This window comes from Lepisma saccharinum, chromosome 1 (assembly GCF_977018435.1).
Source record: "Lepisma saccharinum chromosome 1, izLepSacc3.1, whole genome shotgun sequence".
NCBI classification, from domain to species: domain Eukaryota; kingdom Metazoa; phylum Arthropoda; class Insecta; order Zygentoma; family Lepismatidae; genus Lepisma; species Lepisma saccharinum.
The window spans coordinates 40,803,704-40,937,670 of NC_139229.1; the positions used below are offsets into that span (position 1 = coordinate 40,803,704).

Here is a 133,967-nt window from a genome sequence, read left to right on the forward strand (position 1 = left end):
ATATTTGCGTATGTGTTCTACCTGTCTTATGTCTCACAGTATTATATTATGTGTCTCTCTTGTTTATGTATTTCTATTTTTATTTGTATTTTTATTGGCTACCTTCTGTAAAAGGAGAAAATTTCTCTGTTGAAGGAAATAAATAAATAACGAATTTAATCGTGGCCGCCATTCGTTCACCGACGAGATTCGCGAAGGTCGTCCAAAATCAGTTATTGTTCAAGAAAACATTGATGCTGTGCAAAACCTAATACTGCAAGATCGTCATGTGACATACTGTGAGATTGAGGCAACCATCAGCATTAGTTCCACCAGCATATATAAAATATTACATGATCATTTAGCTGTGAGAAAGGTATGTTCTAGTTGGATCCCACACAATTTAACAAAAACTCAAAAACACGCTCGCGTCAATTGGTGCAAACAAATGCTCAATAAATACAATCGTGGTGCTTCAAAAGACGTATATAAGATTGTAACAGGTGACGAATCATGGATATATGCAAATGAGCCGGAACGTAAACAGCAGTCGACTGTATGGGTGTTTCAAGATGAACCCAATCCAACAAAAGTTGTTCGCGCTCGAACCACATCGAAACAAATGGTCGCCTGTTTTTTCGGGAAAACTGGTCATGTGGCAACTGTGCCTTTAGAGGAACGTAGAACAGTCAACTCTGAATGGTACACAACAATTTGTTTGCCAGAGGTCTTCGGTCAAATACGGAAAACAAACAAACGCCGTCGGATCATTCTTCATCAAGACAATGCCAGCTGTCACACATCTCGTCTAACAACCGACTTTATGAACAGTCAAAAAATCGAATTGATGGGTCATCCGCCGTACAGTCCTGATTTGGCACCCAATGACTTCTTCTTGTTCCCGAATGTCAAGAATAAATTGCGTGGACAACGATTTTCGTCGGCGGAAGACGCCGTTGATGCGTTCAAAAACCATATTATGGAGGTGTCTCAAGAAGATTGGAAAAACTGCTTTGACAAATGGTTCGAACGAATGCAAAAGTGAATTGACCATAAAGGAGAATACTTCGAAAAACAATAAAGCAGTTTTCAATGCCAAATTCCTGTTTTTTCATTGTTAGGCTCAAAATATAAATAGTGACCCTCGTAGAAGGTGTAAGACTTGAAGAGAACATCTTTCAAGAATGATCTCGAGTTCACGCAGCCTGGACTGGAAGCGAAAATCTTTCGAATTACACTTGAACTTAAGCTCTTAATGCGAGATAAAACTAAGAACAAATGACATGCGATGATGCCAAATAAACGACATATAAAATTGCACAAGTTTAAGACACCACCTATTGTTTCCGTGAGCAACACCCATGACTCCCCGTGTACCTTATTCAACACAACACTTTATTAATAATATAAATGTTAAAGAGCATCTGCTCTTTACATTTACTTTTAGATTCTAAACATGACATACGATTGTGCCAGTGGCTTATGCTGTGTCCAAGACCTGGGCTATCTCACTATGACACCTGGTCCTAGGCTATGATGGAAGGGAGAAGACTTAGACTGATTCTTGACGTCTTCAAGGAAGCCACGTTGCCATCTCAACGGTAGTCGGGTTGCAAACTTATAAAAATTCAGGTTGCCAACCCCTAAGAATTAAGGTTGCCAACTCCTAAGAATTCAGGTTGCCAACCCATAAGAATTCAGGTTGCCAACGCCTAAGAATTCAGGTTGCCAACGCCTAAGAATTCAGGTTGCCAACTTCAGAATCGCCATTATCTTCTTTTTCAAATCAGCTTAATACACACAGTTTCTAAGAGATTTATCTTCAGTATTTTACTTCCTAGGCTTCAGGCTTCGCAGATAGCCTAGCTAGCCTGGAATATACGCTCCTGGATTGTGCTAAAAGAATGAAATTGTTTATCCTGCGTTATAGTATTTTAAAACGTTACTATACTTACATTTCCACACAGTTGAAGAACTACAATCAACAGCTGGATGGCTTACATAATTTCAAATAAGCGAACAAGAGAACAGGTGTAGTAATGTTCTGACTTCCGCCATCTCGATTGCTCGTTTAATTGGCGCTTGTGAACTGCACTAGGTGACGTCACTTCCGACAGGACCGTACTTCAGACCTGCTTTTTAGACCTTTCGGACAGAATCTATGCTGAATTTCAAATCACTACAGTTTCACGGTTTACAACAGGTTGCTCTGCTAGATGTTTGCTGTCAGTCTTGGTAACAAGTGGTGTCTTACGCTCCTCGACCCGGTTCTAAGTTCTCTCCTTTAATATAGGCATCCAGTGACTAACCAAAATGTTGTAAATAAAAACATGGCTCTCATGTTGGCAAAATAACTCGAAGATAACGTGTCTGACTGAAATATGTTGTAGTAATAATGTCGTTAGAGATACCACTCCAGCATTTGCCGCGAATTTCTAAATAAAACCATGGGACACTCTTAGTTGGGAAACACCTTTAAAAAATTCCATATACAGGGTTGTCGTCGTACAACACCAACAAACTTTCACAGTGTGGAGACATCAGCACATCCAACTTTTCTTAAGTCAGTCTCACACGGTACTTACGTACGTCCTCACTTCGGGATACACCTCCAGCTTCCTTACTTCAGGAAAAGGTGAGAGCTCCATATGTAGCATTTTTCAACTGTGCCAATGTTATTATTTGTTGTAGAAATTATTACTTCCCATTTGCTTTAAAAATGTTTAGATTCTAAACTTGGGAAGTGATATATCATCTTTGCGCATTTTTAAGACTGCACTTTAAAGGACCGTGCGAAACCCCTCTTTCTGCCTTCCCGAAATGAGGCTGAAAAGAATCTCATGGAAGTTTCAAGCTGGAGATTGATCCGGAAGTGAGGACATACACAACGTGCCCGTTAAGAAATGAGACTGATTTTTCACAGGACTTTTTTTGTAAGCAAGCGTCAAACGTGGTTACAGGCTTGATCGCTAGACTGTGCTCTAATCACCAGTGCAGCTGTCGAGTGGGTTGACGAAGCAGTTTCCAAGTGCCAGCCGGAAAGTGACGAATGTGTGAGTGAAGCGGGTCAAACCGATAGCATCGAGTTGAATATTGGTAAAAGAAAAAAGTCAGGATTACAGAAATCATGCATGAAAAAATGGCTACTGTTTTTTTTTCGATGCTGCTGGAGTGATCCACCGCGAATTTGTTCATGAGAGCACCACATTGAAAGGACAATACTACCTATGTGTAATGCAACGTCTTTCCGTCCCCATTCGTCGTGTCAGGATGTTCCAAAAGAACAGCTGGCTCCTGTTGCATGACAACGCTCCCGCGCACTGTGCGCTGCCTGTGAAGCAGTTTTTAGCTTCAAAGTGGATCTGTGTACTCGAACATCCACCATATTCGCCAGATTTCGCTTTCGCACACTTTTTCCTTTTACCAAAGATAAAGTGTGCCTTGAAAGAGGAACTTTTCAGTGACATTGAGGATATTCAAAGCGCTGTGACCGAGCAACTGAAGGAGGTACCCGTTCAAAACTTCCACCGTGCCTCTATGACAGATGTAAACTTTGTGCGGAGTTGCAGGGAGATTATTGTGAACATGTTTTGTAAGAGCAAAATCTAAATACAGTTCTTTGCTTTGGAATAAGGAGTGCTGTCTTATTACTTAACGGACGCACTGGGTACATGAGTACCATTTGAGACTAGCAATAGCAACGTTTCATTTCGGTAATACCTCGTCATGATTCTACAAGCCCTCGAATATCATCATTTGTTATCCTGCATATGCGGCAATAGATTAACACTTGCCACTAAATAACTCTCTAGCTTTCTAAACCCGAAGGTTTATGCCTGCAGCAACACAAGCCTTCCATCTGTCCATTTCCTGGGCAAGATCAATCCAATCTTTTCAATACTTACCATTTCCTTTAGGTCCATCTCAACGTTTCCCTCCATCTTCTTCTTCACCTTGCCACTGACAATTATAATTATATATCGTGCTTATATTTGTCATTGAATGTATGCTTGAAAAGATGTAAGGAATTTAGTGCATAGAAGTAACCTAATTCCTTATAAAATATGCACTATCAGTTTTTTTCCGGACCACCCTTTCGTTATCTAGTGTTCCTTTTTTTACAGGCTCTGTTCTTTTCCGTTTTAAGTTTCCCCTCCTCCTCCGCCACCCCCTCCTTTCTGTCCCATTCGTTCAGCGACTGACTTTTCGCAGGTTCCGAATTTCCATTCGTGGATCCCCGGCTGAAACGAGAAGAGGCGCATCGTGTGTTGGAGATGAGAATTGCAGAACATTCAAACACAATAAATTTGGAGTCGGAGCGATAATTACAGGTGGGGTATTGTCCGTGGAAAATTTAGTATGACAGTAACGAGGAGACGGCCCCCCCGTACCACCACAATCAATGGGGGCCAAATTGATTACGCATGAAGCAGCTCCTTCGCTGCACGCTAAGGGAGAGTCAGATATTCCGTTGCTCGGCGTCACACCGAGTAAATAAGGAACGGGGAAACGGAACAGTATTTTCTTGCACGTCCACCGTTTGTGTCTCTTCCGCTGGCCGTCCCTGCTTCAACGTCTCCCCGTGTTTTGTTTTCCAAAGCAGGCCATCCCATTCTCTCTCGCGTTTCTTTTCCTTCCCTTTTTACCGAAAGTGGATTTAGTTTCCTTGCCAATAGGGTGAGTGAAATTTTGTATTCGGAAGTCGGTGTGATGGTCGTTCATTTGCTTGAACCTAAAATTTATTAGGCTCATAACGAGCAGTGATAGACAGTACAAAGAGTATTGCGCAACAAGGAGGATGGGGGGAGGTAAGGAAGTTTCTAATAATGCTCTAAAGATAAAATATACTCCAAAATGAGCGTAAATTAGCCATCTGTGAACAATTTTATGGGGGGTTAGCCATTTAGGCTAATTGCGAATACACGGTGTACACGATTAACCTTCAGGGTTTTGAAGTGATGGCAAATTAAAAGGAACACACCTGCACATTTTTGGTAATTTTTATTGCAAAGAGCAACTCAAAAGGTTTCTTACAAAAAATTACCACGCATCCATGTGAGCACCTTTAATGACACCAAGAATATCCAGCCAATATTCCACTTCGCGCCAAGTCGTCAAGGATGGTATCAATGGCAGCAACGATTCGGTCACGTAAAGCATTCACGTTTGGCACCTTCGTTGAGTAAACTGCGTCCGTAACATACCCCCAGAGGAAGAAGTCCAGAGGAGTGATATCTGGGCTACGTGGTGGCCAAGGGATAGGGCCCCCTCGCCTGATCCAACGATCTGGAAAGGTGACGTTCCTCCCCTTGGCTTCTTCAACACACTCCCCGTTTCCAGAAAACCTCTGTACCATGCCCTGATGCTCTTATTCTTTGGCGGCGTTTTGTTAAAGACACGCTGGAACTTACGCTCCACCGTAACAATTGATTTTGACTCCGGAAACCATACCACAGCGTGTGCTTTCTCTTGAGAAGACGCCGTTTTCACAAAAGCGACGACAGCGCTGCCAAGCATGACGCGCGCGCGAACTAAAAAAAAAAAAGAAAACTTAAGCGTATAGGTGTGTTTCACCTACGTCACAAACTATTGCATTGTGGGATCGAGCAGCCATGATTGAGGCCGGTTCTTGTAAGCATACGGAATTCAAGCGGGCGGGAGGGAGATTTCAACCTTGTTTACGATGGTACTGTGTAATATTCCGTTGTTTAACAGAAACTCACGATTATCCTCGAATTTTCCGAGAAAGAACAGAAGGTGCGCTTCAGGGCACGGGACTCCATAATTGTTGACCAGGCCAGGAGATACAGCGTCGTCTGGTTGGCGAAAGTAAATCGTGCCAACATTAATGAACAAAGCGAACATTACAGAGTATGCAGTGAATATTTCCTCTCAGGTAAGTTCATATGCCACCTTTGTCTGTGACTTTTAGTGCAAATGGATCGAACTGGTGTGCTTAATCATACTTGCAATAGTATTTCCTCGTTTTTTGGTAGAAAGGTGCTGATACTTCCGATAAGTTTGAAGATAAAAATGATAATATTCAAAGTTTAATTCATCTTGATAATTGTACGTTTGTACTTGGTTATGTATTATATTTCGTTCGTTAACACGAACTGTTCTTGTTATTCGATCCATGAGAAAAGGTACCGCTAGTAGGCTTTGCGTACTTTCAGGGGGGGAAAAAACACTGCTATCAATATATCCCAAATCGATTGGTTTGGTTTATTTATTTTACTTCGCTTTTATGCTATTTTTGGCTAATTTTGAAGATGAGACTGAGTGATGATATGTTGAAACTGATAAAGCGAAACTCACAAAGAACACCCATGATCCGGCTGGAATTCGAACCCGGTACCCCTGGCATCGTGTAGCGCGCTGTGTTAACCACTCTGCTACGGAGGCCGTTATATCCGAAAATTGTTAAAGGAAGTAGTGAAATTACTGTTTTCGAGCACCTCAACATTTTACATTACAGCGCTTCAACAAACCTTAAAAGGAAACAGAGACGATAATGGCGGAGCCTGGGAATTTACAGCTAATCAAGCAGAATCCTAACCAGTAATAAATACGAAAACAAATTGATTCCAGGTAGCTGGGTCAAGTAAATAAACACACGTGAACTACAGTTTGGCAATGGTTTATAGGACCCTTTTCATTTCTTTATTGTCCAGTTCATATGGATCTACACCGTAAAACTTAGCTTTTTCTCTATATCTTTTTCTGTCGATGCGCAAGGAGTTTGAACTTATGAAAACTTACCGCTATTCCCAGATGACACGACATTGTCATTCATTTTATGCAATGTTACCGACATTTTACACAGTACTAACAAACGTTCAGTTGGCGCAGGTGGGTATTTCCTTGCAGACGACAACCAACTTCGCCGCAAACATGGCGGCGCTGCGAATCCTGACGTCACATGAAACCCACCTATATGGCACCAAATATAAAAGACTGGATTGTCGTAATTTTATTTTCTGATTTTGAACATTGCGTCGAAACCCAGGAGGTTCATCGTGTACACCCTGTATATTCAGAAAGCCAGGGTAGTTCTGCATTCTTTGTAAGCTATTTCACCAGGGCCCAAAACAATGGGTAGCCTAGGAGCCCAAACTTTATAAATTCCCCCCTGAGTTTCACAAACATGTATTCTTCCGTCTTTTACAACAGATTTTCCTGCTCTTCCCTTTCACCTTCCCACTTTTCTCTGCATCTGTTCAACTTTCTCCTCCATGTCTTCCTATTTGCCTTTCTCTGTTTATCTCTTTCAGTCCCCCCCCCCCCCGACCGCCGTCCCTCTCTCTGTGTCTGCATCACTCTTCTTAATCCTCATCTCTATCATTTCTTCTCTCATTCCTTCATGTCTAACTAATACCATCTCGCTGCTTCTTTTACTTCCGTGTTTCCTTCTCTTCAATCAGTTTTCAATATCTCCATCTCCCAACCACTCACTTACGTACCGCAGTCTTCTGGATGGCGTAGTCGAACGCTGTCGGATTCTAATCAAGGAGTCCTGGGTTCGAGCACCAATGGAGGCACATAGTAATGCAAATTCAAATTGTACCACTTGTCACCGTGCAACTAATTTGGGCAGAAACGCTAAGTAAAATAAATCAAATCAATCAATCAGGATCTGGATTTTCAGGCGTAGGTCCATTGCCACCTGCAAATTACATGCTGCACATGTAATGGTGTTTGATAATTCTATCTACGGAGGCGTCTTAAGGAACGAGTGACCCGGACGATTGAGTAGCTCCAGTGGCGGCGCCAGAAACTTTCGACCGGGTGGGCAGAAGCTGTAATGCTGCTTCAAGAGCTTTGGAAATTCCTTTCGCTTTCCAATGATAGATTTCCCTATTTCCCGTGTCCCTTACAATTGTTGATATTCCATGACACAGGAAACACTCCGTGGTGATGTGCTTAGCACAGCTCGCTACGGCGCCAGGTATCTCGGGTTTAATTCCTGGCCTAGACATTGGTGTCATCATATCATCTTCGCGATTAGCCAAAAGTGGTAGAAAAGCGAATTAAAATATAACAAATCAATCAATCAATTATGGAGATATTTTAGAATGAGTAATCTTGAATTTCAGTCTACCCATTATTTGTCTTGGTCAGTTTATAAATACTGTCAATGCTTCTTACAACATCGCAAGTATGATTAATGTTTTGGATTTTGCTTAGGCAAGACCCCCAAGTTGTTGTTTTCAAGTCGTCTCTCTTAACGAGGAACGCTAGTGGCAACCCTGCCACGCGCCCCTGGTAGTTATGTCAGAGCAAGCGTTTGCTGTGTTGGGTTGCATATGTGCAGGATATATTTTAAGCGCTTATAGCGCAGAAACTAAGCGCTTTCGAGGTAAACTGTATAGGGAAAAGTTACTTGTTTTTATGATATCTACCAGCACCCAAGCGTTGTTGAAAGAGTTTTGCGACAACTTGTATATATAGGTACTCCATGTGATCAGAAGTATCCGGACACCCACCTGAAAATAAAGTACAAGTTTGGGCACCATCCATCGGGAACACTGGCAGTCAATACGGTGTTAGCCCACCCTTAGGCTTGACGACAGCGTTCAGTCTCACAGTCATATTTTCAATCAGGTGCCGGAAGGTTTCCTGAGGAATGGCAGCCCATTCCTCGCAGAGCTCCAAAATGAGAAGAGGTATTGATGTGGATCGGTGTGGTCTAACACGAAGTCTGCATTCCGAAACATCCCAGAGATGTTCTATGGCAGTCAAATCAGAACTCTGCACAGGCCAATCCATCAGTGGGACGTTGTTGTCGTCAAACCACTCCCCCACAAGCCCTGCAGTATGGACGGGTGCTCTGTCGTGTTGAAAGACACAATGGTCATCCCCAAACTGGTCTTCGACGGTAGGCAGCATGAAAGCTGTTAAAATGTCAACGTAAGCTTGTGCCGTGACATTGCCATGTAAAGCAAGAAGGGGGCCAAGCCCCCTCTAGAAGAAACATGACCACACTGTAACCCCGCCACCTCCGAATTTCACTGTCTGTACTATACAGACTGGTAGATGCCATTCTCCAGGCATTCGCCACACCCACACCCTACCATCAGATCGCCACATTGTGTACTGTAATTCATCACTACACACAACGGTTTTCCACTGTTCTATGGCCCAGTTTCAACGCTCCTTGCACCACACGAGGCGGCGTTTGGCATTTGTCTCTGTGATGTTTGACTTATGGGCAGCTGCTCGGCCATGGAAACCAAGTTGCCGCACCTTGCGCCAAACAGTAATGGTGCTTGGAGTAGATCCTGATGCAGTTCGGAATACCTGTGTGATGGTGGCGATGGATGATTGACGATAATGCTGTACGACCCTCTTCAACACTCGATGGTCTCTGAAGGTCAACGAGGTAGGTTGGGCAGCACGGTTTTGGGTTGTACACATCCCTCCACTATACCATCGGAAACAGTGGACAGAGGGATGTTTAGGAGGGTGGAAATCTAACACACAGACTTCCTACACAAGTGGCACCCAACCAACTGACTACGTTGAAAGTCTGTAAGTTCCTCAGACCATCCCATACTGCTGTCTCACACTGTCTGCAGACTACTGAGTTCGCTGACTATGTGTTCCACGCGGTAGATGGCTGTACTGTGTCGCCTTCTATGATAAACACACGTTTCGCGGTGTGTCCGGATACTTTTGATCACATAGAGTATATATCGAGCAAAATAATTAATTACTAACTGATCAAAAATGTCCATTAATTACAAAATACTTGAAATGGTTTTTATTATGTATCAGTTTTTGTTTTCTGTTAATATAAATCAATGATATTTCATACTTTTATCTGTCTTGCATTCTCTTTTCACTTTTATCATTAGCCAAAAGTAGCAGAAAAGCGAAGTAAAATAAAGCAAATAAATTAATGGTTTTATTTTCATTAGTGTTGATGAATGAGATGAGGGATGGACATTAACACGATTCTATGAATGTTACGCAGGGTCTAGTATGTTATGTTTGAGATAGAGAGTATTATTGCCTTTGAGATGTAAGTATTAATACTAGGAAGGGATATGAAAGAACGAGTGGTGCCTGTTGCAGGGAGACTTGCGGGAGACCAGCAAGAGTTGGTCGGACTGGGATGAACATCGGTACGACGGTTGGTACCCGGGACATCATCAGGAAGAAAAGAGGTAGGGAGGGATTTCCTGGGAAGTATCGGGTACTTTAGTATGTTCGGTAGTGGAAATATGGAGAATTGTCAAGAATCAGTGAGAGGAGTTTGCAGAGTGTTTAGTAACGAGAATAAAGGAAGGGGGTGTAAGATTACTGTTTAAGAAAGAAACGAAAAAGAAAAATCTGGGTTAAATTCGGTTGGTTCCTGGGTCGAGTCTTTGCAGTGTTATCCTTTGCCTTTCTCCGGGGAGGCGTAACCTTTTTTTCTTTCTGCTGTATCACTGTCTTGTGTATTAGTGTCTACTTCTTGATGTTCCTGTGGGAGGTTCTGCTTGATTAACCTCTTGGTGATCTTAGTCTGCAGGAGGGATGTCCTGTTGTTGTTGTTGAGTTTGTCGAAGGTGGATTCTTTGTAATCTTCTGGGGATATATTACATTCCGGAGGTAGGGGTTGCATGGGGGAGGTGAGTGATGCCGGATTTGAAGAGGGAAAGTTCCTCTTTCGGCACCAGATTTATTAAATCGTTTAGTAATGTAAACTGCTCGGGATTTCTTATTACCTGGTTCGTGTTGAAGTTTGGTAGCTTTTGTCTTAAATCTTCGATTTGTTTGTTCGATGTGTGGCAAAAGAAGGCTTTATGTTCCGGTGTGTCCGTTTCGGTTTTACATTTCAGGCATTTATCAGTCTGTCTTAGGTTGTGCTTATTTAGGTGTCCCGTGTCCCGTTAGGAAATGTATGAGACCTCTCGTGGGGTGGAAATGGTCCATCGATAGTCGCTCTTTTATGTTTGGAAGGAAGCTTGAAGTCTCCTTCCTTGCGTAGCTTGTGTCCATTCCTGTTGCCAGACGCTAAACAAGTGGTGATAAAATTCTGACAGTGTGGCAGGCCGCATTCCAATTAGGTTATAGATTTCGTCCTTTTGTCCATTTCTAAAGTAATATTTTGATGTTCTAGTTTTAGTGAGAATTTCAATAGGCAGTAGGCCCGCAATTATCAGAAGAGCCAGGATTGAGGTTGTTCTGAATGCACCCGTGAGGCGAAGTATCACTTTGCGTTTTGAAGATCTCTATCTGTTTTTAATGTACTGTTTACTGGTTTCCATGGCCCACAGGGGCGAGCCGTAGGAAATAATAGCATTCTATATGGTAATGAGATATGTTTTTATGTGTGATAGTGGAAGGTTGTAGCCCGACCCTGTGGCCGAGTGGTTAGCACAACGCGCTGCGACGCCAAGGGTCCCGGGTTCGAATCCCGGTCGGGCTTGGTTGTTTGTGAATGTCCATTCATCATCTTCATCATTTCATCACTCATCCCCATCTTCGCAAATTAGCCAAGAGGCACAAAACGCGAAGTAAAATAAACTAAATCAATCAATCAATGGAAGATTGTAGTTTGCGGAACTCAATGTGGCTAGACTGTTTATAGTTGTTTCGGTCTGGGTTGTTGCCAGGGCTATGTGTCTGTTAAAAAACATCTTCTCTTGAAGAGTAATACCAAGGTATTTAGCTTCTTTTACTCTTTTGAAGTTTTCCTCTGAGTTTGATTTGAGGGTTTCTTTGTAACTTCCCCTTAAGGATAATATAATGCGTCTTTTCCGCAGCTATTTTGAGTTTAGCATGATCACAACAATCGGATAGCATATTGATTGCAGTAGATGCTTTATCTTCGATTTTTCTTCTTGAGTTACCGGAAGTGAGCATGATAATGTCATCCGCATAAGCTATGATCTGGTCTATGTCTGGATACTATTGTAGTTTGATAAGCGCAGGCTCCAGTTAATATTCCAAAGTTTGGGTCCCAGAATGGAACCCTGAGGACAACCTTTTGACGTAATCTTACTCATTTGTAGATCCGGATATTTGATGCTAACTTTTCTGTTAGATTGATTGATTGATTGATTTAGTTTATTTTACTTCGCGTTTTGTGCCTCTTCGCTAATTTTCGAAGATGGGGATGAATGATGAAATGATGAAATTGATGAATGGACATTCACAAACAACCAAGCCCGACCGGGATTCGAACCCGGGACCCTTGGCGTCGCAACGCGATGTGCTAACCACTCGGCCACAGGGTCGGGCTTTTCTGTTAGAGAAATAACTTTTCAGAAGTAGAAAGAGTGTACCTGGGCAGTTCATGTTTTTGAGTGTTTGAGGCATCACAAGTTGTCAAATGCCCCGGCGATGTCCCACCATGTACATGTTTGGAGTGTTTTGTGTTGTAGACGATAGCAGGCGTAATGCATCGTCAGTGCATTTACCTTTCGTGAACCAAAATTGTATCCCTGATATGGGCTTGAGCAGGCTAAATTCTTTGAGTCTTTTTAGGATAAGTTTCTCGAAGACTTCCCAAAACGTTGAGAAGGCATATTGGTCTGTATGAATTGACACTGGTTTCATCTTTATTTGGATGTTTCTTGATGATTATTAAGTTTGCTTCCTTCCAGGTTTCTGGGAATGTCTTCTGGATAAGGCACTCATTAAATAGTTGAGTAATTTAAGGCGTAAGTACTGGGGTGATTTCTTGTATTATTTCCACAGGAATTCCGTCTGGTCACGGGGACGTCTTCCTTTTCATCCTGTTTATTTCGTTTTCTACTTCCTGGGTAGTGAAAGGTAATATCGGTGATTCTGGATATGGCTGGTGATAGATTTTTCTTGTATCCTTATTTTCATCGCTGTCGTTTTCAGGTTTGTCGTCTGGTATGAGATTCTTCATTAGGAAGTTGATGGTTTCTTCCAAGTCCTTTGTCATATTCGTGTTGTTCACATCATTAATTAAGGTGAAAATGGTTTGCGTTTTTTTTATTTTGCCGGTAGCGATTTTATACGGGATGCCCCATTTATTTATTTCCAGACGTTTTTCGATGAAGATATTCCATTGTTGTGTCTTAAAGTTTTTAGTATCTCGGTTTCGTATCGCCTTTTTTGGCACGGTAAATCTGGAGGTTGGCAGTTCTTTATTTTGCGATGATGGATTTTTTATATAGTTTCCTGGCTTTTTCCATTTGTTTCTTAAGGTTGGTTAGTTTCTTTGGCCACGGTTTCCCCCTTCATTTTCCTTTGGTTATTTCTGGGTGCTGAATTTTAAATTGCTTGTCTTATGTTTGCAGAGAGTTCCTCTGCGAGCGTGTTGAGTGATTTTTGTTGCTCCAGTTGCAACATTTTATCTTGAGCCGACCCTGTCTGTCTATATGTAAATCTTTCCTTCCACACTCATTTACACTTTACACACTTTTTAAGGTCAATGATATGAGCACGAAAATTATACCTTGACTTGAATCACTTCGGCAAAGACGCACCCGGCATGTTTTCAGTGCAGGATGTGATCTGTTTGCCAGAATCTGGCGGCAGGTGTAATTTAGCGGAATGAGCTGTTGGGGAAAGTTGTTCACTGAATATCATCCATTCGCAGGAAGGGTGATATGACAGCGGACGAACGTTTTCTTTTTATCAATCAGCCAATGTTTTGTTCTGCCTTCAATGTTATTTTTAAAGGAAAGTTGTGTGAATGGGGGTCAATGCAGAGGCGCAACCACGAATATTTGTACCAGAATAAACGTACCAATAAAAATATTAATAATAATAATACCTAGTGGAGGCGCATAACACCGTGGTTCGGATCCCACTTTAAACTATAGGTCCAGTCCAGATTAGCCTTTCTGTGCGTAATGTGGACTTAGAACCAAAAATAAATAAATCAATTTTACAACTTATTTTCATTTAGATCGTTCGGCGCCCAGGGCCGAATTCCGCCGCCCCTAGCCATGGACGTCCGCAGGATTTTTTCCAGGGAGGGGCAAGGAAGGTATTTTTTTTCCAGGGGGGGCAAACGAAGGCAAAACTTCCCCAAAAATAGTGTTGTTCCCTAAAAAAACATTGCTTAAATTTGAATTTATGGTGTTCATGCAATCATTAACACATATTATTGTGGCTAAAATGAAATTATATGCGTAAAATACATATTTTTTGGTTGACTTCCATTTTCCAGGGGGGCCACGGCCCCCTCTTGCCCCCCTTCCGGACGCCTATGCCCCTAGCTACGGTTCTGAACTTGATCAGTAAGAATAACAGGTATTGCGAGTTAAGCAAAAAAAAAGTATTTTTATTTGCATACTGTGGACGGTATTTGCCCCCTACAGGTTCACTTGGCCGTCTTTGTTTACCCCCATTGCCCCCGCTATACTCACTTCCGTCCAAGGTTGGGGGGTAGTGCCCCTGCCCCCCTGTGTTTGCGCCACTGGGTTAATATCTCCCACTAATCCCTCCCAGCAATGATTTAGGACATGGTTCCTAAATACACAAAATAAACTATTATAGCTATTAGAAAACAAGCGTTGTTTTCTATTTTTTTCCTTCCAATGTCATTTATTCGGCTATGCTGTTTTGCAAGAATGTCATTAGCCAATACAATACATTGTGTTTACAGCTTTCAGATTAGGTGACACAAAGCAGACCATGACCAGTTAATGTCGGCGCATGGAATCATGGGGAGAAACCGCTTTAGAATCTTTTACTTGGCCGCCATCTTTATGCGTGTATGTATTCAATATAAAGAAAAACTTGCTAATTTTCACAGTTTTGAGCTTTAAAAGCTTTTTGTGGATTGATTCAAAACAAGCAAAAAGAATTGGGCGTTTGTTTTATGGTAAGTAATTTATTAGAAAATTAATAAGTATAAGCGATGTGATAGTTATTTTATGGCGGATTGATACGTGCAAAGTAGCTCTAAAAGAGTATGAGTTTGTGTATTCCGTCAAAGACTGGCGGTGCGCCTTGAATGCTGGTGATGCCTATACATAATAAAGTTGTTATTCTTCAAGTTGCATTTACTTGATGTTAGCAGTAAAGTAGTGGAGATGAGAGGAAGCGACGAGTTAGTGGTTGTAGATAACAATAATAAGAAAAACGTTTTTAGGTATTCCAATCATCATTTACATTAGCTGTCGCTCGATTTCTTGTATGTTAAAATGTACATATAATTGATACATGTAATTTACATACGATATTGCATTACTAGAATGACAGTAATGGTTATTATGTACAGTCCCTAAATGATCACAATGTAGATCACTGGTTCTTTTGGCTAAATTGATACTACAGGTAGACGTACGTATGTTGACTTAATTGAAAATGACGGGAGTGTCCCCCGATTTGTTTGAAATTTTGTATACTTTCTACATGAGTCCTCCTGAACACGAATCTGACATTACAATTTCCCGGTCACGTCTGTAACTTGAAAATTTCACGTAAAGTTAGGTTAGGTTAGGTTTGGCAAACATACTTCAAATAACAATAAGCTTACCTTCAAAGTCTGTAGTGTTTACAATCCAACAGTGGATACAGTGTTGCCACACTTAAAATCCACACTCAACACGTTCCTCTCCTTCCTGGTTGTCGCTATCACTATCACTGCCACTGTCGTTCTGCTCATCGCGTTCTTTTAACGGATCGTACAGCTGTCCTGCAAGCCGGAAAAATTCTATTGTGCGGTCTGATCCCAATTGCAGGCATCTTTTAAGGAAGATATATTTTTCAAGATAACCTGAAAAGAAAATTTTCCTTGTTCCGTACGAGTTCAAAGTTACCTTTGCGTGTCTCCATGCAGACTCAATACTATTTGTGTGGACCCCGGTTTCCTCATCCACGAATGTGATACTATGGTTTACTTTCATGTGTTCGAAATCCAATTCCTTCAGGTTGTCATATGACTTCCAACAATCCGATATAACCAGTCCTTCCTCTTCAAGTAACAAACTCACTCTGTGGCAACACTGTGGCTACATTGCACAAAACATGGCTTCCTCACGTCTTTCCGGAGAAATATCGCCATTATGAAAAGCAATATATTACACCTTACATAATATCCAAATTTCAAACAGTGATCGGGACATCAGAACCACTGATACTTTATCCGGAAAACTTATTTGGTTAGTACATTCTCTAGTAAATAAATCGGGAGAATACTCCCATATGTTCAATGCTAGAAGGCGGACACACTTGCAAGTCAAAATTCAATGATATGTATGTAGAAGGTACTTAGTGTTGCATGTACTTCATTAAATACCTTTTACGAGCTAAAAGTTGGCTATCGGCCGAACAGATTTCGGTAACACTTTACTATACCGGAGACGGATTTCTTCAAATTTACAGGAGAAAGTACTTACGCAAATCATTTTCTGTAGCGTTGTTGATGTTCGGGAATGTAGTTTTGATCCATTTTAATGCGAATGCATGTTGTTTTCTACGAAAATCTATTTCCGACGTGCTATTGCTGCTGCCGCCATTTGCTTTCTGCACGAGAGCACAATACGCAGTATTGCTGCTGCTACAACATGACGTGTGGAGGATACGTCGTGAAGTTGTTGCCGGGTGTGGAAGATGCCGTGGAATTTGTAATTCCGATGTTGTCAGTATATGCTAAATTGAACGAAAGGAGTGCTAATGGAACCTAACCTAACAGGCCTAACCTAACCTAGTAGGCATACCTCGTCCCCGTGATGATTCGTGGGGCTATCGTATGTAAGAAATATACATTATTTTCGTTAGAAATCCATTATTTCTCCTAAAGAAAAGTTCTGCAACGCAGAATAGTACGTTAGCAATGTAAAAAATTGCGAAATAAATCATTGATAGGTGTCTCCGGTATAGTAAAGTAGTACCAGATTTCTTCATTTTTGGTATAACTTAAGATGACCAGACCCCCTCTCCGATTTTCTTCATATTTGACATACTTACTAATTGAGGCATGCTAACGATGAATCAGAAGTTAAAATATGTCGGAAATGTCTAGAAATTGCACAATAATTGCGAACCATTGACGCTAGCCCCATGAACCATTGGCACTAGCCCCACGAACCATTGACGTGTGGTTAGGTTAGGTACTCACAGTTAAAATTTGGTGTTGTGGTAGTATCAGGAATCAAAAAATTTCGTGAAAATCGGTGGTTTCCATTCCAAAAACTAACGCCTTATTTTAACTTATTTTGCAATTTCTAGAGGTTTCCGACAACTTTTAACTTCAGATTTGTGGTTAGTAGACCTCAATTCGTGAGTATGCCAAATATGAAGAAAATCGGAGAGGGGGCCGGTCATCTTAAGTCGTTCCGCTGGAGTGGTAAATCATGTGTTTTTCACGATATTACTATGTTTGCCTAACCTAACCTTGCTGTGAATGGTTTTTGGGGCTATTTATGAATGGTTCGTGGGGCTATTTATAAATGGTTTTTGGGGCTATCGTAAATGGTTCGTTATTGACATTATTTTCGTCAGAAAAGCAATATTTCACCTTAAAGAATGTTTCGCAATGCACAATAGGTAAGTATGAATGTAAAAAGTGACTAAATAAACGAGTGAGAGGTGCGGATTGACAACAATTAATCAGTAGGATTCTCCTATTACATGGATGCATGTGCATTCTTTAGTTGGCGTGTATCAAGCTTACATCGGTGTGCATTTATTTTTATGCAATAGACAATTTTTTTTCTGCACAACATGAAAAGAACAACAAGTTGAAAAGAATAGTGCAAAGTGATAATGTGTCATGTGATGTAGGTATGAAGGGGTATTACATTCCTAAATGCTTTCGTTGTTAAGTTAGACATGTAAGTTTTAGGGCTGTTAGCATTAAAATTACTTATGTAAATACCTTCAATAACCGATCAGGTACCAGTGTGATATATAAGGAAAACACATTTCACTCGTCCATTTCGTCATTTTTTTACATTCGTACTTACCTATTACACATTGCGAAACATTATTTAAGGTGGATTTTGATTTTTTGACTGAAATAATTGTAATTTTTCACGTTACGAGTATTTATTGTTCGTTGCTTTTTCTCTTTTGTTACACGCAATATGGCGGGCAAATCTTGACTAGCGTTGTCTATCATCTGTGGGTCTGCAGTTTTTGAAATTCATAAATAGCCCCACGAACCATTCACGGCAAGGTTAGGTTAGGTTCTGCTAGATTATGCAAACATAGCTACAATTGTCATGTTCTGGGAAAACAATGGCAGGTAATTATGCAATATCGCCCGAACACCTCTCACTAGTTTATTTCGTTAATTTTAGCATTGATACTTACCTATTCTGCATTGTGGAAGTTTCTGTAAGGTGAATTTATGCCTTTTTCCATAAAATAGTGTCAACTTTTCATATTACGAGTCATTATTTGTCTTCCTTGTTCCGCTTTGGTAACAGACAATAGGCGTGCACTCGTCATGGATCGTCGCGTGTCGTGCTTGTGTTTTGTCGATTTGGAGTGGGTATGCAGTGTTTCAACCTTCTTAACTGAAAAATACCTACTTTTGTGTTCATTATGTCATCACAAACCATTGATGGACAGCCCCAAAAAATATTCACGATAGCCCCACAAACCACTGATGGATAGCCCAAAAAATTATTCACGATAGCCCCACGAGCCATTGACGGATAGCCCCAAAAACTATTCACGATAGCCCCACGGACCATTTCCAGCAAGGTTAGGTTAGGTAAGCATAGTTAAAAAAAAATCATAAAAAAAAGGCACGTTTGGAAACACTGGCGAGACCACGTGACTTTTGACGCTCACGCCATCTGCAGGTACATAATGGAAACAACGGCATAATGTTGTCGCTTTACAGAAAATGCAAGTTCCTTACATAAAAAGTGATAATTTCTTGTTCTGCAGCATTCTATGGTGAAGTTTTCAGTCTCTGCGAAAGAAAATACCTCGAAGAACTTTTGACAATGCTACAGAAACTGATTTCAGTAAGTAGTTTTTCCTGTAAATTTGAAGAAATCTGTTCGGGCGATATCGCATATTTACCCAATGGCGTTGGAAACACTGACCAGGGGTTACGTCATCGAACGCACGGAACATTTGGTTTACGTAGTCGAAGGTAATAGAGGCAAGAGCTTTTGTGCATCGCAGAGACATTAATGTCTAAAAATAGATGTTTTACTGGCCGAATAAATTGAACGACCTTTCAAAAGTCTACAGAAACTCAGTTCCGTAAGTACTTTCTCTTGTGAAATTGAAGAAATGTGTTGTGCCTATATCAAACTGTTACCTCTGATCATATGATTTCTGGTTTTCAGCAGATTTATTCTATTCTCACCACCTGATGAACCAGTTGTCCATAGCTATTCTCACCACCTGGTGAAAGTAGTCATGGCTTGTATGAATTTTTTCATGTAATTACATGAAAAATGCAGGATATGAATATATCATGAAAAGTTGTGGGGAAATTGTGGCTGTTTTGGAAGAAGACTGAATCTGTTTGAACACTGCTACGTGTACAGCAATGTAGCATATATGTGCACACACATACAATGCAAATCATCAAATGTATGCAATTGTTGCATCCCTTGCATTGTTTTGCATAAACAAACCTTCAATGGAAGGAAGTGGTACTTGTAGGAAAATATCAAATGAAAAAGTTTTCATATGTGCTGTGAATGCCAATGTGTTTGTGATACCCTCCTTTTATTTGACAACTTGGGGCATTCCACGTGAAATCAACAAGTAAAGAGGCACTTTCCAGTTACCAATTAGAGTCGTACCAGTGTACATCCTGAACGATGTTGAAAATTCAGGCACCTTAGATTGAAACTCACCTACTTCCACCAACTTTCCCCTCTTTTCATTTTTTGCTATGTACACTAATAACTGAGTCGCCTATGGAACCAGACTTTTGAGTAACCCTGCCCTGTATTTCTAATAATCTGCAATTTAAACATCATATTCATGTACGTTAATTCATATTGCATTTGATTTCTTTTGAATATTAGGAATTTGTCTATCAAAATCTGTTTTCATCCATTACCTAACCTACCCTATCCTACCTCACTTAACCAAAATCTAGCATAACTCCGGATTCTATTGGCGTCCCATTTTAAAATTTTGTATACTTATTGAGTAATAGTGTATGTATGACAAGTAATTTTTTGAAAAATAATTATAATACCCATTTTTGAGAAAATGGCTACTAAAGTTTTCTTTACACCACCTTCAATTGTTTTTTGTTTATTACCCTGGCATAGACATGCTATATCTTGTGTGAAAGAACCCTTCAAGACCTTTTCAACTCCCTTTGAATTACTTCTGTAGGTTCCATGGCTACCGGAATATTGCAATTTAAAGTTCACAAGATGTTGGAAAAAATGGTCAAAATCGCATAGTTTGCAACACTGTAATTTCGGAAATACAAAAGATATGGATCTGCAAAGTTGCATATTTTTCTACCTCAAGTGGTCCTTCCAGTATGCCATATTTCAAATGAATCAAAAAATGTAAGGTTGAGGACCTTGTTGATTTGATATGGAATGATGACCCAACTAGAGCTTTGAAATATTTGCTGATACGGATAATCTACTGGTGCAAATTTTATCGATCCAAATATAAAGTTGTAAATCTTACGACATGAATGGCTCATTAACGTCCTTAATTAACACGTTCCCTGCCAGGGTGGTTTCACCAATTCTTTTTCCTGTGCTAAGGTGGTTATTGGACTGTATTTTGCAATTTTTCGCTTGTTTTTCTGTAAAAAATAGAACAGCCAGAACACCATTATGTGCACTGGACTTCCCACACCTTGTTGGCCATGTCTTATGTGCATCATTGTTATACTCGTGGCCGACGGCCTGCTAGGAAAACATATTTCGGTCATAATAACCAACATTGCATGATTGGTGTGTTCCAGTTTCGGTCATTATGACCAACATGGCAGAAAACGTTTTAATCTATGTAACCAGCTGACTGAAATTAAATTTGAGAATATCATTACAAAAATGACAGAATTTTGCACTAAATTCCAAGTTATTTATAGATATTGGAACAGTTTTATGATAACTCATACATCAATATGCTTATATTGACGGTCTGGGGGTAGCCAAATGCAGGGTGTCCCGTTGCGATGGCACCTGAATTTTCAAATCCAGTTTTTTTTAAAAAAAAATAATAATAATTCAAATTCACTTACTCATATATGTTTTTTCATGTTCATGTGTTTTCTGTATCATAAATCAGAATAGTTAACAAGCCATTATACATTTAGTACTGTTGGTAGCCGAATTTTAAAACCTTCAGTGATATTTTAAATTCAGCCATATATTAGAATGTATTGCATAGTTATTCATGGTTTTCCCGGTAGAGCCCTCTTTAGTTTGGCCACTCCGTTGCAAAAAATTAATTACTGTTAATCCAATCTTTTATTAATTAATAAAATAAGAAAATATATTTAAATCATAGTTGGATTCATGGCTTTCTTGGCCTGCATATGAAAAACAAAATTTGGCTCCTGAGAAAAAGGGGCTGGTGCCTGAATTATTTTTTAGTTTTGTGTACACAGGTCCCGGGTTCGAATCCTAGCATGGGTGTTTGTGAGTGTCCATTCATCAATTTCATCCTCATCCCCACCTTTGCGATTAGCCAAAAGTGTCAGAAGATCGAAGGAAAATAAAGCAAATTAATTAGTTTTGTGTACCCCTGCTACCAATAGACTACCAATGTATTCATCTGAAAGGGATGGATGAATGGTTCAGCTTCTTGTTTATACAGTTTTTCCCCCCGCCCAATTATAAAAGCAGTTTTTTGTGCAAATATTTTTCTAAGAAGTAGGCTATTATTTACACATAATTGCAAGAGCTGAATATGTCATTATTATTTTGCAAGAATTTTTTCTGTAACTAATTGAGAAGTTATGAAAAATTATAGCTCAAGCAGAGTTTGAATTCGTTATTCTGTGCCTATGCTGTGGGCAGTGGCGTGCCCAGGATTTTTGAAAGGGAGGGATTATATGTACATTTTTTATGTAGTCCATCCTCATTTTGCCATAATTTCCTGCCTTTGACATTCTTTTTTTTAGAAATACTGAACCAAGGGGGGGGGGGGGGTTATAATCTCCACCAACCTCCCCGTGGGCATGCCGCTGGCTGTGGGTGCCATAAGCTGTTTCAAGTGGACAATTCAGTTGAAGTATTTTCCACTTTACATTGGATTGGTTTGATATATTAGAATGTACATTTTTTCATAGTAAATTAGTACTGTAAAAAAGTTTATATTCTGTGCATTATATGTAACATCTACAAATAGCACAGTATCGTTATTATATGGCATTAATACAAACTTTTGATTTCCGTTGCAGTGGTGACAAGAATGAAGGTGAGAACCGTGCAATGTGGTTTTTTATGCATTCAGTACATCCAGTTCTTGAGGTAGGGTTACCACTCGACAATGGATGAGACAGTAGCAGCCAATCAAGGAATCTCTTTGCCTTTGGATACACTTTTCTCCAGTAATGGACTTGTTTTTTCAACAGGTGGAAACACAGTTCTTACAACAGGTACATGCAGTTTCTTTATATGTGCCTTAATGCATGTATAATGATATACTTCTTAGTATTCTTCTCTCTTGTGTTTGTGTAAACAGTGTTTCTTGCAGTTTTTGTTGAAGCTGTCTGGTTCTACTAAGGTATATTTATAAAAAAGGAAAGTTAAAAATTCTACTTACGTATGTGAGTATAGTGAGTACGTTTCAGAGATTGACTATCTCTTTCCTCAGGTTCGTATAAAAAACTAAGTACTTGGCATAGTACTGCATCAAAAATGTAATATGAGGATTGTGGTTAAGGGTTGGTTAGGATACATTTAAAATATTAAGTTTTTGCTATTAGAAGTACGTAAAAACCAAGTCGTTCCCTAAAAAAACTTGTACAGTAGTCCTATTCACATGTAAAAAAGTTAAAAATCTAAAAAAAACCTGCATGAATCACAATGCAACCTGCAGGTTTGGCCTTTCCTACCCAACTGTGCTTCTCTATTGCCAAGTACTTAGTTTTTTATACGAACCTGAGGAAAGAGATAGTCAATCTCTGAAACGTCGTTCTACAATAAGAGTACTATACTCACATACGTAAGTACAATTTTTAACTTTCCTTTTTTTATATTCTGGATTTGTGAGTAACACGCTACTAACCTACAAAGTGCTAAGGTATATTTTCTAGTAAGAAACATGATGGTGCATTGTTTTTCTTTTCTTTCTTACAACCAGTGTTTGCATGTGGATAAAAACAACTTGGGTACTTTAGTATTATACGGACCAACTACAAATCGTATTCTGCCAAATATGATTCCCACGTATGGAACCTAACCTAACTGAATGACTCATGTTTGCGAGGGGAATATAATTTAACGTACACAAATGAAGTAGTCCGTATAATACTAAGTACCACAACTTGTTTAAAGTCTCATCCCAGTGAGTGTGCAATGTATCTAATAAGCAGATCTTTGAAGGTCTGAAATTAATGGTTAAAATGTACAAAATAGGAGTGATTGTTGTGGCACTTGCATCATTGCAGTTCTAATGCTCATCAACACAATGTGACAGTGAACAATGAACAATGGCCCTTCTGTTAGTACAGCCATATGATGTAATTATCATTATTTCATGATAAATCCTTATTTATAAGTATGAAAAATTGCATAGTCCTGTAGCACTTGGAATGTTTTGGGCTAACGGGATGTTTGATTTTTTAATGATTTATTTGGTTTATTTTACTTCACTTTTCTGCTATTTTTGGCTAATTGAAAAAAAATGATGAGTGATGATACATGGAATTGATGAAAGGACACTCGCAAGGAACACCCATATGCAGGCTGGGATTCAAACCCAGAACCCCTGGCATTGTAGCTGTCGATGGATAACCTGATGTTGTCAAGCATGCAGTCCATATGTTACTGTAATTTCAGATACCTACATTCCTACATGTTGAATGGACCATGGATTATGTTATTTTCAATATTCTTTAAATAATTCCAACCTCCCTGAATGGCTTAGTAATAACATTGTTTTCTTGTAATTGAGGGACCCGGGTGCAGGCACATGGCACTGTGGTTCAGATCACATTTTAAATTGTAGGTTCACTCAGCCTTTCTGAGAAATATTTAACAATTCCCCCAACTACAATAAAAATATATGCTGCAACACACATTATGACTTAGTGCTGGTGGTTATTTTTTTTACAAAGTGAAAAATAAAATGATATGGTTGGTTGATTGATTTGGTGTTTTAAGTCCACTTTATGCACAGTAAGGATAACCATTACTGGAACTGCAGTTTAAAGTGGAATTCGAACCACTATGTGCCCCCACCGTGTATCGAGCCCAGGTGCCACGCTACCACTGTGACATCAGGGAGGCCCATATATAAAATGATATGATTCTACATGTTTAAAAATATGACTTTTTACTAACACGATATTAGAATTATGGATTTTCAACAATCACATGACAGTAGAACTTGATTCTTACTGCAATAGATCTTTTTCAAACAGTTTTCACTCAAATTTTTGTTTTATTTACAAACTCCATATTCAGGGTGGCTACAGACCTGGAAAACTGGGAAAAGTCAGGGAATTTGAGAGGTCAATAAAAGTCAGGGAATTTTGTCTTGATTGACTTTTTTTAAAATAAAGATGTCATTATGAAATGCTGCAATGGAACAGGAAATCTTGTCAAGTCTCAGCATCAACGTTTAGGCCTCTTTTATGCACAACACAACCATGGTGCAAGAAACCAGTGATTGGTGGTGGAGAAGGGGGGGGGGAGATAAATTTTCGGAGGGGCAGATAAAATTGATATGCCACTAAATATTACATGGAAAATACATTGAATTATCATTTTTTTCTTGTCTGTATGGTAGTAGTAAGGGGACATAGCAATCAACAGATGGAGGGGGAGGAGCGCACCACCACAGTGGTCCGATCGTTGTCGGACAAAATACAGTCTTGTTGGACATTCTGAGAGAGCATGGAAACAAATAAGGATGCTATGCAACCCTAAAATTTTTTGAATGTCGTGGTACAGCATTTTTCAGAGAAAACATTTAGGTTGCATTGATGCATGCAATTTTTGTTGCAGATATTGCTGTCCAAGTAATGTCGAACTTTGTCAAAATGTGTCACTACAGCATATGACAAAAATCACAAGGATTTTTTTTTTAATGTCTTCAGACTGCGACATCTGACAAAACTCGCTTGCATAAACGGAGCCTTGCACAGTCATGGACAATTCTGGGTTGTAACAATTTCATTGACTTTTACTGGGATAGTTACTACCCAGAAATGTCCGTGACTGCACATTCGAGTTTGTCTGGTGTGGTTCCACATTTCATTGAACAAAGTTTTTATGCATTTCGGACATAGCAGTTCGACATTTGTTCCCTGTTCCACAGATTTCCCAGCCAATTCAATAATTTAACAAACAAAATATACATCTTTTGAAAATCACGCACGTTTTAGAAGGCTGTTGAGTAAAAATATGAAACTTACATTATCACGTAATATTAGTTTGTTATTATTTTTCATGTTATTTTCTGTTGTTAGTACATTCCAATGTAAAATGGCTAATGCTGTACTTGGAATCTTCTGTTAAATAAATAAATTTGTCATGTGCAACATCCGGAAATAATCGCATGCATTGCGCACTTATTAATCCGATGTTCCTTGGATGTCCCAGAATAACAATTTTTGTAGTTTACGATGTTCGTCCGATGCAACAACCAACAAAAATGAAATTCATAAACCTTACACTGCTGCATCACTGCAAATATGCTGCTAGAATTGTATTACTCTTCTGGCTTACTTTACCTTACTTAATGTAGCAGTGCGTACAAAGGTTTTTTTTTCATCCCCCTAACATAATACAGGTTAACAAATGTTTACATTGACATTGAACTGTTATTCCATGACAAGAATCCAACGAACCGGGATATAGCCTATTGAATAATATCACGACAAAGTGGAACAGATATCTGCATTCCTAAACGTTAACAAAATTTGACATGTGCATGCTCCCAACCTCAGTTTACTGCTACAGTCGCATTGCAATTCACCCTCCCCCTCCCCTCTCGGCCCTGTCCATTTAAACTCGTGATAGATGATTATTAATCTGCCATTGAGTCAAGTTAATGTTCAATGTTTGAAATATAGTAGTAATAATAATAATAAATGGGGAAATATTTTTGCATAATAATTACTTGAATCAATCAATCCTAAAACGTACTTTCTCAGTAACTGACGTTTTTCGGCCAGCCCTGCTAAATTTTCACTTTTCCTCTACTGATTTATACTAGGGGCATCCAGGTAAGTTCCGATTAGTAGGGACCTTGACGCGATAACACTGAAATAAGTTAATTGCTGCAAACTCCTGTTTGTGAATGTGCAGTAATATCTGAGCACATTTTTGACCCATTCGAAATAGCGAAATAATGCAAATTTGGCATAAAACACAATTTCTTGCATTTTTCACGTTTTTGTTTTTTTAAAAGTATTAACTAAAAATAATGCGAAATCCAACATTATTGTGTTTCTTAGGCTTAAACTTTTGAGTCCCAAGGCCATTTTCACAAGTAAACTTCACGGTCCCGAGCCGATTTTGAGCAAAATGCAGAGTTTCAATTAAATGAGTGTAGATCGGAGACTAATTGCCCTAGAGAGATGAGTGATATACCGTTGTACGCGGCATGAACCAGAGATTCAGACTATATGAAATTTATGCAAATTCGGCGTATATATGGAGGGGGAAAGGGGGGAAATCCCCTGAAAATACTTTTTTTTAAAAAATGGGGTTTCACCCTCTCCCGCCCCCCGAAAAAAAGTACATGACAGTGTCGACATGCACATGGAAATGATCGCTGACATGTAAGGAACACAAAAATATTTGCATTATTATCATATGACCAATGTAACTTGAGTTGTACCCCCCAAAAGGAATGGTGGGCACGCCACTGATTCAAGCTTCAAAATGCAGCGGTACCTTGAAATTACTTTAGCTCAGAGACTATTTGCCCTGGAGATATGAGCTATATACCTTTGTACGCAGAATGAATCACAGATTCAGACGATATATAATTTATGCACATTCAGCGTATATATGGAGGGGGAAAGGTGGGAAATCCCCTGAAAATACTTTTTTTTAAAAAAATGGGATTTTGCCCCCTGCCGCCCCCTGAAAAAAAGGATATGAAAAGTTCAAAATGCACATAGAAATTATCGCTGGCATGTAAGAAACAGAAAAATATTTGCATCATTGTCGTATGACAAATGTAACGTGAGTTGTAACCCCAAAATTAATGGTGGGCCCGCCACTGATTCAAGCTTCAAAATGCATCGATGCCTTGAAATGACTATAGCTCAGAAACTAAATGCCCTAGAGATATGAAAGATATACCGTTGTACGCAGAATGAATCACAGATTCAGACGATATATAATTTATGCACATTCGGCGTACATATGGAGGGGGAAAGGGGGGAAATTCCCTCAAAAATAAAGCAAATTAATTAGTTTTGTGTACCCCTGCTACCAATAGACTACCAATGTATTCATCTGAAAGGGATGGATGATTGGTTCAGCTTCTTGTTTATACAGTCCCCCCGCCCCCCGAAAAAAATGTCAAAATGCAAAATTTATGCAAATTTGGCGTATATATATGGAGGGGGAAGGGAGAAAACCCCCAAAAATTATTTTAAAAAATTGTTGAAATGTTTGAAATTTATCTTTTCCCTTGAAAAGAGACGCAAAAGAGAAGTGCCTTTTCCCGCCCTTTCACCTCCATTTTCATGAAGAAAAAAAGGTGCAAGAAACATTTCTGTTAAATACATGTGTTAGGAACAATATAAAAAAATCGAAATTCTATCCAAAAATAGAAAAGTTATAACGTGAAAACTACGACCTTGACACAGCGTCTCGATCGAGATGCTTGGGACCGTGAGGGTTACATTTGTGTATCTCGATTGAGATGCTTGGGATCCAAAAGGTTAAAGAAACAAAATATGCCATATTTGTGCATGTAGAAGGTGCCTCTTCAGCTGAATAAAGAGAGAAGTCTGCATGGTCAAGGTTGGGAGTGTATAGGAATGGTCCAATATCGATCACTTGAAGTGATTCAAAAGAACCCACATGCACTCAGCTGTATGGGGTAGTGCACATTAGATTGGCCTTCAGTGAATTGTCTGCACCATCGTAAGACCATACTGTCGCTCATGACGTCCGGTTTGTACACCTCACGCAATTGCTGGTGGCTATATGCTGATGTCCCGCTTCTAAGCATGCTAAAATCTGATTACCGTACGTACCATCTCTATAAATTTCTTGCCTTACATTTTTAATACAGTACGTATATACCTTTTTCGCCAGCAATATTGGTATAACTGTGTGTTGTCAGTTTCACAGTACATGGATATACTTTGAATGTTTGTACTGAAGGAGAAGTTCCATTGATAATGTAAGGAAATATAACACTTTGTTTTGTATGATTCCATTGTTTCACTTTCAGAACATTTACTCCCGAGAATCAGGTTTAAGGGATTTTAGGAGTTTTGGTGCCAAGCAGATACTATGTGTTGCCATGTGTGCATCAAATAAGTCACGAATGTGCCCTGTCTAAATCTCGCTCATATGTGGAAAGGTTAAGTTGTTTCATTTACAGAGAAAAGAGGAGTATGATACAAGTGTTAATGCATCGAAAAATGAGTCTGCACTCATGGGTCTTTCAAGCAGAGGGATCCAAACCTCAGTGGAAATATCAACATATAATAATGAGAAAGTCTAAGGAGATTGATAAATTACAAAATTTCTTTTTTTGATAAATTACAAAATTTCTTTTTTCATCAATGGCACTTCACTCAAATCTCATTTAGTCACAACTTTTAAAATAATCATTTTTTTTTATTCAAAACTGGCTGCATATGAAAAAATTCCTGCAATAAATTCTCCCTAGCTTGTGAATTGTAATAATTTTCCAACTTCACTATTTTGCAGTTTCAAATCCTAGAGAAATGAAGTCAATTTCTCTCAAGATAATATTGGTACTTAACACAATCCCTGAATCTATATGCGACTTTCTTATTTACATTCGTAAAAATATGTACTTAGTTTACAATTGTCCGGGAAAAATATAAAATTTGTCCTGGAAAACCTGGAAAAGTCAGGGAATTTCATTTCTGCTTGTCTGTAGCCACCCTGATATTTCATTGTTTTTTTTATTATTATTATTATAGGTTAGGTGTGTTGGGTACAGGTGTTCCCCAGCAATATTCATTGCGAGATTGCAACACTCTGAACTATTCTGCACTTGGATGCTTTGTGTAGCTGAATATTCTTACTTCATCTTTGTTCGAAGTTCAGCTGTGTTGTTCTGTTGCACTTCTAAGCCGCATAATATTATAAAGTTAATATCCATTGCATGTTTGGGGGTCTAAATACCTAACAAGGAAAATATCAAAGCAATAAAGACAGAGTGCACAGCAGATTCAGATTTTACATGCAAGTGGGTTAGTGAGGAAAGGTAGATAGATATGTGTTAGTGACGAAAGTGAACATTACACTGCTTCGGTTGTTATTTATTTAGGTGACTGATGTTAACTTTATAATATTACATCATTTAGAAAGTGTAGCAAAAAATTGCAGCTGATTTTAGAAGAAAGATGAAGAAACAATGTTCAGTATGCATACGCATTATAATTCACGATGTATTTCATAACTTCAAAATAGTAAAAGTGTTTTGGGGGACCGGTGCAAGCCAAATGTCTATACATGTTGCAGGAAATAATGTGTGTAATCAGGGTTAAACTGGCTTAGACTACTAATCAACATAGTACTGTACTCTTCCATCAATAGTAATGTTACTCTAATAAAACATAGTTTATAGTGTTTGGAATAATTGATAACACCTGATATTTATAATGCTAGAAGGTGGAATCTTTGTGGTGTGAAGATGATGTGCAATAATGATATATATGTATGGAAATTGACGTATTATTATCATTCCAGGTGGAAGTGTTCAAGAAAACAGCACTTTTCTTACATTCCCCCTGCACGTGTTTCAAGATGGAGCCTTATTTGGAGGCACAGGTGGACAAAATATTATTCTTAAGAATTTACCCCATGGAGGTGGAACTCTTCTTGTTGATACCCAGCAGGTAATAGTTATCAATGATTTGGGTCAGGTTCCAGATGTGCATGTTTTTGTTTCAGTATAGATACTGAGTTTTTACATTTTATGAATTCCATTTAGTTGCATATTATGCATGTTTACTGAATCAGGCCTTTTAATCATGCCTTATTTGTAAAAGAGCAATGAAGGAGGGAGCAGTGTTGCCAGATACTTGCATACATAATACACAGAAACTGCTATGAAGTTACACACAGTGACACACAGAAATTGAAAAAAGCACCCACATTCCGCACGTTCAACTCCATTATGATAAATGATAGCTGTTGATACAGTAGCAAGGTAAGGAATTATCCACACTAAAATTAGGACAGAAGTAAGGCAATTTAATAATTCTCATTTGCAAGATAATTTTTGCATTGCTTACCTTGCAAATTATTCCTTGTGTTTTTAAGGAGTCTTTAATGTGGAGGGGGATAAAGACAGGCATGATATCCTAGTATTTCATAGTAAACCTGTACTTTGTAAATATATTTCTGCCATGCTCTCTGGTGGAGTGGTTAGCTCAATGCACTCGGGAACGAGGTTCATATTCTACATAAAATATTTATTATTACCTTTGTTTATTTCTTATTTTATGTGACTATTCTGCCACCTGTGGCTAATTGCAACCATTATAATGAGTGCTGAGTAGATGAAGTTGATAGGGCACTGATGCACAGGTCAGTACTTGAACCTAGAATCTTTGATGCCAAGAATCACTCAATGCACTTAGCCACCGAGGTGGCTCCATCTGTGTATATACTCTTGATCATTTTTTTTTTACCAGTCATCATTGGTGCAAATAATGCAAGAAGTTGAAATGCAAGGTAAAGTAACGAAAGTAGGAATAGTAATAAGAAACATATCTTCTGGGGTGCATTAGATTTTTTGGTAAGATGGTTAATTTTGAAGAGTAGAGTGCTAAAATATGCTGAAATGCTAAGAGTTGTGCTGGAGAAATGTGGAAAATTTACAAAATCAGAGATTTCATCTCATGCTGTTTTTGTCCCTCTGTCCTGTTCAAGTTGACTGTATTCTTTTTATCAACATCTCTTCCATTGCTCTTGTTAAGGCAATAATTTAGAAGTGACAGGAAGAGATTCACTCTGGGAGAGGAAGAAGTAAGAAAAGTTGATTATACAGATTTCAAATTATGTGAGAAACATTTAGGTTGGCAAAAAGATAGTATCGCTCATAACATTTTGGATTAAAGTATTTTTAAACAGTGCACACAAAACCCACACCTCATTCCATTTCATACACACAATTACACACAGGCACTGATAATAAACACAATCTGGTGGCAGTTGCTGATTCAGGGTGGCTACTCACTGGGAAATTGTGGGAATTATGTGTGAATTATTGGCTCTGGGAATTATATGTGAATTCTGCAGGAATTTTGCTTCTTAGACATGAAAAATTGTAACTTTTATTAATCCACATCTCATTTAATCTATTCATATTCATGTTCAGAGGCATGTCTTTCACATTTTAGATTTTGTGTCTGTCGAGGAAGTAAAAGAAAGATGCATTGGAAAATATTATGAAACAGAATTCTTATCTGAACTCGTGGTAGGACAAATGTATAACGTTCGTAGGGTAGGATATTTGCTAGATGCGAGAAATGATCCCAGAGGAAAGTACAGTACAGTAATGGAATTAGTATAGATTCCTATTTTAGCTTCTCGTGCAGTCTTTCCTTATTTTTGCTTATTTTTATGAACAATGTATCATTTCTAAAACTGGGACGTTTATGTACGAGTACAATATCGGAGATAGACCATTATTTTGCATCCTTTATATTTCTTTAGGATAAAAGCAGCAAGTCTAGTATTACTTTTCAGAACTGTAAATATTATTTTTTCTCATTTGCTACAATCTGTGACAGTTCAGGAAAGTAATATACAAGACTTGCTTGATGTGCTTTATGAAAAATGTTGTACTCTTCTTATCCAAGCATCCTCCTACAAAAAAATATTGTTTTATGCAACACAATCTTCAGAGAAAAAATTCTATCAGGTCTCGAAATAGAAAATTTTGAAATAATGTGCTAGTGATCTATCTGGCCAGGTCCTACTATGATGATTCTGATGGCTGTGTGCACGAACGAAGATCAAAATTTAAACTCTGATCGGGAAAGGATCACTGGAAAATTTCACTGCACGAAGACGGTTCAACACGATTGCAATCTAGTTCAACACGATTGCAATCTAGGAACATCAAAACGAGTTTATCTTCTAATCGGCCATTCACCACTGTTTTGGTGTCTGATCCTGGTTCACGATACTGATGCTTTGACTGCAGGCAGTTGTTCTTGAATATAAACCGAGCGGAAAGTGATATCGAGGGCGTGCAAATGCTAGAGATGGTGCGTAATGCTGATAATTCGAGAACTGGGTAAAAACTGCCAAAATAATAACAACAATTTGTGGTGCAAAGTCGTAATGTTTCTAAATACTTTCTACCCCAGAACACAAAACATATATAAATGTCATATATTCCGTGCAAGTGCAAGGTAAATTAGAACAGAGCAATGTAATGATATTGCTACATGGTGTTGGAAATATGATTGTATAAATTTATGAAAATACATGTTACTGTCTATCTACACTACATGACAATATAAATATATAAGAATTAAGAAAGAAAACAATAAGTTGCTGACCAAGGCAGTTTATTAAGATAAAAAACACTTGACAGGTAACGTTTCAATCCTGTATCAGGGTCTTCCTCAGAAGAACTAAACTAAAATGATGAAATATACTACACACAGAAAGATTACATACACATAGCAGGGTTACTAGCCACACAACAACAAATCAAGTTGACAGTCCTTATCTAGGAAGATTTCTCCAAAGGAATTAAACATATCACCTTTAAGTGTGTTTGCATTTCCTTTCATATGAGCTTCACCCCATTAGTACATGTATTTTGTTTGCTTTATTTTCCTTTCTTTGAGCCTAATAAACACCATTAAATGATTACGAGTTTAATGTACTTTCAACAAAAGTGATTCTAATATCTACCAAATCCTTTTGTACATTGTTTGATAAGTTATTTATTTAAAGTGATTTGAATCAGGTGATTTTTATGAAGAAAAAAAAAATAAATTCATCCACTGTGTACATAATGCATGGTTTCCGAGGTAAGATCAGGGAGGTAAATGTAGCAATAGCAAGATAATAGATAACACCTTTGTGAAAAATTACATTGAAGTAGGTTGAACAATTTCTGACCTAGTGTCCTTCTTTGCAGCTTACACAGGCATTGTTCTGTGGTGGAAACAACCAAATTGTCCTCACTGGAGGCTTGTTGGAAGATGCTGATGCCGCCACCGTCCTTCAAGATGCGCAGATCATCGCGCCTGATGATGAAGTGGCAGAGATAGTGAGCGATCCACTTGATATCGGGATAGAAGCTCAGGATGTCGACGCAGATGTGAAGACCACAACCATCTCTCTCGCTCTTCCAACAAACATCACTCTGTCACAGATCCCAGCTCCTGCTCCACGTCCTCAGGGAAGACCTCGGAAAGAAGACTCGGAAATAGAACCACCTGTAGGAAAGGTAATCAAATGTGCATTATTCATATGCAAACAGTTTCATTCATTTTGCATCTGGAATTTCACTCCATTTATGTACAAATTTTCAACATGTGTTACTGAGCTACTGTACCTCAGGATTTTTTGTCCTTTTCTCTGACACAATTTGTGTGTATGTTTATCTTATAGATAGAACAGTTTAATTGATACCCAGTTGGTATTACTGTACACATGAAATGTACTCATGTATCCACATAACTTTCTTCTTGTTTGTACGTATTGGTTGCATTGTAGAATTCTTTTATTTTGCAGTTTACAATTCTTACAAGCAAGATAATTAATCTACGTAACTGTAGGTAAACTTCAAGTTAGCAAACTGTTAACTACAAATTATGATGTGGATGGTGGCAGGCATCACAGAAATTAATCGAAAGAAAATAAACCATTCCACGGATACATAAGTATATTTTATGTGTATATTAATATCTTAGCATGCCTAAAGACCTGTAACATGAATTGATTGATTGATTTGCTTTATTTTACTTTGCTTTTTTTGCCACTTGTGGCTAATTTTTAAAGATGGGGATGAGTGATGATATGATGAAATTGATGAATGGACACTCGCAAACATCCATGCCCAGGCCAGGATTTGAACCTGGCATCATAGCACAAATGTGCCACGAGGGCTGTCTTGTAACATGCAACCTGTTGGTATTCTCTAATAGTGGCATAATGGTTTATCAGTAATATTAATGGTCCAATAAATTGTAATTTAGTGCAAAATTCTGCTTGAATAAAAAAAAAAGTGTATTTCATGTACCTTGATTTTGTAAAGTAAATATTGCAACGTTCCTCGGGGGCCTACTACACCTACACGAGTACGTCAGCGGAAGTGCAAGCCAACTAGCTTGGCAATGATCAATCAGTAGCACCAAACACACTGCAAAGTTTTACCCATCATGCTAACTTTTCCTCCAGCGGTGTCATGAGACTATTTCACTCAGGGTTCAGGAAAAAGTACACTGTCTAAAGTTAGAGAAAGTTTAATGACTATAGCTGGATACACTTATGCAACTGTAAACGTTGTAAGTTCAGCACACGCCCGCGTAGGATATTACACTCCTTGGCCAGTATACTGCCACACAATGGGAGGAGAATGGCTTCTGTAAACTGAGAACAGGAACTCTGCTGCAGCTGCCCTCTGGATTCGTAACCTTAGCTCCAACAAACGTCAGGAAAGTGCAGTCCTTTACTTGCACCGATTTCTGCAGTTGCACGCTTTTACAGGGAACTGTTGGCTTTTGGAGAACAAGGGCATCTATTAAGGTCACACTCACGATAACTGACGTACTGTATCTGACCTGTAATTTTACAGTCAAAGCTACCCTTGTTGTATATGCCCTAATAAGGCCCAGCATCTTTTGGTGGGGTTTAAGCTTTAAACGGTAATGCCTGTACTTACAATTACCTTCCCGTTTACGCCCTGCGTCAACGATAATAGGGTACACAACGGTAAACCTTATGAGCGGTAGCCTAGTAACCCAATGCCTCAATCCCTAGGCAGGGTACTGCTGGTCAATAGTGACGGAACCTCTCGCAACCTGCAGAGTGGGTCCTCTCACCTGAAAGTGGAGTTAGATTCTCAGGCAAGGCCATCTCTGCGGCAATAGATTGAACTACATGCTCAAGGCACAAACGATAAATACATATTATAATATTAAATGTGTGCTGAATGTTAATATACAATTATAAGATAAATATTACATATTCCTTGCGACCAAGCAGGGCCTTATTAACATTACAACTCAGCATAATATGCTAACACAGAGCACCTGACCTCATTATCAATAGATCATAACACCATTTACAATGAATGGTTAACACAAATAACGTTGATAGAATTAGCAATTAACATGGAATAAGAACACTCGGAAACTAAATAATTGTGATTACCTCACAGGATCATTACAATATTGAAATATATAATTCTTTTTTCAAACGTAGAACCAATTGTGCTCCCCATGTTACGTAGTTGGTTAATGATGTAAAAATGGTAAAGTTTTCCCCTGTGCTTAGCACCATGCCATGAAGGTGTATAGGGGATGTGGGGGTACGCCCCACCCTTTCTTGATCCGGTCATGAGTGGGGGTGATGTGATCAGCATCATGCCCCTGACTGCCTCTACCCCCCAGGGTTTCCCCCAGGTACCCATGTCATTCGCCGCTGGGTGGGCACATGGGCCACTTCCAACGTTAGAAAAGTTCTCGGATTTGGACCAGCCGGGGATCGAACCTGGGACCTTCAGCATGGTAGTCAGATGCGTTACCGACTGAGCCGTCGTGGCCGCGGTTAATAATGTGAATTGTATATTTGTTGGGTGGTTCATTCAGAGGGCATCTGAATGCCATTCAGGGAACCCAGGTTTAATTTATGGGATGAATGATTGTCAGGTAGTAATTCTCCAACAAGTCTCCAAGGTGACTTGGGGGGGGGGGGTGTAATAGATGTTGGAGCAACGTCACCTCCACTATTGTTGGGATTGACAGTGACACACGCTACTTACGTGCCTTCAAAATGAGAGATGATGCACATGGGATAACTTTTCTTACAACTATATCAGCCCTGGCAAAATTTTATATCAGTCTATCCCTAATATATATTGTTTGTTAGAATAACCAAAAAATGTAAATCGAGTGTGTGTGTGTATGCGTCCACCGAAGACTGCGTCATTCATGGTTTTTATAGCGATTGGTGCAACTCTTGCATTCCTCTAAACTGCATGCGTGACTCAAAATTGCAAATTTTGAGATATGCCTTTTGGTTATTCCAATGATGATATACACAGTAAAATCTTGATTTTATGTTCCTGAATTTTAAATTTTCCCCATGTCAACCTCCATGGCAGACTCGTTAGCACAGCATGCAATGCCAGGGGACTCAGGTTTAAATCCTGTGTCCCTTCATCCATTTCATTATAGCATCACTAATTCTCATCTTTCCAATTCGAAGAAAGGGAAAGGAAAACAAAAAACAAATCAATCAATCAATATTTTGCTGCATTATACATTCAACCCAATGGAACAAACATGCTATAATTTTCCCCCAGATTTTCTTGCATTTTAAGTTTCGTAATCTTGCTCCCCAGAAAAAACATAAAATTGAGGTTTCTCACCCCCAATTCTTCTCCCTCTCTCTGTGTGTGTGTGTGTGTGTGTACACATGAGAAAGTGAAGGATAGGAGCTAGAAGAGTTGATAGATAAAAATGGAAGGAAATAGTAAACACCAACAAAGATTTCTATGTGTCACAGCCTGACCACATGTTCACACAAGAAGGAAATATTGTGTCGTACTGCAGTGTAGTCAGATGTAAGACAAAAAAATCACTTTCACCTGTGTTTGATTGTTTGCTGGATGGTTCGTGGATGGGGTTGAAAATGTTGGAAATACATACCTGTGATCGGAGAGGTGGATAATATAGTTGTGGCTAGGCTGGGGACTGTGGTAGTTTGCATAACTAATGTCTTTCCCAGTGTTTTCTAAAGAAGACATTCGTTGACAGGGGTAGTTGGTGGATAATGACTACTTGGAATCAGTCATTGAAGTTAGTGTTGCTTTTTGTGTAGGTGGCAACAGTAAAAATGGTAGTTTGTGGTTGAGCGGTTATAGTTGATTGTAAGGTTCATGTGGGTTAAGGTTTCACACAGGTGAATGCCACTACAGATCTGGCAGATCAAAATGTACATCAGGTTCGAGGAGTGGCAAGTTCTCACAGCACTTTGAATATGAAGGATGAAGATAATGATGATAAAATGAGCAGGTCTACATCTTGGTTTGCTTCTTCCCGTTGATCTCTTTTCCTATCATCTGGCTACACTGCAGCATGACATACCATATTTACTCATGTATAATGTGCACTTTTTCCAAAATTTTTGCACCCAAAATCTGTGGTGCGTATTATGCATGGAATAATTTTTTCATGTTTATTGAACCCTATTATGTTATATATTGTTGTGAAGCTTGAATTCTGTAGTTTCTGAATATGACAAGAGTATTCCATTCAAGATGGCAACACTAATGTGCAATGCAGTTGAAATAAACTCAAAACAAAATGAAGGAACATTCTGATTTTTGTGGTAGTTTGGATGAAAGAAAAGATAAGGAGAAAGAAAATAATAATTAAAATGTATTACTGGCCAATTAATGTGACATATATGGAGTGTGTAAATGTCTTAATGAAAGAAATCTTGTTCTGCCAACTGCTAGTTTGAGGATCTTGAATGGGTCTCGTATAAATGTTACGTCAGTCATGGAAACAAATATATTTTGAAGTTGTTTTTTTTTTAGAAAAAGTAAAGAGAAAATGATCAAAACCACGCATAAAAGTTTAAAAGCCATTTTTCCACAATTTTTTACTTCGTAATGTAATGTTCTGCGACACAAGAAAAGCAGTGCCGTTCTGGCAGATTTCGAGCATGCACCTCCCATCACATAGGATGTGTATCATTTGTATTTGTTGGGCAAGAAATAACAGAAAATAACTTCCTGAGCACTGCAAATCCATAACGTAATTTTGATTTCTCTTTCTACTATTACAGAATAAATAAGGTGGTTAAAGAGTGAAAGCTTTGGGATGCTAAACACAGTGGAGGGAGGGGGGAGAGGGGGTGGTGTGGGTTGGTGACTTATTGTTTACATGATGATATTCTCCTCTTGGTCCACATAGCAACAGGTCACTCATTGAATAACTATGTTGGCATAGCAACAGCTGTACGACCTACAACTAAGAAAGCCATTTCTTGAACCTGAATTATACTGCACATTATACACGAGATAAAATTTTTGTCACTTTTCCCCATCAAAAACCAGAGTGCACATTATACATAATACATAAATCAAAGTAATTGTTGTAATTTAATAACATTTGATAAGGACATACTTTGGTGTGTGAGAAGCGTGGTTAAATCATGAGAATGAGCATCACAGTCCTTCTAGGTGTGCGCATGCGCGAGTCGGCCATTTGATGCGGTGTTACGGACGCATGCTTGTTGCTGTGTTCAGTGAGTTGGTAAACCAGTTGGATGACGAGGAACTTCGTACTGGCTATTTTCAGCAGGATGGTGCCAATTGTCACACTTCCAACATCAGCATGAAAAAAATTGAGTATTATCTTTGAAAATTGAGTAATTTCGAAGGGACTTTGTCCACCAAGATCGGCCCACCAGATTTCTTCTTATGGGTCATGCTGAAAGGGAAAGTGTACGTATCGCAACAAACCACGGACTCTTATGCAACTGAAAGAACATTCGGCAGGAACTTGATGCTGTGCCTCCCGATATGTTGGCAGCAGTCTTACGTAACATGGAGAGATGTGTGTAGGCATGCCTTGATGCTCATTGCGATCACTTCCAACATTTTCTTTGATGTCACCATGCGTCACACACACCAAGGTATGTCCGTAGCAAATTTTATTAATTACAACCATTACTTTGATTTCTATATGCGCAAATCTGGGGCCGAGAGCAAGTGAGACACCCTGTACATGCATATGCATTATACACACGTAAACAAGGTATTTTTTCTTCTCGTGTAAAGAGCCAGCCAGGCCACGAAATAAAAAAAATGTCCTTTGTAAATTTATATAGTGTATTGCAATATTTATAGTGTTTTACACAATTCAGGTGGAGAAAATCCAGGAGTGTAAATTCTACAGAAATTGATGAATTATGATAATGGGCAACAACTGTCCAGAATTGTGAATTGATTATTTTGTTGTGTATTTATGTGAAAAAGTTATTTATGAGTGTTTTTTTTTTTCCATTCAGGGACCTTTCAACTGTGACATTTGTGGAAAGGAGTTTCCACGTTGGACACAACTGAAAAGACATAAGAAGAGTCATTCAGATGATAAGCCTCATAGATGCAACCAGTGCTCAGCATCATACAATGTTGAGGTGTGTAACATGTTATTTTCTTAATTTATACATGGCTCTTTTACAAATAAATGAGTTTACAACATTAAGAAGAGTTGAATTTTCAAATAGCAGTATGAAGTGAAACATTAAATCTTTTAAATGTCAGTTTTTACTTTCAACCAACATAATATCCATTCTGTGATTCTAATCCAATGTGGATAGAATCTGTTTTGCATTGTACATCTTTAGAGGCCTGCATATTTAGTTTTTTGATGCAATCATGAAATGCGATATTACTTGCTGTAATGTTTATTTTTTCATGTTTTTGAAAGGTGTGTAGTTCATTTTCCTACTATCTTTTGCAACAAAATGATGCAAAATGCAAAATAATTTCTTGAACATGAAATTTAGAGTTTATTTAGCAATGCAACATGTTCTGAAGTCTCAATAATCCTGTGATTTATGAATTCATATAAATTGATTAATTCTGCTGTAAATATTTGAGAAGCAAGAATGGATTCCTTTATACAGAAATAAATTTAACATTCTGGTAATATAAATGCACTATTAGAAGGGAAATGTTTATTTTGTGCAATTAGTGTAGTTTTTAAATCAAATTTCGGGTTTTATTCTCCATTTTAACACCTAAATGTCATTTTATATACTGCTTTTGATTCCGAAATATGCCTAGTTTTCATGCCGAAATTTTGTTTTTTATTTGCCATAAATATGTGGCTCTATACATTGTAAATTTATTTTATCGAGCTTATATTTTGCACAAGAGTTCATATTGTTTCAATATATTTTCTACTAAGTTTCTTCTTTCCCCAAAGCAAAACCTGGTTCTTCACAAAGCAACCCATAATCTGGAAAATCCACGATGTCCCGAGTGTGATAGGAAATTTTCACGAATAGCAAGCCTCAAAGCTCATATCATGCTGCATGAGAGAGAGGAAAATGTTTTCTGCTCGGAATGTGGAGATGAATTTAGTACTCAGGTAAGCAAGGCATTTCTGTTATTTCTGATCTTCCAACTTGAAGCATGGAATTCAATTGAATATGCTTCTATTTCAAAAAATATAAAAGCAGCCTTCAGTTCATATGGTGCCCCAAAACTGTATAATCAACTCAATACTTAGCCTTCCCCTGCAATTGTAAGAGAAAGTATAAAACCTGTTGCAGTGTAGAATCAAAAAAGAGAGAAAATATAATTCTGACTACATCTTACGTAATTTCTTAAGTTGACACAAACCTCTCGGAGAATATGCAGAACTGATAAGAGATATAGCAAGAATCTGAAGAAAGGTGTCATATTTTGTATTTATTACACACATTGAGAGTGTAAGTCAGCACCTTAACAAATATTGTACAAACAACTATTGCAGAGGTTTCAAGAAAATTTTTTCAAAATTATGTATGTTCTTTAAAGTACATTCGAACCTAGATTTTACATTTTTCTGGGGGACCTAGCTGAAAAAATTTAAAATGCAGGAAAATGTAAAATTGGGGAAACTTTTATGACATTTTGCTATGTTGAGACCATCAAGACTGAATGTATACTGCGGGGATAAAGTAAAATCGGGGTTCCACTGTAATATTGTTATTTTAATGTGTCGTCTTACACTTGCTCAAATACTGAAGAATATTCCGGTAATATTCATGATGGATGCGATAAACGCAGTTTAAAATTACTTACGTGAAACTTAGAAATTTGGCACTTCCGCATTGCACAATTTAATGGTAAAATCCTATTAATTTTGAAGATTCTCTGTCTCCATTCACCAAGGGTACGGCCGTAATTTCACATAAGTAATTCCTGTGATTCACCTATAAGATACATAACTTTGTGAAGATTCCCAATTGACAAGTCAAATTAGATAAAAATCATTGACACATGCTTGCCCACTTGAGCTTCATTACCTCAACAGATGAACAAAAAGTTGACAATCACTTTGGAAATTTGTTGTACATGAGTTCATTTGAAATATTATATCTATTACAGTACTGCATAGGACCACTTTCACTCGTTCGAGTCTCCCACCCTCGAGCATGTTACGCTCGAGTGTATACAATTTAATATCATTTTAATGTGACATAATCATAGACACATTTATGGAAAATATCGGACTTGCTAGTTTCAGCCCACAGTCATCTATTTCATTTTCATATATCACTGTGTTTTGATATGAGAGACTAATTTACATTTGAACATGGAAATGATGACTATGTTCACTTAAGTTTCAATTTCGCTGCATCTTTCACTTCATGGTCTATATTTGAGGGTCTGCTACCACAGACAAATTACGGTTATACAATATGTTCTACTGGGCTTCCAAAATATATTGCTAGTTTACTTGAGTGAAGAAGCTCTGAGTTCTGTACGATATCTAGCGTTGTCCATACAAACTATTTGACTAGAGCGAAATGCTCTCCATGCAGTACACTAATGTCTATTAAAGCTTTATTACAGCATTTCCAGTACAGTGTACAGCCTGAGGGCCTCAAGTGAAGGGAGCATAGTGGCAATGCCATGATGTAATCAAAGGGTCCTAGATTCAGTACCTGGTGTAGGTGCATAGTGGTTCAGATCCCACTTTAAACTATAGGTCCAGTCCCGATGGACCTATCTGTCCATAAAGTGGACTTCAGTGAAGGCTTACAGTACTCATATACAGATAAGGGTAGATTTATCTGTGGTGAGGAACACCTCAGGTGAAATACCAATGCATATGCAATACCAAATAACACTATCCCTATTGTCTGGATTGGGATATACAGAGTAGGCCATAAGTCAGTACAAAAATGCATTATTAATTAACTGTAAATTTTTACTGACTTGTGCACCATCCTGTACATAGGAAACATGAAAAAAATTGTCAAATTGACAACCAATAAATCATGAATTTTGCCAATGTCCTTTTTGGTACCCACATCACAGTTACACACTGAGTCCACATGTGAACTTTATGCATATTTTGTTAAGAGGAGTCAGCCACGTAGCATATTTCACTGTTAGGCAGAGATTCAGAAGTGTCATTCACAATAGCAAATTAACCAAATATAGAAAGAATATGATGATTGCATATTTATGTTAAATGTGATATTTTTTTCTTCAGGTTCAGCTGGAAGAACACCAAAAATGTCATTTGAAAGAATGGGGTAAGAGTGTCTATGTTCACCGTTGTCGGCAGTGTAATAGGCAATTTACAAAGGCATCCTTGTTGAGAGAACACATGAAGGAACATAACAAGGTACTGCAGTAGTTTTAATTGTAATTTTTGGACAATAAGGTGCACTCTTATAATACATTATTTTGTAGTTCTGAGTATTCAAACAAGTGTTTTCCGGTTACCAGCCACGTTGTTGGTATTTACTTACAACGTTTTGAGTACACACGTAGGGAATGGTTAATCTTTTGGGTTGTATTGAGAACCAGTGTTCTTTGTTACCGTAGTTATGCGTGTATAGTGTGCATGCATGTATAATGCGCACCCTGGTTTTTGATGGGTAAAAGTGACAAAAAATTATATCTCGTATATAATGCGCAGTACAAGCCAGTTTCAAGAAATGGCTTTCTTAGTAGTAGGTCGTAAAGCTATTGCTATGCTAATCAAGAGTGAATGACATCATACCTATTTAATGAGTCACCTGTTTCTATGTGGACCAAGAGGAAAATATCCTCTTGTGTAAACAATAAGTCTCCAACCCATGCCACCTCCCTCCTCTCCCTCCATTCTGTTTAGCATCCCAAAGCTTTCACTCTTTAACCACCTTATTTATTCTGTAATAGTAGAAAGCAAGATCAAAATTACCTTATGGATTTGCATTGCTCAGGAAGTTATTTTCTATTATTCTCACCCAACAAATACTGCTGATATGAATTCCATGTTACAGAAGGTCCATGCTTGAATTCCGCCCGAGTTGCACTGTTTTTCTTGATGTCGCAGAACATTACATTACAAAGTGAAAAATCATGTGAAATGACCTTCAAACTTTTATACAGTCAACTCTCGATTCTACGACCCCGGGTATAACGACCCTCTTGAAGTAACGACCCTTTTCCCGGGAACCGTGAAAAATTTAGAAAAAGAGAAAAATTTGAAAAAAAAAAAGTTGAAAAATTGAAGGAAATCGGCCGAAAAATGCGTTGTTTTTTCCCCACTCATTTCCTTCACGAGCGCTCTACCGCTCACAATTGGGTCTGAACTAAAAATAGACACCACCACACCATGCTTGAGTGATATCCAATAGCACTTGACCTCTGCCCTCCCCTCCCTCAAGCGCACCAATGTTACCCCGCACCCGACGGCCGCTACCCAACGTGCCAGGCTTGTTTTGCCACGCTTTCTCTTGGATACGCGAGAAGAGAAGATCGAATGTGCTTGGATGTTATTTTAAATCGACCTTTTGTTTCCTTGTCCTAAGAGCTGCTGAAAACTCGCGGGGGAGGGTGGGAGCAGCCTGAAATGACTGCTGGACTTGCAGTCTTTGCCAATGTGTATGGCAGGTCAAGCTCTTTCATCGATAAATACACCACCTTGAGAGATAAGATCGCAGGAATGTTCGAAAATACAGATGTGTGGCGCCTGGAAGTCTGGCCCACCTGTCCAGTTCAGCAGGTTCCCGTGAGTGAGCAACTCTCGGCCTTGTAGCCGACAACTTCCGGTAACCGCTTTCATTCAAAATGTGTTATTTGTTCCCTGCAACACGTCATAAAAAAGCGAAACTGTTAGAGATAATCAAAACCACATAGGTCAACTAAAGATCGTCAACCCGCTTAATGCGTTGACATCCAGGTTTCCACAAAAGTTTACTTCGATCTTACGTGCATCATAACTCCCGTTTCCCACTTCAACAGCGATGACTCATCCAGCGGGAAGAAAAAAGTTATTGTTTTGAATCTCGCAAAGCTGTTTTGATTTGACAATAACGAAATTCGATCTCCAGAAAGCAAAACAAGAGTTAAAATAACTTCATGTTCTGCACCTTCTGATAAGCACAACTGTAAATTTAATTTACCTTTCTTCAGAACCATTCATATGGAGGAAAAAAAAGTGTGTTCAATGTAGGAATGGTCGCTGAGACTGATTAAAAAGACATTATTCAAGGGGAAAACGTTTGGAGGGGTGGGTGTTTGACATCGAGAATACTCCTAAATCCAACATTAAATCGTCGATTAAGGTGAGAGTAAATAACGATCTACCATTTTGATATGTGAAAATGCGCAGTTTCATAAAGCTTGTTTTCAGTTCATTTTATGCTGATGGGCTAATCGGGACTAAATATACAGTTTAAAGTGAAATTCAATTCCAAACCCGAATGATTATCAACTGCCACGTTGTTTAATGACCTGTCCTACAATACGCTTTGGGTGAAAATAGATCGCAAGTTGCGCATTTCCTTTTTCACGCTGGATTACAATGCAAGTCAAGGAAGGAGTTTGGACTGCTCCCTTGAATGGGGAAGGAGGGTGAATGAAGTTGGTTGAAGAAAAAAGAAAAGTGACTTTTTTTTTACGATGTATTTTACACAGCCGAACCAGAATGAAAATTACAGCCCTGCCTTTATTTTTTTTGTCTGGTACCTAGAGAGGTTGTGTTGTTTCTCCCGAGAGATCTAATCTTACCAGTTAATCTTGTAACAGACAATGCTCCAGTAAACCCGTATAAAATCCAACATTCATTCTGCCCGATTATCTCCCGACTTTTGCTGGCACCAGTCTGACTGGTGTCAAGATTCTTCGAGTTTCGCTTGCAATAAGCGAGAGATTGTTTTCCTTTCCATAGGTCTCAGTGGAAACGGGTTTCTCATTAACTAGAATTGTAAGAATTTCCTGGAAAAGCAACGACTGTGTAGAATTGAAACAAAGTAACATTATTTTAAATTCTCTTTTGTGAAAACTTTTTCATGTTCTATTTTCCTTCTCACAACACGCATCCTGTGCATAACAGGTTGTATAACTACCAGGATAAATGGTGTTACCATCTCCTAGGCATCTTTGTGTCCGTTTGAGCTCCCTTTAACCTGAAAATTGGTGCAAATTCGAATAACGACCCCTTCGAAATAACGACCCTTTTCCCGGGAACTGTGAAAGGTCGTTGAATCGAGAGTTGACTGTACATGGTTTTGCTCATTCCTTCTTTTTTTCCTAAAAGAACTTCAAAATATGTACTTTTTCTTTCCGTGACTAATGTAACATTTATACGAGACACATTCAGGACCTTCAAACTAGCAGTTAGCAGCACAAGATTTCTTCCATTAAGGAATTTACACACTCCAGATATATATATATTATTATTATTTGGCTAGTAATACATTTTAATTGTTTTCTTTTTCCTTATGTTTTCTTTCATCCAAAACACCATAGAAATCAGAACTTTCCTTCATTTTGTGATGAACTTATTTCAACCGCATTTCACATTAGTGTCGTTATCTTGAATGGAATACTGTTGCCATATTCAGAAACTGCAGAATTTAAGCTTTACAATGATATATAACATGATAGGGTTCCGTAAACATGAAAAATCAATGCAAGTGTCACAAAATCATGAAATCATCCTGTATGGTTTCATGTTGGCTGTCTGAATTATTCCATGCATAATACCACCACAGTTTTTGGGGGCAAATATTGTGGAAAAAAGTGTGCATTATACATGAGTACTCTTTACATCCTTGTAAATGTTATGGATGAACAAATCTGGATGTTGCATGTAACATCCATTTTTCTTTATGTAATCTGAATACATTTGGATGGGAATATTTAATGTGGGTATGTGTCAACAATTTTGTTTTCAAAATGTTATAGTACACGTGTAATCAAGGGGTCCTGGGTTCAATACCAGGTGGAGGCAAATTGCACAGTGGTTTGGATCCTAGTTTAAACTGTAGGTCTAGTCTCAATTAGCTTATCTGTGCATAAAATGGACTTAAAACATACTCAAACTTGTTTTCAAATACTTTCCTTTTTATCTGGGAGTGCAAAATTGTGCCAATTTATTATTTTTATGAATAAAAAGTTATAATTCATATACTCTGGTTTTGTAACACAAATGTCATTTGGGGGCCTTATGGAACTTTAGCAATGAATAATATTCAATGTGATGTCAGCGGCACAGAGCATGATGGGAAATCTGGCCAAAACCGCATGGTCCGACACACAGTCCAGCAAGCCACAGCAAGCGTGAAAGGAAGCAAATGCTACGTGCATAAAAATGACCAGATGTTTAACATTTTTAATTGTATATTTTCAAATGAAGTTTCCTTTTGGTAAATTAATGCGTTTTGTATGGGTGTGTGTGTGTGTGTGCCGTTGTTTATGTTTAATTGTGAGAAAACATCATACCTTCATACAGTTTCTTCACTGGTTAAGATGGCTTGATTTTTCCAATGCGGAGTGATATGTGAATCGTATTTGAAAGGCAAGTACTGTGTTTATGGGTAGCGTTATATGACTTGTTGTTACTCTTTACATCTGCATGCTTTGCAATGCGTGTGGTTGCTGTACGATCTCTAATAATCTTCACAGAAAATTTGAAATACTGCTTAATAAGCGGATACATTCGCAGTATACGTATATTTGTATACACTTTTCAGCATATCTTCTTTGCCTGTCTCAATACACGTAGAAAAAGTGACAATGATACATTACGGCCTTAGAAAATATAGTACACAATTTTGTACTTCGTAACATCTCTATAAATTATAATTTTCACGAGACAAAGTTTGTAATTCACTTAAAAAATAAATTTTTAATTATTTTTTTAAATTCCCTCCACCAGGAATCGAATTTTGGATCCTTCGATTACTAGGCGATAGCATTAGCCACTGCACTATCGGATAGGCTTGATTAATTCCATGAGGAACAGGCTTCATAGTTCTGTATTTTTTTCATATGTTACATAGGTTTATACAACGTTGTTTTGTGGCAAGTAGCATCTTTTTAAATACATTGGTCATTGTTACGTGTCTTAGAAAAATGTGAAATACTACATTTGCCATGTATCGTTATATTTGTACCTTGAATCACTGCCACAAAAGCTGTGAGCGCAGTGCTTATCCAGCATGTTTTCAACTTGCTCCAAAACACTTTCCGGAATCATGGTGGCAGTGGTGTCTCGTGGCTTTTTCGGAGTGTAGGAAGAAGTTATGGTAAACCGAGGAAGGTTTGAAAAATGGGTTCAATTACATTCACACGTCTTGCTTGTACTACCCATTGCATTTAGAATGTTAGCTACAGACCCATGCTCAAGGTGGGGCAAGGGGCCCTTGCTCCTTACTTTGAACTACAAAACATTTAAATGTGAATCTATAAAAATCAACGAACATAACATTGACGATATTTCAGATTTTGCAAGAATTTATATCTTCTTCCCCCTGCCCTCCCTTTTGTGTAGATTGACGATAATAAAAAGTGTTGCTTAAACTTCAAAACTGCTAAATACTTCTAAATTGTGGTAGGATTTATTATTAATTTTTTATTTTTTTATTTTCGGATAATTGTAATTCTGCATCTTCTTTTGTAGAGTTTTGAACTTGCGTTACCTATTTTTAACAGTTATGTAATAGTGTAAATTCCCTCTCTCAAAAAAAAAAAAAAAAAAATGTTTAAAATGGTGGCAACAAATGAATGGGTTCAACATTGAACATAAAAGGTTGGAGAAAATTATGTACCCAATTTTTTTTTTTCGATTTCCTCTTATAAAATCTCCTGACGATCTAAATCAGGCAGGATGAAGAAAAGATAGAGGATGGATTGTGACATGGTTGTATAAAAGCTTTCTACTGGATCGGCATACTTCCTTTCATTTGAAACATTTTTGCTGGTGAAGTAGAAATAAGATTTGGACATAATTTTATTTTTACTTCCTGAAAACATATTCCTTTGAATTCAATTTCCCTTTCCCAGGGATTAGCGTTTGCAGATCATGCTAGAGACTGTGTTAAGTGTCAACAAAGGTCAAATTGTGCTTGGTTTAGTAACATTTTGTTGGGGTTGGCATCGCTGATTGAGGAAAGTCTTGCTGGTTCCTCGATCCTCGCCGATCTTCGTAACCTTTCCCCAATCCCTTGCACTGCCCCTTCCAACCCCCACACATCTGTCTGTAGGATGACCGCCGAGATTCCTTAGCGAGCAGCAGAAAAGCCTGTTTCCATCGTCTTTGGACTGGAGCGACCGACAGCAGTCAACTCTTGACAGTAGCTAACCTAGGCATTTGTACGTACATTGCGCTCATAATTTTATAACATACATTAAACTCCTATAAAGTAGAGAACTGGAAATAGGTAAAAATGAACTGTAGGAAGCTCCTCAGTTCATACATGAAGGAATTGCCCCTGCATGGCGGCATGCATGTTTTCGCGCAGTGAATTGTGGGGAAAGTTGTTCACTGAATATTATCCTTTGCATATCAGATTGGTAAATTTTATACCAATATTTGCAAAATTTCAGATCAGTCCATCCCTACCATACCAGAATTGTGCAATAGCTGTTAACTAAACATACGTACTATGCACGAGGTTGTTTTGTGTTGTTTTCTGTACTTTTACCATAATAGCTAGAGTAGTTTTATGTTTACAAGGTATTCTTGATCATATATGGTGGAAAGTTTAAGGGATAGTGTTAAATGCTAAAGACTTCTGCTTTACCTAATAATAACTTCTTGTTCCGCAGGTAAAGGCATCATTGTCGCATCGTAGTCACAAAAGGAACATTGACAGAAGCTCCTTCATGCATTGTTGTAACATATGTGCAAAATGTTTTCAAAAGCCCAGCCAGCTTGAGAGACACGTACGAATACACACAGGCGAGCGCCCTTTCAAGGTAAACAGCCTGTGCACGCTCATATTATTATTGTTTTTTATTATATTAATAGAGTTACAATTAAGCCATACACATTTTAATTTAAAACAATATTAATACATATGATGGCTTGATCCTCTGTATCAGTGGTTCTCAACCTTCATGAGCCTGATAAATTCCTTTTTATTTAAAAAAATGGCATGCTAATCTAGAATGTTATGTAGTAGCAAGATAATATGAATCAGTCCTGGGAGTAAGAGTGGAATATTGTGGCTTTTTCAACTGACATCCTCAGCAGTGTTACGGATGTCTTTTCTTTTCAGAATATAACCCATACATAGTAGTCATCTTCTGCTCGATAGCTAATTCAAATAATACATGTTATTTTTTTTTTTCAACGATGCCCAAGAATATTGCAAAATTGTTGTTCATTGCCTAGTTCTTCATCTCTACAGGAATTGGATGAGCTGGTCCACCAAGTAGTGTCGAGATGAGAAGGCGCAAGCAAAGTCTGGTGAAGTCTTGTATGAGTGTGTGCTGTGTTGAAAGTTTTGTTTTGGTAAGAGGAGCAGAATTCAATACCAGATATATTTGTTTAGATTTAGAGGAGCTATATTGTGAAATATACAAGGAGGGAAGAAACAAAGGGCATTATAGAAATGGCTGGAAGAGGTAATTATACGACAGCACTTTGCACCATGCCATGAGGCTTATATAGGGAGATGTGGAGGCCCCACACATTATTCAATCTTGGACATTTTGTAGGTGATGTTTTCAGCACCACACTTTACGCTCCAGTGTTGCTGCCAGGTACCCATTTATTTAAGACTAGGTGAACCCCAGAGTCACTGTATGTAGGGACAAGGCTGGAAAAATTTCGACCTTAGATCACCAACTCCGCAAATCGAACCTGGCGTCGTGCGTGGCAGTCAGATGCCCTACTGACTAGACCACCATATATAACAAATAAGGACTAATGAAATGCTACATGAAATTGGAAATTGTTCTTTTCATTATACTCGGAAAACAGATATTCATGTACGAGGCACATGTAAAAAAAATGGGCCGATAATTTTTTACTTGGGACTGGCAACACTGACGAAGCTGTGTGTGCATGGAAGCATGCCTCAATATTCTGTGCCTGCAACAGAGATATATTTGTCAGTGTGGAGGTGCGTACGTGCGAGTAGCAGGAAGTTAAAGTGGCTGCTGTAATATAAGATCCCGCCAAATGCAAGGTGAGGTCGGTGATTAGATTTCTCAACGCAAAAGGACTGAGTGCAGCTGACATGCATCGGGAATTGAGTGCCATTTACGGACCAACAGTAATGAGTGAAGGAAAGGTAAGACAAAGGTGCCGTGTTTTTCGGGATGGACGTTCAAATGTTCATGACGACGAGCGGAGTGGCAGGTCTAGTATTCAAACGGATGACCTTGTGCATCGTGTTGATGAGAAAGTTTGATCCAATCGCCGTTTCACCATTACTAATCTAGGCAAGGAGTTGCCTGAAGTGTCTGATATAACATTGCACTGAATAGTAATGGACAATCTGGGCTATCGCAAACTGTGTGCGAGGTGGGTGCCAAAAATGTTCACAAACACTCACAAAGATGAAAGAATGAAAGCACGTGATTTTTTGGCTCGCTGGGAGAAGGATGGGGATGGCTTGTTTTCTCACATAGTGACTGGAGACGAAACCTGGATATCGTACGTCGCTGGTGAGTCGAAGCAGCAATCCATGCAATGGTGTCACTCCGGTTCACCGAAACCGAAGAAATTCAAGCAAACACCATCACATCGCAAAATCATGGCAACCGTGTTTTGGGACCAAAAAGGCGTAATCCTCGTGAAATTACTGCAACTGGGACGAACCATCACAGCAGATGTGTATTGCCAAAAACACTAATCTGCGACGTGCCATCCAAAACCAGCGAAGAGGAATGTTACGGTCTGGAATTCTGCTTACTCATGACAACGCCCGCCCACACACAGCTGACCGTACTGTTGCGACAATTCAAAAATTTCGATGGCAACGTTTTTAATACCACCATACAGTCCCGATCTTGCCCCAAAGTGATTACTTTCTTTTCCTTCATCTCAAAAAGTGGCTTGCTTCACAACATTTCGATGATAGTGAAGTTCTGAAGACATCAGTTCTCAACTGGCTGAGATCCCAGGCAGCAGATTTCTATGCAGAGAGCCTACGTAAACTTGTTCCACGGTACCAAAAATGTTTGGAGCATCATGGTGACTATGTAAAAAATAGCCAGGGTATGCACTTGTATAGCATCAAAATAAAAATGTTCTCTTGATTTTATTCTCTGTAATAACCAATCGGCCCTTTTTTTTTTACATGCCCCTCGAATATGTTTAATAAAATATTCTAAATTAGGACACCTTTGCTTTTTGAATTTGTTACAACTTGTTAAGCATTTGAAATCCATAGCAGAAATTGAAAGTCATGTTCTTGCTTCCTTTTCAGTGCACTGTGTGTGACCGAGCTTTCAATCAGAAAGGTTCTCTACAAATCCACATGTCGAAGCATACTGGAAATAAACCATTTCCTTGTGAGTTTTGTCCTGCTGCCTTCAGTCAAAAAGGTTTGTTCAAGTACCTACGTTGAAAGAAATATCTTTCTTTTTATTCTTTTACTTTGAGTTTCAGAAGTAAGCAACTGAATTGAAGGTAAATTACTTTCATTAGCAAATTTCTTTTACTTTGAAATTATCACTAGTCAGTTGTAGTTATTTCCGTTACCACTGGCCTTTCTTCAACTTCTATCATCAATGTTATTACATCAAAAAGTAAGAAATAAACACGTACCTTAAAAGTGGAAATCCATTTCATATGCCTGCCTTCATGTAATCATCTAGTGACCATTCTTTGGATTAATTGCTTGTTATTTTTTCCAGGAAACCTGCGTGCCCACATCGTCCGTGTTCACACTATTCCAGTCTCAGGCCAACAAGTGTACAAATGTATAGAGTGTCCATGTGTGTTCAAGAAGCTTGGAAGTCTAAATGGTCACATGAGTAGAATGCATAGTGGTGAAGATCTTAGGGTATGTTCCATTTTATAAGTATAATTTTTCCAAACAATTTCCTAAAGAATATAATTTGTTATAAAAAATTATAGAATTTCACCAAATTGGAATTTATATTTTTGTACTCTTGTTACAGTAAGTATATTATTTACGAATGAAATAAAAATTAGCTTTTCGGATGACAGGCCAAGCCCTGGAACTGTGCCAGTTAATACTTATTTGTGCATCTCATAAGATAGTTGGACACAGAAAAATATCAGCCAATATCAATTATGCCTCGGCCCATGAGCTACTTGAAACAAGACCAGGATAGGGAGGGGGGAAGGGAGAGGTTTGGGCTCAAACTTAAATCATACAAGGTGTGGCAGAATTCATTAAGTCCACTTTATGCACAGTAAGGGTAATCAGTACTGGGCCTACAGTTTAAAGTGGGATCCGAACCACCTTGTGCCTCCACCGGGAATCGAACCCCTTTATTTGCAGTTGACTACGCTACCACTGCACCATCGGGGAGGCCCTGAAGAAAATCTTGGAAATGAGATCTAAAGTATACCATGCATATTTGAGTCATCCAACAAGAAGAAAAAGCAAGAATTATATAGGTGGAATGAAAAAAAAATATGCACAATATGCCAGAGAAAGAAAGGAAAGAATATAACAAAGAAAATAATTATTGGAGAGCAATTTAAGTTCAACAATAGTATATGGCATATAAAGAGGCAAAATCAATCGAAGAAGGATTTAAAACTAGAACAAACTTCTGTAAAGATAAAGATTGTCTACTTGTGGGAGATAAGGAAAGAATAAAACAAGATGGAAACAGTATTTCACTGGACTTCTTAATTCAACACAGCCAGTGAATGTCCACAAAGAAATTAGAAGGAAAAGAATTGCCAGAAAAATTAAGAACAAGTAAACTCTCCTACAAGGCAAAAATTTGAAAAAGTATTCAAGCTCAAAGAAACAAATAAAGCACCAGGAATAGATGACATATCAGCAGAGTTATGGAAATCAAACTTGAAAGAGAGACTGCTTCAATTGGTAACAGATGTATGGAATCGGGAAGAAAAGCCTAATAATTGGCAGACAAGCATAATTTTTCCAATATACCAAAAGGGAGACAATTTGGATTGTGAAAACTAAGGGTATTTCACTTTTATTCACATCCATAATAAGAAATAGATTGGAATCATGTGCAAAAACTATCATAGGCTGATTTTAGGAAAGGTCGCTCTATCATTGACCAGGTATTTACAGTGAAAGAAATATTGGAGAAGTGTTAGGAAGCAAACATAGATGTCTTCCAAATTTTCATTCACTTCCAGGAAGCTTATGACTCCATAGATATGGTAGGCCATATCATGAGAGAATTCAGAATACCACATAGATATGGTAGGCCATATCATGAGAGAATTCAGAATACCAGAGAAGTTATTCATATTAAAAGAACTGACAATGAAGAGCACCTCTGCCTCTGTATGCATCCAAGCAGAATTGGGAGACTTCTTTGAAGTAAAGCAAGGGCTGAAGCAAGGAGATGGGCTGGCCCTGCTCATCTTCAACTTGCTGTTGGAATACATTATCAGGCAGCTATGAATCAATATCTGAGTCACACTACAATACAAATCCACACAAGTAGTTGGATATGCAGATGATATTAGCTTATTAGTAGCTTAGTACACAAGAATCTTAGAAAGATGTAGAGGAGGAGTTAGAGAAGTAGAACAAGCAGGCTTCAGAAGAGGAAGACAAACACAAGATCACATTTTCACACGACAAGTTATAGACAAGGAACTGTTTGTAGCCTTTTTAGATTTAAAGGCAGCTTTCAATACCAAGCCAACAACTATGGTCGCATTACATAAAATAGGAGCTTCAGAAAAAAAATAGTAAGAAGAATACAAAGTGTCTATAAGACAGTTAGAGAAATAGTGAGAATAGGAGGCGAGAAATCAAAAGAATTTAACATGAACAAAGGAGTTAAACAAGGAGATAGCCTCAGCCACTTATTATAATACTAATGGATCAAATACATAAACAATGTAGAAGAAGAACTCACTGTTGGGAACAGGAAACTAAAAGCAAATAAATACAATCACTTCTGTGTGCAGATGATATAGATTTAACAAGTGTTCTTGGGTTACCAGGCAGGTAAAATTGGTGTTAGCTTTCGAGCGCATGCATTGCTCTCATCATCAGGGAATGTAAAAAATTTAGACCAGTGTAGGGTTAAATACATGGCTATGATGGGGTGTAACTTGGATGCTTTCTTCCTATTGGCTCGCTCTGGATCCTGGTGTTCTTATGTAGATACGGAGGAATGGGTTCCGAGCGTGACTGAGCTGGAGTACCACGTCCTTTTTGAGATTGGTGCTTTCCCATGAAATGGCTATGGCTTCCTTTACTTGTCGGTCCCACTAACCGGCACATTTGGCTATTATTTTGGTATCTTCAAATAAAATCCTGTGTTCCGCAAGCCCATTTGTTTAGTGGCTTTGTTCCGAATTATTTGCAGATACCAAAATAACAGCCAAATGTGCCGATTGGGACCGACGAGTAAAGGAAGCCATAGTCATTTCATGGGAAAGCACCAATCTCAACAGGGACATGGGACTCCAGCTCAGTCATGCCTGGAACCCACTCTTCCGTAAAAACGTGGCAGCAGCCAATAAGAACACCAGGATCGAGAGCGATCCAAGCTCCACCCCTTCATAGTCTTGTATTTAATCATACACTGGTCTCAATTGTTTACATTCCCTGCTGATGAGAGCAATGTATGCACTCAAAACGTCTGAACTACAACATACAATAATAGAATGGGCCAGGTCAATACAAGATAGAGAAATGATAGTGAACCCAAATATTACAGAAAAAAAAATTAAGAGAGATTGGAAATAAAAGGGCAAGGAGGTAAGGAGAACAGCTACAACAAGTGAATAGATATGAATATTTGAGAACAATAATAACAGCCGATGGAAAAGTAGAAGAAGAAATAAATAACGGAGTTCTAATAACAAGCCAAATATATAACTAAGTAGGTAATAGAATAGTAGAAAAAATAAAGTACAAGAAAATACCAAATTAAGGATTTATATATCTATAAGTACACCAACAAAGCTTAACGTTCCAAATTAAGCATAAAATTAGATTATTAGCAACAGAGATGAAATACCTCAGAAGAGTGGTAGGAAATACTAGATGAGATAGAACCAGGAACACTAAAATTACGGAACAGCTTCAAGGAGAATCATTTGAAGAGGTAATAGAGAGAACAACACTAGGCTGGTATGATCATGTCATCAGAATGGGAGAAGAAAGAAAACCAAAACAAGTGATGGAAGTGAGACCAGAAGGAAAGAAAGGAAGAGGAATACCTTGAATAGAATGGTTTTGTTTGGTTTGCTGTTTCAAGTCTAATCGGAACTGGACCTACAGTTTAAAGTGGAATCCGAACCACTTGTGCCTCCACTGGGTATCGAACCCGGGACACCTTGATTACAAGGTAATGACGCTACCACTGCGCCATGGGGGAGGCCCTTGAATAGAATGGGAACAATACCTGTCAGCAATGTGGAATTATTTAAATCAAGATTTAAATAATTTATAGAATTATATACATAAGGATTTTCTAGATATCAGAATCACTTTTGGTGAAAGTACAGTAATCTCTTAATAATTTAATAATGTTTATTAGGCTCTAAGAAAGGACACAAAATACATATATGTACTGATGGGTGAAGCTCATACTAAAGGAAATGTAGGGGAGACCGGGGTAATTAGAACAGGAAACAGCCTGTAGAAGTTCCACTGTAAATTACTCAGAAAGTTACTGATGGATTTTTTAAAAATTTCTACCATTTCAAAGGACATCTTTTGTATATTTTTGAAAAAAATAATGACCATACCTGCATTGCAAATACTCGTCCAAAAAAAAAATTGTCATGACACCATAAAATTGTTCCAATTACCCCATTTGGGGTTAATGGAACATAAGTTAGAAATTTCAACTGAATAGCTTTAGATTGCTGTTGGGGTAATACAAACATCATATATAAATGTCCCATTTACCCTGCAAATTTGAACACAATAGCTCTACTTCTTCTGGAGTTATCAATGCTTGTTTAAATAAAATCCCAAGTTAACGTCTTTTTTCATAAAGTTCAATTTCCCAGCTGTGAAGCAAACATGTGTGAATGAAAATCAGTGTTCTATGATTTATTTGAAAGGTTACAGGCCATTCTACAATGTAGTAAAGAAAAAACTTCTAATAGTTACATGTACAATCTAGTATATCAATTAGAAAAAGTACAAAAAAGCATATTTTTTGGAGGAAAACTTACTCCAATTTGTAACAAGTAGTGCTAATACTTATGAAAACACTTAAGATAACTTACATTAACAGGTTTAACTGTCGTGAAAAACTAATATATACAGAAATTAAGCTTATCAGTCTCAAAAAACAATTATATATGAAACCATAAAATATAGGCTACATGACAAAAGCTACACCAAAGAACACTTGACCCATATTAACATTTGTCAGTTTCGCACCAGTAGATCTACTGATTTGAATGTTTGATTTATTTTTTGAAAGCTTCATACTTGCTCTTAATGATGTCATACAATGGAAGGGTAAATGGACCGATTCCATTTAACTCCAAAGGTCCGTAAAATATAAACTTCCTATCAATTTCCTCAACATCAGGTCTTCGTGGCCAATCGAACTTGCCAGTTTCTTTTTCCTCCAGAAACTTGATTGTTGCTTTAGACTGGCCATTAGAGATTTTAATAATTCTACCAACGTACCACTTTCGCTCGTAATATACAGCGTAGTACTTTTCCAGTTTGAATAGGCCTACATCGTCATCCTCTGATTCTTCATCGGCCTCATTAGGCCTACCACTTTCCTCATTGTTTTCCTGTGTTTTGTTCCGTTTTGGAACAGTTGGTATACCAGAACAACCTGGCTGATTTTCAGCTGCTGGGCCTGGTTCACTTTCGGCCTGTGGCTCCACGTCATCTTCAATGTCGGTGCTGTTTTCATCATTGAGAGATAGGTCTATTTCACTTTCTGAAGAAGTAGAGCTGGATTGAAGGGACATTCTTTTCTTGTCTTTTTTGGTCTTTCCTGTGGGTATATTTTCTGAGTAGGGCGATTTCTTTTTTTGGCACTGTTAGGCCTAGTAGACATTTCTTTCAGTCGCTGCATAGCATCTTCAGTTGTTAGAATTTCGCCATACTGATCAGAAAGGCGTACTCTTGATAGATTACCACTAGACATTGTTCTTGGATTTTGTCCGCTTGGTCTGTGTTGTTTACTAAGAGATTCTCTGATGAATTGTTCAAAAGACAGATACTGGGATGGTGGTGTAGTACTTCTATTCAGAACATTTTCAACATCTGAAGGCTTTGGCATTGCTGTTGAAGTAATGGAAGAGGAAGGAGTGGTTGGTTGGCTGGCAGTGTGAATGTTTACTGGATCTTGAACTGCTCCTGGTGGGATGTCAGTGGAGGCAGTTGTATTTCGTGAATTCTGAGTCATCTGAACATCAGCAACAACTGTTGATCCAGGTTGTATGTCTTCTTGACTTTGATTACGAAATCGTGCTAGGGCAAGGGGGTCACATTCTTCACTTGGAAACATGGATTCATCCAGTGGAAACAGACCAGTAGTTTTAAATCCCGACACTAGGTATGTTTTCTTGAAACTCCTAGACCACACTCTCCCTATGTACTGAGCAAAGACAGACTTCGGCAAACGAGCACCAGGATTGGTTCTGTTCCAGTCTAAAAGCAGGTTGTTCCAAAAGTAGTTACGTTTCATGGTATTTCAAGATGATGTTCTTATTACCCCATGACTGTTCTAATTACCCCAAGCAAAATCAAGCAAATTACGCAATGTTCTAATAACCCCTTTGCAGAAATTTTTGGGGTAATAAGAACTTTGCTTATAAAAACCAGGCAAATTGCCCATAGACAACCAAACTCACATGAAAAGATGTGTGCCCTTATGTTTTATTATAGGGGTGAAGAAAATTTTGCAAGGGTTCTTTCATTCACATCCAGTATATTCAGAAGCAGAGAAACACCAAACATGCGTCACATCATTTTTTGCAGGTGTATAATAAAAGTCAAATAAAACTTACTTTTGTGTAGTTATTCCAATAACAAATTTTCTGCATGTAGGTTTAGTGTAGGTACATAGGTATGAAATGTTATTACACCAGTCTTTTTGTTTTAAATTATTCTACATTAACATGTTCCAATAACCCCATGTTCTAATTACCCCGGTCTCCCCTAATATGCAAACTGTAAACACATTTAAATTCTCTTGATTTAAAATTAAATAATAATATTATAGGCAAAAAAGCAAACATTTTGTGTAGAAAAATAAAAAAAATACTAATCATGTTAAACCATAAATAGTGTGATTATCATTAAACTGTAAATAAGCATGGCAGCTGATATTTTGCAAAGTGTCATTTAAAAATTTGCCAAAATTCAGATACAAAGACTTTCAAAAATATTTTAAGTTACAATAATAGGGTACATCCAGAATGTTTTATTTTCACTGGAAGAAAAGTTACTGAAATTATGTATTATAGTTTCATTAACACACTTAACACTAGAAGCGCCAGGATTTTTTACTACCTAGAAATGCCACCTCCGGTCAAAATGACCGGTATTTAAAATTTGACCATTTCTCAAAATGGATATTGCCAATAATCATCTTATTACTAATAAAACAAAATATTTTGTAAAAAAAATACAAAAATATCATGAAACCAAGCGATTTTTATTTTCCATGCACTAATTACAACAATAAATATTCATTTTCTTCAAGGACATAAGTTTCCGTCGTGAAATTTCAGATATTACATTTTTTCCATTTCAGTACCTTTTCTACACCAGAAACACATTTTCCACAAACATATTTTTTGGACGTTGAACAAATGTCACTTGTTTTGTTTTGATTGCACAATGCCACCTGGCATTGGCACCTCTTTCTGGAAACAGAGCCACTTATATTCCGTGCATGTGATATTGATGTTGACAATATTTTATTGGGCTTTGCATTCAAATGTCCTCCTCTCAGTTCCTCAGCTAATTCTATCAAAAAGTTATGTCTCGTAACTGCCTTGTAAACTACCCATGCATTTATTGCTGCCAGATCTAAGATATTGTAAAACATATGTACCGGCCATCTACGTGATGAAGCATGGACTGAATATTTGCATGCCATTTGATCAACAACATCAACACCGCATTTAGATTTGTTGTAATACTTGATTGTTTCTAGGAGTTTCTTCTGGCTTTGCAAATCTACTTCTACATCTGAATACATGTAGCTTAGGAGTAGAACATTTTTGTTTGGTTTAGCTTGGTATGCACACAATGTAATGTCCCCCTTTTTTAGCAAACATGTTTCATAGACTTGTGTTCTAATGTTCACAATTTCATTAGGAATCTCTTTTCTGCTTTTCTTCTTAGTGCCAATTAGACTCGTCTTCTTCTCCTTTAGCTTCTCAGCGAGTTTTAGCGATGTGAAATAATTGTCAGAAGTTACATTTCTACCCACATTTAGATAAGGTGAAGTGATTCTCAATACAACATTTTCAGGTACCGTAACATTATCATTCCTTGATTCATCTTTTGTAACGCTTGATTAGGGTGGTGCCAAATAACCCAGATTAGTTTTATAATACGTAATGGAAGCGCGTGCTAAGGGTACCCATATTGACACCTACTCCTGAACAAGCGATACAAAACAGAAATAACACGACGTTCCTGCTATGTGTCAGTTCCAAACACTTCTCAGTTAACAGGAAGGTCGCGTTAGGTTCAAATCGTTAGTGGAAGCCCGAAGAACGGGACTAATCCTAAGGATTCCGTTCTTTTCTTTATCCGATCAAGGGGATAGGATTAGATATTTTATATGAACGTCAGTCACGTTACAACTTGAACACTTATCTTACCACACCAAAATACAATAATTGCAGATACGTAATATATATATATATATATATATATATATATATATATATATATATATATAATGTATGGAGTACACCAACCGTTACACACCAATCTCCTTATGAAGTCGCAAAAGATGCATTAGGGCTAATCGCGACGATTCAGTAATTACCATTTAATTAATTGGCACAATTCAAACAAAGGCGATTAATAACAATAAGAACGGTTTTCACTTAATGGTTTAATTCTAAACATCAAAAGGGTTATTCAAAAGGTTTAATTCAAAATAGTAACAAGCCGATTTCCATAACGTTAACAATTCTCTGTTTGTTTTATTTCATTACGGCATTTAACACACATCCATTTGGACTCAACATTAACAATTATGACCTTCAAAGGCATGACTTCAAAACAAGGATAGCACTATATGCCACAGTAATTACATTGGATCAACATTTCATATGTAATTTTTAAATTTTTACAACAACGTATTGAACAATCTAAAAATGTTCTATTAAATTTACTTTGTGACGCTTTGACCTCTTGTGCACGGGTATGATGCTACAGTTTAGGTACTGGCTTATTAAGGACGCCTTTTTGTATTTTTATCATGTTGGGTAATGCAAAGGTTCCGACGTTCGAATTGTAAAGGGCAATGCTATAGACAAAACGGATGAACTCCTCAATTGCTCATATGCAAGCAATCCAAAAATAAGGGGAATAGTGGGAGTACAATCGGGAACGAGTTAAATGTTACTGCGCTTGAGTATCACATTTAACTGTCATTTTCTCACGTGTGTATCAATTTTAAGTCCGGCACTTATATGCTGTATTGGCTCAAGTCAATTTCACTAAGTGCAATAAGGTTTGAGTAATGATTAGCCAATTAAAACACACGATGCTCGCCCATCCCAAAGAACAAACGTTAAGGGCGAGTTTGTATATAATAAGTTCTGTCACAACGCAAACAACAGGATTTAATATTGTAGTCTCTGGTTTACCTTTTGTGTTCCTTGGTGCCTCCTTCTTAACGATTTCCTCTCAACCGTACGGGTACCCACTTTTACAGTTGATAGGATCCACATGGACATGGAACACTCCCTAGTAGGTAAAGTCTCCCGTCTCCGTTGACTGGTAAGGCACACAAAGGGACTGGTGCGCTGTAGATGGCTTCCTGTGTTGCTGCGTGGGAGTCTCGTGCCGAACTGCAGATTGCTCCGATCGAAGTCATCGGGAACAAAAAAGGGGGGAGGGGGAGAAGTAAGTTTCAATTACCACTGCATGACGGCGACAAGATCCAGGCACAGTAGTGCTGCCGTCTATGCGGATTTGAGAGCTTATTTGAAACAAAGAAGGTCTGTTTCCGTACAGTGACGTACGTGTAATATTCACAAGGGATAAAAAGGGATTGTGAATATTACACTTTCCCAAGGTATGGAAAGGCATTGCACATGTATTTGGAATGTATGTCCACTGGCATCCAAAATTTTATACAAAATTTGTCTGGTTTCTTTGGCATGTACTGTGTAAATCTACACCTCGCTTTCGAAGGAAACAATTGTTCGCCAACTGTCAGATTTACCCCTGGGGTGTAGCAACTCCTACAATTAGCTATAAATTTGTCCCAAATTTCAGAGCACAGTGCAAATTTATTAGTTTGTAATCGTTCAGATCTGGATGATTTTGAATCGAATCTAAGATATTTCATTATTTCCCTGAATCTGTTTCTTGACATTGTTTGTTGAAAGAAAGGTGGCCCCCAAAGTAGTTCTCCATAAAAAAAATCGTAGTCTATAGAACTGCACCCATACAATCCTCTAGCATATAAAATAGCCAGGAAAGCGTCAAGTTCTTGTAATGACAAACGCCAGTTGGGTTGCTGGTTTCGAGCTGCTTCTTCTTCCGTACACTTCTGTATGTGTCAAAGCATGGAATCGTCTACAGTAAGATCTGGGTCCTCGACATCGGATTCATTTTCACTAATCTCCTGTAATACTTTCAAATATTCCTCTGGACTGAGGACACATTGTCTAGAAAACATGCTTACAAACTGCAGTGTTCAAACGAAACTGAGTGTTCACTTTCTCCTTCTTATCAGCTTCGACAATACGCCAACATATATGGGAGAGTCCAAAAGAGGAAGGAAGAATAGGGGTGGAATCTGTAAGTGCAACGTTCCAACCGAGAAGTGGTTTTCCATTGAAATACATTAGCGGTCAAAATGACCGGCAACGGCGCTTCTAGGTAGAAACAAATATTTCCATTAGTATTATTTTTTTGTAAATAACGCATAGCAGTAATAATGTACTGCAAATTTTAGGAAAAGTCTCAAAATTTCAATGCCCGAAGAAATTTTTTTCTGTACAAAGCAGAAATTGAAATTTGAAAAACGGTCAAAATGACCGGCTTGGCACTTCTAGTGTTAACAAACATTTCCGTAGTAGGAAATTCAAATATGTACTTTCACAAACAGAAAAATGTATATTTACATATATTTTTTTATTTCCTTTAATCAAACTGTTCAAATATTTTACCGAGCCATTGACTAGAAAAAGCTTCTCTATAAAAAAGACATATCTATATGTGTAGTGCCAAAAACAATTCCAGGAAATTTAAGCTTGTTTTTAAAGAAATACAGGGTGAACAGAAACTATAGGGACAAACTTCAGGAGGTGATTCCTGACAACAAAAAAGTTCATATCAACTTATGTCCGGAAACACATATTTGCCAAAGTAGATGGCACTGAAGAACGACATCATCCTCTCATAACAACACTTACAGTGTGTGTGCTTTTTTTGTGTTGCGGATTGAGTAATTGGAGCTATGTCAAAGGACCATAGTCCGATATTCATACCAGGAACAAGCCGAGATGGTATTCGTGTATGGTCAAGCAAATTAAAACTGTCGAGAGGCCACACGGATTTATCGAGCCACGTACCCAGACAGACAGCACCACCCAAACCACAAAACCTTTGCAGGCATTTATGGGCGTTTGTGTGAGCATGGGTGTTTGTTTTCATACAGGCGAACATGGAGGGTGGCCGCGGCATGTGCATACACCAGATCTGAAAGAACAAGCTCCAGGCAAGTGGCCAGCCAGCATGGTTTAAGCCAAGTGATGGTATTCTGTATCCTATATGAAAACCGCTACTATCCCTATCACCTGCAACGTGTGCAGGGATTATCACCAGCAGATTTTCCTCCAATAGAACGGTTTTGTTCCTGGTTTTTGCAACAGGCCACCTTGATATTGGGATTTCTATCCTCAGTCCTCTTCACCGATGAAGCGACCTTTGGTAGAGATGGCATCGTCAACCTACACAATCATCATCTGTGGGCTACAGCTTCATCGGGAAATGGTTGAATCATCTCATCAGTAACTGTTCAGCATCAATATATGGGCAGGGATTATTGGCGACCACCTACTTGTACCATTTGTTCTTCCACAATGCCTTAACGGACAGATGTATCTGGATTTCCTTCAGAACACTCTGCCTTATTTGCTTCAGAATGTGCCTCTGGCAATACAAGTAATGTGGCTGAGCTCCAGCCCAGTTTCGAATTATTGTTCATGAACACCTCAACAACATCTTTCCCAGAAGATGGATCGGATGAGGAGGCCCTGATTTTTACTTGTGGGAGCATCTGAAAAAGTGTTGTGTATGCTTAGCCACTTCCTCATGTGCAGACCCTTGAACAGCGTGTCGGTGTAGCCTGTGACACTATTTGGGTACAGGCTGGAACATTCGAACGAGTGAGACAATCCATGATGCAACGTGTGGACGCTTGCATTGCATCCCATGGAGGCCACTTTGATGAGCACCTGTTGTAACATTGATGAAAGTCATGCCATGTAATGTGTACCGGTACTAATTGCTTTATTTCAGACTCACTGTCCATTTCCTGACATATGTTGATATTAACTTTTTTGTCCCTTTACCTGTCATGAATCACCTCCTGAAGTTTGTCCCTACAGTTTCTGTTCACCCTGTATAAAAAATCGATTTAAATAAAAAATGTGATTAAAATAATAAAAAAATATTTTTAAAATAAAAATCATGATTTTTATGTACCCTGCCTGTCAAAGATGGTTACTAAAAGAGAGAAGACACTACTGGAAGGTAGTTGAATGGCTCAAGATAAGAAGAGTTTTAGCAGATGGCTGAAAAACTCCGGACGCTTAACAGCATGAAGGGAAGAAGAAGAACTTCCAGAACCAGTTTGGAATGCTTAACATAGATAAGGGAGGAGGAGGTGGAGGATGGTCTTGTGTGAATTGATGACTCATTGCATTACATTCAGGTGACGATATGCCAGCATAATAACAGGTGACTCATTGCATTGTCATGTGTTTTGTTCTTGATAGATATTGCAACAGCTTTATGTCGTACAACTAGGAAAGACTTGCTTGAGCCTGTATTGTGCTGTAGATTTTATTCGATATATAATTTTTTGTACCTTTTTTCCACATGGAAGTATGGTATATAGTAAGTACCGGTTTTCTTTCTGTGTGTAACTAATTTTACCATTTTAATTATCTTTCAATAATATGTTTTTTTCAGTTATACGTTATTTCCCTTCTGTCCCTCATAAAAGTTATAAATGAGATTTCACTGTATTGTAAAGTATGTGAAATGCTGATTGTAATCTCATCTTTTGTTTTAATCTTGAAGATGGATGCATCAGGTGAATTCAAAGGAGATTTGAAAACCGTAGTAATAAGAAATAACCATATATCAGAGCAGGATGACAAAGCTTTAAGCACAGCAGATGGAAAGACCAACACGGATATTCTTCAGCAGGCTCTTAAAAACAGTGGACTTTCTGGAAAGGAACCACCAGAGAGAATAGGTGCGTAATTTTTGTATGATAAAATTAATTATTGTCATATCATTTATTGATAAAATTTTCATGGTTGCTCATCATAAAAGGTGATTGATTTTGTTCAGTTTACTTTGCTTTTCTGCCACTTTTGGATAGTCACGAATATAATGTGATCTAATTGATGAGGGGACACTCACAAAGAACACGCATGCCCAGGCTGCGATTCAAACCTGGGACCCATATTAGAAGGTGAAATATTGTGCTGTTGCCGTCGATGATTAATTATTCGTGTACTATTATTAAATGAAAAATACATATCTTTCACAATTTGCGAAGGTGAAGCCAAATCTGTGGGCTGATTACATATCTAAGTTACCTGAATATTAGAATAAATGGAAATGCAGCAAATCACTTTGTGATAGAAACTTTTATCACAAAACTTCACAAGTGTTATCTCTGTTACCATAGCAACAACAGTGTTGCCAAACACATAAACGTTGTACAATTTAACATAAATAGAAAACAAACATTATTAAACAGCAACTTGAACATTAACGTTTGAAGTTAAAAATATATAATAATTATAATTGTACATTTACAAATGAACATAAGCCGGACCCTGTGGCCGAGTAGTTAGCACATCGCGCTGCGACACCAAGGGTCCCGGGTTCGAATCCCACTCGGGCTTGGTTGTTTGTGAATGTCCATTCATCAATTTCATCATTTCATCACTCATCCCCATCTTCGCAAATTAGCCAAGAGGCACAAAACTCGAAGTAAAATAAACTAAATCAATCAATCAATCAATCAATCAACAAATGAACATAAGAAGTGAAATATATTTGTACTGTAGGCAACAGTCACAACATTCCCCTTCCTCGGGGAAGAAAACGACAAGTTCTCAGAAACTTTAAAATCACCCTATAGCAATTACATATTGACACGAGGAGTTTTCTTCATAATATTTGTAGGTAAATTAAGTACATATCAAGAAGCTAACCTAGGATAAATTCCCTTTTGAAACCTAGGTACTCTCTATCATAGAGTCATACTTCCTAGAGCATTCATAGATCTGGGTACCGTACATTAACATTAAAATAATACATCTCTTTTAAACTCTTCCTGTCTTAGGACTAGATCTCAAATTCTAAGTATCCATCCCATAAATTAATTATGTCAGTTTAACCTCTTGACTCTTATACATTTGAATGTAAAAGTTTGTATGTAGTTATTCTCCTCGACGATTATTAAAATTTGTGAGTTTCGTTTTCCATACTCTTGAATATTAATGGTGTTTAGCTATGGGCGATAATCGTTATCACAGACTCAATGTTCTCAATACTTTAACATTCTTATAAGATAGCATTATTACAATATTATGCACTTATTCATCATTATAAACTTCAAATGCTTTTGTTGTATGAAGAAAATATTTAAGTCAACCATATACAATATAGTAAACAAGATCAAATAGCAAAGACTTTGTTGAAACTAAACTTTTGCACGAACATAAATGTCGAAACATTTTCCTTTTTGTAACATTCAATCTGAAAACAGTTATTGCTTGCTTAACAGTATAATAGTTTTTCATTGAAATAATAAGAATGATAACTTATAAGTTAGTAAGAAAGTTCCTTAACTTTTGAAGTTCATGTTAAAAATGTTTGAAAGTCTAAGTTCACCTGCAGCATTCATTTAATCTTACATCCGATGTAGACTGATCAGACTGTTTGCATGCAGTTTCTCTAGTCAAAAGTAGGAGCGTTTGCGTTCAAATAATTACTCATCGTCTTTGTTTGATAATTTTCGTTTCTAGCATGACTGTCTTCATTAGGTCTTGCACACGTTGGACATACACTAGATGAAGATAGATTTGTAGAAAACCTTAAACTACTATGCTGTTCGTTACTATCATTAACTGGACGTTTATAGTTACCAGAATGCCAATTAAACCTATTGTTTGAAAATGTTCTATTTCCTTGGTAATTTTGGAAATTATTATCAGATCTTCTAATATTTCCAAACTGATTGTTCGAGTTATTGAAATCCCTTCTGAAATTTCCGCTAGAATAAAGTGATCATTGATTAATGTAATTACCATCAAAATTCAATCTGGGTCTCTTATTTTTTGAATATTTAACATTTTCCCCAACTGAGATACGACTACTGGATGAATCTGAATGGTCAGGTATAGGTTGTACATTAGTATTATTCTGCAACACTGAGTAACGATTGCATTGCTTATTATCACCTACAAACATATCACTTTGCTTGTTAAGAAACTGTACACTCAAATTACTATTAGAATCACCATTCTTCGGGTTATTTCCAGATTTTAAATTCATAGCGTTGAACCCATCAGGCAATTCAAACTTTTTATTGGATCTTACATTTACTAGATCTAATCTTTTCAACAAATCGATTACATCATCTACCTTGTTCAATCTAGCAGCTATTACCGACTGAGCAATAGATGCGGGCAACTGGTTAATGAAGATATCAATAGCTTCAGATTCGTTGGGATGTTCCACTAAGTTTTAATAAGTGGAATAAGTGCGCTGCAAAAAACTTCCATACTAACACCACTCTTACTGTCATATCTTCTACTTCTAAGTTCAGAAAGTTGAGCTTGCATCAAGGAATATGATGTATAGTGTTGCAAGAATTCACTTACGAAATCTTTCTATGTCACAAAAGTGTCAATGTGTGTATTGTACCAGCCCTCTGCCGGTCCCTGGAAGCAATTAGAAATGCACTCTAATCGTTGTGTATCTGGCACTTGCAATAAGTCCAAATGCGAAGTTAAACTTTTAATAAATTTACATGGACAACATTTTTCTGGATTGCCAGAGAATTTTGGAAGCATGTTAAGTTCATTTAGTCTTGCATACTTTCTAGTTTTGTGCGTGCCCTTGCATTTAATTGTACAACTCAGCCTATTAACACCAGGCACAAATGTTGAATGTAACGGAGACTCGTTACAATCTTGCATTTCTGTACAACGATTATAGTTAAATTGACAAGGCTTATAAACTGGATTACAACATTCATGGTTAGGTTGTGATGAGACTTTTACATAATTTTTATTTCTTTCTGCTTTTCTTCTGCTGATCTTAGGATGTTTAATTTTTCCTATGTGAATTACATTGATCACACATATAATCTCTTTGTTGTTCAGCACCAGATTCATCGAAAGATGATGAATCTTCTTGATTTTGTGCGAACAACCCAACATTTTGAATACCATGTGACATTCTATCAGCAACCTGAGAATGTTAATAAACGTTAGAACAACTTGGCAATGTAGTAACTGGAGGCATTATTGAAAGTTCTTGAATTCTTACCTCACATACTTCAAGACGTTCAATTATTTCCACATCACAAACTAGATTAGTAATTTTTGACAAACTTGCAATTTGCCCTTGCACCTTTCCAGTCAATTCTGAAATATTGCCCTTACACACACTAATTTGTTCTTCCAAGTTGGTAAATTTGTTACTGCAGCCAAGGTTTACTTCCTGAAGTTGTTCTAAGAGTTTCTGAACTTCATTATCCATTCTCTTGTGCAGACTTCTGGCATTTGATCGACATCATTCACCAACTAAACTTATTTCTTCTTTAAATGATTGCCTCATTTCCTCGACGTTGCAGTAAGTGATTCCATTTCCTTCCGTGATTGAGATATTTCAGAAGAGATCTGTTGTTGAAAATCATTGAACTGCTGGCGAAAATCCGTAGACTCTAACCGTTGCACTGTTCCTGTGACTGCTTCTGGAAACTGTTGAACTGTTTCTGCGACTGATTCTGGAAATCGTTAATTCTATGCAGTTCGCGGAATGAAGCTGACAGTTGTGAAACTAAAACATCTTGAAGAATCGTAGGATTAGGGTTAACACTAATGGTGACAATATCATTCTGATCTTCCTCTTGCACACTTTGACTTTGTACAAAAGCTTCCATTGCAAATGGATCATAAGACGGATCACACGTCTTGCACAAGTATCGGTACTTCTCATTACCTTGTTACAAATCCCAGTGTTTGTCAGTCAATCCTAAACATTCTATGTGAAACCAAAATTCACATTTGTTACAATAGATCAACCTTTCCTTTCCTGAATCTTGGCAACATTTGAGGACTAAAAGTGGTAAACTGTGTAAGTGCCGAAAGTGAAAGTGCACATCAGCCCGTAAGAACATGCACACTAGTGACTCTTTACATGCCCTTTGAACTACTTAGAGGGCTGCCAGCCACATTTCACCACATTATAAAGCATGGCACATTTCACAGTTTAACGTGGAAAACTGTGTTTGAATTATTGTGGCACTTACAGCGTTTACCAATTTTAGTCTTCATTTATCAAAATGTAATGAATCATGGCTGTTCAGACTCATTGCCTGGTATAGAATTTACAGATATGCAAGTTCTGGATCGTAGATTATAGTTACTTCTTGAAGTAACTATACTTTACACTTACTGTATGTACTGTATGTACAAGAAACTGTATCATAAAAGGGAGCACTGCTAAAATTTGTTGGGACACAAATTAATATTTATGTATCTAATGTACACATAACAATACACACATAATGTTAGTAGTTTTTCAAAGTGTGGTATTTTTCAAAGCACAGTACTACACAAAGTGCGACATTACATTTTTGGCACATATAACGAGACTCTTTTTCTCTTCTTGGGTTCTATCATCGAATTGGCACACACATGACATTTTGTGGTAGGTTCTTTCTTCTTTTCTGTAGCTGGAACTAATGTCAAAAAATGGGTGTATCAGGATCATCAATACCACTGTTCTCATCTGATTCACCATGTAAATCATTGTCTGACTCATCATTTTTGTCGTTTATAATAAATTCAGCAATTTCAGCATCTGTAAGAGCACTCGTACTTGCGCGACTAGAGGCCATTGCAAACAATAATAATGTTCCAAGTATACAAAACAATGACCGCTCTCACTATAGATGGTGGTAGTTATCAACAACAAGTTTCACAAACTCGCATGGCAAATCCACAACTCAAAAAACATAGTCTAATCTTTAGGGCCAGTATACTAGCCCGTAGCAGAGCTTAGAGGTTTCAGTATACATGAACATAGTTGCTTTGTACCTCCCAAGATGGCAGTAGCTATCAGGGATCAACAAATTTGAACCTGCATTGTGCTGACGCCAATCTAAAAATTGCGAACTAGTTGGGCGAGTATACTCGTCCGTAAGATATGAGTGTATTATTTCTTGGACAAGTATACTCACCAGTAGCACTGAAAGAGTTAAGGAAGTTTGCTAATATGAAATCACGATATGTGTTATTAATCTTAAAAGGTGTTTTATCATATTGTGGTGCTACCCCTTTTACATTTGATTGTATTGATTTTTTTCTTGTATTTTATTAGCTGTACAAGTGTCACAGATATCAAGTACAGAAAATAATTCTGAAACTTTGCAAACTTCGAGAACAGAGCAGCAAGAAGAAACTGCAGGGTTGGAAAAGACTGAAAAGGGATCCACAGGATACATTACTTTAGCTGACAAGGCTTTAGATGGAACAGTCCGGTAAGTGTTTTCATAATAGTGTATGATCTAATTGAGTTGTGACAGTGATGTGACAAACCAGAAATTTTACTGATTCTGATGTACTCACCGATAATTTTTTGAACTGATCTCGATATTTTTCTGATTCCAATACAGAAGATTTAATAGAAATGGACATGAGAAAAATACATTTGCTATATTTCTATTTGCATGCGGAGACCTACTACTAGTACAGAAGCCGTTCTTCGCATGTTTTAGAAGCTCGTGAATTCAAGTAGTAAAATGAATTCATGTTGTTAATACTGAAAATGTAAGGCTGGCATATTAAACTTTCCAATGGAATAGATTGAACAATTGAAAATAAAGTACAAAAAGTGAGAATTTTTATGAATTCCTTTTCTAAATTGTAAAAGAGATAATTTTTATTAATTCTTTTTCTCTATTCTCTTGTGCATTTACCCATGATATTGTTGAAAATTAAACAAACATTAAGTTTGTAGCTAGTTAGATTAAACAAACTTTATTGGTACTCATTTTTAGACATGTATTCAATTCGCAAATGTGAAAGATTTGCATTAAGAAGTAGTGGTCAGAATGAGCATTAAGTATTACATGCATCTTTATCAGTGAGAAATGCATCATGCAATGATGCATTTAGCTTTAAAACTTTTTTCATTCTCCTTGCAGAAATAAATAAGCAAAACTCATCCATTCTGTTTTCTGCTGTCAAGATTTAAGAGACATGGCTGTTGCACCAAATTGTGTTAAATTAATTTCTCTCATTTGATTTCATATATTATGGTCTGAACCCTTAGATTTGTGATAAAATTAATTACATTGTCTTAAGATTGTGATCTGGTAGAGACGATATGTTTTGATATTTTTAATAAAAATCATAATATGGGGAAGAAATTGTGTGGTTCATTAGAATTTTAACCCTAAAATTTTGAAAAATAACCCTGTAAGAAGAGAAACTGGACATGAAACTGCCCACTTTCTAACTCATATGTAAAACTTGAGCCACCATAATTACTAGTGTCATTGAGAGTGTAAGTATTTTACATGTTTGCCATGAAGGCTTCTGTCCAGATGTATAAGTTAATTATAATTGAACATTTTTCTTGCCTAATTCCAGGAGGTACATGATAAGACTGCGCAAAGTTGGACATGTTAGATGGCATCAGTGCTCTTACTGTACAAAGGAATTTAAAAAGCCTTCAGACTTAGTTCGGCATATTCGAATACATACACACGAGAAACCATTCAAGGTAAGATAATTCCATTGATGCAGTGTGTGCTTTTGTATACAATAATTAAGACTAACAGACAACCAGCTTTTAGATGATTTTAAATTGTCTAAGCATTGCATTTATTGATCAAAGACTCAATAATATACTTGGTTCAACTTGGAGAAATTGACATACAGAGTTTTCCTAAAGTCCTTCCCACATTTAAATTCACTATAACTTCGTAATGAAGAGAGATATTTCAGTGAAATAAAGTTTGTACTGCACAGCAGCCTTTAAAGTTCTAACTGGCAACATTGCCTGTGTCGTCCTCATCGCCACACCTCGAACTTGGCACCTCCAATCTCATCCTGAATCCAAATTGCCTGCGATGACTACACATATCTTTGCTTCGAGGTCATCCAGATATCTCAGACACTTCCGTCTTGACATATCCCCATAGCCAAAAGTCACACAGAGCCAGATCTGGTGACCTTGCGGGCCATGATGTTGGTCCTCTGCTGCCAATTCACCTGCCTCCTGAATCAATGCCATCTTGGAATTACCTGATCGCTCGCAGTCACATTATCCTAGCATTACCAGGCAAAACTTTAAAGATTGCTGTGCAGTACAAACTTTATTTCATTGAAGTATCTATGTTTGTTGCAAAGTTATAGTGAATTTAAATGTGGGAAGGACTTTAGGAAGTACATGTATTGTAGATGCTTCCTCAGTGGTTGAATGTTCTAAGTGCTTGATGTATAGCCTTGTTATCAAAGGTTGCAGAGTAGACTCCTGTCAAGATGTAGGTGCTTATTTGTGCTTATTAACTGATCCATAAGAATTAATCAGGAACCAGCATTCAATAGGTTATAAAAGAAAACTTGAACAAATGATAATCCTTGTGTTCAGTGCAAAAATTATGCATATTCCTAGACTACTTCTCGACTTACCGTGCCTGGAAGTGGAACCAGTCGTGGTTGTTTTCAAATGCACGAAGAGATAGAAATCACAGGAAGGAATCTGAACAGGAGCATAGGTTGTCGGACATGTTTGTAAAAGGAAGAGGGGAAGCCGTCAATCCTTTCACCATGCATATCCATTCATTTAGCACAGACCATACAGTACTACTCCCTAAAACACACACTACTCTTCGATCCCATTCAGCAATGAATTTTGTCACAGTGTGTCCTTTGGTATGCAAAAAATAGATCACTCCGTAAAATTTCGTGCTTGGTAGGATCCAGGATGTTGATTTCCCAATAGTCCTTGTATTTAGTTATGTTCTTTATATTTATCCCATATAGAAAAGCAAATGAAAATGTATTCACATCCAGAGTAGGTGTGATCTGTGAAACATAATACATGAATGGTGATCATATATTTATTTAATATACTATTTACAATATCAATATGGAATTTTATGTATCAATAAAGTTAACCAACAGTGCATATATCTGATGTTCCTGGCTCTGTCGTTTCTTTATATTGAGAAAAAGACATTGCGTTTTTGGGTAATTTATGTTAGAAAGAATGTAATTGATTTTTATGTTTAGCAAGAACAGAATGGCGGAATATTCATAGAATTGTTCAGATTCAGAAAATTGCTGCAAACATTGGCCAGTAATCATCATCTGTCCATCTCATTGATCCCATCTTAAGTCAGCTGACACCAGTGTTGTAGCTGAAGTCTTGAACGCAGTGCCAGCTCAGCATGTTTGACACAACCTCTGAGGAAGCCAACCGGACCCGTATCTGGTTTCAAGCCACCACCTGTTTTTCTGTAAAGCAATGTTGTCACTTTTGCCTGCAGTGTTTAGACATTCATTGATTCACTGTGACGTTATACACCCAAGATCTATATATTGTACAAAAAATATAGCACAATACAATAACACAGCCTAGCAAAGTTAAAGAACCTGCAACCTCGTGTTCAGAAATGTAGAAAAACAGGAAGGTAAACATGATAATCAACCATATATATATCAGAAGCAGTTTAACTGTGGTGCAAGTTTCAGAGATTTTTCTCCATGGTCAATTTTCTGTGGAAAGTGAGATTTTCTTAGCATTGATTGGTTTTGATATGCAATTATTCATGTTACGGATAACAATATGTAACGCACACTAACATTTTGCAAACCGAGTTTTGACCCTAGTGTCAAAATATAAAGAAACTGAATTAGCAACATTTCATTTACTCCATGTGGACTTGACGAGAGCTGTAATTTATTGGACTCCACGTGGACCTGACATGTGGTTGTTAGGAGGAAAACTGATCTTTCGGAACTTTCTTTGATGTAAAGTGGTCATCCAAAGAGTATACCAGTATCTTAAAGTATCAGGTATATTTTTGTGTCCAATATTGGCAGACGTTTTTTCAGCATTTAGGATCTCATGAAGTCTGCACAAATACCACACTTTGCACAATCAAAATATCTTGAAGCAAAACTCTGAAAAATTGATTCTTATAGTTGGGAGTGCAATACTCACCCACTAATGTTAATCATTGTTTTGAACAACTTTTAATTGTTACATATTTTAAAAATATATTGACAGTCCTACTTCTAGTAACTAGAAACCTTTTGTTATTTTTCACAAAAGTTTGTGTTTTTTTTCTTTTGTAGTTTTTTGGTAATCGTAATGTCAATGGTAATTTCTTTGGTTAAGATTTTAATTTCCAGCTTGGCACCATTTTATGCTTACCCGGTATGGCTAAAACTTTTCTTATGAGAGTAATTTCAATAACAATTTTATAAACTACAAATAACTTATGAACCAAGAAAGGATATTTAACTCTCACACATAAAAATCATATTATTTTTTGTAAGATATCTTGTGGAAGTTATTTAGATATTTTTTACTTACTGTACTGTATTTTCTTATACTTCAGTGTCATTTGTGTTTCCGAGCATTTGCTGTAAAATCAACGCTCACAGCTCATATAAGAACTCACAATGGGGTGAAGGAATTTGTCTGTGATGTCTGCACCAAGCGCTTCTCAACACAAAGCAGTCTTAAAGTTCACATGAGGTAAGCATATTTTTTTCTTTGATTTGTGAAACTATTTTCAGTTAAACAGCATTTGTTCTGTACTGTTCATAATGTTGTTTTATTTTACATATAGAGAAATTGTACATAAGTAGAAGCACATAATTTTGGTAAATAAAAATGCAAAATTTCGGTACAAAAGTAGTAACAATTTCTGTGTTATAGTAGTGAAATATTAGATGAAAAATGGTGTATATATAAAGAGACATTTTGGTTTTAAAATTGTGAATATAATCCTAAATTTGATTTAAAAAGTACACTTATTACACAAAATTAACATTTCACTTCTAACAGCACATTTATGTAGTTATCAGAGTATTAAGTTTATTTCTGTGTAAAGAAGTCCATTTTTGCTTCTCCAATATTAGCAGCGGATTTAATCAATTTTCCATGAATTGCATAACTTGCAGGATAATTCAGACTTCAGAAGGTGTCGCATCGGTAAATAAACCCTAAATTTTGTGTTTAAGAGTATTTCTCATTTTGCAGTTCATTTCACATTATTTCGTGACAAAACATGGTAGCAAAATGCATCTCACACCTTTCAAAAACATGAAAAAAATCACTAGAATGTGTATCTTGACATTTCATTTTTTTGTCAATAATGAAATATGCATTATCCTATATAGAAGACATCTGTAACTAAGGCTTAAGTGTCCCTGCATATGAGTGATTTTGTATATGCTATTGCAAAAAAGAAAAAAAGAAAAAGACTGCATATATAGAATACCCAGTGCTTGAAGTGAGGGTTGCAGGGGAATCATATGTCCCCTAGGTAGCAAAATTTGTGCAAAGCATCCATCCCAGCTCTCTGTCACTGCAAAACCATACAAGCATATCCCCAGCTAACTCCAAGGCATGAGCGAAGATCCCCCTAGATAACATTTTCCACTTCAGGTCCTGGGAATACCAGTAAATAAATGGTGGGTGGACAGACACAAATTACAATAGTGGAAAATGTATTGAATCACCTTTTAAATTTCTTGGAATTTTGATTTTCATGTAATTTTTACATCAGAATATCAAAATCTTACATGATATGTAGATTTGATTTGATTTATTTTACTAACTTTTCTGCCACTTTTGGGAATGATATGGTGAAATTGATGAAGGAATGCTCACATAGAACACTTGTACCCAAGCCAGGAATCGAAACTAAGATTCCTGGCATTGTAATGCACTCTGCTATCCACTCTGCCACAGAAGCCGGCACCTGATATGTAGAGCCACGTATTTATGGTGAATATAAGATCCAAGTTTTTGGTACAAAAACTGGGTACATTTTGGAATGAAAAGCAGTATAAGAAATTGCATTTGAAAGTTAAAATGATGAATATAACCCTAAATTTGATTTGTTCATTTCAATTCTTGTGTTGATATCCTGATGTAAAATAGATTTTTCTGTACTCAGAAATTTTCAACTAAATAAATAAATTTCAGTTGTGGAATACCCAGACAAATTCTGGTCAGATTCACCCTGCAACACCGAATTCACCCGTCGCAGGAACTGTGCACCTGGATTTCTGAAAGCTATTGCTAACTGCTTTTCCAATTCAGCTTTCTCAACTTCTCCTGGTACTATTTAGTTTTGAGCAGTCGAAAAGAGATTGGATGGACAAAGGAAGAAAAATATGTAATATTTGTCCATTCAAAACTATCAGCAAAATTTTACCATTCTTTTAATACTTTCATTTAAGATTCAGATTAACTACATTTTGATTGTAATTAACATCACAATCATAAATTGCACATTGCTAGAGGCACATATTTTTGGTAAATAAAAAAGCAAAATTTCGGTACAAAAACAGTCAATTTCGGGTTCAAAAGTGGTAAATAAAATAAAATTTCGCTGTGAAAAAGTGCCATATAAAATGACAGTTTGGTTTTAAAAAATGTGAATATAATTCCAAATTTGATTTAAAAACTGCACTATTACACAAAATAAACATATCCCTTCTAATAGCACATTAAATCATTGCCAGAATATTAAGTTTATTCCTGTATAAAGGAGTCCATATGTGCTTCTCAAATATTTACAGCAGAATTAATCAATTTTCCGTGAATTGCATAACTCACAAGCTACTTCAGACTTCAGAAAGTGTCACGTCGGTATATAAATGTTAAATTTCGTGTTTAAGAGGCTATTTCGCATTTTGCATCATTTCGTGACAAAACAGGGTAGGAAAATGCACCTCACCTCTTTCAGAAACATGAAAAATTAACATTAGAATGTGTTATTTCACATTTTGTGTTTTTGTAAAAAACTAAATATGCATGCCTCTACACATTGCGCATGGTACAACTACGGACAGACCATAATGGTCTGGATGGCCTAGTGCAGGGATTCAATCTGCAAATGGTCTGAATGTGAATCCATCAGCTGAACCATCAATTCAAAGGAAGCAATGCTGGATTGCTACCTCTAATGTGTAGTTCTGGTGGCGATGAGTTTGCACACAGATAAATGTTTTGTAGGCACATATTGAACTCAGGCAGCAAACTGTCTGCAGTATGAATCTGTGGTTCACGCCTACCGTTATATGGGAGTTGAACAAACACTATTTGTCGTGTGAGATTTAATGGTAAATAATTCATAAAGATATTCTGTCTTTGTACGCATAACAACAGCCTTAGACCAAAGAATAAGAAAAGCATAATTTTTGAAGAGAAACCACGCTGCAGGTTATACACGGGATATAATTGTGACAATTTTCCTTATCAAAACCAGGGACCACCCATAAAAATTCTTGTACCAGTGTACATTGTTGCTACTCCATGTAGTTTGTTACAATTCAATGTAGCCATTCTTGACTGCCATTTCTGTGAAGGTGATAATTAGTGTGTTTTCTACCTACTACATTATTGTGGCTTTCATCAAAAATAGAAAAGTGATTTAATATGTCAGAAGTATATTGACACATTTGTTAAAATGCTGTGAGTGATCTAAAAAATGTTTGAAATCCAATTTACAACCACTGCTAAACCTAAAACAATGTGTATTGAATATAACGTTAATGTTTTGTGTGACAAATTAACCTGAATGCATTAGTATTAAACACAGTACACAGTGAAGCACAACTATTAAGATTTTTACATTTTTTTTGAGAAAGCAAAAACATTGTAGAATATGTTTTTCTAATGATATGCACTTGTTTTTGCAGGTTACATACTGGAACAAAACCTTTTTCATGCCCACATTGCAACCAGTCATTTCGAACAACAGGGCATCGAAAAACGCACATGCAAGCCCACTACAAAGACAATGACTCGGGCCGTAGGAAACTTGCAAAACTTAGTAGATCTGGTATTGATATTCCAGATATACCTCTTCAAGAACCAATCATCATCACTGATACAGGTAAGTGTTATGCGAGTGTTGAAGGGGGTGGGATAAATTGTGTTCATTTGGAGCAATTTCTGGATTTTGTGCTTAAGGGGGGGAAGTAAAGTGCTCCTGTGCTTCTCACCACACCATGAAAACATATAGTGGGTGTGGAGTTAGTGCCTCCCACTTACTTGATCACGGCCGAAGGAGATGATGTGATTAGCACCATGCCCTTGGCTGCCTTTACCCTCCTGAGTTTCCTCCATGTACCCACTTTATACAATGCTAGGTGGGCACTGGAGCCACTTGAACTGATGGAAAAATCCCCTATCGAAGAATTTGGGTCTCTCGCATGGTAGTCGGACACCCTAATGACTGAGCTACCATGGTTTAAGGGTTATGTTGGTTTTTGAGGAAGCAACGTAAAAATCTCCAGATTTGTAATGTTATTTTTTTTTTACATATTTTACACATATTTTGCATAGTTATGTATTTAATGTGCATTTTACATATTAAGTGAAACTTTTTTTTTATGCGTAAATACCCAACCCAATTCATAATGTTGTTTTTTGTTGTAATTTTGTTAATTTATAGTGACCACTGTTGAATAAACTGTGTTCATTTGCATAGGATATGCAAAGCATGTTAAATCATTGCAGTAAATTGTGGAAATTTGTTTGAAAATATGTACATTTTAAACTGGGAATTTTCATTGACAAAATGGTTGGGTATCTGATCTATTCTTCGTAATTTGTAATGACAAGATGACAGAATTGTGGCAGCAAACCACAAGCTATTTACATAAATGTTGAATTATGTAATTATCACAGATTTAATATGGCATACATGACTAATCCATCCCATTCCTTTTAATATTAGTAGCATAACAATATGAAATATTTATTGATATCAGTAGAGTGCCAAAATAAACTGTACCACTAAACAATATGTTCTGCAACAATCTGATGTGAAATGTCACTATTTAGTGACGTGCATGAATTACCTATTCTCCTCCTCATAATGCTTTGTGGCCATTACTGATGAGTTTGCCTCTGCAGAAGCAGCTATGTATTTAGGACCTTATTTTATAAATAAATTACTTACAATACAGCATTCACTTGCTGACTATTTATAGGAATACCATTTATTATTCATGAAAAGTTTTACTATTTTTTAAAATATTTTTTATTATGTCATGAAGATACAGAACTTTGTCAAAGAACAAGTAGAATTTCATACACAGTGAGTCTCATGGTCAACTTATCTGTGGAGCAGTGCTAGCTAGCATGCCAGGCATCTGCCGGAAAACTGGATGCAACATCTGCGTAACTGGAACCGCTAGCTATGTAATGAAATAAGCTCGTTACAATTAAAATGAGCATGTACCTTTTTACAAGAGTTGCTGGAAATGTTGTCTTCCTACTTGCACACATTTATGGCATTTTTAAGGAAATTTTCACTAACATGTATCAATTCCTCTTCCAAAATTGCTTTATTTTCTCTGCTGATGTTTTCTTTAAATTCTTCTAATGTGTGGCTTCAGGCTTAAAAGCTTGGTAGTTTGTAACGCAGACTACCTGGATATGTCTGTTTTTTGTGCTAGGCACCAGAGCGATTTTTTCAGGTACCGGTATGTTCCAATCATGCTCCAATGTTGTCTAATTTCACTTCAGTAAGCACACGCCATTTTACCCTTCGCTTCTTATCAAGAACAGGCCCTTTTTCCCACAAGTAATATCCCAACTCTATCTCTCTTTGTGGACCCGGAACATCTGGGAATTCTGCTGCTAAATGCCTTTTAACTTCCCTACAAGAATTCGTAATGACATAAGAGTCGTACATAATAATTTGTTGTTTTAAATTGTATGTATAGCGTGGCATTATTAGATTGTAGAAATGCACCAGTAATATGTATACTAAAACAAAACAATCTAAAACACTTGTTAACAACTTAACATTTCACAAACACGTGCAAACTTGACACCAGCTATCTGGATAATGAAGCACTGATGCATCCAGTGGCAAGTCAGCCTACAGCTATGGGTCTAAATGTCGGCAGATGCTGGCATCCGCTCCGCAAAGAAGTAGACCGTGAAACTCAGTGTATGTATATCATTATTGTCTTATATAATGTGGGAATTAATGGCTCCCATAGTTAATTTATTTTGATTAATGTTGACAGTCATATTGATGCTGTTAAGTTAGTGTTAGCAACTTGCTTCTCTGATGAAGTGAACATGTTTATTAATATAAGAATTGTGATATTGTTTCAGGTTTGATTCAACAAGCACCAAAGTGCAGCCAAGCTTACCAGTTTGACTCCCAGCTGTCACTCACAGAGCGTCCTTACAAATGTGATGAATGCGGGTCAGCTTTCAAGAAATCCAGTCATCTGAAGCAGCACGTCCGATCCCACACGGGAGAGAGGCCATATCAATGCAAACAGTGCTTCAGGTAGGCCCCTTTCTTAAGTTATTGACTATGTTGACTGGAATGAACACAAATTGGAATGTTCCACTTGTGATCGACTTTCTTCATCATTCCCAAATAGTTACAACATACTTTTTCAATGCAACATCTGGCATTTCTCACGGAATGAGAGGCCACACACACTTGTTTGTCCAAGTTTAATTATTTCAGAGCAGTCCCTTGGCAAAATAACTTTAAGCCAGGAGTGTGAGGCAGCCTTGTGGAAGGTGGGATCCAGTTTCCAAGTAGAGTTGTGCAATATCGATTTAAAAAAGAACAGTGGTTCCTTCAGTAAACATTTTCAGTTGCTACTGGTTAGCTATGAAGAACAGAAAGAGGGAAAGTTACATGTTTGTCCAGAAAGTAAAATTTATATGGGAAGTGGATGCTAATGTACATAAAACTTAAGAATCAAACTTTTAGATTCTTTAATTAAGCACTTTTTGAGAGAAATATCCTGTATTTATGGCTGAGCTGATAACAATGCCAATGTATCTGTATCAGAAAGTATCAGTTGGAATTCATCTACCAGCCAATACTTTTCTGGCACGTAGGTCTTCCACAACGTCCACAAAAATGCTGTGCGACACTTTCACGGAGTCTAATTATCCGATCATTATCTGGCAAATTGTGCAAAATTCAAACTTTATTTTTATTTTGCACTAATTTTGCACGAAAAACTGTATTTTGTGATTACATAATATCTATTTTCATATTCTGATGACATTTCTGAATATTCTAAACCAAATTTCTTGGTAAATTAATGCATATAATTGGAAAAGAATTTAACATACTAATATTGATCAAAATTTTGAACCAATTTTAATTATTTCAATTTTCAAGTATTGGTATTGGTATCAGTGGGAATCGGTAAGAGTATCAGCAACGGTATAGGTATCGGTTCAAAGTGTCATCAGCTCAGCTCTACCTGTATTACATACATCTTGTTCCTGTAGATACACGTACAGTATTTTAATAATAATATGACATGGTATGTAAATTTGATTTCTAAGTACTGTAATTCTCAGTTATACGTATACATATACAGGTTCAGCTGTAAGTATTTTTCAGTGCAACATTTAAATTGCAATTTTAACTAGAAGAAACAGATAATGTTGTTCTTTGGATAGCCAAAATATGGGAGTCCAACAACACGGTGAAGTGAAATGGTTCACTGTGCAGTCTGTAGTTCTCAATCATCTCATCCCTTCTTAAGAAATATGAATACGGGAAAATGAGTGGTGCTGTTGCATTCACATGTACAGTCACCGCCAATAAAAAATGGGATGCCTAGAACCTGAAATACTCTCCTCTCCAATGAATTATGTGTGTTGTCTAATACTATGGCGTAGAGTTAGGCAACACACACAACGCCTTGCAGGGAATCAGATATTTCAGGATCTAAATGTCCCATTTTTATTGCCAGTGACTGTACAGCTTAAGTTGATATTGATATTTTTAAAATATCATTGTGTCAGTATTGTACTTGATATTAGTGTCTCTCCAAGGCATTTAGATTATGAGAAGAGATGTGGCACGAAATTTATCAATTTCAGGTTTGTCTGTTTCCAAATGAAAGTTTCAGGTCGCTCAGTAACAGTACATGCTAGTACATTGAAATGAATGCATTGACTCGAGTACTACTGGGCAAGGTCAAATTGTCAGTGCTACTTGTCTGCATATGCTTATCAATGGCATGTATGTCTTGCGATTGGGCTGTAAGGAAGTCATCTGCAGTTTTCTTAAATTTAACAATATTCCTCTTTGAGATTCGGAAGAGACTTGTGCCGGTCCATGCTTAGCCAGCAACTCATCCAGCCTTTCCTTGAATATCACCAGTGTTCTCCCCAATTTCGTCCACTTTGGTTGGCAAGTTTAGGCGTAAACATTTTACCAACCCTGTACAGAAACATGGATAAAATACAGTTTAGGCCAACAGAAGGACAATTGTTTAACTATTACATTGTTTTCACTATATCCGTGATGAAAACTCTGAAAAGAATTACTTCTTCTTCAAGAAGTTTCTGTTCCGTTACCGATGTACTGTGTTCATGTATATTTTGAACAACACTTAATAACCAGAAAGTGCCAATCTATGTGTTTATGTGCATAACATGTGACTTATCGTTATTTATCTAATTCATGTAAGTGTTTTTTGGCTTCTTCATTTCTCATATTTCCCTCTGTAAGAGAACAATAAATTCATTTAATTAATTATTGTGTAATATTTGTTTTATGAATGCATCATTTCAAAACACCAATTATGTGAAAACATTTCTGCGCATGAACTGCAGTGCTACCGTTATTTACAATATTCAATGCATAGTAAGTTTTTATTATGATATTTATTTGTATTTAAACCAAGTGAGAAAATATGCACTAGTGCATAAGAAATTAAACATTTTTTCTCATTTTCTATAGATCTTTTGTATCCAGTGGAGTTCTGAAAGCACATGTTCGAACTCACGATGGCTTGAAGGAATTCAAGTGCTGTGTCTGCTCCCACCTGTTCACCACAAATGGAAGCTTGAAGAGACATTTGGCTACTCACAGCAATCTACGGCCTTTTATGTGTCCTTACTGCCACAAGTGCTTTAAAACATCTGTGAATTGCCGGAAACATATGAAAACACACAAACATGAGCTGGCACTCCAGGTAAATTTTTTCATTATGTATTAGTTTTGAGATTATGAGCCACTAAGGTTTTATCATCATATACAAGTGCCATTACTATGTAGTAATACTTTCATATTATGATTGTTGTTTCATTTGAGCAGACTTAAATTTGAAACCTTGGAGTGAAATGTACAGAAAAATAATGGCTAATTTGTGGAACTTGGTTTTTTATACCGGGTGTATACAAATGAGTGTCAGAGTTTTAAACTTCTATATTTTCTTTGTTATACACATTACAAATATGAACCATATATGAAATGAAAGAGTAACTCACCAAGTTTTCATAACCTAACAGTTGGGCTGAAAAGTTCGTAGGCTAACATAGTAAAAAATATTTTTTTGACAAAATTCGATTTTATTATTCAATATAGTTGCCTTTGAGGGCGATACAACGATTATAGCGGTCATACAATTTTTCGATGCCATTTTTATAGTACGATTTCTCCTTAGCCTCAAAATAGGCCTCAGTTTCGGCGATTACCTCTTCATCAGTGCTAAATTTCTTTCCAGCGAGCATTCTTTTAAGGTCTGCAAACAGGAAAAAGTCACTGGGGGCCAGATCTGGAGAATATGGTGGATGGGGAAGCAATTCGTAGTCTAATTCATATAATTTTGCCATCGTTTTCATTGATTTGTGACACGGTGCATTGTCTTGATGAAACAGCACTTTTTTCTTCAAATGAGGCTGTTTTTTCGTGATTTCATCCTTTAAACGCTCCAACAACGCTATGTAATAATTGCTGTTGATGGTCTGGCCCTTTTTGAGGTAATCGATGAATATAATACCATGTGCATCCCAGAATACTGATGCCATAACCTTGCCAGCCGACTGTTGTGTCTTTCCAAGCTTTGGATTCGGTTCATCACGTGCAGTCCACTCGGCTGACTGTCGATTGGACTCTGGAGTGTAGTTATGGAGCCATGTTTCATCCATTGTAATATATCGACGGAAAAATTCGTGTTTATTACGGTTGAATATCGCTAAACATTGCTCCGAATCATCAAAACGTTGTTGCTTTTGATCGATTGTGAGCACGCGCGGCACCCATTTTGCACACAGCTTTCGCATGTTCAAATATTCATGCACAATATGTCCAACACGTTCCTTTTATATTTTTAAAGTCTCGGCTATCTCGATCAACTTCACTTTACGATCATTTCAAATTATTTTGTGGACTTTTTTGATGCTTTCGTCGGTAACAGCCTCTTTGGGGCGTCCACTGCGTGCATCGTCTTCGATGCTCATTTCGCCTCGTTTAAATTTATCAAACCACTTCTCAACGGTTGATTTTCCTGGTGCAGAGTCCGAATAATGTTTATCAAGCCAAGCCTTGGCTTCAACAGTATTTTTTTTCGCCAAAAAGCAATGCTTTATTAACACACGAAATTATTTTTTCTCCATTTTTTCACAATAACAAAAGCTGCTATATCTCACGAACTAATTATCCGGCAGCTGTGAAATTTATACACGTATCTTTTGAAGGTTAGTACTAAGTAAAAATCACATGGATTTAATTCTAGTAACGCCATCTATGAGTCAGCCTATGAACTTTTCAGCCCAACTGTTATATTACAAGTGTTCAATGTTGGCACCATTCGTGATACAGCACATATCCAGCCGGTAGCCCATTTCTTGCCACACTAAACTTAGCAAGTCTGGTGTATTCGACTCTATTGCTGCAACAATCCTGCGTCTCAACTCAGGTAGGCTGGCAGGTAGTGGTGGTACATAAACACAATCTTTTACATAGCCCCACAGAACCATGACGACCGATCCAACAATGGGGGAAAAATTCATTTAACCATTCCCGCACTACGTTATGAAAGTGAGGAGGAGCGCCATCTTGTCCTACCCCCACATCCCCTAAATGTGCCTTCATGACATGGTGCTATATGCACGGAGAAATTGACCTTTACCTTCGCATGTAATATTATTTTTCGTATAAAGCCATCTTGCATAAAATGGAAACAAGCGTGTTTCAGACATGATTGACAGAAGATAGTATTTTTATTATATCCAAAGAAAGAAAAAACTTTGTGTGCCACTTGCCACGGTTGCCGACAAAGTTAATAAATTCGAAGTTCTACACTCACGTTAGGTGCAAAATCATGACCCTTTATCAGTTTAAGACACTTTTAGTTCATCTTTTAATTCAGTAGCCTTCATGTGTTAACATTCCGGCAAGTTTTCTACACTTTTCAGACAAAAGATCAGATGGCATGTCATTATGCTTACTAATATCATGAAAGAAATTGAAAATTCACTATGATGTTTAAGCTGCTCAAATCTTCCTCTTAGAGCTAAAATAATTGTCTAGGACCTGGTCATAAAAATCATCTTTGTACCGTTTTTGTGGATCTTCAAAACTTTCGTCATACTGAATCTGCTTCTTCCTTCGATTTCGGCCCTGTACAATGTTGCCGATCTTTGGATCATCTATATCTAATTTCGAAGCCAAAGGGAGGGAGGGAGGCCCTACCAGGCTTCCAAGTGGCATCTAAGAAACTTTGAAATTTTTCATCACTCCTGCTTTTTTCAAAGCGCTGATATATTTCCAAGAAATATACCAGCATCTAACACCGTTTCGAAGACATTTGCTCATTACATTACGTGAAGTAAAAAGTCATACCAGATAACTAGTGAGCAAAGGAATGTAAAGACCAGTAGCGATTTCTCTGGGTGTGTAAGTCGTGTGTCAACTGCCAAAGGAAAATTAAATAAAGAAGAAAGTATCTGTACTTTTATATATTACGATTTTGAGCATTTATCTTTAATTGTCAGTTTCGAGGGCCCGGTAGTTTTCGAACGTGGCAAAGCGCGCAGTGATTCTCAGGCAGGCAGATTGGTCCCGGACTGACAGGACGTTGGAGAGAAAATACACGTCCTACCACTGCCAAAACATAGGATGACCGCGCAAGCACATGCTGCCACCCACCACCTAGGTTAGGTTCTCAAAGCGTTGTATTTGTTTCCAACAATTTGGCTTTCATTCACCCCGCATTCCGTGTTGTTTTGCTCGTGATTGTTGTGCATTATTTTTGAAACGTGTGGTGTGAAGTGATGTGATTATTAAAGATGGAGAATAGTGAAAGTGTTGTGCAAAAGTATTTAAATAATTCCTTTTCTTCGCTTTCATATTCAGAGAAGAAACAAGTGATTGACAATGGTTGACCATGTCCGAATCTCACGATATCAACATGTGTTAAAGGAAAAATTGGTGCTGGAAGAAGGTTTTGAGAGACATTTTCGAAAAGAACTCTATGAAATTTCAGACTGACTTTGCGGGTGTGATGTGAATAAATTTTTCTGTTGGACATGTTTATTATTCTCGACTAAGAAAGGTGTTTGGAATTATCAAGGGTAGCTAGACGGATTTGAATCATCCAATACTGAAGTGAAAGAACACAGTGAGTCTGAATTGCATCTTTCTAGTTTCTTTAAATTTAGTAGTTTTGTTGCCACCCCTACTAGAATTGACGTTCTTTCGGATACTCAACGAAAAGCTGAAATAGAGCTACACAATCAAAAAGTATAAAAGAACAGAGAAATAATAAAGAGGTTCAATAACGCCGTCTGCTATTTAGCAAAGCAAGAACTGCCATTACGAGGTCATGAGGAAAATGCAGCATCTCTCAATAAGGGCAACTACATGGAATTCCTTATTGCAAATGCCGAGTTTGATCCCACATTAAAAGAACGTTTATTAAATTCTACAGTTTTTCGCGGTACTTCTGCAGGCGTTCAAAATTATTTAATAAATTCAGTTTCGGATGTTCTGAGATACGAAATCTACAATGAAATTCAAAACACAGAGTGTGGCTATCATAGGTCGGTGAAACATCAGACATTAGCAATAAGTCTCAGGTATCAACCGTGTTACGTTTAGAATGTAACAAAGAGCTTAAAGTGTTCTTTTGAGGTCTTAAATCACTGTCTACGTTTTTCTCTCATTCTCCAAAGATGTTACACAAACTTTCTGCTTTCATGTCCAGAAAGCTCCCGTCATTATCTCCTACCAAATGGAATTTCACCTCTAGGCTAGTTTGGACAGTCAATGACAACAGAGAAGCACTGCTTATGTTTTTTGAACATGTTAGTGAAAGTGGAGACTTCGATCATTTGACTGTAATGACTTCAACCTGAAGGATTTCGAAAATATATTTTTAATAAAGGCTTTATCCAACTTGCTTGCCTTTTCAGATGTATTATTCAGTATATTGCAGTCTAAAAATGTTGATATTTTGTATTGCAGTAATGAAATAACTGAACTGAGGGGTGATGGGTGTCCCACCAACCCCTCTGGTTTCAAAATCCTGCTTTAAAAATGAATTGTATGGCGAAGTATTGAACATTAATTTTCTAGTTTAAACAGTTCTTGCTTCTCCGTACCCTTCACATATATTAATATTTTAAATGAAGTATTTACTTCATTTAAAATAATTTATGTAATTTTATGTTTTTCTAAATATTTCTAAATTTACACCAAAAATGTTGGGAGAACATTTGTAATATTGGTTCACAGAAATGAGAGGGGGAGGGGTTAACATTCCTTCTTTGCCAATGCCTTAAGTTCAGGGTCAGGAGACGCCACTCGCAAAGACACACAACTGGTTTGCAATACACTGAGCCTCATGTACGACCATTTGGACAGTTTTATTGTCGCCAATCATTTGAAGGAGCGCATCATAGACCTCTCCTACTTGATATCGAATCTGCTTGCCCCTCAGTGGTTTTAAAGTGAGACTACTGATATGTTCCTTCAAAACTGTTTGTTGGCCATATTCTAACTTCCATGTTATATAATATAATATTAGATTATAACTTTCAAGTTTTCAGTAGGCATATTTTTTTCTTCTCTTCAAATGTTGCTGCTCTAGACAGTGGCATGGTCCCCCCCCCCTTCCCTTTCCAACGGTTCTGTGTGTATGTGTCTGGATGATGAGAGGCGGTAATACATAAGGCTGAAATAGAGAAAACATCTGTTTGTACCCTTGAATGTTTTGAAAGTTCGCCTTGAAAACCAGGAATTTTACTTGAATTTTATCCAGTTCCTAGAGTAGTCACCCTGAATGGGTCTCGTTGAAAGACACAATGGTCATCCCAGAAGGCCCCCTCCAGGAAAAACATGACCACACTGTAACCCCTATACAGGCTGGTAGATGTCGTTCACCAGGCATTCGCCACACCCACACCCTACCATCGGATTGCCACATTGTGGACCATGATTCATCACTCTACACAACGGTTTTCCACTGTTCTATGGTCCAGTTTCAGTGCTCATTGCACCATGCAAGGTGGCATTCGTCATTTGCCATTGTGATGTTCGCTTATGAGCAGCTGCTCGGCCATGGAACCAAGTTGCCCCACCTCGAGCTAAACAGTCATGGTGCTTGGAGTAGATCCTGATGCAGTTTGGAATTCCTGTGTGATGGTGGCGATGGGTGATTGATGATTACGCTGTATGACTCTCTTCAACACTCGACGGTGTCTAGAGGCCAACATGGGACGTCAGCCTACATGCTTTTGGGACTACACGCTTTTGGGTTGTACATGTCCCTTCACGTTTCCACTTCACTATAACATTGGAAAGAGTGGACCTAGGGATGTTTAGGAGGATGAACATCTTGGCGCACAGACTTCTTACATAAATTTCACCCAACCACCTAACCATATTGAAAGTCCGTGAGTTCCTCAGACCATCCCATACTGCTGTCTCGTACTGTCTACAGACTATTGAGATTGCTGACCATGTGTTCCACGTGATAGATGGCAGTACTGTGTTACCCTATATGATAAACACACGTTTCACGGTGTCCGGATACTTTTGATCACATAGAGTATATTATTGATTGATGGAATTGTTTTTTAAGTCCATTTTATGCACATGAAGGCTAATCGGGACTGGACCTACAGTTTAAAGTGGGATTCAAACCACTATGTGCCTCCACATACCACGAACCCAGGACCCCTTAATTACAAGGTGATGATGCTACCACTGCGCCATCGGGGAGGCCCGTCATTAGATATTAGATTGATAGAGTATTGGTTATTGCTATTGGTACATATCATATTAGTGTATCCCAAATTTTAGCAGATTTTAATAAGAATGCCCTGATACATTGTTGTCAATATCGTAAAGATTCAGCAGATAATGCCTTCCTTTCAGGTAGCAGAAGCTACAAAAGAGGGTGATGGTTCTACCTTGTCTGTCACACTTGACGCTGATGGAACGCTGCTTGCTCACACCACGGATTCCCAGTTTCCTGACACTGCTGAAGCTTTGGGGCCAGAGTTTGCACAGGCTTTTCCGGATCAGACTTTTGAAGTGTCCACTACGACTCAAGAGGGAAGTGATGCTGCCTTTGTACACACGCTTAGTGCAGGTATGAATCTACTGACCACATTGAGAAATTTTAAGCAAAATTGTGTTTTATGTGTGTGTTATTGTTGGACAGGATGTGACAGGGACAGTAACAGTATGATAATTATTCAAATTGTAATCACTAGTCTGTAATGATGAAATATTATCAATATTAGGAATGGAATTACTGCAACTTGAAAATATTGTTTTTTTTATTAATCCATATACAGGTGGTGGACATTGAATCTGAAACACCAGTCATAATAGATTACACCACTGGAGGGCTCGCCTGCACCACCTGTTGGTCATGCACAGCATAGTGGGCATTCGAGCATGAAGGTGTGTGCCTGTGAGTCACATTGGCACAGTAGTAGCTGGACTGCATGCAGAATATTCGGTTTTGCGCAGTAGAATGGGAGACATATCATAATTCCAAAAAGGGCAAATTGTTGGTGCTCGTCTCGCCGGTGTATCAGTAACGGAGACTGCAAATATTTGTAGGATATCGAGAGCCACAGTTCCAAGGGTCATGGTAGTATACCAGAGTAACTGTCGGGGGTAGCGGAAGCTGTCTGACAGAAACGTAAGGTATTAAAGAGGATTGTGCCAAATACCGTAAAACCACCACTGCAAAAGTCACCACAGAATTGAATACACACTTGACTGAACCTGTTTCTGCCAAAACCAACCATCAAGAACTTCATAGGACAAAAAACCATGGCAGGGTTGCTATACCGAAACCCTTGGTCACTAGCACCAATCCAAAAAGCAGGTTGACTTATTCCAGCAGCGCAAGTCGTGGACATTAGACGACCTGAAACATGTCGTGTTCTCAGATGAGTCCACCTTTATTGTTTTTCCGACATATGGAAGAGTCCATTCAAAGCATACCAACCAACCAGATTGCTTAGTGCCCAGAGTGAAACGTGGGTATAAATCTGTGATGGTGGCAGCATTTGGGACCACTGATTCTTTTAGAAGGTCATATCACTGCCAAGGACCATAGGGCCATTCTGGAGGAATATCTGCACCCTATGGTGCAAATATTGTTCCCGGATGGTGGTGCAGTTTTCCAGGATGATAATGCACTGATACACACTACTAAACAGGTCACAAAGTGGTTCAATGAGCGGGAACGTGAGGTCCACCCAGTCGCCGGACCTGAACATTATAGAGCCCTTATGGAGTATTTTGGAGGATGGCATGCGTCAATGTTTCCCTCCACCAACTGCATGTCGTGAACACATCGGTTTGCTTCAGAAGAAATGGCTGTGAATCCCTCTCACCACTGTTCAGGACCTCTATCTGTTCTTCCCAAGTTGTGTTGCTACTGTACTGGCTGCCAAAGGCAGCCCAACGCCATACTAATAAAGGTTCGTGTCTGCATTCCAGGTGTTTCAGTTTCAGTATCCACCACCTGTACATACAATGTCTCAAACTTCTGTAGCAGAGTGGTCATCACCCTGCGCTACGAAGCCAGGGGTCTTGGGTTCAAATTGCATCTCAGCCTGGGCATGGGTGTTCTTTGCAAGTGTGTCATCATTTTCATCATGTCATCACTCATCCTCATCTTTGTGATAGCCAAAAGTGGCAGAAAAAGCCAAGCAAAATAAACCAAATCAATCAATCAACCAACATATAATGCTGATAATTCGACTATAAAAGTGTCAAGAAGAAATATGATAACAGTGAAATCCCAATTTTACGTTTCCACATACATTCGATCTTGATAGTCCCAACATAGCAAAATGTTATAACATTTTCCTTGATTTTTACAATTTCCCACATTTTAAGTCCTATTACCTTGGTCCCCTGAAAAACGTACATCATGGTTTCAGTGTAGTAAGTTAATAGGTTATTTTAAAGACTGCTTACAGCACATGCTGCCTGCCGTTTTTTTTTTTTTTTAATTTCATTTTGTAATTTTAAAGTAAAAATACTTGTATGTGTTGTAAGAATTTCCAACTTTCAGAAATAATACTGAACATTCCTTTCCAGGTGATTTAGCTCATGGCTCTGAATTATCAACAGAACAAATAACAGATCCTTTGAATCCAGATAGTGGTACAACCATCACACTGCCTGCCCTTAGTGGACAAGAGGCTCTCACACAGGTATGCCATAATCATAAACATTAGGATAATATAATGCACATGTAATGGTGATACTGCCAGAATTTATCAGATTTGCTGTAAATGATCTTCCATTCATTAACAAGTTTATTGCAGTTCTAGAAGAAAATGTTTCAAATTATATTTATTGCGGTCAGTTTTAGTATTGATATTGACAATGATGTACCTGATGGCATGGTGGTAATGTCATCGCCTTGTGATCAAGGGTGGATGCACATTCCACAGTAATTCATTGCACCATTGGCCACCAGACTACCATAGGAACATTTTAAAGTAACTTGAAGACATAAAAAGCAATATATTTTTGTATGTGGCATGCAAATTATTTGAAAGTAATGTCTGTGTGTGTATATATAGGAAACACTCACCAGACACTCGCTGGAATGTTCAAATGCTTGTAGGTTCAGGTTGCATCTTCAGATGCAGGTAGATGATGATTGAAACAACAGAAATAAGTGTCTGGCAGGCCCAGAGTGATGAGGCAGTTGGTGTGTAAAAATGTGGTTCTCTCACTAGGCTTGTCGAAATGTGTGAATTGTAGGGTGTTGTTGTGGGAAAAGGGGCTCATTTGGTCGAGAACATGCACGCCGGATTTTGTACGATTGGAAAATTTCACAGTATCTGGAAGCTTCTTTGCGATGCCCGCAATTTTAACATACTTCTGTAGGGTACTCAAGACACTGACATTCTTTTTCGGCTTGCATTGGTAGATAGTGACAGTTTTTTCGCCGTTCACGAGCACCATCGACCAAAATCGTTCTTGAGACTTATCTTTGCAAATCAGCAGAAGTTCTCTATGATTTGGTCGCATTGTGACAACAATCGATGTGTTTTTTGCGGCACTCAGGGTGTCCGCAAGTTTCTGCGATGTAAAAAAATTGTCCGTTGTGACATTGCTCCCCTTTGAAACGAATGGATCCATGAGTTTCAAAGCCACATACTCGCCAAGGTGGAGACTTCTGTCTCTTTCATCATCTTTTCCCAGATACATGAAACCATTCAGGAAGTATTTGGTCTCTTTAATCCACAGCCAGCCAGAATTTCAATCCAAATTTATCTGCTTTATTTGCCATATATTGGATGAACTTGCAACATGATTTGCATGGCAGAAGTTGTTCATCAATTGTGATGTTTTCACCTGCTGTGAAACAGAGTTGCACATTTTCAATGAAAGCCGACTATGCCTCAGAAGCTAGAGCGAATTTATCATTGATAAGCCGATTCAAACATGTTGATGTTTGGTCAAATCGCAGGAACCGAAAAATTTCCTTAAAGCAGTCACATGGCGTCGTTTCAGTGAATATTGGAGGTCCCCATTGTTTTGACCACATGTCATTCACGTCTAATGAAGAAGTACACATGGCTCCTCTTTTTATACACCAATGCAATAAACGCATCAAGTTCTTCTAATGAATCAGATTTCAATTGGCGATGAGCTTCTTCTGTAGTGCACTTTTGAATATGCTTCAACATGGATTCCGAAAACAATAAACGCCACGATGAAGCCTTGTTCCCTCCAGTATTTCTGTTTACATAGCAAGTAGGGCCGCCCTTTTCCTTCAACACAATGCAACATAACCTGCCTTATAGACAGCAGTCAGGTTGCGTACTAATGTGAAATTTATATGGCGGACATTTTGATCGCTGCCGTCATTCTAGGTAGATCGTTGATTTTTTCGCAAATTATAGAAATTGCAACAATTATCATTTGGAATTTAAGTAACCTAAAAAGGACTAGAAAAGTCTAAAAATTACAATGGACTGGTGTTAACCATTTGGGTGAAATTTGTTTTCAAACAAGCAGTGTGGTCAAAATGACTGCTCCCGTCATTGTAGTGTTAATGAGACCAGGAGGGTTGGGGGGGGAGGGGTTACACTCATGGCTGATATATTGTATGCCCTCTCCCAGTATTTTCATACTGAACTGTTGGTGGATTGGGATAAAGGGTGGATGATTACTGCCTGGAAGAATTTGCAGTGGTAGCATCGTTGCCTTGTAATCAAGGGGTCCCGGGTTCGATACCCGGTGGAGGCACATAGTGGTTCGGATTCTACTTTAAACTGTAGGTCCAGTTCCGATTGGCCTTACCGTGCATAAAGTGGACTTACAACAGCAAATCAATCAATCAAAATCATTCTGCCACTGGCAAAAATACCCTCCACCTCAAAGAAACCTGCCACACCTCATATATCGTCCATATGCCTTTCATTTGCATTTTTTTTTGTATGTGTAGGCTAAATAGTGTTTATGTATGTGTTAATATCTTGTACTTTCTAACTTACGCAACCTTTGCTTCATTATTAGGAAAACATCCGGCAAATTGAACAAACCTTGAATCAACAAATATTTGGTACAACTGAAGATCCTTTAGTTTCTACAACATTGACTTCAAGACGGAAGACAGTAACATTTGCAGACGAACACCATCTTATATCATCTAGTGATATCACTCAGGACAACATCCATTCTGCAGCGCAGGACATCGATCTTCACTTGAGTGGCCAGGCAGATGCCGACTCTGGCATAAATGAAACTCTTGTGACCCAGGGTCACATTATGGAGCCAGGCCAGGCAAATATTCTTGTACAGTCAGCTTCCAGTGGCCAGACTGAAACCCAGTTCTGCCCGCAGGTGGTGGATGTACGTTCGGAGATTCAGGTTTCTCTTGGGAATGATCAAACACTGACGTTGACTCAGAGTACTGGGGCCACGGACAAGGAAACCTCGTTGACAAGAAAGAATGTGCAGACAGGGGCAATAAATCCGGAACATGACAATGCTGTTTTCAATCAGCCATTTGATCAACAGAGTTTTGACTCATCTGTGTTCTCTGGCATAACTTTACAGGTTAGTTATTTTTACTTTAGTAAATAAATGTGTAATTTCTCTTAGGAATGGTACAAATTAATTGATACTCTATCGGTTTTGGTAAAATTACCTGTAATTTTGTGCAAGTTCCCCCCTCTTTTTTCCTTACTTTATGCATGCATTGGTATAATTCGTATGCCAATATTTTGCAAAGTCTTTTCTGATAAAACCAGTTCTTCATTCATGTTCTTCATAGGATATTTGAAGTGCTCGGGTGTAAAACATGTAAAACATTACGAAGAAAGGTTATTAGAAGCTATACTGTAGATAAATTGTTTTCGTGTTGTGTTTTCTAATTTCAGAAGGCTTCACTGAGTCAATCCAAATTGTATGACATGGCAATTTCACTCAAAAATTGAAAGATGGCACATTTTACTTTGTAACTCAGAAATTACCAAAATGTCACTTACCATGTTGTACACCCGAGCCCTTCATTTGCAATTTTTATATCAGATCTGTTGTCGGTATCATTAAATTTTACATTGGTACTTTATTGGAATTTGTGAAAAATTCAAATCCATTCATTCCCTTGTGGAATCCTATGGAATTCTATGGGAATTTTGTTCACAAATGTAAAAGTTACTTGTAGAGAGACCAAATATGAGATGTATGTACACTATAGTTATTTCGTGAATTGATGTTGCCTAGTATAGGAACAGATGCAAGACTTATGTTGCTGCAACAGTGAACTTATGTGTTTAGGAATGCCTCAGAGTTGGTTTGTTTACATACAAACTCGGTGGGAAATGTACTTTGCATACATGCTTGTCTTTGATGTTTCAAAACTAATCTTCCTTAACTTTTGCTTCTATAACAAAGGATATTGAGATTTCACAAATGGGATAATACCAAAAAATGTAAATTATTGCAAGGAAATTTTTATGGATGTATGCATTTGAAAATTTCAAAATAATGCAAAGTTTGCAGAGAATGCCATTCGTGTGGCATTTTGAAATTTTCACTACATTTTCCACTTAACTAGAAAAATACAGTGGTTTGCTTTGTTTGATTTCGACTAATGTTCCTCATTCAGGTGATAAATTTAATCTGGCAATAAAATTATTGCCTTCTGGGATGAAGAAAGAGTAGGCATTTTGGAAGAAAGGCCTGGGAGCCAGGAAGATGGTTGAAGCAAGTAGCATGCAGAATTCTGCCTCTTCTGAGGCCATGTATTTTTTGTAATTTCACTTGTCTTCCTTTTCCAAGTTGGGAGCGTAGAATGGGGTGAATACCATTGACAGTGAAGACAGATGCTTTGTTGATCCATTGACTTACTAATTCCCCCACTCTTAATTCAGCTAACAGGAAAATGTGATTTCAAGATTGTAATAAGATGGTACCATATTTACGCGTGTACAGGGTGGGCCAAAAGTGTGGAACCACCAAAATGAAACACAAACAGGCTGACACACACGAATGCAATCTCCCGACACATGATGTAGAGGAGGGGGAAAACTTTCCAGACCATGCAACCAAGATGGCCGCCATATTGAAGAGAATCATATTTTCTTAAATGGAAAGGGGGTCATGTGAAATATGAAATTAGGCTAGAATTTCAAGAGAAAAACAGTGGTGTGTTCAGTTTTAACATAACTTTACTCATTCTCATGTTTTTGTTCATTTTATGGACCTTGATGAAACAAAGAATCAAAGGTACATTTCAACCATTGAAACGTCTGGACTGAAGAGAAAAGTGTTACATAAGATGTTCAAAGTGGTGGCCACCATGTTCGAGTGTTAAGGCGATCCTCCGTGCCCATTCCTCGTGAACCCATACCAACACTTCCTGCGGAATGCTGCCACACACTTTAACAATTCGCTGTTTCAGGTGATCAAGGTCCTGGATTTTTGCAGCATACACAAGTGCCTTGACGTGACCCCACAGATGGAAATCCAAAAGCATGAGATCCGGGGAACGTGGTGGCCATTCCACTACATCCCTGCATCCTGTCCATCGGTGGGGAAACTGCACATCACAGTATTCTCTGGCAACACAACCGTAATGTGCTGGGGCACCATCATGCTGGAAGAATTTGGGAAATGATCCATCCTCAGACAACAAAGATGGTAGGACATATTCGTCCAACAACCTCCAATAACGTTCTGCTGTTAACGTGCCATCAATGAAAAATGGTCCCACAATACGGGTACCCCACACACCACACCATACCATCACTTTCGCTGATCCTTGCACCTGTGATGGCTCCATCCAGTGAGGGTTTGTGTCTGACCAGTACCGGTGGTTTTGTTTATTGACCTCGCCATTGACTTAGAAATTTGCTTCATCACTAAAGAGTACCTGATGTGGGAAACGAGGGTTTCTGTAAAGCTGCTGTGTTGCCCATCCTGCAAATTCCATCCGACGGTCTGGGTCCTCCTCCATCAGGTTGCAGTTTGTACAGGTACCACTTATGAACATATGACTTACCCCAGTGTCAAGAGATAGACGACGGGTGCTCCGCTGCAGACTCTTACTGAATGATGCCAAAACAACAGTAGTGTTGAAGCCTGAAATGTACTGAAAACAATGTTTTTTACCCCAGATTTCTATAATTTTTCTTAGCTGAGTTATCATAATTATCACAACTGTCTACATAGGCCAAAAATGCTGAAAGTCATGAAACAAAAATGGCCGCTATTTTCAAACAAAAGTGTAGTTTTAGAAAAATAATGCCTGTTTTGAACTACCCTTGTACAGGGGTTACAACAACAAACAAATGAACAATTTTAAAAATGGTCAAGCGACCAGTGCTGGGCCATTTGATATGGATTGACCCTGAAATTTTAGGCAATGTCCAAAAAACGTAAACTTTTTGTTAGAAGGAATAATAAAAAAAACTTTATTGTTTGCAGAGAAAGAGCATGTCTTTGCAATGATTTTCAACATCAAAAGCTTTTGGTTCCTTCATACCCACATCATGAAAAATCAGATTTTAGTAACCTAGTTTTCCCACCACAAAAATTAGGCTACAAGTCCATTGTTAGTCTTTTTATAGTCATTTGTAATTTTTTTTGAGTGCTGATTTTTTTTTTGCGACATCCTCATTATTTCATTGAACTTTGTGTAAAATTTCAGAGAGATCTGATCATTGGTTAAGGAGAAAAGAAATAAAATGTAAGCAAGGGTATCTTGGGTCGAGGGTCTCAAGAGTAACAGACAACACTAATTTAATGACATTTCAAAGTGCTGTAAAATTAAAACCATTTGAGATTAAAAGGAAGGTTATATACCTAATTTCATAGAAATAAGAGTTGGTGGGTGACATGACCTTGTTGAAATGGCGTGGAATGACCCCCCCCCAGCCAACCAAAAACCTTACACACTCCCACCCAATCCTGTTTTTGACAATCTGATGGACAACACTCACTAAGTCAGTATTCTAACACTTGATCAATTGCTGTTAATCTAACTACACTGCAGTATGATGCAATCTTCTCTCATTCATATTTAATGTGAACCTCTATTCCAGCTCTTTTCTTTCCTCTTTTTTCATGTAGTACTTCACACATTTTTTAAAATGAATGTCTGATATTTTTATAAATATACCATACTATATGCAATTTGTAATGATGTTTTTCTCTTGTAGAATGATCCTCTGGAACTGAATGGCTTGAGTGCCGGTGCAAGTATCTCAACCAACATAGCAACAATGTTGCCAACCTCAGATGCACAAACAGAACTGAGTGAAGAGGTGGAACCTGAGAAAATAAAATACAGTAGGGATGCCCAAGGCAATCGCCGCCACATGTAAGTAATAAAACTGTTCTTAATTTTGTGCATTACTTTGTAACGTTCACACTTTAAAATATTAAAAGTATGTAAAGTAAATTTGCAGCACTGTTGTAATGTGTTAATTGTGTGATATTGTAATATTTAACCCAATTGTAAGCATAATGCAGTTTTGTATTCCTCTGAAGTGTGATGGAACAAAGCTAGCGTTAAACCACATTTACGAGGGCTATTCAAAAATCAACTTCTAATTGGCTTGTAAAAAGCAATAACCACAGCGACATGGCAAATGCACAGTAGCAGCAGTAATGTGTAATCGCTAGAGGCACATATTTTTGGTAAATAGAAAAGCAAAATATTGGTACAAAAACAGAGTCAATTTCGGGTTCAAAAGCGGTAAATAAAATAAAATTTTGCTGTTATGGCAGTGAAAAAACGGTATATAAAATGACATTTTGGTTTTAAAATTGTGAATATAACCCTAAATTTGATTTAAAAACTGCTCTTACTACACAAAATAAACAAATCCCTTCTAACAACGGATTTATGTCATTAAGTTTATTCGTGCATGAAGGAGTCCATTCTTGCTTCTCAAATATTAACAGCAGAATTAATCAATTTTCCATGAATTGCATAACTCACAGGATAATTCTGACTTCAAAAATTGTCGTGGCGGTAAATAAACTCTAAATTTCGTGTTTAAGAACCTATTTCGCATTTTGCATGATTTCGTGACAAAACAGGGTAGGAAAATGCACCTCACACCTTTCAGAAACATGAAAAATTAACATTACAATGTGTTATTTCACATTTTGTGTTTTCGTCAAAAACGAAGCCTCTAGTAATCGCACTCCACACACAACTGCAGACCATTTGATTCAACAGTGATCAATTAGGAACTGACAAATATGGATGCTCAATTACTCCTTTCCGCCAGTTGTGATGTACGTGGTGTGATTAGATTCCTTCAAGCAGGAGGAGTCAATGCAGCTGAAATTCATTGTCAATTGTGTCTTGGAAATTTGAAGAAATTTCTCGGAGAGTTGTGAAATTGTGAAACAGCATTTCGTTCGTGCAATTTCTTCAATTTGTTGGACGAGTTCATCAGTCACAATTGAAGGTATTCCTTGACCTCCCTCATTGTGCACCTCTGCATGCCCTGCCTTAAATTTCTGGACCAGTCTTTCACAGCAATATCACTCATAATGCCATTGTAATAAACACGACACAATCAATGATGAATTTCGGCTGAGTTGACTCCTCCTGCTTGAAGGCATCGAATCACACCACATACCTCACAACTGGCAGGAACAGTAATACGAGCATCCATATTTGTCAATTCCTACTCACTTGCTGTTGAAGTAAATGGACTGTGATTGTGTGTGGAATGTGATTGAACATTACTGCTGGCTACTGCTCATGTGCCATGTTGCTGCAGTTATTGCTTTTTAGGAGCTAATCGGAAGTTGATTTCTCAATAGCCCTCGTATGTTTAAGAAACCTGTTATATTTTATCAACTCCATTTTAGTACAGAATTCTCCCATTGTATCACATGATGGCGAAGGCAGGTCTTTTGTGGCAATTACCTGCAAATCTCAAGGAATTGTTGTTCCTAGGTCTGAGTAAGAACTCAAATTTCCCTCAATTTTCAAAATTTCGTATAATTCATTTCCATAGGTCCATTTTTAATGTTTACATTTCCCTCCCAAGATGGCAACTTTGCACTTGTAGGAATACAACAGTGCTGCGTATCAAATTTTTCATTCACTTTGGTGTATTGTATTGTGGTGACCACAGTAACCTTCTGAACAAGATTTGTTTTGTTAAATTTCAAGAGTGTTCTTTCATTTTTGGGGAGGGGAAGTTTCTTCATTCTCTACAACAATTAGTTCTCCTTCTACCAACTTCTTTGTGCAACAGTGTAAATTTGAAAACTGCACACTTGAAAACCTGTCCCAAGGGGCTAGACAGCATCAGAAGCTGTTATGTGCTAAAGGTTTCATTGTCTATATGTGATGAAGATAACAACAACAATGGGAGAATTATTGCAGTAAATCACAGACTATTTATAAAACTTAGTAGAAAGTTCATGATGGATGCTGTAAACGTGGTTTTGTATTCATCCGTGAAGTTCGGTGTTTCTGCATTGTTAATTTGGATGTTTTCCGATTAATTTTGAAGGCTCAATGCCTTCATTGAGTGAGGATATGGCATCTAGGATGGAGAAGGTAGTGTATTACTGCTTTGCTTGTTCCCGGGCAGCGAGAAAATGGAACTAACATTGCCCAGGAACAAATAGAACAGTGACGCACTACCTTATCCATCCTAGATGCTGCATCCTCACTCCATGAAGGCAGTGAGCCTTCAAAATTAATCGGAAAACTCCAAATTCGCAATGCGGAAACACCAAACATCACATATGAAATTACTAGCAAGTGTTAAACCACCTCCAATAGAATTTGCAAACAAATGGGTGATTGCGATCCCCCTCCTCCCACACACACATACAGAAACTTCCCTGAGCATGTGACTGTGTTTAGTAAATGATTTGTTGTGTTTTGAAGGGCAATTTAACCATCATTATCTTTTTTTTTATTTTGTAGATGCGAGTATTGCAGCCGAGAGTTTAAGAAGTCAAGTCACATGAAGCAACACATGCGCTGCCATACTGGAGAAAAGCCTTTCCGCTGTGTCCAGTGCAACAAAGTGTTTTCCTCAATGAGTGTGGCTAAAGTAAGTATTCTTAATAGTGAATGTAGAAAAATCTTCATCGCTGTTTTGGTTCATGTATTGTTGAATCATAGTTCTTTTCTTTCCTTAAATAATGGAGTTGAAAATGTCACAACATATGGGACTTGATTTTTGTCAAATCTTTGGATTTAAATTACTGTGTTATGTGGCATAACTTGGTCCTATAAATTTACATTAATTTTTGTTTCTTAATTAGTTCAGTTTAATCTGTGATAAGTGTTCTTTTCTGCTCACTTTTTGTTTCTTCCAGTTTATTATTCGTCTCAGTTGTTTTGCTTTGAGCAAATAAAATAAAATATGAAAGAACCCTCACAAAGAAATATCCATTCCTAGCCCAGAACTCAAACCCAGAACCTTTGGTTTCTTTCAGCTACTATATTATCTGTCTGTAGTTTTAGTGCTTTTATATGTATCCATAATTGACACATAAGAACATGTAAAGGGTCATGACTAGCATGGAAGGGTATTGTAGTGATTACCCTAAATTAATTATACAGGGTGTTCATAAAGTCCCGGTACCATTACAAAAAAAACATAGCTTTTAAACAACATGCAATAGAACAATGCTGTCGATTGCAAAATGAGCTACAATTCTCCACGTTAATGTACCATACACCTCAATGTGCACTCCCCTAGTTGCAACACTTTGTGGATGGTTGTTGGAGGCACCAGTAATTCCAGTGAGGCTCGTCGAATTGACTTCTAGGGCTGCGTTGAAATGTAGTTCGGATTTTGCCGACAGTTTCATCTGATACACTTGGTCGTCCACTCCGAGGCAAGTCCTTAACACTTCCAGTCTCTCTGAAGTTCTGCAGCCATCTCATAATGCTTGATTTGGACGGCGGATCTATTCCGTATGGATGGCAAAATTCTCACTGGTGATTTGTACTCAGCATACTACAGCATGCATTGTGCTTTCTCTTGTACTGTCGTCATTTTTTGTCAATCACACGTGCAACAAAAGTAAACAAACAAACGTCATTTTGCAATCAACAGCATTGTTCTATTGCATGTAGTTTCCGAGCTATGTTTTTTTTGTAATGGTACCAGGACTTTATATGAATACCCTGTATTTTACAGTTATCGATTTTTTCTGTGGGTGCATTGAAAATTGTGTAATAACACTGTTTCTGTCTATTTCAGAGTCACGTGAAGATACACTTTGGTCTTAAAGAATATGAATGTGAAATCTGTGGATCAGCTTTTACAACAAATGGCTCCCTTACAAGGCATCTGGCTGTACACATGGAGGAAAAGTGAGTTTAAATTAAGTCAAAATATAGCATGTTTTTCCTTGTTGCATTTCAGGTAGTAAATCATTATGAGTGAGTGGGTCATGGCAATTATTTTTTTCCGCCAAATGGGTGGCCATACTACAATGTCTGAATACATGTTTAACAACCTGTTGAGTGTGCTTCTGAATCCCACCACTAGATGGGGTATATGGTCAATGGGTGCCCGTTACAAAGCAATCATACTGCAACTTGTGTTGCATGCTCCATTTGAAGATGAAAGTCAGTCAAATGCAGTTCTCTACGGTAACAATGCATGCAAGTTGCATGCTCAGCTAATTCTATTAACTGCGTGCAGAGACACACAATGCCCATTGTATGGTACTTGTAACACCACATGCGAACAATACATGTTTGTCTTACTTTTATATAGACAGGAACACAAAAAGAAACAGCACATGTATAAATAGAGGCATGCATATTTTGTTTTTGACGAAAACACGAAATGTGAAATAACACATTGTGATGTTAATTTTTCATGTTTCTGAAAGGTGTGAGGTGCATTTTCCTATCCTGTTTTGTAATGAAATGATGCGAAATGAACTGCAAAATAGACTCTTAAACACGAAATTTGGAGTTTATTTACAGACGTGACACTTTCTGAAGTTTGAATTATCCTTTGAGTTATGCAATTCATGGAAAATTGATTAATTCTGCTGTAAATATTTGAGAAGCAAAAATGCACCCCTTTGTGCAGGAATAAACTTAATACTCTGGTAACTACAGATGGGGGACAAAATAATACGAACACCTGTGAAATTAGAGAAAATCTTTATTAACTCTTTCGCTGCGAAATTCTCTGGCACACAATATCCCTTGGCTGCATAATTAAATTTGAAAAAATATTTTGTTTATAAACAAATAGTTTTCACAATTACATTGCGTTATATATGAGCGAGAACTTACAAAATTCATTCTTGCACTGGAAAACCATTCTGTAGTTCCTTGTGGTATGATATTTTGAAATATTTTGAAATTTTGAAAAATTTTGAAATTTTGAAAAAAAATATTTAGAAAGAATAATTTTACATTACAAAATATGTTATAGAGAAATTACAAAAGTCATTCCTTGCACTGGCAAACCATTCTGTAGTCCCTGATGGTATGGTATTTCTCAAAACACGGGATGACACAGAGTGGTACAGCGGCGTGGAAATTCGTAAGTAGTATCAAGATACAGGGTGGTGAAAACTTCAGTTTGTTCTGCTGTGTGTTCAAATACTGAGCGGGGGAAATATTTGATAAAACAAGAAAATGGCGTGCTAAATACTGTACTGTCACCAAGTAACTTAGCACTTGCCTGTGTCGAACGTCCCGCACCTAGATCAATGCTGCTTTACACTCTGCTCCATGATGTTACGGACGGCGGTACAAATTCTTCATCAGACAATACACAATCACTGTCACCAATTGAAGTCTCATAAAAACTGTTGCTATTATCGTCACAATTTAATTCACCTTCTGATTCAACAGTTGAGTAACATCATTATCAGACAAGTGTTGACGACTTGACGAAGCCATGTTGTTTACATTCGTACATGCATTTGAAACTGACATGTCAGAGCACTCAACGCTCGTATTCTAAACGGAGGCGTAATTAGCGACATCATACGGATATAAACAAAACTACAAGTTCAAATAGTTCCAAATAGTATCTACAGATGTCTGAAGGCTACTGAAAGCGACGTACTGCGGAAATGCGACACCCACAGCAAGTGGAAGTATGAACTCACAATAATGCGACTTCCGCAGAGCAAGGCACCCGGCGTGCTGTGCATAAATGCGACGACCGCAGCGAAAGAGTTAATATGGGGTTGGAACACCCTGTGACTGAAGTACATTTTGTATGAGATGTGGGATGGACGCATAGAGGTCATTCACAATGTTTAAGGGAATATGGAGCCATTCTTCCTCCAGAGCAGTCTCCAATTCCGAAAGTGGCTGGAGGCGGACTTCGAGCATGCAGTTTGAACTGCAAATATTCCCACAAATGTTCTATAATGTTCAAGTCAGGAGACTGTGGGGGCCATTCAAGATGTCCTACTTCATCTTCATGCTCTTCGAACCATGTTTGGACAGACACATCAGTGTTGATAGGAGCGTTGTTGTCTTGAAAAAGCAGCCACTCCCCAGGAAATAAAGTCTGGATAAAAGGATGGAGATGATCCCCCCAGAATGCTCAGATAGTGATGGGCGTTGATCTTCCAATCCAAAAAACAAGTGGTCCTACACCGTGCCAAGATATCGCACCCCATACCATAATGGACCCACCTCCATGCAATCAGGATGAAACGCATCTCGGGGCATTCGCCATACATAAATGCGCCTTGTGGTCTGAAATAACGTGAATGTTGATTCATCAGACCAGATGACTTGTTGCCACTGCTGTGGGGACCAACTTCTGTGAGCTCTGCACAATTGGCGTAGCTTGACAGTATTATGTGATGTCGCCAACGGCTTACGAATTGCCACTCTGCCATGAATCTTTGCAGCATGGATTTCACTTTTGACAGTTTAGGTTGAAATGGTGTCCTGGAGATGCCTCTTCATTTCAGATGTTATCTCGGATAACGATTGCTTGTGCTTTCGGGCCACTGTGCGCTTCAACACCCTCCTATCCCTAGCAGCAAGCTTGATCTTTCGTCCACTGTTGTGCTTTGAAGACGCCATCTTACCTTGTGTTGTGTACACTGTCATAACGGCTGATGCTGTGCTCCTTGCACACCCCACCAGGTTTGCGGTTTCCGTCACCATGGCTCCAGCTGAACGTGCTCCAACAATCATGCCTCTTTGGAACTTTGTCAGGTCTGACATTGCAGCGTCTCTTGAGAGCGTACGATAGACGAATGCACCACCAATGACTGCTGTTGACAGACTAATACCTTCCCCTTCACGGCCACTAGGTGGCAGACTTCAGTGTCAAGTGGTGCTGCTGTACTGCCGGTGTGAAATGTGGCATAATTTTTCACAGTTGTTCGTATTATTTTATCCTCCATCTGTACATAAATGTGCTATTAGAAGGAATATCTTTAATTTGTGTAACGAATGCAGTTTTTAAATCAAATTTAGGATTATATTCACAATTTTAACCCTTGACTGGTGTGGTGGATTTTAGTCACGCTAATAGTGTGGTGCGGGTCAAAATGACCCAGGGTTTCTTTTCTTTATTTTGAGAGTACATGATCAAATAATTATAAAATTGAATTTTTATTGATTACATTAAAGTTAATTAAATATACAAAACATGTTTCTGCTTAAAATTCTTCACACTAAAATATTCAATAAATTATCAACTATTATTTACCATTTTTTTCTTGTTTACAGAGAGTGATATTTTTCTTGAAAATTCTAAACTCACTAATATTCAAGATAATTCTTCAGTATATGGAATTAAGAAAACAAACATGAATAAAAACACTGACATTCATAAATTGTTTATGAATTGAAAAGTTTTTTTTTCTCCATCACTTAACTTGGGTCACAATATTATATATGCAAAACCTCACAGTACATTTTGCCACACACAGGCCGTTTGCACTTCTCACAAGCTCAGAATCATCACACTATCAATTTCCACATTATCATCTGACTCTTCATTTTCAATCAAACGACATATAGCCTCACAATTGTTGGCCAAATTTTTGTTCACGTCTTGTGCCATAGCACCAAACCCCACAAAAAATGATAACGTAAACGATGTGGTGTGGGCCAGATTGACCCAAACTTGCTATTATATGAAAACAAGAAACTGCACATGTCAGGTGGCAACTGCTGTCCAAATACACTGCAACTATAAACAGCTTCTGAGAATCAGAGCCCTCTACTGGGAAACTCAAACTATAGAAACTGAAATTCACGCTTGACAGCATTTTGTCCATACCACATCAGTTAAGGGTTAAAACCAAAATGTCATTTTATATACCACTTTTGATCGATTTTTCACCACTTTTAACACCTAAATTGTATTTTATTTACCACTTTTGAACCCAAAATTGACTGTTTTTGTACCGAAATTTTGCTTTTTTATTTACAAAAATTATGTGCCTCTATGTATAAGTAAAACTGTTAAAAAACTGATATTTCACCAGCTTCCCACCAGCTCATTATCAACGTTAAAATGGAGTTTAAAAACAGGTGAGAGTCGAGCAGGAGTATATCAACACAAATTTAGCTTCCTTGTGAGCTGTGCTTATTTTGTATAAGACAAGTGTTATGGCATAAAATATTTTTAATTTATGGATTTAGTTGCATCTTATTAATTTTATTCCTGAGTAAAAAGGTCAATTTTCCATCCCTAATTTTGCAGCAGATGGAAAAAAAATGTTCTGGAATTTTGCATAATTCACAAGTTTAATTCTGACTCCTGAAAGAGTTGTGTCAATAAATGAACTAAATTTCGTGTTTATTAGTTTTTCACATTCCGACTTGATTTAGCATAAGATTGTGACAAAGCATGGTAGGGAAATGTACCTTACAACTTTCAAAAACCCCAAAAATGAACATTACTTTGTGTCGTCTCACAATTCATGTAACAAACTTACTACCGGTAACTAACTCTCTAGCCTTCTTAAACCTGAAGGTTTATGGCTGCAGCTACACAAGCCTTCTTGTTTAACCCTGAACTTCTATTTGCCCTTCGCAACCATAAGAAGGCCTGGGATACCTGGAAAAAATTTCCAAATGAAAACACACAAGCTTTCACTGATTTACGATGACACTCTAATCTGGAGACGCGGGTGCTGTTGCTTCTTACAAACCAATTTCTCTCTTATCACCACTTTCTATCGCATGTGAAAAGATAATTCAGGACCGCCTCTACAAATATACTTCTCTATACATAAATACAGCACATCATGGCTTCTTACCAGGCTTAACTAACTTGAGTACCCTGACGCTATCCACTCCATATCTGAAAACTCCCAAATGGATGTAATATATATCTTGATTTTTCGAAAGCTTTTGACTTTATATTAGGGATGTGCCGATATGAAATTTTGGCCGATACCGATAAAGTACCGATATAAAATTAGAAATGGTCCTTGAAGTACCTGAAAGGTTCACTGACCTCTTTAATAAATGTGTGTTTCGCGGTGACTGCAGTGCAAAAGATGTTGAATATTTAAACATTTACTTTTTAGAAAGTTGGGTATGGAGATTATCCATAAAAATTACAACAAAATGGCAGAGTTTTGCACTAAATTATCAGATATTTATCGATATATCGGATCGGTAAAATAATCGGTAATTTTACCGATAAACTGATACACCGATATGCCTATATCGGCCGATACCGATAGAGTACCGATTAATCAGTCCCATCCCTACTTTATATCCCGCAATTACCTGCTACATAAGTTATTTCATCGATTCATTATTCATGGAAAATGTCTCTCTCTGCTCAAACATTACCTCCAAAATAGACAACAAAAAGTTGTACTTTCCGGAACCTCTTCTTCTTATCAAGCTGTATCTTCTGGTATAACCCAAAGCAGTGTTCTTCGACCTTTTCTCTTCATCCTCTACCTTGATGATCTTCCAGAATATCTTTCTGACTCAAGTAAAAACCTTCTTTTCTTCACCAATAATTACAAAATATACAATAAAATATCAAATTTCGGTGATATGGCACTTCTGCAAATGAATTTAGACTCCCTGATAAAGTGGTGCGAAATATAAAACTTAACCTTTAAAAATGTAGTACAATGACCTTCTCCTTGAAGAAAAACACATTAAACACAAAATACTTCATAAATAATAATTGCGTTCAAAGAGTTGCAACACAGAAGGACCTGGAAATCATATTTGATAAGAAACTTTCCTTATCTGAACACATCTCCGCAGTCACTAAGGGTTCCATGCTTATGTTACTCTATCGTTTTATTGAAATAAACAACCTGTCTGCTCTCAGCACTTTTTACAAATCTAACGTTTCACCTATAATTAAGTACTGTTCTCTGATCTGGTCTATGGCATGCCCTTCAAATTTAGATAAGACTATAAACTAAGATTATTTTCTATATCTCATTACAGATGAATTACCAGTTGTTTAATAAGTATTTTTATTTTGCAGGCGTTTTAAGTGCTCTAGCTGCCCTGGAACTTTCCGAACACAGGTTCTGTTGAAGCGTCACTTAAAAGTTCATGAGAAGGATGATGAAGAAGCAATGGAGCAGGCGACAGAACCAGAGGAGCCCACAGAAAAGCAGAGTGATGAGGAGGATTCATCAGTTGATAAGAAAGGCCGCAGGAGACAGCAGGTGATACAGCTGACAGAAGAAGAAACTGATATCCTGGCACAACAGCCTGTTAACAGCTCAACCACTGTGTCAGAAAAAGTTTTGATTGCACTGGCTATAGAAAGAGATCGAATTAGTGAAATAAGGGTAAGCATTATTAATATTCCAAGTTTGGTGTAAATGATCAGGGTGCCTACCAGCCTGGAAAATGTGGAAAAGCCATGGAAATGTCAAGAGAATTTACTGTGTTCCTGGAAAAATCAATATTTTTATGGTGTGCTATGTTTTTGACAAGCAAGAAATTCTTGATTTGTTGTGGATATACGGAGTATTACCAGTACCAGAAATTGTACATTAAATACTCTAGGAACTATTTTCATGTAGAAATCCATTACAGGAAGTGACAATTGGAATTTACCACGTTGAACTGTATATTCTTAGGCAGGACTATCAAAGAATGTGATTCCTAGGTATTTGTTTACATTGGCAGTATTGTCGTACCACGTTCCATGAATTTTTACCCAAAGAAATCTTATAACTCCGCGTATCTCGCATCACTGGCGGGATTTTCGATGGCAGCACTCATTTTGTGACGTTATAACCAGCACACGTGCGGCACTACAATGCTCTCACTAGCATGGCTGGAAGCTTACTGAATCACAGATTGCGTGACGTAACAACGGTTGCGCTGTGTCCACTACTACTAGCGGCACGCCACAACGACTGTTACTTTCCGAATGACCCTCGTATAATCCTTTACAATCATCTCATGAAGACCTCAAATATGGATAATTGCGAGCGAAGCAAGCAGGAAAGTTTTTATATCTGTTTTTTGGCAAACTTACAAGAATACCAGGTGTGCCGATTAATAATTCTTAATTGATCCGAAAGAAAACAAGTGTATCTGGGGAGAAACGTAACAAATGCTTTATTCAAAGTATGCGCCATCGCTAACTATACATTGTGCCCATCTGTCCGTCAAATTGTGGATTCATCTTCCAGAAAAATCGTTCACATTTTGAGGTGATCCAGTCAGCATGCCATTGTTCGACATCTTCGTAATTGTTGAAGTGTTGCTGGGAAAGTAAGTGAGACATCGATGAAAACAAGTGGTAGTCCGAAGGGGCTAAGTCTGGTGAGTATGGTGGGTGGGGCAAGAATTCCCAGCCAAGTGCAGAATTGGTGTGTCTGACGCCTTTCGCTGTGTGTGATGAGGCATTGTCGTGCTGCAAAATTGCTTTTCCATGTCTTGTTGCCCAATCTGGGCACTTTTCGATCAATGCATGGTTCAAATTGATGAGTTGTTGACTGAAGAGAATGGCATTCACTGTTTCACATTGTTTCAGAATTTCATGGTACACCACATACTTCTGATCCCACCGAATGCACAGCATTGTCTTCCTTCCGAAGCGATTCGGTTTTGCGGAAGATGTTGGAAGGCTGTCCTGGGTCAACCAAGATGATCAGATATGGTTTGGCAACCAACATTTAACTTCTCTGCCAGTTGTTGTTGCGTTTGCGTATCGTCTTCGTCCAACAGTGCTTGTAATTCGGCGTCTTGGAATTTTTTCGGCTGGCTCGGGCGATCTTTGTCTTTCAAGTCGAAATTACCACTTTTGAATCGTCGAAACAAACGCACACACACGTCTTGCGTTAGGACATTGTCACCGTACGTTTCCACGAGGATACGAGGGCTTCCACTCGGGTTTTTCTTTTGATTGAACAAGAAAAGCAGGATGTGCCGCACATGCTCCTTATTTGGTTTGAAGGTCAACATGTTTCCCACACAAACCCAATATCACGATCACTCGCACTCGGTTGCACATCCACGGCATTTTGACAGGTACTGTCCTGGCAACACACTGACGTAACAGTTGAGACTGTGCACCAACCCTTGCTTCCAGCACCATCCAGCGACGAAATTAAAAATTATTAACCTGGTATTCATTTAATTTAATTTGGCATCAATACTTTCACAGGATGCAGTGATATTAACGTGCATCCTTAAGAAACGGGGATGGAAAAGTGGTACAATATCAATTAAAATGGTAAGACAATCAAAAATTCCAATTACTTTTTCGAGTGTAATATTATCCTAAAATGTGAGCCATGAAAATAATACAAGCTTTCAGGAGATGTCATTTCCAGCGCTCGATGCCCCCTTCCTTCACCCCCTGATAATGGGTGCACTTTGACTCAACACAAGCACAGATACACACATATTTAAATAGTATGCATCTGGTACATTTAAACAAGGCTAAACTGCATAGGTTCTTTTCCGAATGTTATTTAAGGGTACTGTTTTAGCAGGTTACAAATTGTAATTCTACTAATACATTATTTTCTGCGAAATTTGTTTCTGGACATATTTCTCTTTCTTAACTCCATTGCTAAGAAAATAAGATGCCATAGGTTTAATTAACACATTTAGAATTATGGACCAACATAAGATTTTTACTCATACCGTAAATTCATTGTCAGATTGGTAACATATCAGTTGTGAGTAAATTTTATATGTTAAATTTGAATGCTCGTCCGTCCCTATCTTACATACATATGAATTATCTAATTTTCATTTATCTTGCTGCATCTTGTGTAGGACAAGGATAAAGATCTGAAGCAAGCTCCCAAGTATGCCAACCAGTGCAAGCATTGCCCAAAGAGTTTCAGGAAACCTTCCGACTTGGTTCGACACATCCGCATCCACACAGGCGAGCGTCCATATTCCTGCGATTCCTGTGGAAAGAAATTCACCGTGAAGTCCACCCTCGACAGCCACCTGAAGACTCACACGGGAGAGAAACGCTTCAGCTGCCACGTCTGCAGGAGTCTCTTTGCCACCAAAGGGAGCCTCAAAGTCCACATGAGGCTGCACACCGGTAAGGCACAAAGTAATATCTTAAGCTTAAGTTCATGTCAGTATGATCATAAATCTCCTGAATTATTTACACTAGAAATTAATCAGCAACACAAAAAAATTGTTTTACAATGATAATCTTAGCTGAAACCAACATTCTTCATCATCAATGCAAGGTTAAGATTCCAGTCAACTATCTCAAAGGTAATAGACAATCAGTTAGCACGAGAGAAACATGCAGATACCATACAGGTAGCATAGTGGTCACTAGAGACCAGATTTTAAAGGGAACATTTTTACTCTAAAAAGGACAAAAAGAGGGAAAATTATTGACAAAAAAAAGGAAATGAAAAAGGACTATAATTTATTTTTGCACTCCACTAAAAATATTATTTTAAATAAAAAAAACAATATTTACCATTCATGGATAAAAAGGGATCCATTAAATTTCTTGCATTTTTTACTTCATAAGGGAAGTGTTATAGAGTAAAAACTGCATATCCTGGAACCTCTATAAGAAGGAAACCTGTAAATACGGAAAAAAAGGTCCCCAGAACGGACCGATTTTATACCTGAAAATGACCTGCTTAAGGCGGAAACCTCCTTAACGCAGAAACGGAACACCATTTTAAGACCAGCGAGATGTTTTTATTCTCAGTAAGACGGAAATTTCTTCCTTTATTTTTTTCGCTCGCAAGAAAACAATGCAATAGCTAATATAAGTGGAACACACCTCTGTTGCCACTTGCTTATCCGTAACATTGTCGATATGAAAGAATGTGCTGCAATACTGTTATGATTCCGTTTCTTTATTTCATATCTTATCCTCTTTCTCCACCTTTCTTTGTCTATTTCTCCTCTGTTCTTTCATCATCTTTCGATTTTTCTTGTTATCTCTCTTTGTTTCTTTCTTTTTTTCTTCACTTTTATCTCAATCTTTCTTCACCTCTCTTATTCCATATTTCAATCTTTATCTTTCCCTCTATGCACATCATGCTACGGCGCCAGGGGTCCCAGGTTAGAAAATATACATAAGCTCAAACTCTAGCATTTTACCAACTGTTCTGTAGAACAACTAGAAACAAATGTTTTCAAATGTGTAGATGATTATCCAAGCAACCACTTTGACATGTTACAATCACATTTTCACTGCATATTGTGAGAAATGTTATTTTTTGCGCATTGTGCAATGTTTATAACCTTCACAAAAGTTTCTTTGATTCCAATTTTAACATGCAGAATTGCAAATATTCTCTAATGTTATTATATATTTATGTCTTCTGTTCTGTATTAATATGTTGAAATATAGTTTCTGACTTCATGTAATAAGCAATCACCACTGGGTTTCCATCTAATAAATGTACCTGCAGAACACATGTCGACTCTGCTGCTGCTCAAGACCTATTTTGCCACATTCATTGTTTCAGGACTTAGAAATATTTTAGGGTGGTCAGATAACTTTTGGAGAAGTGAACATATCTGAACTCTAAAATTCAAATACCTTTTCTTAAAACTACAACTTTTGACAAACATGTAATACAGTGGAATCTTGATTTTTTGGGGGGACCAAGCTGAATGAACTTAAAATGCAGAAAAATTTTAAATCGAGGAAACTTTTATAACATTTTGTTATATTGGGACTGTCAAGATTTAATGTATAATGTGGGAAAATGTAAAATCCGGAACGTAAAATCTGGGTTCCACTGTATTTGTTTATCATTGTAATTAAAGTGTCATATGCTGATATGTATATAAATTAGGGATGGGCTGATATGAAATTTTGGCCGATACCAATATATAATTCGAAATGATCATTGAAGAACCTGAATGGATCATTGACCTCCTTCAAAAAAGTAGGTTTGAGGTGACTGTAGTGTGAAAGTAGTTGCATATTTAGACATTTACTTTTTAAAAATTAGGGTATGGAAATTATCCAAAAAAATTATAACAAAATAGCAGAATTTTGCACTAAGTTATAAGATATTTATAGATATATTGGATTGGTAAAATAATTGGCTGCATCCTTAATATAAGTAAAACATAGGAATGAAAAATCAACAGTTATTTTGAAGGAATATGTCTTGGCCATTCTGTGCTCTTTATACCTGCTGGGACATATAAACATGAATGTAAAATATGTTATTACAAACACATTTGTATCAAATAGTTTTTCTCTTGTTTTTAACAGGTGCAAAGCCTTTCAAATGCCCTCAATGCCATCTGAGATTTAGGACCTCGGGCCACAGGAAGGCTCACATTGCATCTCATGAAAAAGCACTTCACAATCGTTCTTCACAGGGCACATGCAAGACACGGAAGTCGGCATCTGCAGGAACAAAAAGCAACTGGACTGCTTCCACTTCACAGAGTAAGAACATGGGAACTTCTTCAGCCACAGTGCCTTCACCTCCAACAAGTGTGGCAAGAGATGACGTGAGTTCGATCAACCTGGACTCTTCTTTACTTCAGTCAGCAAGCAGCGTGATCCAGAACATACCCCTCAGCACGGATGGGCTTAGTGCTTCTCTACTGTCAGCAGATGGGGGGCAAGTGCTAGGAAATCTGCAACTGCAGCTTACGGGAAATCCCAGTCAACCTATCCAGATCACAGGTATCGATCCTGCAGTGCTGTCGCAAACTGTACAAATTGATGATAATCTTCTTCAGCAGTTGCAGGCATCCAGTGTCATCATACAGTCAGGTAACAGTGTAGTAAACGAAGATACCTTGGTGTCGTTGCCAACAAACACTTCGGCCGATGTTGAATCCGTTGATGGAGTTCAGGTCGACGGCGACACCATTGCCTCTGAGATTGGTTCCGTGAGATTTGAGATTCACACCGATGAAAATGGACAGATTATAAATATCCAACCGAACCTTGATGGTGCGGATGCCTTGGATGCAGTTGGTGTCGACAGAGGAGCGATGATGTTTGATGCGTCAAATGGACAGGAGCTGAGTCTGAAGGAGGTAAACAGTTCGGATTTGTCGGAGGCGGATCCTCTCGGAATCTCAGGGGAGACTTTGGAAGTTGAGCTCTCAACCGGGGAAGCTTTGCAGCAGTGTGAGAATTCTCAGTTCACTGTAACGGATGAAGGAAATTTGAAGTTCGATCAAGTGACTTTCGTAACGAACATCACTTCAAATGTAGCAAAGCAAACTTCCAAAGGAGGTTCATATAAATGCGTGATTTGCGGCAAAGCCTTCAGCAAACCGAGCCAACTTGAAAGACACGTCAGGATACACACGGGTGAACGTCCCTTCGTGTGTCTCATATGTCACAAAGCATTTAATCAAAAGAATGCTCTGAATACGCATCTCAAAAAACATACAGGTGAGCGCCCATTCCAGTGCCCCTATTGTTCGTTCTCTTTCACTCAGAAGGGAAACTTAAAGACACATTTAAAACGGGCACATTTGTACAGCTTGGCCCGTGACTTCGAAAGTGGCAAGAAATCGGCACCGTTGTCCCTAGCATCCATTATTGGAAAAGTGCAGATCCAGGATGCCACGGGGAAAACGTTGGACATTGAAAATGTTGTTGGGGATTTGTTTCCCCAAGTGAACACTGAAACGGCTAGTGATCCTTAACAGTAACCAAAGTAAGGCTGCTGTTTTAAGTAGCTTGCGATCCCTTTCCTTTTCGTTCTGTAAGTGAGACTGTACAGAAGCACAATGTAAATATATACAGTGCAAGTAAATCAGGTATGAAAGTACAAAAGATGCTTATAAAGTATCATTGTTAATAGACTGTAAAGTTTTTGTAGCTGTTCATTTCACAGTAATGGCGAAATGTAGGTAAATATTTTTAAGTATGACCATTGTTACAAAACACTGAAGATAATTCATGACATATGTATAGTTGCCTCTACTTTTGATCTCCTTTTAATACACCTTTGCACATGCTGTGCCATTCCACTCATCAGTAGTGAAGCATTTGTTCCTTTGTGACAATTTTTACAGGAGTTGTAAGTTGTGTATTGCTAGGGCAGTGATGTATTTACTTCTGTTGAAAAATTGAAATTAATTATTCTCTTTTGCAATTCGATGACATTCTGTAATGCAATGAAATGTTTAATACATCCAGGGTGTGATGTGCTGAACAATAAAAGCAACTGACTATTGATGGTTCAATTTCTATTCACTGTGGAAGTTTTGTCTTTAGCATCTGTATTGGTTATTTTATTGACATTTGGTACAATACTGGAGGAACAAAATTCATGCAAAATACACATATATTTGTCTGTCACTAAAAAATTCACTTGGATGAAAAGTATTTACACTGCTTAAAATCAAAACACCCCACTGGGGCTATTTTCCTCACCTATATTAATAACAGGGATGGGTTGCTACAGATAAAGTACCGATATAAATTTAACGATACCAATGTTCTATCGATTCAATATAAAATTCCAAATGGTCTTGAACTTGAACTTGAATGGTTCATTGACCTCCTTAATGTTTGTTTCCAAGTGACTGCAGTGCAAAAGAAGTGTCATATTTAGACATTTACTTTTTTAAAAAGTAGAGATGCATTAGGCTCAGTCAATAAATAACGAGGCAGAGGATATTACACCAAAAGTATTGTAGTGCCCAAAATGGAGGTGCAGGTGTGATGAAACTGATTCGCGTGCGTTTTCCCGCGTTACGTGTCCGGCAAGGTATGTGCAAAGGCTGCTAACCGAGCAGCGGCAAGGTCATGCTTTCGTTCTTCTCAGTCAATGCCCAGCGATATTGTGAAACGTTAACGAAGCTCAGGAAGACAATCAACTCGAAACATACCTGTCACCTTTCTCGTGGTGTCGTCCTGTTGCAGGACAATGCTAAACCCCAACAACGCTAAACCCCACACAGCCAAAGCAACAAAGTAATGTCTGAAAAAATTCAAGTGAGAAGTCCTTAGCCCCCCCCCCAATAGTCCAGATCTGTCCCCATGTGACTTCCACATCTTCGGTTAGCTCAAAAAACACTGCAGGGACAACGGTTTCAACGATGACATCAAGGAGTACATGTGCAATTGGTTCCAACAGCAGCCAATTGCCATATATATACGATCATTCCATTTTGCGACTGGTGTCACAATGGGATAAATGCCTAAACAGTAGCGGACAATACTTCTGAGGTTCATTACGTAAGTACTGTGAAATATCCTCTGCCTTGTTATTTATTGACTGAGCCTCATAGATAATTATCCATAAAAATTGGCAAAATTTTTCACTAAATTTATAAGGTATTTATAGATATATCGGATCGGTAAAATAATCTGTAATTTTACAGATACACAGATATGCCTGATAAAGTACAGATTAATCTGTCCCATCCCTAATTAATAACATGGACTCTAATGCCTGAACATTTTCTGGGAAATGATATTCCATTTTTCAGAAGAGTGTTTAGTGTTGAGGGCCAAAGTCAATTTTACAATTCATCCCAGAGGTGTTCTACAAGATCAGACCAGTACATTTCTTTACAACAAACCATTCCCTCACAACCCTTTTTTTCCAATATGGTTATTCTGGTAAAGGCCTGAACCATCGCCTCCTTGTAGACGTGCATGTTCATATTTTCAGGCAGTGAAATGAGGCCCATTTCATGGAAAACCACTCCAAACCTAGACACACTTGTGCCAGATGGTATAGCATGATTCATGGCTCCATGGTAGTGTGAAGTGTATTTTTTCAAAACTTCAGTTGATGCTTGGCATTCACATTACAAATCTTTGGCTTGTGAACGTTCAACCTTTAAAACAAATGTCCCTCAACAGTGTTAGTGTCTGCAGCCACAGTTATGTTGTTTCCTTCTTGTCACATTATATCACTCACGCTCAATGTGGGCAAAACAAGGAATGCAGAGAGATAGTATCCCCAGCTAACAAAGTTTTCGCAAAGTATTTCCCGAGCTGTCTTATTGTCACCATGTTAAACCATAGGAACATCCCCCCTCCCCCAACTAACATTTCCCACATGAAGCACTGCCTTTAATGACTTTTTCCACCTTCAACCACTTAACGGACTGCACCATTCTGGATTTCATTTGCAATCAACAAGCACACCCCTTGCATGCTTCGATACAGGTAGGTGACAGTGTGTTTCAACTAGGTGAAGAGGTGTCTGAATACTTTTGATTGCATAATGTATGCTCGCCAAAAGATGCCTTTCGTTATGATCCTGTTGGTAATAAGAAATAATGCTTCTGCTCTCTCATTAGTAGTAGTATCCTCCTGACTTGGTGCAAAAGTATTACCAAGCAAATTGTCCATCGCCAAGTTTATTATCTTTGCTTTACTCAATGAGAGCTCAAGAATTAAAAAAAAAAAAAACAATCTGCTGACAACTTCTTCACCAGCATATGTAAAATAAAATAAAATCCTTAAAAACATGTTGGATTGCAAGGAAAAAGTAATGAAAATAATCCTGGACCATTTATCAAACAATACTTATGCATTCCACTGTACACCTCCATTGAGAAAAGTTACACTCTTCACTTCTTTAAGTGTAACTCAACTGATTTCTTGCTCACGTGCAGGAATAAGTACCTGTCACAATCTGGGTGTATTTGGGAATATCCAACTTATGTCATCCTGAAATCCGACATTTCGTGTGCAACGACCTGATAGGAGAACCGAAACAAACGAACTCCAAGGTAAGATGGTTGATAATGGTGCTGCAAGGCTAGTTAGTTGAGAAGAATGATGAATTGTTGAAAGACATGGAAAATGTATGCGCAAGTGGTACAGTTGGATCACAATACATCATAGGCAATTACACAGGTATTAGAATAATGAACATTGCAATACTTTTACAAAAAAATCTATATTTGGTTGAGGCAAGGAGAAATGCATTACGCTTATGGGAGAATTATTTTATTAGTTTTCTTGGGGATATCAAACTTCCGATGGTGGAGAAAAACATATGATCGGGTAGAAGATCCATTGAAGATATTTGCGAAAGAGTCAAAACTCCCATTTGTTTAGCCGTAACTTGAATTTGAAGTTTTCTCCATAAGGAATACATGGGATTCTGTAAATACTAATTCATCATATTTTTCAAACACAGTATCTAGCTTAATAATCAACTTTAAACATGGGGAGAAATTCATATTCTCAAATTATGTATGTATATTCTTTAGTGTCCATTTCGATGATATTTAAATAAATACATGCCTGGCGTGAAATTGTCACACATCACCTTAAAGTTCTAAATTCATTTCATACATTTTTATAGGGGCTATAAATGCCTATTTTGAGGGTTAGCACTTATTTAGTATTCACCTGGTATCCAGAATTTCGTAAAAATGAAATTCAATGATTAGGCCAATTAGTGTACATGAACATTCTGCAAGGTCACTTAACTCTTATGTTTAGAATCCCAGTTAACCAAGTTTTAGAATAATAACTTCACACATAACGGTAATATTGTGAAGAAAAACTAAACAGTAATTGGCTGTTGGGTAGGGGAGAGAAGAAAGTACGAATCAGGGGTGAGTTTCTACGTAATACTTGAAATGTATTATCTCCAAAAATGTATAACAATTTTAGTGTAAGTAATATATTATTCCACGTAACTAACTATCTACCAAACATTCCCCTAAAAATTGCAACAAGAAAGTGGTATAAACCAAATTTGTAGATTTCTACATGAAAATACTTCCCAGAGCATTTATCCTTAATTTAAAATTTTTGAATGGTCCATTTTGTTTGTTCAGAAACTTATTTTTACTGTAATTATGATTTTTTCCAGAAAAAAGGTAAAATGTCATGACTTTTCCAGGTTTTCTAGTGAGGTAGGCACCCTGATTCACGATTTTTCAGATAATAAATAAATAAGAACAAATAGAAAATACACTGAAAAATGTTTCACAAGAAAATTGAGGCACCAGGTTTTACATAGCAACAAGTATTTTTGAAATAAAACAAAATAAATATGTTATATTTATATCTTTCTACCACAAGAGAACAATTACATTAACAAAAAAAATACTGAACAGAGGAAACAAGTGCAACATACTCTGTGAAAGTTGAAACCAATAGATTCTCAAATAATAAAAGTTTTGAAAAATGCAGCAAGAACCTGACAAAACCATGAAACTGAAAAAACTACTTACTGTGAACATAAATGTGTTTAAAAAATAGAAAAGTGGGTATTTAAATAAACATTTATCTTGCCTATTGACTGAAATAGGTCAATTTTTAAAATTGCAAGTATAAACAGCATGTTCCAAAACAAATCGCAAATTGTGCACTTTGCAAATGTTTAGTTTTAGTTTGTATTTTTAGAACTAATGAAGAGCTATCAACAACCAGTCATGTTATAGATTATTTGTTGCTGGATGTTACTGGTTGCTTTTTATAATTGTAGCTCTGGAGATACAAAGGAAAGGTTTGTGGGAACTGTCACTATTTGTAATTTGTGACTGATTGTGCTGTTTAGGCTTGCAATTAATAAACAATATAATAGCATAAGACATTATTTAATCTAAAATAATAAGAAAAAAGATACTTCGCCACTGGTAAAATCTCCAATGAGATTGCAAAGAAACATATGACATTATTGTAACAGTGTTGCATAATTTCTTTCACTTATTGGTCACAAAATCCACACAGAACGAATGTATTGAAGTTTTCTTTCATTACCTTACACTGATTGGTCCCACATTTACAGAATTGAAGAAAGTTCAGCTAACACTCGCGTTTGCATAATTTATGAGTATGCAAGAAACACCACACCATATCTGATGGTGCTTATCAGTCAAAATGTGAATATTTGAGGCACCCAGAATCTGTGCTCCAGATGGAAATACATTTTAAGCACAGTGGAGCATCACAAAGTATTCTAATTAAAACCGCCAATTATAGCAGTTCCTCCTTGCAAACATATTATTGTTCTGAAATTGGAGAAAAAAGCATGCATTAGGTATAACTTGTTAAAATTTAGAGTGAAGACGAGATTTCGTGAAATTCTAGCCTCATTTGATATATCACATCACCCCCTTTCCTTTGAAATTTTTGCGTTGAATTCAATATGGCGGTCAACAATATGCCGGACCTGTGCTTGACACACACACGGCTAGGGATCTCCCTGTGCCTAACCTATTTCTTTCATGAACAATTATACCCAGGATAACTCCTTCACATTTTGTAGGGAGTGTTAAGGGACATTTGACTCTTCATAGTTCATGTAATGGGGCTTTTATCAGTCACATAGTTACACATATTATTTTGTATCTTCTGATCCCATTGCAGTCCCAGAATGATTTTTTGATGTTTTATAGTATGGAATGAGGGACCAAATATATTTTTTTCACGATTTTTGGTGATGACATGTTTTGAGATATTCAAGGTCAAAAGTCAAGGTCACGTGACAAAATTATATTTTTATCCAAAGGTAGGCTTGTTATATATCACTGGAAAGCTTGTTCAATTCCCTTTACAATAAGCTTTATTTGAGCTTCCTAGGCAAAATGGGGGCGGAGTTACAGCAGATTTAGTATAGCTAAGCGGGCTCAAAAAGGGCCATATATGCGAACTTTGACCTTGAATAATTTAACAATTACAAGATGCACGAAACTAAAAATTTTCATACTTACTAAGTTCCATGCATAGTTTCAATTCCCCAAATTTCATGAAAATCGGAGATGGTCAGGTCAAAGCCTGTGTTGATTTCGCATGGAATGACTCGTATATGTTATTAAGTTTTGCTTTCCATTAATATAAATCAATAACATTTCATCTTATACATATATATATATATATATTGCATTCTTGTTGTCCTTTTATTATGCACATATTCATTATTGGTGGAGATCTGTTAATGTCTCTTGAAAAGAGAGATAGAGCATGCAACATTTGCAAATATAGAAATTATCCTTAGTTTTTTGTGTGTTTTCGATCTTGCCCTTTGTAAAGTTTATTTGAAATCAAAACTAATTGCTCATCTTTTTCCCCATTTCCCCCCAGGAAAACCTTAGTGGGCTCCCCAAGATTTTGCACCCTGTTTCAAATTGACAGTTGAAATGAATGATTAAAAAATGTGCAAAAATGTTAAAAACGTATTCTTAAGCTACAATTACTGTCAGCCATTGTTAAGCTCTGCTTCATGTTTATTGACATTCAAAGTAGTGTTCAGACACAGTTGATGATGCTGATGTTAAAAACAATCGTGGTCCTAATTTGGAATTGGTTACCTAGAAATTTGTGAAATGTGCTTACACGTTTCAGTTATGCATTTTGCATATGGGGCATTTCATGTGAAAGTGCCTGAACCTCAATTTTTAAAATTAAATGATGGTGTAACTTTATCCTATCTTGTGAGTGGAGAATTTAAATTTGTCTTTTGGGTAAAAATTCAAGTAATATGAATAATTAAGTTAGAAAGTAGGAGGTATCTTACATATTTGTTTATTTTAACTTCTTGATTTACTTGTTTTCTATTGTGTCTCACCTGTGACATCAAAAACAATTAATTTATCCTTTAACTCTTGAATTTTTCCTTCAACTTTACTAGAAAATTAAAACGTCAATTACCTTCTCTCTCTGTCTTAAATAATTTAATATCCATCATTTGACAATTCACCGACACAAAATTGTTCACTTACAGCTACAACTGGGAAAGTATTTTAAGGGTAGTTATGTTTAATCAACAGTTTGATGTTTCATATTTCATTCCATAGAAAAAAAAAAGGTAAAGTAAAGGTTTCATTCCATAGAAACTTAAGAAAAATGTAGTCTGCATGTCCCATGTGCATATTTTAAACGTATTTTGAAAAATGCATATTACATCGTTTTTCTTGTATGTACACATAACGGCTGTTCGTAAACTCCAGCCAACTCAGCCCAGGTCTTACGAGTGGATTACGCAGACGTCACACAAAACGTCATGTCGACATCACTAGCGAAGCTGTCACACGCTGCAGTTTACGAACAGCATGGATTTATGGCGTGGTGGATCGTCTGCTTGACTCTTGAGCATGTTGACTTTCTTTGGAAATAGTATTAGGTGAAAATGGCAGTAAATATCAACTCTATATAAAGCTCGGCTACATTAATATAAATTAATAGAATATTTTGAAAAGTTTTACAAATTGGCACAAAAATAACCGAAAAAATGAATCAACTGTATGCCTACACATCAAAAATAATTATTTTTTTAGTATTTTATTGGTAGGTGAATTTAGTGTACCGTGTATTAACACCAACTAATAACCTTGAATTTAGGTTAATGAAATGGCTTTAAAAATATTTATTTCTGTACAGTTCAGATCAAAATCTGCTTCTTTCATTGTTTTATACTTTTCATCTCTTCGGATACCAGTTTTTGCATATTTTTCCCATATATACATCTACGGAAAGAATTATAAGATGATATTAACTACACGTTTTCCTTCAGCTGTCTTTCTGACTTACGAAGGCATCAAGTAAATGATTGCCAGCCGTTGAAACTGCCTGAGTCGTACTTTCTGCTAGTTTTCGTCTGCAGTCAGCCAACTCAGGCGCATCGAGAACGGTTTAAGAATCTTACGAGCCAAGTAAGCCGGATACGTCACCGTGATGTCACGGAGCCGGAAGTGGGCGGAGCTAGCCGTACTTGGATTGAGTTTACGTACAGATGTAGCCGGGTTCGTCTGACTTGGCTGGAGTGTACGAACAGCCGTGTAGCTTGCATTGTAGAATTATTTATCTTGTAGTTTACGGTTATTACAAGCATAAGAACACAGTTTTCGTTGTTTTCTCTACCAGATGTGGAAACCACAGGAATATATAATATAAGTTCTTCATGTTCAAAGGATTATGTAGGACAAACAGCAAGGAAAATTGCAATAAGATGGCACAAACACGATTTAGACATTATGAATCTAAACCCAAGAATAAGTTTGCCAGGTCACATCATCGAAGAGAACCATTTGATTAAAAAGAGAAGGGTTTAAAAAAGAGTGACGGGAAACATAGATTTGAATGTCTGGGAAGCTTCGTTCATTGCAGAATTGGATTGGATTGATTTGGTGTTTTGGTGTTAAGTCCACTTTATGCACAGTAAGGCTAATTGGGACTGGACCTACAGATTATTTTTGTTTAAAAAATTGTTAACCATTGTTATAACTGTATATTTAGTCAAACTAAAAATAAATGTCTGATGAAGGGAGCATGTATTCTCCTGACACATCACAACGAAAAACTGTGTTTTTATGCTTGCAATAACTGTAAACTACAAGATAAGTAATGCATATTACATATATGCAAATGTGTATATAAACCATATACATACAATTCCTGCATATTTTAGAGTCAAAAGCTAATACTAAAATTGTATGTTAAGGCTGTGCGTTAAGTACTCAACAACTACTCTTTCTGAGAGAGAAACTACAACAATGGACAGTCTTTTTCTTGTATGTACGCATTGCTTGCATTATAGAATTATTTTCCTGTAGTTTACGGTTAAGTTTTGAATACAACAGAAGAAATAACAGAGGTCCAAAATACACAGAACGGGAGAAAGAGCATATAAGGTTGGGGAAAAAAGTTCATCGTTTCAAGATCTGGTTGAAAGAAAACGACATTTTCTTAATAAAATCGGACAAGGAAAATAAACCTGTCCTTATCCGAATTAAGGACTATAAAGAAAAAATGGAAGAATGTTACAAAGTAAACAATTTCACAGAATCCTCTCGAAACCCTATAACTAAAATAATAAATGAAGTAAAGAAAGTAATTGAAAGCAGTATCACGATACCAAGAGAAATTAAGAGAAAACTCATTGTCAAAAATTCAATCCTGCCGATTGCCTTTGGACTACCAAAAACTCACAAACCCGGAACTCCAATACGACCCATCATTGCAAGTTTCACACATCCTGCATACAAACTATCCAAATATTTAGTTGAAAGACTTGCTATAATTAAACAACAAACACCATTCAGTGTTAAAAATGCATATGAAGTGAAACAGAAACTAAAAAATATTGTTTGGAATAATGAGTATCGTATTTCAAGTTTTGATGTTGAAAATTTATATCCTAGTGTCCCAATAGAAGGTGCCACAGATGCATTACACAGATGGTTTATTGAGATGAAGGTTAACCCAGTAGAATCATGGGAAATGGTTCGATGGTTTACTGTATGTGCAAATTACAATTACTTTATATTTGATGGCAAAATCTATCAGCAAAGTAATGGTCTATCAATGGGAAACCCAGTATCCGGAATCATCTCCAGCATTTTCCTTCATTACATAGAATCTCCAATTGTTAATGCGATAGGTGCGGATATCAAACTCTACATCAGATATGTAGATGATGTGCTAATTATTGCTAAAAATGAGAACACCATCATGGATGTATTTAAATTGTTAAATGAATCACATCGTCGCATAAAATTCACTTGCGAACCCATGAATAACAATGTAATTTATTTCCTTGATCTGCAAATTAAGACAACTGACTCAACAATTCAAACATCAGTCCATAGGAAAAAATTAGCGGGGGAAAAATACATCCATGCCAATTCAGAACATTCGTGTATAACAATCGATAACATATTTTTAAATTTTTTCCTGAGAGCACAAAGACTATGTTCTAATAATGAGGATATCAAAAGTGAAGAAGATAGGCTTTTTAATATAGCAAAAGAAAATGGCTTTCACACTAACAGAATAAACCAAATCAAAAAACAAGTCGCAAGAAAACTAAAGGAAAAGAGAAATACAGACAAAGATGAAAAATCTGTTGAAAAGAAATTTGTGTGCATTCCATTCCACAAGGGATTCTCACATAAAATTGCAAAAATTTGTAGAAGTTTTAATTTCAAAATTGTTTTTAAATCACCAAGAAGTTTGGAATGTACATTTAATGAATTCAAAATGAGAAACTCTCTACCAGATGTGGGAACCACAGGAATATATAATATAAGTTGTTCATGTTCAAAGGATTATGTGGGACAAACAGCATGGAAAATGGCAATAAGATGGCACGAACACTATTTGGACATTATAAATCTAAACCCAAGAACAGGTTTGTCAACTCGTATCATCGAAGAGAAGCATTTGATTAAAAAGAGAAGGGTTTTAAAAAGATTAACGGGAAACACAGAGTTGAATGTCTGGGAAGCTTCGTTCATTGCAGAAGAACACTGGAATAAATTAAATAATGAAAATGGTAACATAGATCCAGTATGGAGTTTTCTCTTTCACAAATGGAGTAAGCCACCATCTTTAAAATTTAATGTAACAGAAAACATCAAGAGACTTTGTGAAAACAATGATGAATTTGAATTACCTGATGATATTTGGGATTCATAATTTTAAAAAAATCTGAAATAAAAATAAAACAGACTGCTTTTTTCACAGTTAAGTTGCTATATTACAACAATGTAACATTGACAACATCCATTATATAAGGGATTCTTTTTGTTTAAAAATTACTAACCATTGTTATAACTGTATCTTTAGTCAAAATGAAAATAAATGTCTGATGAAAGGAGTGTGTGCTCTCCTGAAACGTCACAAAGAAAAACTGTTTTCTTATGCTTGTAATAACCGTAAACTACAGGAAAATAATGGACAGTCTACATATAATCCTGTACTTGATGTGTCGGATACTGTTGCCTTAAAATATTGACCGATTGAATCTTGTGAAGTAGTGTGTTTTTTTTGTGTGTTTTTCAGAGTATAAAAATATTCTTGCTGACATAAATAGGAGTAGTTTCAAGGTTGAAAACTTGAGATATCATGTTGTAATCACTTGCAATCTTGCCCTGTAAGCAATGCAATTTTTATTTTATTTATAAAACAGCAGGGTAAAGCAAACAAGTCTGTGTGGAATAACTCAGAATTGCAAATTTTACATACCAGGGTTACTATGATTTTTTCATTATGAAATTCCCTGACATTTCCAGGTTTTCGAGTCCAAAAATGAAATTTTTCCAGACATGCTTATTATCATGATTTTTACTTGTTTTTTTTTCAATGAAATATATAATCCCTTAATTATAAATATTCACTTTCACTTTTTTTTTTTTAGCGAACTTCATTCATTTCATTTATGAGTACACAGCATCTGGAGAAATTTTTGTTGCATATAGGAATTCTATAGGAAATGCCAACAAGACTAAGATCTATAAAATAATAGACGATAACCTAATCTTCACAAACCTTTCCGATAATTATGACTATATTGTCAATGTACTTTAGTTATCAATCAGATATCTGGACTGCAAGTTTTACTTTGATATTCTTTCTAATATCTATTATTATAAAAGTGAACATTTATTACAGAAATTCGAAGGAACCATAATTTTGCACAAGACTGAGAATCATAAGAACGAAAGAAACAAGTTTCTGAACTAAGCTAAATCTTTTTTGGGAATGGAATCACAAGAACCGAATACAGAAGTGGAAGCGAACTGCTTGTTCATTTTGCAAGTTTTTCTCTTGCAGACACCAAAATGCACGTAAATTCCAGACGATCTGCAAAATTCCCTGACATTTCCCGGTTTTCCAGACGTGTAGCAACCCTGCATACACATGTTACATCGTATGAGCTGAAATAAGAACAAATATGTGCAAACCTTACATTTTAAGGTTTTTGTGGTAACAAACAAGACATTTTACAGTTTAATGTGTATTATTTCAGCTTTCAGCCACCCTACTATTTGCAATGATGGTTATTAAAAAAAGATAAGGTGTTTTTCAAGAGTGCATATTTTGCACATTTTTAGTGCATATTTTAGGTATTTTAAGTGCATAACTGTACGGGCCATATACATAAGCATTCATAGTTAGAAGTAATGGAAGTATACTTGTAGCAACTAAACTTTTGTTTGTGCCTTCTCATCAAGAGTTATAATAGAATGAACTGTAATTGCAGTTCTGTAGATTAAAGACAAAAGAACTAAACATTATCACAAGTTTATCACAACATTATTCTTGTGGTTTATAATTTTTAAACTGGTGGAGAAACTGCACACAGAGAATATGGAAGGAAAATTGCCATTGCTGTACTCACTGCATTGATATCTGGGAGATTGTGATATCATACTTCAAAATGGGGACTGAGGAATCAATATAAATGCCTATTCTCTGTCCAGAGTAAGCATGAAGCCAGTGTAAACATAAAAACACATGACTCGTGAGCTTTCTCATTGCTTAACTCAACTCAGCTCATCTATAGAGTTACTGACTGTTCATGTGGAATGGCTGCCATAAAAATAAACCAACAGGATCTCTCCCAGGTCACAAGTGATAAGTGTGCCTCTTTAATTGAATGCATTTTCAAAGTCTTCCCTCAGTCTGTTTACCATAACTTCCTACACCTAAAAAAAGCAACGAGTTGCCACTGCCTCCAGCTATTTCAAGTGGCTGATATAGTTTTTAGCTCCAAAATGGATTGAGAAGCTTGACTACTTTCCAGGAAGGATTTCATGAAATTAATAGGTGAACTTCTATGAAGCTAGTTATATAACAAATTACTTTGTTTCTTTTGGGGGTTCTTTCTGAACACCTTCATCAATATAGTATAATAATAACCTGTGGCACAACAGCTCATTGAGGACCCCTGGTGTACCTACATCATGAATGTCCGGAAGGGGAGGGGGGGGGATGACTCTCCTGGACACTGAATGTTCACCTAAAAATTTATTATTTCACATTATTTCATTTCAGTCACAGTAATTGTTGAAGATTGTAAATAGTATTGCTTTCCGCTCCTCATTTGTTTTTATTTTACTCCCGCTGGGAGCTTCTTGCAAGAACTCGGAATTCTGGGAGCATGATATTCGAACACAGCGGCATGGTGCATGTCGGCTCACGGCAGCGGGAGAACATTTCAGCTAGCCTATCGGATGTGGGCCTTTTTGTATTTCTTCAGTGTGCAAACGTATTTAATTATTATATAATACCAAGTGAATTAAAGGACTTGTATCATATGCAAATTTGTTGCTGTATCCGTTGTTCCAGCCCTATGGTAAGATATTCAATATGGCGTCATACCCAGAGATGCTAGTTTTCTTTCATGTTGATACGTGGAAGGTATCTTCAGACATTTATGGTCCTCCACATTCCGGATATAGTGACAGTTTGTTTCGTGCAGGTCAGTGATCATCAGTTGTGACAGTGCTAATTGTGACAGTGTTACAGAACAAACAGTGTTTTTGGTTTACACAGATACATGTTTTTCGCGCTTTCGTAACGAACATCGTTACAACGAATTTTGCAGTGACCTTGAACTCGGCTGCGATTAAGTAGAATTAATCGTCACGGTACGGTGGAATCAGCTGTTTCAGGAACTCTCGTTCGCGAACGCATGAAGCAATAGCTGACCTTGAACTTTTCTTCCGTTCTACGATTTTCGTCGGAATCAACAATGAAGCTCTGCGGAGAAAAACACAATCAACAATCAACTCCCCGTGAAGTGTATTAGCTTCGGCAGCGATGAGTACAAAAGTCTGGTTTCCTATAACATTCCTTTTCCTTCATTGTTTCATAGCCTTTTGTATTCTTGTGTTTATTTCTGCATTCAGTTTCGTTTCTCAGCAAGCATGGCAAACGTAAGAGCATTGATCAAAGAAAGAAGCTCCCACAAAGGGAAACTTATACGCATTCAATCGTATGTCAGTACTTACGACGAATCCTCAGCTAAAATACAACAAATAAAAACCCACATGGAACATGTAAATGCTATCTGGAGTAAATTGGAAGGCGTTCTAGACACAATAGAATCAGAAACAACCGAGGGTGAGCACGACGCGGAAAGGAATGAAATCGAAGAAATGTATTTCGATTTAAAGTCACAGATGCAAACATTAATTGACAACCATGATAAAGCAACATGTGTAGAAAACAAATGTGTATCTAAAACTTCAAATACGCAAGTGAAACTGCCGGCAATTGCATTACCACATTTTAGCGGTAATTACACGCAGTGGGTGTCTTTCAAGGACACGTTCGTATCGCTGATACACAACAATGTAGATATTTCAAATGTTCAGAAGTTTCAGTATTTGCGCGTATCGTTGAAAGGCGAGGCCTTACATCTAATTCAAAATTTGCCAATGACAGAAGCAAATTACGCTATTGCTTGGGAGCAACTCAATGAGCGATACGACAATAAAAGGTTGATTGCAGTCTCACATGTAAATGATATTTTACATATCAATCCAGTTGTAAAGGAGAATTGTCAGGAACTTCGTGCATTTACAAACACTGCAGTTAGCTCTATTTCAGCGCTCAAAATGATAGCTGACAACATGTCGTTAACTGATATAATTTTAGTTCAGCATCTTGTTTCAAATCTCGACCCTGCAACGAGAAGAGCATTTGAACTAGAAAGTAATGATACTGAATTTAGCACATTAGATCAGCTCTTTAGTTTTCTAGAGCACAGATGCCAGGCTCTTGAAAAGATTAATCCAGTTACGAGTGAAGGTAACAAGGTAGCAACAAAATCATCTACAAATATGCACAAACAGTACAGTGCTAAATGTCAACAATCTTCGAAGTCATATGTTACAACAGATTCTTCATTGTGCATGTTTTGTAAAGCAAACAAACATCGCTTATTTTCGTGTGAAGCCTTTAAGAAAGCTTCTATTTCACAAAAGTATAAATTTTTACGTGAGAATCGCGTATGCTTTAACTGTCTTAGCAGCAACAATCACGTTTCGGCACAGTGTAAATATGGAGTGTGCAAGCGATGTAAACAGAAGCATAGTACTTTACTTCATGTAGATGAAGGTACATCTAATGTAAACCAGCAGCGTGAAATGTCATCTGGGGGTCACGTGAACACATCGATGGTAAACAATACAAGCGATTCTTCACAGCATTCAGATCAAGCACCTCAGGTTTCTTATTGTTCAATTAAGCAGAAAAACGCATCACAGGTGTTACTTGCTACGGCAATTGTTCAAGTACAAGATATAGCGGGCAATTGGGTCAATTGTCGTGCTCTCTTGGATGCGGAGAGTCAGAATAATTTCATTGTTGAAGATTTTGTTCAAAGTCATCGTCTTAGAAAAGTAAAGCATCGAGTTCCCATTCAGGGAATCAACAATTCGTCAGCTGAATCGAGTCATTCAGTAGAGATCCGTCTGAGATCTAATAATAGCAATTTTACGACAAGTATTTCGTGCTCAGTGTTGCCAACCATTACAGGACTAATGCCTTCAGAAAAGTTTGATGCATCTGAATGGAACATTCCAACAGATATTCGTTTAGCAGACCCAAGCTTTTGTTCGCCTGGCAAAATACAGATTCTGCTTGGTGCAGAGGTTTTCTTTACCGTTATGAAGCCTGAAAAGAGAACAAAACCAGGAAATTTCCCCATTCTTCAAGACACAGAGTTTGGATGGATTATTGCAGGCAAGATTCCAGCAACAGTATTACTAGGTCATTTTTCACGAGAAAGGAAGATTCTCTCAGCTCGCAACTCCAACAGTTCTGGATCATAGAGGAGATCCACACGAAACTGCAATCACCAGAAGAAATTGCTTGCGAGCAACATTTTCAGCGAAATGTGACACGAGATGAAAGTGGCCATTATACGGTCAGGCTGCCATTATGTAAGGATCGTTCAGTGTTAGGTGACTCCTCACACTCTGCATTAACTCGATTTCACCAATTAGAAACGAGGCTTCAACGTTAACCACAATTAAAGGCTGATTATACAGAATTTATGCAAGAATATTACCAGTTGGGACACATGGAACCCATAGGGAATTTAAATGATGTACAAACAAATGACTGCACAAAATTTTTCATTCCGCATCATTGTGTTTTCAAGGATTCCAGTACAACTAAAATGCGTGTTGTTTTTGATGGGAGTTCGCCATCAACAAGCGGTGAATCAATAAATAGCATACAAATGGTTGGACCTACCATACAGGAAGATTTATTTTCAATTGTTCTAAGATTTCGAACTCACAAGGTGGCATTGGTTTCTGATGTAACAAAGATGTATAGAATGATACACATACATCCAGATGACAGGCCACTGCAATGCATTCTGTGGAGAAACTCTCCTCAGGAACTCATAACAGTATTTCAATTGAATATGGTCTCGGATGGGCTTACATCAAGTGCCTTTTTAGCAACCAGATGTCTGAAGCAGTTAGCCGAAGATGAAGCAGTTAACTTCCCACACGCATCTCAAGTGTTGCAGCGTGATTTCTATGTTGATGATTACGTTGGAGGAAGCAGTAGCGTGCAAGGTGCGTTACAACTTTATCAAGATCTTTCAGAACTTCTGAAAAGAGGAGGATTCATCTTACGAAAGTGGTGCTCCAACAGCACTGAAGTACTCAACGCTATTCCAGAATCACTGAGAGAGACTCAAAATCTAATTCATTTTCATACCGAAGGTGTTAAAACTCTAGGAATTTCATGGAATCCCTCGGCAGACACTTTCATGATTAACATTGGAGCCAAGTCTGTCAACATGATGTCACACAAATCAACCAAACGTCAAGTAGCCAGTGTTATTGCCCAGATTTTTGATTCAATTGGACTACTTTCACCAGTAACTGTAATGTATAAGTATTTTTTACAACAGTTGTGGCTTCACAACATAAACTGGGATGATCCACTTCCAGAAAGCCTGCAAGTTGAATGGGTTCATCTTCATTCTCAGCTACCAGTCATCAGTGAAATGCAAATACCACGTTTCATCCTAACACCTGGTTGTGTCAAGAATATACAAATCCATGGCTTTTCCGATGCATCGGAGAAAAATTATGGCAGTTGCTTGTATGTTCGTTCAGCAAACGAAGAAGGTTACACCGAAGTTCACTTACTGTGCTCAAAATCACGGGCCGCCCCGATCAAGAAAACCACTCTTCCTAGATTGGAACTGTGCGCTTCAGTCTTCTTGGCCAAATTACTCAACAAGACTCTCCCAATTTTGAGACTTAATATTGACAATGTTTATTTGTGGACAGATTCACAAATAGTTCTGGCATGGCTCAGATCGCCAGCAAGCAGATGGAAGCCTTTTGTATCCAACAGAGTAGCGCAAATTCAAGAATTTACTCAAACTTATCAATGGAGACATGTTTCGTCCAAGGATAATCCAGCGGATTTAATCTCCCGTGGAGTTAAACCTCAAGATATTCATCATCATTCGCTATGGTTTCATGGTCCAGCTTGGTTGCAAGAAGATGAAACGTGCTGGCCATCATCATCATCTGACACAAGTCTTAAGAACAAAGATGTTCCTGAACAACGAAAGCTTCCTGTAACCACACTGGTGTCTCATCTGCAATCAGAGGCAATAATAAACAATTTTTCTAAATTTTTCAAATTGTTAAGGATTGTAGCGCTCTGTAAAAGATTCATTCGCAATTGTAAAAATGCAAGTAACAAACAATCCGATCCACTTACTTCAATTGACATTGAAGATGCCACTCAAACGTGCGTCGTTATGACACAAATTTCGTTCTTTCATCTAGAGATAAATGATCTCACTGCCAAAGGGCAAGTATCCAACAAAAGTATCCTTAAAGACTTACACCCCTTTCTGGATAATCAGGGAATTCTTCGTGTTGGAGGTAGGCTAGAAAATAGCAACTTGGAATTCAGCAGCAAGCATCAAATCATTTTGCATCCAAAAAGTCACTTCGCCCGTCTACTAATTGCATCAGAGCATGAACGATTGATGCACGCAGCACCTCAATTGTTAATCTCATCCATTCGAGAAAGGTACTGGATACCTAGAATACGACAAGTTATTAAGCAAATCATTCATCAGTGTTTAACTTCTTATCGTTTGAAGGCATCCGCAGCACAACAGCTAATGGGACAGCTCCCATCCATCAGAGTTACACCTAGCAAGGCATTTAATCATGTGGGCATACACTATGCCGGACCATACGTCATCAAAGTAGGGTAAATCAGGAGTAAAATCACAAAGAAATGCTACATAGCTCTTTTTACGTGCCTAGCCACGAGAGCAATACATCTTGAGCTAGTAACAGACCTTACTTCTGAAGCTTTCATAGCAACATTGCGACGCTTTACAGCAAGGCGAGGCAAGTGTTCCACCATTATCAGTGATAATGTCACAACATTTCAAGGAGCGAAGAATGAACTTCAGAAACTTCAATTGCTATTTCAATCGCAAGAATTCAGTGAAGACATTCAAAGGTATGCAGCACAAGAAAACTTTCAGTGGAAAAATTCACCTCCACGTAGCCCAACATTCGGTGGTGTTTGGGAAAGCGCCATAAAACCCATGAAGTACCATCTTCGCAGAGTCGCCAAGAATGCTGTACT

The 133,967-nt window shown here is 37.6% G+C and overlaps 1 protein-coding gene across 4 annotated transcripts; it reads left to right on the forward strand.

Annotated features, from left to right (window-relative positions):
• Positions 1 to 14,610: 14,610 nt before the first annotated feature.
• On the forward strand, positions 14,611 to 115,827 carry LOC145994776 (zinc finger protein 236-like). Of its 4 annotated transcripts, none has more exons than XM_083131035.1 (26): positions 14,611 to 14,776; positions 22,256 to 22,453; positions 29,940 to 30,088; positions 33,358 to 33,669; positions 39,468 to 39,596; positions 40,391 to 40,555; positions 42,674 to 42,808; positions 49,228 to 49,377; positions 51,840 to 51,957; positions 52,270 to 52,418; positions 65,049 to 65,226; positions 70,602 to 70,761; positions 71,876 to 72,008; positions 74,857 to 74,996; positions 78,176 to 78,372; positions 80,613 to 80,793; positions 83,230 to 83,464; positions 89,653 to 89,869; positions 91,846 to 91,961; positions 94,285 to 94,827; positions 98,436 to 98,596; positions 101,183 to 101,312; positions 102,474 to 102,586; positions 108,693 to 109,005; positions 111,458 to 111,737; positions 113,904 to 115,827. In XM_083131035.1, exons 2-26 carry the CDS (start codon positions 22,345 to 22,347, stop codon positions 115,304 to 115,306), a joined length of 5,916 nt encoding a protein of 1,971 aa, XP_082987161.1. In that variant the 5' UTR covers positions 14,611 to 14,776; positions 22,256 to 22,344; the 3' UTR covers positions 115,307 to 115,827. The 4 variants fall into 4 exon arrangements, with proteins under 4 accessions (XP_082987161.1, XP_082987189.1, XP_082987170.1 ...); XM_083131063.1 differs by having other exon boundaries at positions 22,256 to 22,429; XM_083131044.1 differs by having other exon boundaries at positions 14,631 to 14,666.
• Positions 115,828 to 133,967: the final 18,140 nt, after the last annotated feature.

Coding starts and splice junctions, on each gene's coding strand:
- LOC145994776 (XM_083131035.1), top strand. CDS start 22,345: ATGGATGAGACAGTAGCAGCCAATCAAGGAATCTCTTTGCCTTTGGAT. Junction 65,227..70,601: donor GGAACCACCAGAGAGAATAG/GTGCGTAATTTT, acceptor GTATTTTATTAG/CTGTACAAGTGTCACAGATA. Junction 98,597..101,182: donor CAAGGCAATCGCCGCCACAT/GTAAGTAATAAA, acceptor TTTATTTTGTAG/ATGCGAGTATTGCAGCCGAG.